Source organism: Dermacentor andersoni, chromosome 11, assembly GCF_023375885.2.
Source record: "Dermacentor andersoni chromosome 11, qqDerAnde1_hic_scaffold, whole genome shotgun sequence".
In the NCBI taxonomy this organism is placed as follows: Eukaryota; Metazoa; Arthropoda; class Arachnida; order Ixodida; family Ixodidae; genus Dermacentor; species Dermacentor andersoni.
In genome coordinates this window covers 72,414,060-72,517,237 of record NC_092824.1, presented here as the reverse complement: position 1 = coordinate 72,517,237, position 103,178 = coordinate 72,414,060, and the positions used below count along the sequence as shown (strand labels likewise).

The window sequence follows — 103,178 nt, the reverse complement described above, 5'->3', positions numbered from 1 at the left end:
GATGCAGGAACATTATAAACCATGCAGGTAAAATTTTAGGGGGGACTTTTCACTTGGGAGCGACGCAATCGTCGGTTAAAATTGCGCTGTAGCTCCGCCCCCCGTCGAGCGCCGCGCGCTGCTGCTGACGCTGGCGATGCGAGCGGAGACTGGAAACCGCAGCGTAGTGACGTCAGCACTGGTGTTTCGCTCCTTCGCAGTCTCCGCGACCGTGCCTGACTGTCGGCCTGACCGGGCTTATTTCTGCGTGCGTGCCGTCCTAATCTGCTTCACTCGACCCTACATTCCTTTGTTTGTGTGTATATAGGAGTAGTAGTTCACGTGCGCAGCATCAATTGAACTAGTAGGCCGATCATTCCGGCGTTCTGTGTAGCCTACAGTTGCACGAACACCAGCGGCGGCGACGATGTTCCGATGTTCCATTAGTTCTTGCAAGACAGGAAGCTTTCAGCTAAGTGGGAGGCTGCTGTGAAGCGAAACAACTTCAAGCGCTCAAGAACAGTGTGCTCTAACCACTTCCGTGACGATTGCTACCGGAGTTTATCAATAATGCGTGCTTTGGGTTCTCCTTCGTGTTAGCACACTGAACGGAAAGTGCATGTTTATCTCCCACCCTTGACGCAGGTTCCATCGCCAAGCGCCGCGAATTTTCTATTCGCACGTGTGTTGTGAAACAGCCTGCATGCAGCTACCATAACGCAGTGCAAGCGTAAAGTTTGCATGTGTTGGAAAGCCTGCTCACGCCAGGACGCTGCGCTCCCCCTTCTCTCGCACACATAGAGAAACCGACCATCTCTCGTAGCCGATGGAATTCGCCGGTTACGAGTAGCGTGCGGATGGCGCGCTGATGAAAGTTCTATACTACACGTGCTACAACAGCCGCTAAACTTTTCCCGCGTTTAAACCGTCTGTGTAGATTGCCGACAGCTTTGGGACAGCGCAGAAATGCCGAAGATGGCATCGCCACTTACGTTCTACGAGGAGGCATGCATGAACATAACACTACAGTTGTTTGCCCGGAAACGTACTCACTGGAACGCTGAATGCAGCTTAGCAAAAAACATACTCGCCAAAGAACATTTCCAACACAAGGAGATGCTAACACTTCGCCTACGTTCGCATGGAAAGCAGTGCTTGCACCAGCATTTTTTGTTTCTTGGAGAGGTCGTCTCTTCGCAATCGGCTCGTACATGTAGGGAGAAAGTATAAACCCCTTACAAGTGATCTTGCACGCGACAGGGACAGCGCGACAAGCGAGGCGATGGCTGTCGCGTTCACTCGTCGCCTGCAAGCCGAACTCCACGCCAGCGACGGCTTTGAGCGATGACTTCCCGGTATGAGGGCAGCAATATACACGCCGAAACTAGCGTGACGCATGTTTTATCAATTTAAGTTTATGTATATTACTGAAAAAGGAGCATAAAATATTTCTGAAGGTCTTGCACTAGGTTCTTATTCTTGCTTCTTATTCTTGCACGTGTAAAATTCAATAGTTTGCTCGTTCTGTGCGACAAACAGTAGTATTTGAGTTATGTACATCCAGTTCCGACTTCGCACTATTGGCTAGTCGCTCATAGCACTTCCGGGCGACGAGCGACGAGTTCTAGATTTCTAGAAACGAGCGATCGAGCAACAATGCCGAGCGATTTGTTCAAGCGACGGCCCGTTTTGTCGCTCGAAGCCGTCACCCGTCACCGTCGCGCGCAAAATCGCTCTCGTGGAGTTTGCACTTAACACCGAACTCCTCAGAGAAACGCAAGCTCTCGAAATTTTCCATGACCGTCTCAGCAAAACAGCCCCAAACTACCATGCACCGTGCTTCGTGTGTAGCGGGAGCAGTCGGTCCGGACGAACACCATTGTTGACGTCACGAGGCGCCCGACCACAGGCGGAAACGAGGCGCGCGAGCTGGGCGTGTCTGCTACTGCACTTTTCGTCGAAATAAAATATGTTTGCGCTTTCTTTCGCTCAATTTCGATGCGATATTCGAATTCAGAGGGTTGAAAACCACGACGTACTGCTCTTCACTCGTTTTTTCTGGAAAAGCTTTCAGCTTCCCTTTAACGCTTCAGGATGCGTAACAAGCATTGCGCTACATGTACGACATGTAATACGTGTAGTGTGCATGTATTACATATATTGCCTGTATTACATGTATTGCATGTATTACATGTGGGGCAATGCTTTGCGCACGCTATTTGTGCGCCTTCACGCTCGTAGATGTAAATAAAGAAATGAAATAGCTAAGTGGGAAGTTCGTGTCAGTGTGCACAATTTCTCATCCCCTTCTGCTTTATTGCGCTGTAGGTCATGAATGTGTGCGGAGTATGTTATGTGGGCGCATAGTCAGATAAGCAGTCTAGCCATTCCGTTTCTGGAATCGATATATATACATATATATATATATATATATATATATATATATATATATATATAGAGAGAGAGAGAGAGAGAGAGAGAGAAATAAAGAGAGGACCCATACTTTACAGAAGATTGTTCGTACCTACAAACTGCAAGATATGCTAGCACAAATTACTCCGTTAAATTCTTCGGTATATTGCGTACCAAATGATTATGAGGCCAGCCGTAGCGGGGCACTCAGGATTAATTTTGACTACCCGAGTATCCTTAACGTGCACCCTATATATGCACCGTACACTGGAGTTCTGGCATTCCCCCCCTCCCCCCGCCCCACTGCCCAACCCACCTCCTCCCGAGAAAACATGCGGCCGCCGCAGCTGGGATTTGGTACCGCGCCCTCAGGCTTAGCCTCGTAACGCCATAGCCACTACACCAGCATGGCGGGTAGCGCAAATTACGACAGCTACAAACATAAAACGGCTAGGGTTAACAACATTTCCTGTTGAGCGGCTCAGATTTGCTCTTGTTATTTATTGACTGACAGATCGTAAGTATGCGTGCACGAAAACCCGCTATCACATATTTGTAACTCAAAGAACTATATATATAGGCAGGAGAAAATATTCAGTATTTCTAAAATACTTTAGAATGCATGACTACCTGGCCGTATACCGACACTTCTTTTTCAGGTAAGAGCCGTCCGCAATGGATTATCGCTGTGGTAATGTCTTCTTTATCACGCCAATTGCTATCATGAGGGAAGTGCGCTTGAACATCGTCCACTAACCCACTTGCATATAAGTTTTGTAAATGAGATTTTAGGGACCAAATTCAGAAAACTTATCATTCCAAGTGATCTTCGGCCTCTTCTGACTTTCTACGCCAATAACAAGTCCAGCATAAGTATCGGGTGTAATTAATTGGCACGAACAATTCTAGCGTAGTATCTTCTTTTGCAAATTACGTGCCAGGTAAGAGTGAACGCATGATCCTCTCCAATTTCTCGAGATCCTCGCCCTTTGTAAAACACGCTAGCCGCAGTATCACGTTACCGCACTCGCCACGACTAGGATGCGTGAATACGCACCTACCCCCTAACTCCGTAGCGGTGGGCGAGGCGGACAACAAAGCACGCTAGCCGTGACTTTCGCGTTAATTTTCGGGCTAGCAAAGTAAGCGGAAGCCACTCAGATTATCTCGAAATATGTTGTTTTATTCTTTTTCTTTTTTTTTTTTTGCCCAGGCCTGACTCCGAGTTAGACTCACAAAAATTTTCAGTCACGCGCACTCGGTATCAGACTAACCGAAATTTAGCTCAGCAGGGCTCACTCAGACTCCCTAAAGTTTTAGTCAAATGGGCTCACATTGTCTCACACGCACCGAAATTCTACCAAGCCGGGCTCACTCGAACCCAAACTCACTAAAATTCTAGGTGGCCATTGCCCTGGCCATCGCCGACCCCGAGTGCGCGACTGTGCTCTGTGATTCTAGGACGGCAGTGAGAAATTACGCCAGAGCAAGGGTGTGTGGTGAAGCAACGCGTGTGTTGCGTGCGGTCGATCTCGCGAGTCAAAATCGGTGTGTCGTGATAAAGTGGTTTCTGGCCCTCAGGGGCAGTGATCTGTCGGATCGTGGCAACGCAAACCACAACGAGACGGCGAACGCGGCCGCGCGAGGACTAACCAACCGTGCCGCTGCTACTGCGGTCGACCCGTCGTGGCGGTGGGAAACCAAGGACAAAATGACTTCCTACAACGAAACTGTGAAGTGGTACAGAATAGAGCGAAAGACTATGCCGCCACCTCATCCGGGCTTGACCCGTAATGAAGGGGTTTTATATCGACAACTTCAAACGGGATCGTTATTCACCCCGGTGCTGATGAGGCAGGTGTGTCCAAGTGTTTATCTAAGTGACCTGCGTTGTGTGTGCCGAAAGGAAAGAGCCACAGCAGCTCACATCCTTTGGGACTGTGCTAAGAATCCGCACGAAGCTGCAACGATAACAACGATCCCGCCGCAGCTCGAGGCCGCAACGAGGTGCTATAATCAAGATGTCCAAGCCCAGGCCGTCCAGCAGATCTCGGCGGCCCTCGAAAGGCAACGACCGATGGAAACCGGAGGGAGGCTGCCACCCCGAAAGAGGGGCAGGCGCGGTCGACCAAAGGCAGTAGTGCACCGCGGCCGAAGTAGAGGCGCCACACGCCGCGAAGACGTCATGGCCGCGTCACGGTGACGCCTCCCTAACAGGGGAATGCTAACCGTTCTGCAGGCATTCATAACAAAGTTTCTTCACTCACTCACTCACTCAGCCGGCCTCTCAGGGACTCAAACTCACCGAAATTCTATTCAACTGGGCTCACTCAGACTCAGGCTCACTGGTTGGTCCGAGTCTCATTGAGTCGATTCATAAGTGAGTGTGCTGGCCTATGAAATTAATACGCGGTTTTCAACAACTTGTCTCAGCGCAGTTGTACCAACCCCCGGAAGGCGAATGCTAGTTTCGGGTGTCCCCAAGCAACCGCTCCCCAAGGAGGTTCCGGACATTCTAACTTATTTTTTTTTTTATTTCCCTTCTTGTGAACGTTAAATCGGGCAAAGCGCGGGAAGTGGTTGTCTTCGTGCGTCCATCGGGCTTACCTCCGCTCCCCCTTGCCACTCGCTCAGCGATATCAAAAGTCTGATCGCGCTTGGTCATCTACTTCGGTTGTCGTCCCAAGCATGAAGATGGGAAAGACAAGACCGATAAGCTCGATCAGGCGGGGAACGAACGGCATACGCGGGGAACGAGGTTAGACAAGCATTAGACGAAGATGGCTAAAACGGGGAACCACATGTGTTGCGCGGCTCCGTGGTGTCCTAACACCGGGAATTCCAGTTCTGTGAAGTGTCTCAGGTTTCCTAATGACAGCTGGTAAGCGCAAGTATTTCACTTTATTTTCTGAGGAGGCGTTCATTTTGCACGAGTAAACCAGTTGTGTGCAAGCCTCAGTGGATTGACATAGGAGCAGTGTCGCTTGACCCATTCGTCATAACGGCAGCCCATCTGCATGCTGTCGGTGAAATACTTGGCTTGAGTGCGTGTTTGTTGGGCTATACATTTTGTGCGCTCTTTGTCGACACATACTGTCAAGGACAAAGTGCAAAAAAAAGGACAGCCATGATTTTTTATCGAATTTCAAGAGCAATGACGGCAACTGGATGCACGCACGTAATTTCTTGTTGCGTTTTGATGCATCATTATTAAGATATCGTACTGAAGAAGGTTGACGCTCAATAATGCATCTAAATTTTGGAGCGTAGACGGTACCATATGCTCGGTTACCTTGCTTCAAGCACAGCTTCGGTGTGTGCAAGTTTCTGAGCGCCGAGGCGTAATGTTATTTTTTTTTTTTGCCGGCGAAAATGCATTTAATAATACCAGTAATACAAGTATAGAATATTTAATGCTAATTAAGTGTGAACTGGTAGTTCGCCTTGCGATGAGGAGTGCTATTAAGATATTTTATGTTAATTGTTGGTTCCGTGTGTTGCTGTTGTGTCGAAACAGTGTCCTAATACTCGCCGTGCTATTCTGTATGTATGAATATGATGCAAATTATGACGACAGGCAGATTATATGTGTTGTAAGCGCTATAGAAATATGCTCCCTCATTCGGCATGTAGTTCAAATAATGAGAGCAATTTTTGGCTACTTCCTGTTCTTGCAGATGCATGTAGTCAGCTTAAAATTCTGTGGGTCCTTACTTCTCATCATGTCAATGAAATAGATGTATAGTACTCTACCTTCTTTCTGTAAGCCACAATATGTGTCGCCATCATAACATACGTGATAGTCAAGTTCCGTGTCATCAGCCCGTGACGGTTAATTTTCGCATTGGTTTGCATCTTCTGGAATCTATGTTTGCTCATTATGCACAAATTTCAGTTGTAAATGAAAATTGCTCCTGCGGATTGACGCTTTCGCACTTCGTGGAAGTCAGTCTTTTTCTGGTACGGGATGGTGTGACTAAAAACAAGAACGTTCAACTTTACTTGTGTTGAGTTTAGCTGACTGAGAAATAGACCAGCTTTAGTTTATCCACTTCACAACACTCGAAAAAAATTAACGATTGATGGTGCCAGGAAGCTATTTTCTTTATACTACCCCCCACAATATCTGTGGACTAGTTGAACTGCAGCCCGAAAGTTAAGCACAAGTTAGGAATTTCAAAGCGACTACTGTCATAAAATGACGAAATGTAATATGTTACCTGCGAATATCGGTAGTTAACGACGGTTTTCTATGAAATATTTTTCTTTATAATTGCTTCGCACTGGTGTGTACGATCGCTGCCCCAGCGCTTAAAAGATATGAATGGAAGACTCCAAGTGGAACGCGGCAGAAAAAAAAAGCGCTTCGTAAACGCAGCACACCTGAGCGGGTTCTGCTCCGCGATCTGGCCAATGTCACCCGCCGTGGTTGCTCAGTGGCTATGTGTTGGGCTGCTGAGCACGAGGTCGCGGGATCGAATCCCGGCCACGGTGGCCGCATTTCGATGGGGGCGAAATGCGAAAACACCCATGTACTTAGATTTAGGTGCACGTTAAAGAACCCCAGGTGGTCGAAATTTCCGGAGTCCTCCACTACGGCGTGCCTCATAATCAGAAAGTGGTTTTGGCACGTAAAACCCCATAATGTAATGTGGCCAATGCCACCGCGCGGCCAGCAGACCGGCAAGAGAACACGACACAGCCCGCTTGCATGCGAAGTGGGAAGGTAGGGCTTCGCGACAAGCCTCCTCCTCGCGGCGTCCCACCCACCTCCACTACCCTCTAACCTCATCAGTGACGTCATGGATGCTTTGTTTTGTTTGTGAATTATTTCCAGTTGCATATCCGGCAACCGCCAGTAGTGGAAGCGGCGCTGCCGCCGCGTATCGGCATGGGGCCAAATGTCCCAAGGGAGGTAGGTATAGGAAGTTTCCGCGCCCTGGTTGTATGTCGAGATTGAAAGTCATGTACAACATATCTTTATAACTTTAAAACTAAGGTTATTAGCCATGACACAAGCCAGCACCATTAAGGGTGCAAACTATGTTGAGAGCATGTCATTGTATTGCAATTTTTTTTTATTTCTGAACCTAGTAATTCGCGTATACAGTTTACTTCTTTATACATCGCCCTTGAGTAGTCTTGAAATAACGTGAAGCGCTTCCTCCGCCTTGGTTTGTGCAGCGAGGTGGCCGGCCCCCTGTAAAAAAGAAATGCGAACACCTTAAGGTGTCCCTCTTCCCGGCATGCTTATGTAACGTGCCCGCTTTCTCAGCACTGGGGGTCGATGACAATAACACAAAAAGCCTTCCACTGACGCTCTTCGAACACCCTACAGTGATGATATAGCGCTATAAGTTTCTGTCTTACGTGTTCTACCCTGTTGTTCACAGCAGATACTCACGTTTTGGTGGCGGCTCTGTCCATCAACTAGGACTACACCAGAGAGATTTCTCAATGCCGCCAATCTTGGAACTGGTCTGGCCAATGCATTTGAGCCACTACTCCAATTTTTCCATAAGACCTACTTATTATACGTTTTCATTTAAATTACCATATAGGTCGCAGTTCAAGCTGTTAGACTTTATTTACAAGTGATCGAAATATCGCCATTGCGGGGCGAATGGGTATGCCGGCGATATATGGCTACTTGCTTTGGATGACCTCCACACGTACGATTGCAGCGCAATATTGTCTCGAATTTCTAGAGTTATAAAGGGATATCGAATGCCTTCCCAAGGAATGAAACTGTACAGCAAATCGTCGTCGCACTAAAGTTTTTTTATACGAATGTCGCTTTGTTGGAAGGTTACGGGAACCTGAATCGCAGTGCATGCCTTTTTTGAGCGAATTACACGATGTTCAGTGACACCAGACTCCGCTTACCCTAAAGCACGAAGCGAAGCTCCGCGCAGGACCACAGAGTGCAGCGTACGCCTTGACGCTTTGCGATTCTTCACATCAACCCGCCAACGAACGTTTACTGTAATTACAAAAAGAAAGTGGGAGTGGCTGCAGGTCCCCAAACTTTAAACTGCTGGTTATCGTCTGTTGTACATACAGTCGTGGCATCGGCCCCCGCACAGGCTGCGAGTAACGGGGATTAACCCCTGGTTGCCAAGATCTGGCTACTGACAATTTGTTTTTCTGTGAGGGCAGGATGATAGTTGGAGCTCGTAGTAGTGAAGCACTTCGCTTAGAGGAAGCTTTAGATCGGGCCCAACTCCGACGCGGCCTATTCAAATACATGTAAAACTCGGAAACGTTTTCCTAAAATAACCCCTCGACCTATTTTAATGAAATTTGTTGCATTCGACAGAGAAAGACAAATCCTAGTGACTGTTTGAAGCGGAATTTCGATTTAGGACGTGAATTCTGGTAAAAGAATTTTCATATGTTCGACGATTTAAAAAAAATAGAAGCACGATGTTTACAAATTCATAGCTCTGCATCAAGAACAGATATCGCGGTTCTGTAAACGGAATACATTAGATAATTGAAAGCGGACAAATTTGATGCGTCATTTTATATCTTACGTGAATTTGTTATGTTGTTTACAAGGGTTCTGCAAAAGCTGCATTTCCATATTAATAAATCTTTTGAGATTAATCTGTAACATATCAATTTTGCCCGCTCTACATGTACTATTAGATGCAATTAACGCGATTATATTTTCAACTTTCGTTGCTGAGTTACAGAGTTGTAAATTTGATAGTTTCGTATTTTGAAAATTTTCGATTTTTGCATATCTTTAATAACAAATTGACGACGTAAATCTGAAATACGAAACCAACAGTCACTACATTTCAAGGTTTTCTTTTATATGCAAACAAACCTTGTCAAATTTGGTGCAGCGGTTGCCGAGAAAAATGAATTCTCCTTTTACCTGTATTTAGATAGGAGCACTCGAACTAAATCTCACTATGTATGTTATGTACTATGTTATGTACTTAATATGTTATGTACTATCTTATGTACTTAATAACATACTATGTGTATATTATTGTGATGCACTGATCCCTTCTGAACTCACCTTGAACAGCATAGATAATGAAGCGTAGGCACGCCAGCTTACCTTGATCGTCACAAAGGTGACGTTTCTTTCGTATGTCTGATAATACCCGGCTACCTGGTCACCAAGTTTCCAAGGCTTGTATTCGGAAAGAACCTGAAGATGAGGGTTCGAGAAGGTATTGATTCAAAACAGGAAACTATTATGGGTTGCTCAGCTGCAAGATGTTTTAACTGTAAGTCAAGAGAAGAAAAAAACTTTTCGCAACAGCGTATACCTGCGATTACCAGCAGATGCCGCGTTTTCGTTCAACAACGAACACTGCAGCTTTATTTCCGGAAATCGTGGCTATTTAGGGTGCGTTGGTGCCTTTAAATAGCGCAGGTGAGGGCTTTTCAATCATATATACGTCTAATGAAGGCCATAAAGATAGAAAAGTCACGTAAAAGCCTGCTCCAACCTACAGTAATATCATATGAATGTGTCACACGCACTTATAACCCTAAACTCGTGTCCCATAAACAAATGAAACACGCTCAGTCTTCACAGTAAATTCAGAGAATTACATCAAGCGCCATAAAAACAGTACGGACGCTTGTTAAAAAAAAACAGATGTCACATAACCGACACTGACACATAAATTTGACTCCCATATATACACAAAATCCAGCACAAAAAAAGAAAACACAGAGTAATGTCATCCTGCATATACTTGTTGCCTAGCGAATGTTCCTGCCTGATAGATGCCGGCTGTAACTACAAGTGAGGGAAACCATGCATTGCCAGCGCAAGCTCACCCGTGTTTCTGTGAGAGTTATCTCAGAGTTCCAAGTGTTTGGTAAAGTCGACGAACACGTGACCCTCCGCGGTGAGAAAGCATTCGGGGACATCCCTTAGTAATACCGTTGAAGCTCCGTTCATAAATGAGCATTAGTATTTTACACAACGACAGGGAATTGAGGTTCTGTCCGGTCTATCGCTGTAAAGTTCGCCATGTCGCTTTCGCCTGTCGAGTTAACATCTGAGAATGCTCTGAAGGCATAAAGTACCTTGCACTTAAGGATCGCTATAAGCAATAGTTCATTTTCTTTTGAATGTTCATATAAGTTAGGCAATGAGGACGAACCCGTTTACCATTCGCCGTAGGAAAGTTCTTTGAAACAAAATATTCTCACCCCTCTCACGAGTATCACGAAGCACATGCGTATTGCTCAAATATAGAACAGGACAGTTGTAGAAAAAAAAATTATTCCGGTTCAGGGGATCGATACCTGCATCATCGCCTCTCCGTCGCAGTTGCTCTGCTGCTCAGAATAAAATTAGTATTGTTGTCCTCTACGATCTCAAAATCGTGTCTAAAAAAATTCACGCATAAAGAGAAACGAGTAAACAGTTCTCACCTCGTAACCAAGGCTATCGACGAAAATTTGGTTGCCGACAACATTGCAAGTCAAGTCCGTGTCTCCGTTGTAGAACAACGACTTCAATTGTCTCGAGTCTACAAGCTCTTTGACGACGTCTCGCAGTGTGATGTACTGTGTGGCGTAAAGTAGACGGTCGCTTCAGAGAGAAAAAAAGAAAAAGGAACAACGCTCAGAAATTCAAAACATCCATTCTCCAAGACAAACTTTTTTATATTGTATCGCAACGTAACACTAAGGCGAAGCAAGTTTCGTTAATATGCGAGGCATAGGATTGTGCAACAAAAAAATTATAAGCAGATGGAAAGCGCAAGCCAGGCTCGATGTGAGGCGAGGCTTTTGTGTAGCGATGAATTAAATACTTGCATTAAACTGTTCATCTTCTGGTATACCTTTTACGGCAGGTTACTTATGTGCCTGCCCGGCCAGACGCGGAGACCCCGCCACGTGGCCCACACGACGGCGCATTGAATTGCCTCTGGAATTGGCTGATTTTACTAGGCGAGAAACCGACCAGGAAGATGTGCCAAGCACCATGAAAGAAGAGATAAAAAGCTTCGCTAACATAAAGGAATGAGACGTTTTAAATTTATACTGCCTCCTTAGATGCCGGTACGCCTACGGGGGTAGTAAATATGGCTATATATATATATATATATATATATATATATATATATATATATGAGACAATTGACAAGGCATTTGATGCAGCACGGAGCGAGACCAAATGCAACATATGTAACGCTCGGAAGCGTTTCACGCGGTCAAAATTTTAAACGGAGAACTCATACAGGCGCAATGATGTAAAGTATGAAACTTAATTACCGGCTACTGATATTATTATTGCAATTGCTCGAAGGAAACCGTTTCGCTGGAAATTAGGTCCTGATTCTGCAAGGTAGCAGAAGTCTGCTGTATTTTTCTTAGCGAAGCCTCCATAACCTTGCTGACGGTGGCTGCTTCTGCTGTCTGGTCGAATAGCTCAACACAGAACAGTAGACATATAACGAGTTGGTTTATACATACGAGTACTACTCCGACAGATGTGCTGGCGGCCGGCTCTATTCTTCACGTAATTACACAGTGAAACAACAAACGCTTCCTTTATGTCCTCACAGCAGCTCAGATATGGCTTCCAGTGCGACGCTGCTTCGTTGAAGTGAATAGCTTTCTTTGGCTGCTTCTCCCGTTTGTGTGATCTGAGAAGCATGCGGCCTCAATTGCACGCATAATAATATCCCACCAACTCCATCTAGATCTTTGAGGGCCGACATCAGTGCCAACACCGAGAAGTCCCCGTGTCGCAGAGACATAGATGCCGACTCTCAAGTCACTGTACGTGCCTGTCGCTTCCGCCACTACGCATATTCGACAATTAATCGCCTGAAGAATCCGTGCAAATTGGTCCTCAAAAGAGGCGTTGTCATTGCAGTCAGCTGGATGCCTAGTCACATAGGAGTTCGAGTCCATGAGATTGCCGACAAAGTATGCGCTGGAACCAACATGACGCCGTGCTGCCGATGTTGCCGCCCAGCCTACGGCCTTTTAAACCCTCCGAGGTGCCATTCATTACTCTGAGCTCTGCCGTGACCATGAGAACGAACGGACGCTCGATGCTAGCTTCCATCGATGCGAGCTTGCCCGTCTTCAACCTCCAAACGCGAACTCGCTGCACCAAGGATTGTCCCGCAAGGGCCATGAACTGCTGCAGCAGGCGCAAGCCGGTTTTGTCCTTGCTCTTGACGTGCTAGAGATATCGCGCAGTTATGTCCATCGTCATCAAAGCTTAAGCGCAGATGTACCGCGCGAGAGCGGTCAGCCTTTCGCTACACACTGTCCCACCTGCATGACGTCATCGGACCGACAGGCGATCACGTAGTCTTCGACCATCATGCTCATTAACCAGCCAACCTAATCTATGCACGCATTTCCAATGCGACCACTGCGATCACCGTCACTAGCGACGACGATTACAACCACCCGGCTGACGTATCAACCCCACGCAAAGCAGTGCTGAAGTCACTGGTGGTCTTCGCTAGTGAAAACTGACTAGTCCGGCGCATTTACTTACCTTGTGACTCCTCCCCCCGCCCCCCCACCTCTACTCAATCAGGCTGAAGTGGCATCCATGAAATAATGGGTTACTGGCTCCCACTTTAAAGCGCACGTGCTGTGTTCGAGACCTTTGTGGTGCCCGAAGGTTCAGATGTTGTTGCTGGTGGTGAGGCTGTGTCGCGTTTCACGGTATAGGAACCTCTTTCTCCATAGCCTTTGTCTATGTTCGCGGGGGCCGTTTGTCGCCGAAGTCCGCTTCGCATATATTGTCGAAATTCGCCGTTTTGTCTTGCCGGCTGAACACAGCTTCTCTTAGACCGAGTCCCACAGTGTGCAAGACATGCGTAGTTTCTAAATAATTATTTTTACTCCCTTTCCTTATTACAGCTTATTCCTGATAGCGCTTTCCTTCTGTGCATACCGGCCTCGCTTTGCACTATGCAGAAAGCTTTAAGCCGCCATGACAATGCACGGGACATAGATGGGTCCAACAGGAACCGCGAGGCACGAATGTTAGGCTCGACGTTGAAGTATAATTTGACGTAATGTTTTAGAAGGAAACACGAATGGGAGAACTCACCTGCACGGTGTCCAGAGCATCGGTGAATCTGTGTTATGCAAAGCTTTCCGCACCTGAGGTTGATTGAGATAGGTGGCCACGTCGTCGAAAGTAACACATGGTGGGTTTGAGTTGAGGTTTGCCTGACGAGGAAAGACGATATAGAATAATTTACTTGGAGCTTTCTTTGCTGGATTTATTTTAGCAAGGGTGAACGGTCCCTTCACAGGGAAAGAAACCCAGCCCCGATCGGCAGAGAGTTACGCGAAGCAGTGGCATTCAAGATGACATCAAGTTGCGCATGATTCTCGTAACTTCTAGAAAATTGTAAATCTTCTAAACATACCTTCGTCCTCGTGACACCTGTCGATACGGCAATGATCAGAGTTCCGTGCACTGCGAATAAAGACTACTGGTTGTTGTCACGATGTTACCAAGTTTTCACCAAACAGATTATACTCTGGGCACTGAAAGATGCTGTCAGTCCATGATCAACGTACGTCAAACATTCCAATTATCTGCACTAAACTAAACAGGTTATGCGCTCTTCTAAGTGTACATACCTTTTGAAGGGATCCCGTAGCGTGCAGTATGATACGGTGAGAAACAATTTGACTAAACTCTGTAGCTAGTCACGTTGCAGTATGTTGTACGAGTGCCTACAGTATTTCGACGTCGTATGAGTCAAATTGAGCTGCGGCGCTGCTATATAGGCGCATTGCTTATGGCTAACGAACGGTCATGTCCTGACATATTTAGCTGCGGGGCAGCCAGGTAACCGTAGTGGCTCGTATATGTCACGACTCTTGTTCCATATGCTTTATGTAACTGATTATTGAAAGCAGAGCATCCCTGACACCTTCCTTTAGAATGCACTGCTCAAGGCGACGAACGTCACAGTTGACCTAGCAATCACTACACAAATGCTAAAAAGTACAGACGCGCGAATATTCTGAATTTTGAGTAAGAATGGAATAGTGTTACTATTATACTCGTAAGAAATACAAAAAATCACGCATTGAAGTTGTCAAATGTTTGTTGCTCATGAATTAAACCAATGACTACGTCATTAAAGCCCGCAAGGAGGAAGACTGATACAAGTGGCAACCTTTCTGAAGGATTCTTCTGCTGCAAGAAAGCTCCGATTGCAACTCACATGCACCCGCAACTCAGCGAACGCATGGATCAAGCAGAAGCCTTTGTCAGGCCACATGGCCTTTAGCTTCTGCTTCCGTTCTGTTATAATAAACAGGAGAAATAAATCCAAATTTAAATCCAAAATAACTTCTGGCCAATAATCTCAGTTAATCGAGCATGACATTAGCCCACGTTTCGACCGCTTACGAATTTGTCGTCTGCAAACGAACAGCAGCGCACATTGGTCCACTCCGATCCGCCGTGGACTAAGACTCTCAGGTTTCAGTTATTGATTCAGAACAGCGTCACTCACCGTTTCATTCACGTTGAGGCTTCGCAGCATGAGCTGCCGAGCCCTGTGATGTGGCGTAATCATCCTCAAGTCTCGCTTTTTACGTTCGACGCTCAACCCGCTGTCAAGGTTAGGATGAAACCCGACGCATGTGTCGTAAAGGTCGTAACTGTTGAGGCCCCTCTCTATGATCAAGTGTGCTGCGACCTCCACCTGAGCAAGAGAGGAAGCTTACATAGTGAGCCTGACCAGCTTGATTTCCGTTAAGCGGTGAAGTCATTTAATTCCCTGTGCTTGATTCATTCATCCTGGCATGCAATACTTTGAAATTTCTACATACGTCATGATAAATTATGTATGTGTGTTCAAGTGCCAGGCGACGTCCCTCGAAAAAGCAAGAAGCAATTAGAATTACTAAATGTACACAGCAGAAGAATGCATTAGAAATTTTGAATGTTTGGTTCCTTTTCCTGAGCCTACAAGTGAGGAGTCTCGGCCTGAATACATCAGGCATTATGTACAATTTTGAATGTTTACCGTGCATTATAATAAAAGTTCATGAATTTGCAGGAAATTTGTATTACACAGAAAATTCTGTGGGGTAGAACGAAGAATGTTAACCCAGCACTTGAACACATGCTACCGAAGGCAGCAACCATACTTCTATCTTATAACTACTTCCTCAAAACTGTCTCACTCATTTTAGTAAATATCGCCGCACGGGTCCATTCAGAAGTGCTTCCGGATTATGCGACATTTCAAACATCGTCAGTTTGACGAACTGAAATTTGTAGACACAGCACCTGAATATAATATTCTTGGTGCCTGCGCTTCATTTTCTCGATATAGGAGGACTATAAGTGGCGCTATTTGTGAAACATGCTTACAAGAAGGAAGCTTTTGATGGCACCATCTCCACGTGCTGATACGTGCTCCCAAAATGGTCATAACACCGGCACAACTGCATCCACGCATGCGCAACTGCGGACTTTCGACGCCGAGCTCTACGCTGTAGAACACTACGTCTACTGAAAAAATAAAGAATCTATACACGTACTGCAGTGGCGCAATCCACAGATATGAAAGGCGGCTCGACGAAGCTGCACGTTTCTTCAGAGGCGCTGCCATTGCAGCACGAAGACATCAGCTGGCTCCACAACCTGTCACGCAGCGAAGCAGGTTACAAAAGAACGTCCCTTAAGATGTTCATACTTTCGTATATCATCTCAGGTAAAATATAGCTGCATAAGTGAGGCACTGATTTGACATTTCCAATACGCTACATGTGTACAGTCGTGACCATAGACTAATGCCGCCTGAGCGCCCCGCGCTACACATCTGCTTTTAACATTTCTCCGAGACGCTGGTCTCAAAGAGATGCGTTAATTCTGTGCGCGCGTGTTAGGGGCGTATTAAGTGTCGCAGGCGTTGTGTGCATCATCCTTTTGATCATTTTTTTCAGTTAGGACAGCATGCTAGGCGTGCTCCAAGGCAACCCTCTTCAATTTACTATAAACAAACTCTCTGTCTCTCTATTTCGTGAGAACTACGAGGGGAAACATGCAATTTATTTCTAAGCAACCCGTAGTGTGGGGTTTCGAGCCCGACATGTACCTCTGTAAGGGATAGCTTTCCCGTCGAACATGTAGCCGCCTCACTGAACACATCAGCCCACTAAGGCCTCTTGAAAGCAACCTGCTGTCATATTTTTCGAGGGGGTTACAACCTGCTAAAGAAAACCATTCAGAGCGCTAATCGTATCTGACATTGCGTTACTGAAAACATATCCTTGGGCCTACTATGTAAGCATGCTTCCAATTTTCCATTCATTCTCCACCCCCCCCTCCCCCCTTGTCATTGTCTGCCACGACGCCAGCTATTCGATAAAATCAGTATCAACCACTTACTGCGGGGGTTCATAAGCGAATAGAACCTAGAGCAAGAAATTCTGACTTAAGACGAGCCCTGTATTCTATCTTCATTCGTGGAGCTCATTTGAGCAGGCTCTAGGAACGCGACAATCTACATCCGTAGAAGCTCCCATGTACGAAAACGCCTAGTTGGTTGAAATTAATCCTTACGAAAACCAGTGGAATCCAGTGGAAACCAGCTTCTCCTGCGAGCAATCGGAGGAGCCACGTGATCGAGATGTTCTGCCGCGTGTCGGTGGTGCTCCCATTTCGAAGATGAAAGTGCCTCCTCGTGCGATTACGTGAAGCGCGGTGCTTTCGAAGAAACAGCCGAATTATTTCCATGCACTCTATTTTTTTACTAGCCGAATGTACACCGCAACCACGTGAGTGCACTAGAGTGCTCGAATGTACGAGTCAAATGTATCCCTGTAAGAGAGCTGAGAAAGTCGACAAGTATTTGGGATATTGAAGAGAAGGTGCAAGAAAGGCCGCCGCAATTGAAACCGGACAGACGCAGAAGAACTGACAGAGACCATTCATGTACGACACACACACGCACACAAAAGACAGGAAACAGGCATATGAGGTTTCCCAATGTTTACGAAAATAACTACGGCGCGTGGGTATATTTGTCGCATTTACTATGCACTCTGAGAAAGTTGTCAGAGTGAGAAATGAGGGTTCCCAAACTTTGGGGGACCCGCCGTGGTTGCTCAGTGGCTATGATGTTAGGCTGCTGAGCACGAGGTCGCGGGATCGAATCCCGGCCACGGCGGCCGCATTTCGATGGGGGCGGAATGCTAAAACACCCGTGTACTTAGATTTAGGTGCACGTTAAAGAACCCCAGGTGGTCGAAATTTCCGGAGTCCTCCACTACGGCGTGCCTCATAATCAGAAAGTGGTTGTGGCACGTGAAGCCCCATAATTTCTTTTTTCAAACGTTGGGGGGACTACTCACTGTGTGTCCAGTATGCCGTGGTACTGTCCGAATAGGATGAGAGAGTTCCCATTAGAGCGAAAGTCAAGCGCCCCGTTTCCGATAGCGTATCCCTGAAAAAAAGATGCAAATGAGCATCTCGATACTATATGGTACATGTGCAGTGTGCGGCTACTTCACAATAAATGAATGGGTCCTAATGAAACAATGGATGCGACGAACAGCGCAGAGGAACCTATATGAGGGAGGAGCCGTTGTTCATTTCTTCTTTTTAAATTCGCATACCAATTCCAACATTGAAAAAATCACCTTCAAAGTACACTTTCGGAGAACTCAATGTATTGTCTTGCCGCTTCATATTTTTTTTTTTGTTCACAACCATTCAGCAGCTTTTGCAAACTGATGAAACCCTCAGTGGTAGCGTCGATTTCTCTTTTATCACACCTTGTTTCAGCCTTGTGGATCAGAAATCACAAGGTGCAAAATACCGGAAGTAAAAAGGCTGAGGTAAGGTAACGTTTTCGAGCAATTTGTTTGCCGGGAAGTGACGCACGATCTACGCCGCGTGGGGTGGAAGCACGTATCACTTCCGTCCAGAAATGGGATGAGAGATTGGAGCATTTTCTTTTTCTTTTTTTGTCTAAGTGCGGTCGCACCGCTGCTTGGGCGGCGCGAACGCACTATGCAGACTATGCAGCTGGCAGGCTATGTGACCTTGTGGCAGGTATTTAAAACAAGCCCTTTCATATAAGCAACGTTTTGCCCGAGAAAGGATAACTTGACACGCGCATGCTTTTCTGCGACGTCCACCATTGCGAAACGGACGCAAACGGGGAGAAAGGCTCGAAAGAGAGCAGTGCATGCAGCAGACGAAATTTCCCATGCGGACGCGGTACGTGGTCCGTCGGTGGGGCCGATGGTGGATAACGGATTATGCGCTGACGCGTGCCGCTTCCTTAAATGTGACGTGTGTTTCATAAGTATACTTCGCTGTTCTCCACTTTCAAGTAAAACCAATCAGATCAGTTTATAGCACTCGTATCTTAAGGATAGCAGTAAATGTACGCTGTCCGCCGGTAATTACTTGGAATACCTCTGCAGCAATGTTACGATAGGCAGCACCTACATCGACCACTCCCAACATCGCAAAACACATATAACCTATCCTGTAACAAGAACCGGTGCTTGCATGTCTGAGGAGTGTATCAGATAGAAATTGTATATAGAGGGTTTCGAAAGTGGAAATAAATAAAAGGGTTTTTTTTTTCTTTCTGTCGACAGTATGAAAGAGTGGAGGAGGAAATGCCTTCAGCTTGATTCCCTTGGGATCTTTGAGCAGGCGGGATGCCAACATGGCGACGTAGGTGGCAGCGCTTCCCTTGCCAGAGAGGTAGAAATCGTTCGCCTTCAAGCTGCCGAACTTATTGAAGAAATCTTCCAGGGCCCTTTGTATGTCGTCAACAGTGGAGTCATCGTTGCTTGTATAGTTGGCCGCGAGGTCGTAGGAGAAGCCGACAGATGCGGGCGCCTCCAAATACAGCACGTTGGCAAGCTGCGAAGAATGCAAGTTTTGGTTACACTCCAGGGGGCATGTGACTTTCAACATATACAAAGTTACCGTAGTAAGCTGCAGGCGCATATCTCTCCTTTCGCTGCTCGCCACCATTTCGTAAGTTGTACTGGGGCTCATACTGCACGACAAGTCAAGTGGAAAATTTTACGCTTCCCGCTGAATACCTGACTAATATTAATGTGCATTTAGTTCACTGATGACTTCTTGGGGGTGATTTTCTTGCAAATGCTGCACATTCCTCCCAGATTGCTTCAGAGGTTACCTAAACAGACGATTCCTTATATTTCAAGACGGGAGATGGAGTGATTAGAGCTCATTATTTAAGGTAGAGTCTGGGCTTACGCCGAAGCATGGTCAACTGAAACTTAGGAACAATTTCTGGGTTTTTTTTTTTTTTCGCAGAGCAAGATCTCAATTCGCGGAGAGATGGAACTAACTGTGGTCTTTTCCTTTCAATTTTGAGCCCGAATTACGGTGTCGATAAAATCATTTGGTGAGGTGACATATTCCACATTCATTTTCTCACATAAAGATTTATTTAGAATTGTTTTACATTCAGAAATTGTGCAATTTTCTTTCTCCGTCCATTCTTCGTTTATTCCTTTCGAAGCGTAATCATTAAGAAAATGACCAGGAGCTTTCGTAAGTTTCGAGTAACGTTGTGGGTGCGCCCCATACTTTCACCCCTTAATCAATGTGAAATATTCTTTAATGAAGAAGGCTCATCGGCCCATTTAGCGTAACTTTATAATTAGTTTGAGTACTCTGTTTTAGTCGCACTGGTTGTAGCTGAAGTAAAACTTATGAATATCTTTCACCTCCGAGCTCCGCCTCTGCCTCCTCAAGCCCTTTTAAAATAGCAACAATGATTCTGTAGAAACGAACGCCTGCATGAACCATTACGAAATTAGGCGACGGGGCTCCGCTGCTAACTTGCCTCACCTTGTTCCAGCTGTACGCGTTCGCGACGAGACTTTTTCCTCCATGGGCGACACGAAACGGGCCGTGTTCTTTGAACATGCTGACCATGGCGCTGCATCCCGGACCGGCGTCCAGCCACAGCAGGAGCGGGTCCTTCTCGGGCGTCCCTTGGCTCGCCACGAACCTTAAAAAATGTGAGTGAGGCTTTGTCGCGGGTTACCTTCTCATTGCAGTGACGAAGCGCTGCGCCAGTTTTCGAAGGTGTACACATTGAAAAAAGCGCTCGCGAGTATAACGGCGCCAGAGAGCGCGAGCGCTCGAAAGCGCGTACTTGCGCCGATTCTCGCATAAAATGCAGGTGCTCACAGACGAGAGTTTTGTGGAGTCTGACGTCTTGGATGCCATGGTCGGTGGTGAAACTGTGTCGCGTTCATCGACGAAGTCATCTCTGCGCATCTCTTCTCGATCTGCATCGTTTTGCCTTGCCGGTTTGACAAGAGCTTACTTTTGCTTACACCGATTCCCACGGTGCGTTTGAACTGCGTGATCTTCTTTCATTGGGGTTGATCTTTTCCAAAGATTACGTGGTCTATGATAGACGAGGAAGTGGAGAGCACACGTTTAATTTTTACCATCTGGAGTCTTTTTTATTTCGTTTTTACCTCTGCGAACACTTCTGTCGCAGTGCATGGGCACCGAATTCTAGCACCAGGAAACAGCCTTGATTGGAGCTAGGTGCCTTGAGCTTAGAACAATGCCATTTTCAGGCGAACATCTTTAGGCCAAACAAAATTAGGGTTCTGTTATACTTTTTGTGACAAGTGTATCGAAAGGCTTGACTTAATTTGATGCTTTTGCTTATGTGCCAGTGGCTCGTATAATATTTGTTGTTTGCGCAAGAAGTATTGTCTTTGTTGCGAGAGAGCTAGCTAGTTCAGATAAATTGTGCAATAACGTATCCTTCTAGGCATTCTACGCAATTTCGCAGCGTTGTACGGAAACGTTCGTTCTTAAACGGATTCCTTTTCACGCTGTTTCTACGTTTGAATGTTCCAAACAATTCGAAATGGTTAAACATACCCTTTCGTGCACTGCCTTTTCAAGCATCGATAAGAAAATGTTTTGCCTAAGGAATTTTTAAATTTTCACGGTTACGCTTGTCAAGTTTGCGCCACGCCCAGACATGCGTGCTCGTTTTGTTTTTATCAGCTCTTACCAGTAGAACATTTTTCTCGTTGCTCCCGCATTCAAAAATCCCGAGTAGTGCTTGAAGTTAGGTTGCTCAGCCAGACCCGGAAGGAAAAGAATTTCGTCTTCAGGCGGTCCTTGCGAGTACGCCACTAAGGCTGTTGCCAAGGCAGCGCAAGCCAGCGCCCAGACTCCCATTGCTGCAAAAAAAAAAAAGGGTGGGGGGGTGGGGGGCATGGCAAAAAGAAAAACATAAAACCAATACGTTAATATAACTACCTTTCTATTCACGCTCAACCGCGACCAAACACTATGGGTAAACTATGAACCCCAACCACAAATTATATATAATGCATGTTTAAGAAGTGATGCCGAATCGTACGATTCTGCGAAGCTGGATTCTCTGCGCTGTACTTTTCCACGATTCATGTTATTGAAACAAAAAATAAAAATAAAGGTGGAGATTAAGACATTGCAAGCGCTCGCTAAACATTGTTTATTCGGTGCACGGAGTATAGTTACAGACGACTGATGATATATACCATGCTTCGAAAAAGCAAGATTTATTTATTGTTGGTCCTGTCTCCGTGTATCCAAGTTTCCCCTCCTGTGGCACTTAAACACTTCTTATTCCAAGGCTTCGTGTAACAGCCATTTCCATTGCAAAGAATGCCCGAGACAGAAATGCTGTGGCGGAAAATAATTGACATGTTACAAAGCCATCAACGCTAATTAACAAATTTATGTGGTTGTTGTGGCCCATATGGTGTTGCTTTTCGTGAACTTTTGCTAGCTTCCACGCGTGTTACAGCAGCACGCTGCGATTCAGTAAGTCTCTCAGTACCGGATCCGTCTGAAGCCAACGATGTTTTCCTCCTTGAGGTTACGTTTGTTTGTCGCATCTTTTAGGCGTTGTTTTAGGCCCCACGTAAAGTGTTTTGAAAGTGACGCTGCGATTATTTCACCTTCGCCGTTATTAGCTAAAAAAGTCTTAAACATCATAACTTTGCCATATTCTATGGACTTTGACATTTGCAGGTAGGATTGATATTTCGGCAAGAAAAGAATGACTACAATTGTTCACCTTTTTTGCCTCTGAGTTGCACAAGCATGCTCTGTGCAATCGGCGTCAAGAACTCAGAAACCGTAGGGCCTCAGAAAACAGCCGAATATTTCCGCAGCCTTCGTACCTAGGAATTTCAGACATTGCCACCGCAGCCATCTGTCGAACTTCACCGTAGTGTATCAGCGTAACTCAATGGACATCACTTTTAAAATTGATAGTTCAGAAGACTTCCTGGATTGCAGCCCCCATGCAGTCAGAAACGTCGAGAGGGTACGGTCTTCTATTGACATGCGTACTTGCGACACTTATTCCTAACTTCCCTGCTGTGTTGCAGCACTGTGTCAATCGTGGCGAAAACAGTGTTATATTGGAGCAACGTTGCTACGACAAATTGCCGTAAATAGTCGAATTAATTTAATTAATTATGGGGTTTTACGTGCCAAAACCACTTTCTGATTATGAGGCACGCCGTAGTGGGGGACTCCGGAAATTTCGACCACCTGGGGTTCTTTAACGTGCGCCTAAATCTAAGTACACGGGTGTTTTCGCATTTCGCCCCCATCGAAATGCGGCCGCCGTGGCCGGGATTCGATCCCGCGACCTCGTGCTCAGCAGCCTAACACCATAGCCACTGAGCAACCACGGCGGGTAATAGTCGAATGCATGGGCCATGTCCGAAATTGCTGGACGCGAGCAAGCTGGTATTCGTATTTGCAGCATCCGTCATATGTACCACTCTTTATATTAACTTTTTTTTACATGGCGTTGTTCGCCTTTCTAAGTGTATTTAAGGAAGAGATAGATGGACGTGCGCGTCAAAACGCAGTGTCTAAGTAGCTAATTAAGAAAATAGTCATTTACTTTTCATTATGATTGACTCAATACGCATATAGCAGTTGCAAAATTTAAGCAGCGGAGTAATGAAGTCATCTGGTTTGCTTAGCACAAATAGTAAGTCTAGCGCTACTCTCGAGATACGGAGCCTTAAATTCTGCCTTGAAGTGCGTAATACTTACTACATGCAGTCTCTGTCCTAAGTTATAATATAGTACACTCTATAGTGTCAGATAGACAGTTAACTACGCCAGAGCAGGTGTGCGTCCAAATCTGTGACGTCACAGAGAGCTGATGCGGAAACTTAAACACAGCGTCGCCACTTGTCTTTGCTTTTTGCCTCTTTTGTACCTTGTCGAGCTTCTACTCAATGTTTTGAGTGTTTTCTTTTGCATTGTAGAATTGTAATTGACAGCGTAAACTCAAGCATAACTTTCTCTTCAGTGTCCTTTTAAATACTTATACGACAGGCACTACTTGTAGTGTAAAATTTTCACCATGTTTCCAGAAAAAAATACACAAATTCAGAGTGACTCTGAAAGAACGTTCAGACGAAGAAAACAGGCACTTACTCAACTCCTGGTTTCCCGCGATGCGCTGCAACTGTGCCGAGGCCGGCGCTCCTCCACCGATGTTTCGATTGCGAAATGCGTGCGCCTTATCGGCAATGACAGAAACAGTCGCGAGTTTCTTTTGTTCCGCCGCTGTAATCTCGATCGCATTACACATAATCTTCTACCACAGGATACGGTCTGTGTGCGAAGAAGATAATATGCGTTCACCGTATCAGCAGCATTCAGAAGGGAGCCCGAATACAAATTGTATTCGTTTACGCATTAAAACTACCGGATATGCAGTATATATATATATATATATATATATATATATATGTGTGTGTGTGTGTGTGTGTGTGTGTGTGTGTGTGTGTTTATACCCGTGCGTGCGTGTTTTTTTACTGCACAAAATCATTAGGCATTGCGTGTGACAGAGAGCACAAATCTAATACTTAAACTGGATTTCTCGAAGAGGCGTATACATTTGCAGAATTTAATTACGTAATTGAATAACACATATTATTTTTGTAAGTATTTTCTGAACTAGTTGGATTGAGGCGGATGGCATTTTAGGAATTGTAACTGGCGTGTATGCGAGGCATATTCACTTGGTAAAAATCCTGAAAATGGCATCGATTCCAAGCTATGCGAACTTCAAACGTGTAGTAAAAATGCACTGTTGTTCATACAACTGTTATCAAAATGCGCTTCTATGATAACCATAACTGGGCAAGTTGGGAAAGGATGACACATGCATGTAGCAAAAAAGTAACTGGAACGCCGATGTATTTCATCGCACACTTTCGAAATGAATATCTAAAACTGCAACGTGCCATACTGTGAATTCATTCCAAGTGAATACGCCTTGCGAACTCATTGAATACAATTCACAATTGCAATATGTGGCCCATATTATTTTGTTAAAACTGAATTAATAAAATTCTGGTGTTTGGTTATTCACTTAGTTTTCTTGGTGAAGTAATGTCCGCCTCTTCGAGTAATCCAGCTAAAGGACTATAACCGTACTATCTGCCACAGGCAATTTTTTCATTCTACATATTCTAAAACAACTACACCTGACTATTTGACAACGTTACGTGGCGATGAAGGGGAAGCTACAGGGCTTCAACTGCTGCACATACTTTACAGCGGAACGTAACCCGGCACAATTTGACAACGCTCTCCGTTTTCATACCTTAGAGCAGGTGATGAATCAGCATAGCTTGCTACTTGCATGGGTTTGCCGCCGAAACGGGGGTAGGGTGAAGCGAAAAAAATTACTCTCAAATGTACCACTGTGTGCCGTAATTTACGTAATAATTTAATACTCCTATTAGTGCCGGATTAAGCAAAATTTTTGTTTTCTGCACTCAACCGTACCAAACACGAGTGAAATAGTAGGACAATATTCAGGAGTGCTGTCACGCGTACGCCTTCCTCCGTAGCTTTCGTTTTCTTGCCACGGACCGTTGGTGTTGACACGAGTGTAACCACTTCAGACGATACGTATTAATTCATCATGTGCTGGATCTGTTTCAACGGACGTCGCTCCCAACGTCGCAACATAAATGCCACTTATTGTACGTGTGGTCTTCAGTGCTGTCTTTATTGATGATTGCACAGTGAACGATGCCGCAGAAAGATAAAGACGGCGCAAGCGCTGTCTGATGACGGGAACTTTATTGCAAACGAGAAATTGGGCAGTTTCACCGGAAAGGCGAATCATTGAAAGCGACAGCAAAGTTCAGTATTGCGTTGAAGCTTCACAGACATTTTTTCTGAGTGTACCGCCGCCATCACGCTTAACACGAACGCTCCACAGCGTGGCCATGATCAGCTTGGACCATAACTGTATCTCGGTATGTTTGCGGCGGCTTACGGTAGCTGGAGCGCAGCTCGACTTGACTGCTTGTCTTGTCTTTCTCTTGACCGGCGGCGAGAGTGGGCTCGTTTGACATGTCCGTTCCACCACGTTTCGCTCGTGGCTACGGCCTCACCCGCGTCCACAAAACACGTTGCGGTTTGCTTGTCTCGGCGATGCGAAATGGTGGGCGACAGCTCGAGCGCCTTTTGTGTTTGGCCTCCAAGCTTGCGCTTTCAGGAGATCATAAATAAGGAAAAAGAGAGCAAATGCAGGTTTGTGGTGTTTGTAAAGTTTGGACAACAAGTAAATCTGCAAATCCTGTGGCATAGTTTTTCATGTGCTTCATTTCTTATATTCTCTGACAGAGTGCATCGGCGTGCTCTCCCAGGTTGGTGTCTGGCTTCGTGTTTAGTCCACGACGCACTGAGGATCCACCGTCGGGCGTAAGAGATGCGCGTGTCCTGAGCAAGTAAGACGCGTGGATGCAATTCAAACTACACTTTTAATGTCTAGTTGTTGGCGAAAAGCGCTAAGTGCCACGTTGTCGGTTAAGAAACTGGCTTTTTAGGTAACTAGAAAGACTCGGGCCATATCTGCAATGTATCGAAAGGTAGAATATTATAGCTTATAAGTGCACATAACGTAACTCGACACCCCCGTCGCATCTTGGTGACTTACACAACAGGTTACCGATCTTGTTCAGTGTCATGCTTCACACTTTGCAATGTGCGCTTCCTTTTTCGCTACTTTTCAAAAAGGCAAACTGCAGTTAATATTTTAAATGGCTGTATGTTCCTATGGAAAAAGATCCTGCAGAGACACTCAAGACTGCTTACGTATGGGAATTGCGAAAACTTGTCATTTAGGGAAGACATAGAGGTTTGGTTGCGATTTGCGAATTGAATTTAATAAATGCGATGCATTTCTTCGCGAACATTTGCCACTTTGACAGTATCTGTCTATCTATCTAGCCGCCTACGTCTTGGTGCTCTTATGTTCGTTTCGTTAACTTGGTAGGCTCCCCGCGAACTGCTTCGCATAACGTCGCTTTCCACAGGGCATGGGATCTGCCTGCTTTTTCATCAGGCGGTCAATCTTTACTTATTCGAATTTTAAGCACTGCGCGCACACACACACACACGAGTGTATGACATCACCCGGAACGTTGTACGACGAACGGTTGCGTCAAAATTTTGGTGTGAATGGCACCTGCGAGAGCACTCAGTGAGAGAGCTCCGATGCGCGCTGTCAGAGAATATATGAAAAACATGAACAACTGTGCCACCGGATTTGCAGATATATTTATTGTCCCGCCTTTACAAACGCCACAAACCTGCATTTGTCATTTGTCATTTCCTTAAAGCGCCAGCTTTGAGGCCAAACCAGAAAGGCGCGCGAGCTGTCGCCCACCATTTCGCTTTGCCGAGATAAGCAAACCGCAACGTGTTTTCATGGACGCGCGTGAGACTGCAGCCACGAGCAAAACGTGGCGGAACGGACATGTCAAGTGAGCGCACTCTCGCCGCCGGTCAGGCACAAGAGAAAGACAAGACGAGCAGTCAAATCGAGCTGCGCTCCAGCTATCGTAAGCCGCCGCAAACATACCGAGATAACAGATCGCGACACTTCGTGGCGCTGGTGTCAGTGCAAGCCGGTCTAAGCCACGCTGCGGAGCGCTCGTGTTAAGCGTGCTGATGGCTGTACGTTGGGGCGACATGTTGCCGCCACGCAACACGAGAGGCAACTGCTACTGTGCTGTGGAAACAGCGCCCTGGCACCTACCAGGCGTCTCACAACGCTAGCACGATGAGAAGTGCCATCACTGGCATCGCACACGTCGAGGCTCAATGGCGCCTGAGCTGACACCGACGTTTGCAGATTCAAGCATACGAAGCGTTCTGTTCAGACCACTCTATGCACCGCGGCGTGATATGCACACATCTGTTCCCCAGGGACGTTAGTACTTGTGGGCGCTACTCTCACGCCAGCACCGGAATGCAGAAGGTTGCTCTAGCTCCGCGGCAGGGTCGATTGAGCCGAGCATCAGTGTACGTTCACTTGGCCTTCCTAGTATTTTCAACCAATCACACTGCGTGTTACTGTCTGCCCGCGTGCATCACGCATGTGCGTCTAATTGGAACTCCAAAATCATTAAATTGTGCTGGCAACACTGTCCGAATAAACATATATGTATAAGACATCCAGGTTCACGGCGGCTCTTTTGTTTGGTGGTGCTCTCACGTTTCTAGTTTGTGGCGTCGAATTGAGGTGTTTCGTCTACTTTCGACTACTTTATTTAAATCGGTTTCAAGAATATCGAATACGAAACCGCGGAAATAGTTGCGTTGTGTGCGCAAATGTCCTGCCTACTCAGTGAGCCAGATAAGATTTTTTAAAAGACGAATAGCCTTTCAAGCAAGTCAGTGTTCAAAAAATGGAGGTGTCTGTGTGTATAGCAAGCCTCCGATAGGTGGAAGCACCTGTTCGTGGCGTTGTTCCCCTGGTACAGGCACGATACTTGACTGTTTTTGACCTTCATAGGCACCTTCGCACTGTGACACGTGTTGTAGTACATCACATATAGCATTTGACAATATATGGGTAGTGACGTCTGTTGTGCTTTCAGAAGCTAAACAAGCTACACCTATAGAACGAGACTGAAACTGTGCAGTTAGCTGGTCAGTGTGTCTGGGGTTAAAAATACGTGAGAGTTCCCTTTGTGGATCGGTGTTCGCCTTTCCTTATATAGTTAGCTCATACGTTTGATAAGGTCCTGTGCGTCTGGTGACTAGCGATTTTTCATCCTCGCAATACGCAGTGTTCGAGGTAAGGCCCATGCTTGCGAACGCAGCACACACCTGCCGCTCGTAAAAATTGTTAAGCGCCGGTGAAACTAGAGAAGTGAATAGCAACCACGCGGACCAAATTGAGTTTCTTCCACCCGGTATCCAAAATTTAGCCAGGGTTTTCTTTCGGGCAAAATAACTTGTATTAGCGTAGATGCACGACATGAAAACGAAACGAATTAGTTGTAACGGAATTTAGCTGTGGGCACAATACGCAGGTCGAAAGCTCCAAAGCTGGAACGTGTGCTGTTTACCGTTGCTCCTAAATTCCTTGCAAGTAAATAAACTGACAACTCAACGCATTGAAAGAACTGACTGCATCTCCTGCTTTAGCCCCTAAGTTAAAGCATGACATGAAAACGATATGTCGCCTCGCGACAGAAGATGCGTCATGACAAATTTCAGACCTTCCGATGTAATTATCAATCCTGCTACTGTGCCTGCAGAGAAAAGTACACTAGCGAGAATATTACTGCTGCTTATAAGATTACTAACAGTAATGCTCGGTCAGAAAACTATAAACTAACAAAACCAAATTATGCTTAAGTGTACGTCACTATAATTTATGAAAGCGCCTGCCTAAACAAATAACACTGCTCGAGTCGTAACGCCAGCAAGTTCTTTAAGGTAAATAAAAGGAAAGCAATGCTGTACTCGTCGGGAAAAAAAAATCATCCCGAGTGAAGTGTTTCGAACAAACCGGTACAGTATCAGTCACCTTTTCCCAATGCGGAAGTTTTATCCAAGTTTCCGACGCGTGTCTGCTTCTTTCGGGAAAAAATGAAGTGATACATTGCTGCCTTTCCACAGCAATGACACCCATATTTGTAGGCAACAAAAGTCTTCTGACATCGGTCAATTTTTGATTTTCGGGTTTCTACGCCCTGAAATTCGGTCCCGAAATGTGTTTGTGCTCTTGTCCATACTTCCCTCTAGTACACAGAGCCGTTTAGTGTTACCCGCGACATCAGAGCGCTTTGCCTCAGATATTAAGGACGTATCTCTTGAAGCTAGTACAAGCACGTGATTTCTGCTAAGTGGATGTTCAATAGTGCTCGGCTTCAATTACGCATATGGCAAACTTGCCTTAACATGAATTACAAACTTAATTAGTAAGGCTTCTTTCATTTGCTGTCTTCATATTTCAATTTGACCTTGCAGTAGCGTTCGCTTTTTCAAATAGTCCAGCTCATATGACAAAATCCCACAATATATACCACAGGATATCTTGAATAACTGTCTGCAGCGAAAAACACCATTTTGTATTACAAAAAGAAAATTTCAAAATGCTGACTCCAGAGCATTCAACCAACTTAGGCACCCAGGTAAGGCCGAATTGCAGTTGGAGGTGAAAATAGACCAGCTAGACAGCACCCTGTGGAAGATTCACGGCCGATGTCGTTATTTTTTTCATGGAGCGCCCTCGAGCAGCACGAATGCTTTGCGTTGTTTCATACGGACAAGAATTTGACGATATCTCCCGTCAAATTATCGTTTCTAAGGACTGTCCAACGCGCCAAAAAGTTGACGCTCGTAAACGCTAAAAATGCAGTGATCAAGTTACATACTGGTTAGCGTTCGTCGTAGAATATTGCCGGAGTGAATAATGACCGGCAGTGTTTCGGAAAACCTGCATTCAAATTTAACGATTTCTTAGACTAGAAATGTGTTGCAGTTAGGGAGCAAGGAAATAGTTCAGAAAGTCAGGCACTGGAAGTCACGTAGTTCGTAGAACAGATAACTGGTGCTGTAATAATGAAATGGGGCACCAAATAGAAGGAACTGCATAGTAGGGGGCGATAGAGCAAGACTAGAATAGTGACAGGGCCATTGGTTGGGCTACGTTGGCGTAGGGCGTGGCCAAATGAAGATTTCTGGGGTCGCGCCTACGTCACGCACTGAACTTGAGAGGCGGATGGTGATTGTGACCATAATCGTATAGGCCAGCGCTTTCAATGTGACGCATGACACGTGTTGTAAACACAACCTTTACTTAGTGACACGTCTGTACAGACTTTATCACTGGCGGAAGTTCGCGTACATCTCGAAGGACTCGAGGTAGGCCATAGCAACGTCGTAGCAGAACTTGTACTGGTCCTGAAAAAAAAAAAGAAGACATGCGAGTGAGCTCTTGGCTCGCTTTTGCAAGGACAGATTCTGATTACTTGATCTGTGCTCGCTACTTGTAACCGATAGTGACTATACGTCCTGCAAGGAGCCTGAAAATGAGAGAGTAGCCGTAATCGTCAAGTTGTTTATAAGCAACAATTGCTCGACAGAAAGGGCGCTGACCATTTTACATTTATTGACACCTAAAATTTCCCTTGTGCGGGGTTTTGCGTGAGGAGTGGATTGTTACATTTGTGCGAGGTGATCATAACAAATGTTCTAAACTACCGGAATCTTTTAGGAAGGAGAGTGTACGAACAAGCGTTTTCATCTTTTGTGTTGATGAGGTGCTTTATGCCTATCCTCCTTTTTAGTTTCTTGTTTCCATGCCACTATCTCTTCCGCTGAGGAAGTGTTTGCAATAATAATAGTCCTCAGGGACGTTTGTTTATTTGCTTGTACATGCGTGTGTGGCTGTCTTGGCCGTTATGGTTATACTTCAAACACACGATATGTGCGTAGAGAATACCATCAACATAAAAGAGAACATCTAATTTAACAAGAAAAAGCAGTCACAAATGACCTGGTCACAAATGACCTTTCGTCTTGATCGATCGATTGATCGATCGATCGATCGATCGACCGATTGATCGATCGATCGATCGACCGATTGATCGAACATTTCCCGCAAATTTATAGTCCTGACGATATGTGACAGCGACGAGAGGCCGGTTTTGGAGCTTTCGACCTCGTGCTAGACAGCTGAATGTCATAGCCACCAAGGCCCAGGGTTTGGTTCATGTGAAATATTTCTCAGGCAACGCCGCAATGGACGCGACGAACGTCTTACGCTGTCCAGGATGAACTGCGGCCGGTTTTCTCGAACAATCCTCGTCGCGTAGAACACGTCTACTTCCTGCTCGTCCTTCAGCTTCTCCAAGACGAGCAAGCTGCAGCAGAACAGTCCGCTGGCGAAGCAGCCGTTCCTGTGGAACGAGAGCATGGCGCTAGTTTCACGATGCGTTAACCTTGACTTCAAACCATAAGCCCTAGTTGATCTAGCAAAGACACTTGTAAAATTAAGCGGGGAGCAGTAAATCGAAGACGTGTGTGACGGAAGAGCTGCGAGTTTGACTGGGTGACTTAGTATAAGCAGCCGTACGGATGCTATGTAAGCGGAGTAAATTTACGGCATTTCATCGACGGCTGATTCAGGATATTAGATACACGTAATTTGACACAAATCATCATTCTTTGCTAACCGAACTGTTCGCGACATCAAACTGTGTGAGATGATATTCAATAAGATTATTACCGACACTTCACTGATAAAACTATAGTTAACTACTTCAGTCGACATGTTATTGCAGAAATGAAGACCGCGTGTACTCTATGTTTAACGCTTGCTATAGTAATTGTGCGATGTAGCACTTCTTTTGCAAAATAACTGCTCGAGATCTTTAGGGAAATGCACTTTTGTTCCACTTAATGTTACTTCATCGTAAAACAAATGCAAAGCAAGAAGCGATATTTTTTTTAACAGCAGTGCATTTCATCTCAGTTCGTCGACGTGTTCATTGCTAGGCACAAAGGTTATAGCGAAATGTTTCCTGCAGTGTGTATACCTTCACTTCGGTATTACCGATTACCCTGGCCGTCACTATTTAAAAAGATTTCGCCAGGTAAAACTATTATCTCGCAAGTTCTGACACCTGCTCATGCTGTGACGCTTGTTCAGAAAATTTTTGCCTTAGGTTCCCCATTATACTCCTGTAGAGCCGTCGGGAAAAAAAACGCGGGGTCTAATGGCACCTATTGTACAGCCTGTCTCAAAAAAAAAGCAATAATCTCAACGACCGTTCCCAATAACAGCCGACATAACTTCATTCTTTTGCGGTGAGCTGTATGCGTGGTACTCTCTTTTGGAATTACGCTTGTTCGTCATAACTGATGATAGGAAATTGTGAACTCGTGGTGTTTTATCTGGTCAGCGGTACTATTTCTTCTCTTTAAGGCCCACGTTCTCTTTCATCCGCCAATTTTTTATGTTTCCCTAACGAAACTCATTTGTTTTATCACATGATTACCTTGGCTTAAAATTTCGTTCGTTGTATGCGTGTAATGCTCCCTCGGAGCGCATGGCTTAAGGTCCTCTTCTTGCGCCACCGGTGTCCACTGGAGGCACGGAGTTGATGCATTTTTGTATCACATAAAAGCGAGAGCTTTTGCAATGCGTTTTCACTGCGCTTTACCCGCTTTCCACTGACCACACAGCACTTACCCAGCGCTCACCGGGGGCGCTGCAAAAGCACCGGCCGCCATGTTGTCCGAGTATCGCGTTTCAATTGCCGAGAACTGTACATGCCCAAAGTTAATTTGACAACAGACATATCCTTCTCCTTGAGTCTTGTTTCACATAATATGCTTACACTCGTAATGGTTACAGTTTGATCCTGCAGGCTGCAGTTGTAGTCAAGAGAACGGCCCTTGACGTCTGTTATATCAGGCAACCCTTCCTTTAAACCCAGCTCAGCGCGTAGCGAGGCATGCTTAGCTTCCTTAATTCCCCGTACCTGTATACCTAGAATGTTCACCTGCTTGGACTCCCGCCTCTTTTCGGAAAAAAAAAAGATTTTGGGCGCGCGGAGAAGAGTTGACCATGCCCAACGCACCATAAGGTCACTCTTGAACTGTCTATGCGAGATCGGCTCAGATGGTCGTCTCTAGGACCTGTGATACGTGAAGACAGTGCGAAATGTGTTTGCGCGATAACGTTACTTTTGTAGACAAGATTACTCCTGCGTGTACTGTGTGTAACACGCGCATCCACGTATTGGAAAGTATGCATATAGTAGTTCAGTATAGCATATCATAATTACCTTCCCAGTATCTCCCACTTCCCCTCATCCAAGTGAGGATTAGCAGGCTCGCGAGGCCGACCTCTCCTCTTTGCGCTTCATTAAACACTACTCCTCCTACTCATGTAAACTTCATCTGTCATCAGTACTAAGCCGGATTGGAACCATGCAAAATCATTATTTTGTGTGTGCGTGTTTTATTCCATGCACATCCCTACATTGGAACCACCTTCCTGCAAAAAATTGTTTCAATCTCTGACAATAGACCTTTTCCAGAAGGGTTAGCTAATATCTAGAAGCTCTTTTATTGCGCAATACTGAGACTCAAGAAAGCATGTTTAGATTTATCATGTTTGGTTTCACCACTTTACTCTGCAATGCTATGTAACAATAAATAAATAAATAAATAAATAAATGCAATGTCATGGTTGGGCCCCAGAAGGAACAATATGACACGCTCCCTTACCTGCACTGTACAATGATAAGCTTGTCGTCTGACTGCTGCTGCCAACGTTCCACGTGGTCCACCAAGTCGACCATTTGTTCCGCGCTATTCCACGTGTTGCGGTGAAAGTGCCTCACGGTGACCGGTCCAGACGACCCTGGACCCTGAAGAGTAATCGTTGACGTAAATAATGATGTGGCTGTGTAAAATCCTTCCGCAAGTACATCAAGCGCCAGTGCGTTCTCCCTAATGACTTAACCGTCCTCGAGACGATGAATTCCGAACTGGCGCATAGATAAATGAGGAGCGACAGCTAATCTGCGATATACTTCTTCTGCTCCCTAGCCCAGTTCAATTTCACATACAGCGGGTCTCGGACTTGCATGGCAGCCGCTGCGGCTGCATGGTGCCCCGCGAGCCCTTGCTACGTGTCCAGCTCTTGTGAAATCTGAAGGCTGCACTTCGCGCAGCTCTCACGCACCGTGTAGCCTTGACAGGCGTGATCAGGCAAGCCTACATCATATGAGGCTAAACGAAGCCATTACAATATGATTCCCGTTTGAAATTAAATGGATGTGATCTCCACTGTACCTTGCGTGCAACGTACGGGTCGACGTAGTTCACTAAATCTGCTGTTGCAACCAATTCATATTGGAAAGAACAGGGGCCACGTAACGTAATACTAGCCCATCCCGATCTCTTGAAGTCAAATTTAAGTAACCGCCGATGCAATAAGCATTGGGAGATGGCTCGCCGGGCTCTCGTAAGAGTCGAATAAAACGTTCTACTTGTGTACAGGAAGTCACCTTTGTTTGCTGTCAAAGCAAATAACATTGCTTGCCTTTTCTTATCGAATTGATTTACAGGAAGTGAAGAGTGCGCAGAAGTTCCGGTGGGTTTGCTGTGACATTCCGGTGAGATCGAGCCAGCGCAGTAAATGTGGAAGACCGGGTAAGGTGAGTGGCGAAGGGGTCTTTGATTGGCCCGCTTCTCCTTTCTTAGCATGCGATTACTGATCTGAAATCACGGCGGAATGCAATGAAAAGCTAAAAATGCCGCTATAATGGGTTTTCAGGGAGGAATACTTGGCAAAGCGACGTTGTATACGTGCCGAAGGGGCTCCGCAACGTAATACCACCACACAAAAATTGTAATTATTGGCAAAGAAAAAAAAATTATCTCCGGCAGCTCCGAGTGGCTAATGCCAGAATGATCGGCGGGCAGACATCTTGTGTTTCCCTTCGGTTTGGGGCAGTCTGCGGCTATTCCTAAAGAAATTCAATTTTGTTCGGCATACTAATGCATCTTTAGCGCGTACATGTCACTTCGGAGTGGCGAACTTTCGCGGTTTTCTTCCGTGCTGTGAAAGAAAGGCAAAGTGGGTGTGGCCCGTAAGATTTCGAACAATAGCGGAGGACTAATGGCGAAAAAGGCGTAGCATCGGAGAGATGTTTTTTTTTTCTTTCGTACAGCCTAATTATGCATAACCAGTGTGCACACTTCATTTCACATAGGAAACTTTCGCAGTTTTCGTGGCATCGTGTGACAGACACGTGAAGTGGGTGCGACCCAAGAAAATATTCCCCGATCGTGAGGAGCTAATATAAGAACAAATGGGAATACCTTTGCCTTATAGCCGGAATAAATTCTAAAGCTTTCATGCCTTTAGCTACGACATGTATTTGGACCATGGGCTAGCGATGCTTGCGAAAGCACATTTGCCCTTTGCGAGAGACACTGGACACCTTAAACACCAGTGCGAAAAAGTACGTGTCAGACATTTTGGAGAGTGTTTATCTTCTGAACGACCACGTCGACAGAATTTGCAAAAGTAGTAGCATCAGCAGCAAGCACACAGCAGCGGAAGCATTGGCTGTAGCGGGACAGCGTGCCTTTCGAAGAATGGAGAAGGCGGAATAGAGATTCAGCGGCAATAGATAGTTTTAGCGGGTCCGGTATACCGGTATACGCAAGGGTGTTTGCGTAATACCGGGTTTGCGCACGTTGGTAGCGACACCTTCCGACGCATCGTCGAGCCACAATGTCATATGGAGACGTTTTCATGTTCAATGAGTGGTCTTGTCGAAAAATGTATTTAATAAGGCAACATGCCGCTGCGCTTGGTAACTGCGCTTGGTAACTGCACTTGGTAATAATACACTTGGTAACTGCAATAATAGCTCGGCGTTTGTCTGGTCAAGCTCTCTACTACCAGGTGGCGCCACCAATCCGACCGCTGGCGTTAACGCCTCCACGAACGCGGTAATCCGCAAACGATACCGGAATACCGGACACGTTAAAGCTCACCAGTGGCGAGAATAGCTGGACGTGCACAGCGTGAACAGCAGCAGCAAGCAGCGAGAGTGGCGTCTGGATTAGTAGTCGGCACACACTGAACAGAGAAATTGTGAAGGCAAGAAGAGAAGTGGGAGCAGACAGATGCTGTCTCACCATGTAGCTTTGCCTTCATGGCTAAGGAGCCATTTATTTCCTGAAATTTCCGACACCACATTTTGGCAGCGCGGACACAAGAAGCACGACACATATTCAAAGTGAAGCAAGCGAAGCAAGGAAACGTGTTTGTCATGCTCTAGTGCCTTTCAGTCGCGCGAATGGAACACTCGATACTGTTCTAAAAATGTTCTCGTGAGTGTTCCCCCTCGATTTTGGCGCCATTACCTTCGCAATGTTAGTGTGAGCCATCGCCTTATAACCATTAGAAAAAAACCCTGACAACAAGATTTGTGCGGGATGTGGAACATCAAACCCAGATAAAGACCACAGGTGCCAACCTAAATGTCAGTTATGCGGCGAGGACCATCCGACCGCAGACAAGACGTGCAAAGCCAAATTCAAAAAACCCTTCATCGTTAAACAGAGACAATGGCACAGACTGCAACGAGAGCGACAAGAAGAACATGAAGACGCTATCTCAACAGAAGACAGAGCAGAGTCTCGCGGAACGCCTGGCCTCCTAAACGCCAGGGAACGACGCTCCAGATCGAGAACAAGGTCTCCATCCACCACCAGATCATTATCCCGGTCCGGCTCCAGGCAACCGGGGACACGATCCCGATCCAGGTCCAGAACTAGGCCATCCTCTTCAGCAAACCAGACTAACACGGTGAGCTGGGCAGACGTGGTCGATGGCGTGCGCCCGGGGGCTGGTGGGGAGACTGCCATTAATAACGAGATCAAGCAACTAAAACACGAGAACGTGCAGTTGAGGATTTTGCTAGCACGTATGAGCGATGAAATCAAAATTCTGAAGGAAGGAAAAAGCCAAATAAATCAGGTAACTCCCACTCCACACGCGAGCACGAAAGAGCCATCTGAAATCCCGGACAATAAGATGGACGGAGGGGATGACCCCCCTCCACTCAAACGCAAGGCCCAAGCCATCAGTGATAAACAAGATATCGCAGTGGTAGATAAAGCATTAGCCGATATTCAAAAGACCCTAGCAGAAATACAAAAGTCAAATGAAAAACGGGACGAATTGATGAATCAAATGGCTAAGGCAATAGCAGCAATTATGAGTAGATTAGACATCCTAGAGGCAAACCAGTCACCAGGTAACGGACTCCCCTCCGTTGCCTCCGAACCATCACAATCATTACCCACTTCACAACCACATAATTATATAAGATCAGCTTCTCTGCAACCTCCCGTCTCCCTCCCATGGTCGCACCCGAAATGAAGCGCGCTAAAAAAGGGTTCAGGATATGGCAGTGGAATTGTAGAAGTTACGAAAACAAAAAGTCAGTTTTGCAGCAGTATTTAAAAGACAAGGATACACCAGACGTCATAATTCTGCAGGAAACACACGGGATTGCAAAGCTAGCAGGATACAGATCTTTTGGCTATGCCGAAGGGGACACCAGGGCATTAACTACGCTGGTAAAAAGAAACATAACTTGCGTGCAGCACAACACAGGCATAACGCACATTGACAATATTCTATTGGAACTCATCCCACAAAAAAAGACAGGACGTAGCTTATTTATGCTCAACATTTATAGCAACCCCATGCTACATAAACACAAATTCAAGAACCTATTCCAGAAAACACTCAGACTTGCTGGAGAAAATCCGGTAGTTATAGGAGGAGACTTTAATGCCCCGCACAAAGGAAGTAACTTATGGAACGACTCGCAAGAATTAGGCCTCACGCTCGTCACAGACCCCGCCACTCCGACCAGAGTAGGCACGGCGCTAAACAGGGACACAACCCCAGACCTAACCTTTACCAAGAATATTGAAAAGGCGACGTGGCACAACACACTGGAAGATTTGGGTAGTGACCACCGCATATTGGAGTTACACGTCAGAGAAGGGCCGAATAGACCCAAGGAACGACAGATAAAATTAGTAGACTGGGAACTATTTCGTAGAACGCGAGAGACGAAACAGCAACGATCAATCGCAGACATAGAACAATGGACTAAGGAGCTCAGTGATGACGTCAAAGCTGCCACAAAAATAGCACCACCTGAATCTAACTTGGATAAATGCGACAGCAGACTTCTCCACATGTGGGAAGCTAAGCACTCGCTTCAGAATAGACTTAGCGGTCAGAAGCATAACAGAAAGTTAAGAAAGCGCATAGCACTCCTCAACAAAAAAATAGAAGAACATGCTAAGCAATTGACCAAACAACAATGGGACGAGATATGTAATTCCATGGACGGACAATTAAGCACCGGCAAAACCTGGCACCTGCTCAGGTTCCTGCTTGACCATGACAATAACAAGAAAAATCACATGCAAGCCATTAATAAGTTAATACACGCATATGAGGGTACAGAAGAGGAATTTCTCAATGAATTACAGCAGAAATACTTAAACCAGGCACCCCCTTGCATCTATCCTAGCTACAACGGGAATACAAACGCAAAATTAGACGAGGAACTCACGGAGGCAGAAATCCGCGCGGCCGTACAAAAGTTAAACACCAAATCCGCCCCAGGCCCGGACGGTATAACCAACAAGACTCTCAGGAACCTCGATGATGAATCGATAGCCAAACTAACAGAATACATAAACGAGTGTTGGCTAAAGGGAGAAGTGCCAGCTCAATGGAAGAAAGCGATGATAACGCTTATTCCAAAATCTGGTAAGAAGCTTGAGATCGACAACCTCAGACCAATCTCCCTAACATCCTGCGTCGGAAAATTAATGGAACATGTAATTTTAAACAGAGTAGACAACTTCTTAGAGGATAATAACATATACCCAGATACAATGATAGGATTTCGCAAAAATCTTTCGACACAAGATGCTATGCTCCAACTTAAGCATCAGATAATCGATTATAAAACGCGCTCGACAAGGGCCATCTTGGGCCTTGATCTTAAAAAAGCTTTCGATAATGCCAACCACGCAACCATATTGGAAAACATCGAACGAATAGGACTAGGGCAACGGACGTATAACTACATCAAGAGCTTCCTATCAGATAGGAAAGTAGTCATCTCCGTCGGAGGGCTCAAGTCGCCCGAGATCGACATAGGGGGGGCCGGCACGCCGCAAGGCGCTGTTATCTCGCCGATGCTGTTTAATCTCGTCTTGATGGGACTCCCCGAAAAATTAAATCACATAGAGTCCCTGAATCACACAATCTACGCGGACGATATTACTATCTGGACCTGTGATGGCAGCGACGGATCAATAGAACAACGACTCCAGACTGCAATTAACACAGTAGAGGAACACCTCATAGGAACAGGCCTCACATGCTCTGCAGAGAAATCTGAACTTCTATTGTACCGCCCCACACTTAGAGGCAGGCCTCCCAAAGGATACGAAAGAAACAAGGCTCATGAGGAAATCAAGCTACACACCAAGAACGGGCGGCATATCCCAATAGTCAACCAGCTCAAAGTGCTGGGTCTGGTAATCGAGAACAAAGGCACAAATAGGGAAACCGTAAAGAAGTTAGACACAAAGGTAACAAACACCATGAGATTAATCAAACGAATTACTAACAAGCACCAAGGTATGAAGGAAGAAAGTATCATACGGCTGATACAATCATTCGTAATCAGTCAGATCACATACATAGCAGCCTTCCACAATTGGTTTGCAGCTGAAAAGCGTAAAATTAACAACATGATAAAAAAAGCATACAAACTAGCACTAGGTATTCCCATCAGTACGAGCACGGATCTCTTGCTAAGGTTAGGACTCCACAACACACTGGACGAACTCATAGAAGCACAACAAACATCTCAAGCTGAGCGACTAACCAAAACCAAAACGGGACGGCATATACTAAGCAAACTAGGAATGAATTACCACAATTTATACGGGGAAAAGAGGACGATAAAGAGAGAAATTCGTGACAAACTCGTAGTACCAAATATACCCAAGAACATGCATCCAGGTTACAACGACGGCAGACGCAAGAATAGAGCAGAGAAAATTATCCGAAGCTTTGGGTCAGACGACAGAGCAACCTTCGTAGACGCTGCTGAATACCCAGACAGAAATAGCTATGTAGCAGTAATCGTAGATCACACCCAAAAACTCCTTACAAGCGTATCAGTTAATACCAAACATTCCGAGACCGCAGAGGAGGTAGCCATTGCACTAGCATTGGTCTCCACGAATGCTCAGTACATCATTAGTGATTCTCAAGTGGCCATTAGAAATTATGCAAAAGGTAGAATCTCTCCTGAGGCATGGCACATCATCAGAGTCAATGAAGCAAAGTTCTCCAATGCAGAGAAGAACGGCAGGCAATTGCTCTGGTTCCCAGCGCATACGACGTTAGACATTCCCGCAATCAACCTCAACGAGGTAGCACACCGCGAAGCTCGAGGTCTCACTCGCCGAGCTGAGCAAAGAGTGACTTCCATCGGTCAGGAGAACGCGGAGGAGGAAATCTGGAGAGAAAAAGATATATTAACAAGATTTAGCGATATTACCAAATTCTATCAAAATCGGAGGCGAGTATTACCACCGCCTCACACTAAACTGAACAGAGCTGAGTCCGTTACTTGGAGGCGACTACAAACAGAAACTTATACGAGTCCCGTGCAACTAAAAACTTTCTACCCCGATATATACGAGAGCGATATGTGCAAGCTCTGCAAGTCTGTTAGAGCCACCCTTCAACACATGTTGTGGGGTTGTGAAATATACCAAAATAAAATGGCAGTCTCCCCAGAAAATCTACGGGCGCGGTGGTCGGCCGTGCTGCTCAGCTCGGAACTCCAAGACCAACTTTGGGCCGTCCAGCGAGCCAAGGAAGCCGCACGGGAGCAGCAGCTCCCAGTGGCCATCTAGGCGGCCCCAGGCCCGGGCCTCCCAATCGCCGGATTCCAAATAAAGTTATCACATCACATCTCTCTGTTCAGCCCACTTACAAGGTACTATTATTCGTTTCCGCGTTGATATAGTGTAAATTGACTATACCGTATGTCCCAACTAATATTAGCCAAGTTTTTCAAAGAAAGAAAAATGTAAATCCCGGTGGAAGACACAATTACAAGACCTACGTAGTTCGGTTGTCAGACCTCTGACGACCGAACTCCTTAGGTCATGTAAATGTATCTTGCACCAGGTTTATATATATATATATATTTTTTTTGCTAGCGTTAACTGGTGCACTCTATACTGACCGTCTGATTTTCAATTCATGGGCGCTGGTACATTTGGTAGTTACACGAAAGGTTTCTTAATATTGTTCTTAGTGACGTAAAAATAACATGGCCGTGAATACATCCTGCAATTATTATCGTGCACATGAATTCACTATAACGTTGTACGTTTGGCTGGCAGCGTTAAAAAGGCCAATATGACGGTATTCTAACGCTTCCGTAAAATAGTATGCACCACTTTAAACTTCATGCATGTTTTTTTTCTTCTTCGTAACGTAATTGGCCATCGTTGTACCATATTGCGATTCATCTCATTCCCATTTCAGTCATGACGCATCACGAATCATCTGATTGGTACCTTGTGCTTTGGTGTAACTTTGAAGGCTCGCACGGTCATGTCGTTCGCATTTCGGGTTTCTGTGCACTCCACCCTGTGATCGCCGTACCGGGCCGAGCCGCTTGTTGGCCAAAATTGCACCTGCAGCGCACAGAAACAAATAAAGTAAGGGGTTGCGTTTGTACGGAACCACAGCCGAACTTAGCAAGTCCTGGAGGTTGTCCCACTATGAGTAAATACACTTGCTTAGGTGAACTATAGTGAAAACGACCCGCAGATGCTTTTCTCCTAGCGGCATTGACCTGCAGGCGATGTAAACACACTGCATCATCTGTGCCGAAGTTCTCCAGAGACAGGGAAAAAGTTAACAAACTGAATATTTTGACAGAAAATGGAATCCTCTTTTCAAATTTTGTTTCATCCTTTCTTGGTCTTTTTATTCCTCTATTTCTAGAATTTTCTAGAAGCCGTCACTTTGACTACGGCGTCAGCGCGAGCAGCGACAGGAATACCTTCTATGTTTGGCCACATGCGACGGGAATTAGACTAGCATAGGGCTTTTCTTGTTATTCTATGCATTTAAATTTAGACCATCAGATAATTTCATCTATGCCTTTCGCAGCGTTATTATCTGTTGGCTTCATGTGTTCATGCTCGGCCAAAGCCGCTACTCTTGTGACACTCATAGAGTGTCCGATACGAACACCGAGGCATATTGCGCCACAGAGAAGCAAACCGCGGTTTTCAGTCGCGGTATTGTAGCTGGTTTTGCGCAATTATGCATTGTTTTGCCACCAGCAGCATTAGCTTCATGGTGAAGTGTTCGTCATCAATGTCACGGTCCCAGCTCCGATCTGAAGACGACGCGAGTTCTTTTCAGCGTGTGACATATATTTTGCGCGTGGCCACAATTCTCGAATAAAAAAAAAGGAACCAGGAGCATAAAACGAGGCTTAAATTTCTATGGGCTGTAAACGCTTCAAGGTTGGCCGTACGCTAGATCGTACCCACCTGCTGCTGCTCCTGCTACATGATTTATGTATATGTTCATTCCTCCAGCTTCCAGCATGTCATACGACCTCAATAGCAGCACCTAAACACGCACGTTCATCTTCTCAATATTGTCAGCATCATTTTCTTCCTCTCACACGTACGCTCGCTGTTCCTCTTTCTTCTTCTTTTTTTTTATGTTTCCGTAATGTGAGAGTAGTTAACTACCCGCTACCCTGTAGAGCAGCGAGAGCTGGGACTTCACCAGCTGTGTTTACGTCGCACATGTGGGTCTGGTAGCGGACGCAGTAGAAACAGTAAGCACGCACGTAGCTCGTCATGCGCTGTGGAAGTTAAACAGGAATCAACTTTCTCGCAGTGGCCGGCAGTGAAACTATCCTAATATTATATTTAAAGGATATCCTCGAACCACACGAGGTCATCTTGCATTTTCGTTATAAGCGCGGTGCATTTTCGCCGCAAGGTCGCTTAGCAGCTGCGGCGCCCCAATAAAAGCTCGCGCGCCCTTTCTGTGTAAAGTGCACAAACACCCACCACATCAGCGTCATCGCTAAACACGTCCAGGGTGACGATAGTCCTTGTCCCAGACTCGACGACCAATTTCCAGAAGTCGTCGACATCCCTGCTGGACGGCGTCTGCGTCACCAGGAACTTGTCTTTCTTGTGAAAACCCTGTTTTCGAGGGAGCGCAGGGCGATGCACGTTGAAATACTGCTCGCGCACATAGGAATATCTGGTTCAACTTAACCGATCTACTGTTGTGAAAAGCGTACATGCGCTTTACGACTTTAAAAACGTCAAAGCAACATGCAAGCAGTGATTACAATGACCATAACGTTAGTTGTAACACTAGTTCATATATCTATTCCAACGTATTTGGCGTATTCATAGTATTTAGTGAAGTGGCATCAAGGGTTTTGCTTACGTTCACGTAGACAGCGTTTACAAATGTCCCGTCCCTCAAAAGCGGTCGACACCGGTCCGCTGCAAAGAAAGGACATATACTTATGTTGAAAATCGCATAAACAAGGGCTGTTGTGGAACATTTGGCAAGAGGGAATGCAAAGAAATGCTATCTGCAGAAAGTTTGGACTGTTTTACCCAGGCCGCATGATCATCTGTGACTTCCGTTATAGTGACAAGCGGATTATTATTATTATTATTATTATTATTATTATTATTATTATTATTATTATTATTATTATTATCGGGGTCTGAAAGAATTTGTACAGCGCCTGAAGTGCTGCATTCTCCGATCTTCATCATTGCGGAGAACGTCTACCGATGACATTGCACTGCAACGACGATTATGCCACAGAGTCATGACGGTCATTGAGAGGCAAAACAGACTACCGTTCAAAAACGCAACGTTTTTTTCTTCCCTAAATTTATAACCTCACGCATGAAAACTGCAGTTTTATCGTACGATGGGACCTAATGAAATACTGCATTCCTCGTGCCTAACATTTAGGCGTCTTAGTATCGACCCTTACGATAGAGTGTACCATAGTTTCGCCGCTTCCAATGCATGATTATGCGTTTCCTTTACGCAAAGGAAGCGAGAGTTCAGGACATTGGTGACTTTTTTTTTTTATTGAAAAAAAGAAACAGGTTCAGAGGTTGTCGCGGCTCACTGCGACGGCTGCTCCTTTTCACTAACTTCCTCATATAGGATCAAAAATAAATAAAACAAATTATTACCTTTGGTAATATTCAACTAAAACAAATTTTTTGTATCGAGGGTAAGGGTTGCAGTCCCCTCCGCCTTCCCCTCCCCCCCCCCCCCCCTCCAAAAAAAAAAGTTTCAGCTGAAACAAATTTTGCTTATGTCATAGGTATACCTAAGTTTGTTTCAGAAACAGGAATGACACGCTCACAAATACGCACGAAGGAGTGAGGCTTTCATTCTTCGAAGTAGTGAGAACATGAACGCGAAATAAGTATACCAAGTTCTAAAAGAAGAAAGTGCCGACATATAGTTGAAATAAAAAACTATTCATGCACATTCTGAAACATCATTGAATACAACAGTGTACGTTCCCGCAATCTACTAATTTGTTTTGCGGTTGCGCATTATATCTCACTTCGGTGCATCACTTATGTGCGCTTGTAGAGGGAACACTTGTGTTGTAGTATTGTCGAGAGGTTTAGAAAAATACGAAGAGGTGCTTTTCTCACCTTAGAGTTTCCAATGCAAGGTATAGATTAATGGAATGCTGAGCCCCTCTACGGCCTCTCTTCCCACTCAGCCCGAGCTCTCTTCACCTTTGAAGCGCATTTTCTCTCTCTCTCTCTCTCTCTTTCTTACTGTATTCTTTAGACATCGCTCGAAAATAACTTGCAAGGCTAACATGATGATGATCGGTAATGTCACACCTTTGGGGCTTTTACACGGTCTGGCACTATATTCGAGTCAATCTGCGGCCATGTTTGTTGTGAACACACTTTTACAAAATATTGTTGTTAAAACCGAACAAGTAAAGCAACCGTCGGTAGCGTATATGCAAGCAAAACTGCACTAATAAATTGAATGCGGGTTCAGTTTAACCCAAACTAGACGATAAGTCATTACGAGTATATTTGTTTTCGCTGGGTGCTTTCATACGCGTTGCCAAAAAGCCAACTTCGTCGTTCTCATCGTTATATTGTTCTTATCAACGCCTACACGATAGAAATAAAGTAACATAACTGCAAAATATTCGGGAACGGCAAACGAGGTACAAAATAACTGGCCTATTTCCGCCAAGAAAATCGCTGTCGGCGATGCGAGGCCAGATAAAGCCCTTTAAAGTGACAGCTAAGCATTCTCTAGAGTGAATCACTGCACTTGTAGCTGCACAGGTTACAATATCTGGATATCAAAATTGGTTTGCCTCATGGACATATAGATATGTTAATTTAATCATGGTTAACAAATTTTACTCCTAGAAAGCATAAAGGAATCAGCTCACCTGCAAGGACTGAAGTGTCCCGACTTTTCCTTAGGTTTACGGGGTCGTTTGCTGTTGTGAAATCTGCAGGCGTAAACCATGGTTTCAGAGACTTGAGTTCCTACAACAAGCAGGTAAAAAGGACAACACGGTCTCTTTCGCAGTCTCCGCTATGCTCAAATACTGCGGCTTTTATAGCATTTCAGTCTATATATAAAGCAATATCTAGTAGGTTAGTCGAATCACTGACCCAATTGCCTCAAATTTTTTGCACGAGAACTTACGAGGGCCTGGAAAAATAAATTGCCGGACGGTCCCAAGGTGCGCTTGTTGGTTCATACATATACGGGAACACTTTGGGACAGCGCTAGAAGGTGGGACAAGATTAGACAGTACGAGCGCCTAATATAACCCATTTCTAATTTTTTGAAGCTGTTCTCAAACTTTCTCGGGGAAAAATGACTCATTATAGCTGAACCGTATTTCACGATCAACAACAAACATACGTGAACCACGGAGCCACTTAGGCGTACTTGAATCCGTCGAGCTGTACACAAGATCGGATACTGGACTTCAGAGTGCATCAGTCAGGTCCCAGGTTTCAGCTTCAACCAGAGGCTTTCCGAGAACACCCGTATGGTTTTCCGGCATTACCTTCACCCACAGCACACATTTAATTTCCATAAGACGTGGCAAAGATGCGACAGCCGCTTCGTTAGGTAATCTCACCAGCGCCAGGCAGTGCCAAGAGTTTATACATGCATACACTCTGAGTTGTCACTGCCTGTGAGGGTACATAGGATCTGGTCTGGCTGGATTTAAAATTTCCTCCGATACCATAAGGACATAATCTTGCTGCGCGCTGCAATTTCAGAGGGGAGATATACCATCAGCTACTGAAATTTCTTGGACTGACTTGGTCAGCGAGTGGTGACGTTTATAAGGCGCTTGCTAATAGCCACTAATGGAATTTTGTAGTAAGATTGTACTTGGTGGAATGGAGGCATCCTACCTTTGCCTCCCCGCTTTGCTTATCTCCTTTAACAGTGTAAGGGATAAGGGACATAGATCCACACGCCGCATGCATGCACTGAGGCATATACCTATCCAATGTATGTTAACATTTGACGCTGGGGTGGAACAATTGCCGCCCCGCTTTTGCAAGGCTGGATCTGCCTGCAGCCAACACCGCCCGTTTCATCCTCCCCCTTGCACTTCTGAAGAGCTGTCAACGTTGAAGGCAGACAGAGCGCCATCGGGGAGATAGGAAACCACCTCGGCTGTGCTGAGTTTGGGTACATGCCTAGGTAGCAACTGCGTGACACGACTTTATTACCCTGATGCTATAGTCAAACCAAAGGCCATCTACAGGCACAGCGACAGCGTTACGTAAGCGCGCTTGTACGTATCACATCAAAGCGCGCGTGCATGCTTCACGCGTATCAAAGAAGTCCGTCGGAACAACCATCCTAATTCCGCTCGATTCCCCACCTCGAACTCCTTAGCGGAGTTGTTCTTTCCCGTCGACTCGTCCACTACTAGTAGCTCCCGGTAACGGTCGGATATCTTGCTGCAGGGAACGCTGTGGTCCCGGATGCACACGCTCTCCATCAACGCTCGATGGACGAAGTTGTACTGCTCCTGGAATCACGAGAAGCGATGCACTGTCTTATTGGCTAATCAGAAAAACAAAGCACTCTCGCACAAACGACGCTACTTGAGTTTATTGTATTGATGTATAGGCGACACACTAGCCATGGAAGTGTCTTTTTCAGCCTCGTAACACTGATAACATCAGAAATTGCAGGAAATAAATTTTTGTGTTGGTAATAAGGTGACTTTCCTCACTTCGATATGGAACGACGACGGCGACAGCAGTGCAATATATTTCAGCTATCTTTTCCCTAAGATCTATAGGTACAGAAACCTAATTGAAGTAAGCATTCCCTGTCATTTTTTGTCGCTTGTTAATGAGCAGTTTTGTTCTTTTCTTATTAAATCAGTGGCTGCAATATTCTGCGTTATAGCTTTTTTCAGCAATGACTCTGTCTATTTATTAGAAGTAAATGCATTCTGGACAAAATTTTCCCGCCCAAACTGAGCAGCAGTAATGGCAGCATAAATTGCGAGAAAAAAGCCGATGTTAGCGTAAATTCCCTTTAAATAATTACGCTCTAGTTATTCAGCCCAGATATTCCAACGGCACAATTGAAGCTTGTCAGAGGTCAAGTCCAATTCAATAAGTAGGGATTCTGCAACTACATAGCGTCAGCTTCGGCATGACCACTCCGAAACATGAGGTTAGATGCACCGACATTCTTATAACTTTACAAGCAAAGCCTGCCTTCTCGAAAGTAAGGTTATCAGCAGAATACTTTTTTTGGCAGATACGCCTTGAGCCCAGCTTTACTTGAGTGAGCTTAATCTACTGATTGAAAAGCTTATTTGTGAAACTGTGTTGCCATGAATGTGGTGACGATTCTCGCGCCGTTTTTGCTTTTTTTGTGTGTGTGTTCGTCGCTGCTATGAATCCACGTCACCCGAAAATATTTTATCTCCGTTTTGCTATCACTAATAACGCGACACTATCGTCGATAAACCCACTAATATAGCTACTGACTTTTCCTCTTTTTCAAGTTGCCGACTCTTGAAGAAGAGGAGCGAGCAATAAAGCGCACTCACATTATGTAAACACTAAGTATACTGATTGTCGTCCCAAGACTACTTGTTTAATTCTACCATCCATGCATTTCTCATTCACAGTAATCACAATTCACAGCCACGAACAACCAATTCTATGAGTTACGTCGCATCTTTACATACGACTATTGTGGTCGCTCGTGTGCTATGTGTATCGTGACCTTTCCTATAGTTCTTGCTCTAAACAACTCGCAAACGATTTCTGAGGCAAAGAAAGTAAGCATGTTCAAAAACAGGAGACATCCACCTATGCTGTTATAGGTCGAGTACGCGTACCTTAAGACACCTGCGAATAGGCATTCGAAAGAGCACACGATCTTGCGTTTCATCATAGGTCAGTCAGCGAAAGCGTCGTCTCGATAGAACTTGAAGCCTAAGCGTTATTAAAGCGCTCTCCTAATGCGCAGCGCTACTGCCCGTTTGTTTCGGTGCCAGTCGTCAAAAATTTTATTTTACTGCCAGCCTCTCGTGCACAAAATGTTGGTATATTGAATGAATATTTACGTTCAACTGCGTTTTAATTGATCTCCAATATGATCTCTAGAGAGCAACGTGTTGACGTACACGGCTTAAATTTGCTTCAATTGTTTAAATGCGTATTTAAAAAAAGAAGGTTTTACGGCTGTCAAAGGTTTAAATTGTGACTTCAACAACGACAGGAAGAAATTTTTCCGCGATTCCTGGTCTCTGGCGCAACATATGTCTGGTGCAAATTGTTGTGTATTCTGCCATGGAAACAATGCAGTTGACCTAACTTTATTTGACGACGGTTACCACCATTCGTATATTAGGTCGATTGCGCTCAAAACTTGCAAAAGGCGCGAACGGCTTAAGCGGACATCCTTCAGTTAAATTTTCGGGTAAGTTGAACCAATTTCTCGATCCCGCCGAAATTCGGGCGGTGGCACTTGTCCGCAGCTCAGTTCAATTCCGCGTTTGACGAAGCAGGCCAGGCAAAACGACTGTTCTCAGCAGAGTGCTTTGACTATCCAGTAGATGCGAATTCCTGTTAAACTTTAGCACAAAGAGGACCAAAGAAGGAGACAGGACAAGGCGCTACTCCCACTTGGCATCTTTAATACTTCACAGCTTTACTTATAAAAGCCAATAAATTAAGAGCACGCGTCGTAGTAAGCGCCTTGTCTTGCCTCCTTCTTGTGTCATCCTGTTTGATCCAAGGTCCATTATGAGCCATTAGGCTGTTGATGGAAGTCTTACCAGCGTCTCGACTACGTTCATCCGGTTGTGGCGCATCGCTGCCAGTTGGCCGATAACGTCCACCACGCCCTCGGATTGCGCTTGCTCTATGAGGTTCTCCAGGAGGATGTACGCGCCAGTGCGGCCCACGCCGGCACTGCAAAAAAAAAAAAAAAAGAAACAAACAGGATGGCGGATTTGCTTCTTACTAACGCGAACTTGTGCCCTCATCACTGGATAGTCGCGCTTAAACAAGTACATGAAGAAATATTTTTGTTCTTTCTCAAGTTATCAGGTATTCGCACTGAACGTCTGGTTCTCAGTCAGGACACGTCGCAATATAATGTGAAGCGATGAGGAGGCCGAAATCAGTGAGCATTTTACGGTTAAATAGTTAAAATTTTTCAGTTAAATATGTGTTTTACCCGGATACAACTGACTGCGAATGGTGACTAGTACGTCATTCATCTAGGAAGATGAACGACGTAGTAGTCACCGTTCACAGTCACTTGTATCCGCGTAAAACAGATATTTAACTGCGGCACAGAGGATGCAAGAAAAGAATCAAATGACATGTCACAGGACTGAACCACTAGAAAGCCGAACAGAGTGTGCCGTTAATCGTATGTGTTTTGCCACCTCATGGACCAAATATTACCTGCCTCTCTTAGCAAGAGTACCATATTCGTCCAGCGCTGCGTCATCTCTTTCTTTACCTCACCCTGTGCTTGTGCACTGCTTTGGATTTGCCTCCCACTTTAGTGGTTACTTATCTGACAGTAAAGCTTCCACAGCAGAGGCTACAAGTGCCCGATATTAGTGCTGTTGGCGCCCAGAGTAAAAAAGAAAAGAAATTAACCTCAGCGATTTTCGCCATCTATCCGGTGTTTTAGAGCAGGGAAGCTTTTACTACTTAGCCACTGTTATTTTTGTCTTTATAGAGGGCGCTAGCTCGCCACACACGGCTTTAATGCCCCTTAAGGTGAGACGTCATATCAAGGCACCCCTATAGGACCATAGCGTAGTAAATGATTGCGAACGCAGGCATACAGACCCTGCGCCATATTCTGAACGCACATCGCCATATCACTACCGCCGTCAACCTTTATGCTCGCCTTGCGCACCCCAACGTAGACTTTAATTTTACGGTAATATAGTCCACAAACAACCAATGCCCCTATTTCAACAATTGTAGTCACCAAACTGCGACCAAAGGACATTCCTTATGGTAACGCCGAAGTACACAGTACAGTAGTTCTTCCTAAGAGCGAGACATGGAGGTGTACGTCCACTAGAAACACCGTAACTGTGCTGTTTGGAAAGCGAACGCCTGAACTTTAAGGTCACAGAATTTATCAGCAATCGGCCAACTTAGGCTCTCTTACCCAAAGAAATCCGCAAGAACATGCAGGTTAGTTTCGGTTATCTCGCAACAATCGGCCTATTCAGCATTACAAGGTCCACGGCCAGACTATATGTAGGACCCTTCAACCGCCGAAGCACCGTCTTCGCAGCGACGCGGAAAGCGCGACTGTAACATAAGTCCCTCGCTAACAAAAGTATCTATCTCATGTTCACGCACCTCAGGCGCTCTCTGCAGCAAAATTTCGCGGGCCAAGGCACCCGTTATTAGACTGCGTTACTGATAGTGGCGCAGCAGTTGCCCGCATTCTGCCGATCTAAGAGAATGGATGCGCGTGCGCTTTTACCAACTTCTACGTCCACAACTTGGATCCGCGTCAGTAAGCTTATAGCGGCCATTACGATTCTGTCCAGGCAAGGCGACACCCCCACTTTTGCCCTCACGAAAAGATCTACAACGCATGGCACATAACGCGAGCACACTCGCCCTGTAAAATAATGTACACCCTCATTCACGTTTAACGGCGTAAATTATATTGCACTGCGTAGGAACACCGTTTCCCCACTTTTAACACGAGTATAGTCGGGCCGTTGGGCTCGTTTTCGCGTGCTTGCCTGCAATGTACCACCACTGGCGCCTCGTTGAACGTCCGGTACTGGTTGACCTTCTTCCGGAAGGTCAGCAGTGCGTTGGGGTATAGGGGCACTCCGTGATCGGGCCACGACGTCAGGTGGAAGTGCTTCACCTCGCGGGTGGTGTCGGCGAGCGTGATGTGCAACTGGTGGATGGTGTACTCTGGGAACGTCTCCTCGGTGATAAAGTGTACTTGCACGTCTCCGTAGGTGGCTGTTTTCTCCGGCCAGTACTTTTCACACTTGGTCTGCGACAATATAGGCGACGGTAAAAAAAGGAAGATCAGTTTGCGTGTTAACAGTAGCGTAACTACACGAAGCGATGAAACTAGTTGGAACGCGTAGCTTCTGTCTTAAAACTTGACAACCGCTGCAACGAAGAAAAAAAACTAAATTGCCCTCGTGTGCTTCGCTTGAAATGGGATCTATGCGTGTGAACGTGCTTATACCTGAGCACGTCTCTACACGACGTAGACACCAATGGCAGCCACAGAGCGACGTTGCAGAAGTGTATTTATTTTTTATTTACTACAAAGGGCCACACCAGTCCACACAGCATAACGTGCTTATGTTCGTAAACATATTACCCACTTTAAAAACAAGATAAGTTTACGGGACGTGTATCACATGCTTTCTTTATGTATCACACTCCCTTAACAAAACACAGGGGACATTACTTGTGCTTACTAATTGAATTTAAGAAATGATAAATAATGGAAATAATAGTGGATGAAAGAACAACTTGCCACAGGTGGGGAACGACCCCACGTCTTCGCATTACGCGTGCGATACTCTACCGATTGAGCTACCGCGGCGCCGCTTTCCCGTCTACTTTCTGGGGTATTTATGTGTTACTACTAGAACTAACCCTGGAAGTGTTAGCCAGCGGCACCACTCACAAACCTTGGCTGCGGATGTGGAACATCGGCAACCACCTTCAGTTCAGCCAAAGATCTGAGCCAAGGTTCAGTTCAGTTCTTTTACCACACTCGTCTGCTTTGGATGCCATGTTTTTCACTTGTCTGTAGCTGACATGTTCAACTTTCTGTTGGCGACTTCTTCAATTCTTGCATCTTGTTCTGTAGTCTATCCGGTACCCACCTAGCCAGTTGCACATGCCCACTCTGCAGTATTGGCCAAGAATGTTCACATGCCCAGTGACCCAAACTGCCTATCCGGGCATAAGCACAGTCGCACGTGTCCAGTTGCACGCACCTAATGTTCTAAGTTGTCTATTCCCAAGTTAACTACTCGGGCACATACCCAGTGGTACACGTTGAGTGGCCCAATTCTTGATTTAGGCAGCGCGGGAAGAACGTAGCTGGAGTGGAAGAAAACACAGGCACAGCGCAGAGAAAAATTAATACACGGAAAAGAGCCCAGAGAACTAGTGATGTACAGTCAACCGCAAAAGTTTACGGTACGCAGGATCTGCCAAGAAGCTGAATCCTCGCGAAGCGTGGTCACACAGCCTCGAATCAAATGTTCCAGCATATAATAGCCTACACCTCCTACACAGTGATTCATCAATTACGAAGTGTCATGCCTTCACAGTGCAGGAATTCATATTTGAAGGGGAAACCGTATCCCGTAGATTGTACTTCGGAAAGGTGGATTGCTGGGCCAGTTGGCAACGCATTCTGGACTTGGACAGCACGAAATCAGGTACTTCCCCTCCGTCTACCTTATTTCCCACTGCCTAAGAGTGCATGGTTAACTAGCCGAGCCATCCACCTTTCTGAGTGGCCCAAGTTGGCGTGGTAGACGTTAGATGTCAAAGGACATACCGAAAAGCATAATGCTAATCGCCCTAATATGTCGACAATATTAGGGTTGCTTTTCTCGCAGTGAACTTACTTTTAAACTGCCACATCCACTGAATGACAGCTTCGTGTAATATAAACGCAATATCTAGAGGTGTTCTTGCGTCAGAAAGCGTATATTGATTTTTTTTTTTTTTGGTGACAATGTTTGATGGGCCACGTATTGGTCTAGAATTTCTGCTGTGCAAAAAGTCGCTCAAACCCATACAGCCTTGCCCGCATTGCATGCAGTTGCGCATACGTGACAACATGGCTGTGCGCATGTGTCGTGCGGAATTCTGACATGCTCAATGTTGCTGAAATATTGAAGCATTCCATCTTCGTCATGCCAGTGGCATTTCAAAGGGAAAATATTTCTTGTTCCTTGGAGGGAAGTAGTGCAGGTGTATTAAATCCTGTAAATGCTTACGCATTTCTGTGCCTACCCAACGAGGCAACCCGTCCGTCTGTCACGTAGGATGATCGCTTTCAAGATTGGGCCGCAGCAGCGAGAGCGAATTGACCTTCGTGCTGCCTCTGGCTTCAACGAGAACTGAGCGGCGAGCACACAGCGCACAAGAAGCTATCAGCACTCGACGCGCTATATGCAGCCGCCGCCGGAGTACGTTTGATCACAATTGGTAATGGTTTGACGCGGATTAATAAGGCGCTGAAGAGCGATAACTGCTTATAATGATCGGAACGTAATCAGCGCACCCGGTACGGCCACTTGCAGTGGTTTGCTTGCGTCACCAATTCACCTTGCCCCGCCGTCCGCAGCAGTTCGTGTCGCCGCACCGCTCTCGTTTATACTGGTCGACTCATGTTCCATACCATTGATAATGACACCGTTCGGCATGGAGATGAGCTAGTGGCACAATGCCTACGCGTTCTTGGAGAACTCCCAGAGTTGTTTCCGCGTGAATTTTTTTCTAGTGGGTGGAACATCTCCTGCATTCTTCACTTGTGAATGATTTGAACTGTCAGCCGAACCACGACGCGTTTTTAAGTGCCTACGTCATGAGCATTGTTTCACATAATCAAACAATCCTAAAGGTAGCTTTAATGTGCCACGTAGCCTTGCTTTCGAAACGTAAAAAACATAGGTTGTCAAGCGGACGCCCGTTAGAACATAAAAATGTATGGCCGAGTCTTCATACCTTGCCGTTTTCGACGAGGCCAGTGAGCATGACAACCTTGCACACATTCTCCTGCCACACCATGCGCCAAAAGTCTTCTACGGTGTGCGGCTTTGGGCCTGTAAGGAAAAAGCTTTTAGTGGTTGTGAAATGCTTACCCATATCTCGCTGTCTGGCTTAATAAGTTTCTAAGATGAAGCTGGACTGTGCAACTGCGTTCTTGGCGTTAGTGTGAAATGTTCTTTTTTCCCGAAAGAATATAATCAGCAAAAACTCAAGTATTATTTCTTCGAAGTTTTTGAAATAAATGATATATAATTGATCGATGACATATATATATATATATATATATATATATATATATATATATATATATATATATATATATATATATCACATAGCCAACAGGCGCATAGTAGTGGCAAGAAATATTGCCGTTGGCAACCACAGCTAACTTATTTTTGATTAATCTTCACATTTTATTGCTTTGCGATATTTAAGCCACACTAAATCAGAAAATTATTTATCCAACACCTTCACTCAAATAAATGATACGAACGCGGGCAGAGAAAGCTTTCTGTGCGAGAGGTCGGGATGTACCTTGAGTGGCGATGTACCGCTTCGGCCGGCAATAGCCCTAGAAGAAAGAAGCCCTCAACATGAGATGAATTACCCGAAAGCCCTGGTGCTAAACCTGTTCTTTCATACTTACGTCAATGTAGCTGGCATTGATATAGTCTGAGAAGGGTACCCCAGGTATCGGCTTCAGCCTCACGCGGCTGTGGTCATCTAGCGGAAGGGAGAAACATGCACTGCGTTTAGTTCAGGCTTCATAGACACATAGGTTGAGGCGAACACCTGATCACTCACAAATGGCTTCAAGTCGTACCGATATTGTTCGTCTCTTTGCAACCGATCTCATTCAGCTCGCTTTGCATCAGTGTTTTCCATGATGCGCTGTACCCAGTATACGCCTTGGCTCAGATTCACAATTCCCACATCGCATGTTTTGAGCGCCTCACGTTTGCACCAGTACACAAAAAGAGCTCTCCATGGTCGCTCTGTAATATTTAGTAACTAACGAAGTCAAATTTCATTGCGTGGGCGAGATGTGATTTCTGAGAAGATGTTAGAGAGCCCTAAGTCATTAACATGGCGTCCCAATCTTAAGTGGACAATCTGAAGCTGTAGGTATCTGCAAGCACTTTCAGTTTGTCCTGCTTTTGTTGAAAGTGTGACCCACCTTAAGTAATGGTACATGGGCTGATTACCTTAATCTGCTTGCTCCCTTATGTCGCGATAACTAGAGATATCTGGTGGAGGCGTTTCTCATATAGTGGTACTTTTAATCGTGATGCCGATAATCGCTTGCGTAAGTTTTCTGTAAGTTGAAAGTTTGCTGGACTCACAAGCCAGTAAATTGCCGTAGCGGTTCTTGACCTTGTTCTCGGTCCTCTGTGCCTCTATTGTTGGGTACTGGCGGCCCTTGGGCTGGCGCTGAAATTGATTCGCGTAAATCATTATTGCGGTTTGCTTAATAAAGAATGTTAAAGTGCAGACAAAAATCTACTCCTGATCTCCCTTCGAAATCACAGTTTTGACACCTGTGCAATTTAAGGCAGTATAAAGTGCAATACAAACACGAAAAAAATTCGTGGGGCCGCACTATTCGTGTTGGGATGGATTACCAGTGAAGCTGTTGAGGCTACATAGATGGGCTGCACACATCAACTGCGTACATTATGAAATTATACATTTCTTTTAATACAGCACGACACTACGCCGACACCAGCGCCGCCGCAGTCACCGCATCTCCCGTGCATCTGCCGCAATCACTGCTGCAGCCGCGCCGGCACGTAGCTCATAACCAGAAAAGCACAGGCAATGTGCACAGGCACCGTCGCCACACTATTTCCCCCTCATTATTCGTCAATCAGGACTTAAACCAAATGAAGTGCAGGAAGGCCAACCTGCTACATTAAGTGCACTTTCTAATATATAGTGTTTCTCTTACAACGCCGAATTTATGTGGTTCTATTTCGACCAAAGACATCGAACTTATTTTTCCAAGTTGGCGGAGTGTTTGATGCTTGCTCCTCCTCCGTCGCGTGGGTCGGCCCGGTATTGCTCTATCTCCGCACAATAGTTATGCTGCACGACTATTAACTGTTGAAACTGGGCACCTCAATTGACGCCATATGACTGACCACAGTACGAGTGAGGGTCTGCATTTGTTCAACTTATTTTTGTTGCCCATCCCTAAATATTAATTCATCTTAAACTACGATAACAATGGCTACCAGCCATTGCAGACACTTTCTTTATTGGCACAGAACTTTTCAAATAATATCTTTCCTGAGAAGGGTCTAAAAGAAGACAAGCTTAATTTCGTGCTCAGGATTGTGAGAGAGCGGCGTTGTAAAGGCATAATATGAGGCAGCGGTACCAGGTGGCAGCACCCGCCACCCCCCCGTCCCCCCTACCCCGTTCTCACTCGTCTCAAAGCCCGCTTGTTACTTCGGGACGTTGCTCCTCATACTTTCGAACTTCATAAATAAACAGCAGCTCGTTGTCATTGGAGTTCAGTAATTCTTTAAATCACATAGAAAATGTTGCAAACTTTCTTCGCCACATTTTCCAGGACTTTTCTTTATCTGTACGCGCTTAAGCAAATGTGCACCCTTTGGGGTGTATATTTGCCACACAACAATAATCGTCATCTGTATTGCTTGCGCTTCCTTCCTTGAAAACGCTTCGCTCGCTACTTTACTGTCGAGAATGAATGCTCTATAATGCTGATAGCGGGCATGCCGTTCGTGACTTGGATGTACTGGGCTCGCCGCGTTAAAGATAGGAAATGCGGACAGGACAGATGACGATTATTGTCGTGTGGCAAACGGGTGTAATTTTGCTTAAGAGTGTATGTGTATGTCAAATGAATCGACTGAAATCAGCGAACACGCACGCGCACGAACAGCGAGCATTTAGGGATGACTCACTCTAATCGATAAGCAAGCTAACGAGGTTGAAAATGCGCTTGCTATAAAATGCGCGACACGTATGTAGCCGAAGAATGACAAGCAATTGAAGAAAGTGACCCAATATACAAAACTCGTTCTAGGAAGTTACAACCACGAAAACGCCGACGCGCTGGGCATTTCGCGTGCGACTCACGATAAACTCTGATTTGAGGCCATCGCACGCTAGCATGCGCTGAACGTAGTCCTGAAGATCGGGCACGGGCAGCGGCTTGGAGCTGGTCTCGGTTCCGTTGCCGTTGCCGATTTCTTCCATCTCGAATTCCAGCCCGTCGCTCTCTTCAACAATTGACAGGCTTGCCGCTGCGGTTGTACAAAAACGGAAAATAGAGGGTTTTTAGCGCGTCCGGTGGTCCAGTGTACGCAGCGCTCGTGTTCACGTTCTGCTAGTGTTCGCGCCGAAAAAAAGAAACATTTAATAGGCCAACGTGTCCTTGAGTACACTGCCGAAAATTTCCGCCAGCAGCGAAGCATAATACGCTTAGTAAGTGAAATATTAGCTCTGTTTGTCTGGTGGAGCTCTGTGACACCAGGCGGCGCCACCAATCCCGTCGCTCGCATTTACGTCTCCGCTGACCCGGTGGTCCGCAAACGACACCGGAAGACCAGACGCGCGAGAACTTTCTAATGATTAGACTACCTTTAGCCTCACAACTAAAACAGGTGATCTTATTTAACTTTGTTAAATTTTAGGACATTCTACTTCACCTTTAGCACCGGAATCTTGATCTAAGGTCTTGTTTTTATTTTTTACACAAGATTGCCGAAATTCTTTTATGACAAATCCATGACTGCCGTCCACTCCAGACAGAAATTCTAAGAATTGTCTACTAATGTGTAATCATTGTTTAACTCGGCTGTGACTTCGCTGTGTGCTTATTTTTGCTTACTTGCTTTTCCCATCATATGCGCATCTACCCATGAGTATACCCATATCTCTATGAATACACTATTGCCCCAACACGAAAATAAAGACTTAGGAGGGCAAGTAAGAAACGATATGTCGAGCGCTCGACCTGTCGTTTCGTACTTGCCCTCCTAAGTTTTTATTGTCCTTTTAGCGATATTGTGCATTCTTTAGATCTCATCCAACTCGTCCAGCAAGAAGTTCCACCCACATCTACATGAGTATACCCTTTTTATTGTTTTTACTGTTGCTTATTGCTCAAAATGTACCTCTTTTTTTTTTCTTTACATGCCAGAACCACTATCTGATTATGAGGCAAGCCGTAGTGCGGGACTCCTGGATAATTTGAACCACATGGGGTTCTTTGACGCACGGACTCACCAATAATCTACATTTGCACTATAATAAGGATCAAATGTCTTTGCAAATAACGCATTTTTTTTTCTGTAGATACGAGGCATTACAGTTCTTTAGTGACAGGGCTGCGGAGCTCGCAAAAGAATGCTCACGCATTAATACCGCGTCGTCAGCGTTGCACCGATACTGTACGAGTTTGCATCCTCGTCCACTGTGCTGCAGGCTGCCCACGCTATTGCATATGCGCGCCCGTTGTCTGCTGCGTGGGCCGCCGATGCATTACAAAACGCTTCAGGTGCTCGCCGCTAGTCTACGGCGCATGCGCGCTCGGAGCATGCAAAAGGCGCATTTCAGAGCAGTGTACGATAAGTAAATTTCCGCCGTGTAATATAACGTCTTCATTCTGAATCGTACACGCCTTGGTAGCTTAATGGCCATGGCGTCGCACTGCTGAGCCCAAGGTCGTGGGTGCAACCCCGCTACGAGGGCCGCATTTCTTTGGAGGCAAAATGCAAAAAGCGCTCAACTACTTAGATTTTGGCGGAACGTTGAAGAATCCCAGGTGCTTATAATTAATCTGGACTACCCCTCATTCCCCCCAAGGCGTACCACATAATCAGACCATGTTTCTTTTTTTCGCGCAAAAGCACAGAATTTAATTTTTGCACTGCACCTATAGATTAATGCAGAATGCCAGAGACCCGATGCCTGAAGTGCGTTTGTTGCCATGTTCAAACAATGAAGAAAATGAGGAAGTTATGGTGGATAGAATAAAGGAGTATTTTGCGCTATAGCGGGAAGAGCCTACTACATTGCAAAATATTTTCAACTTTAAAAGTGAATAAGGGTGTGAATCGGTCTATCACTCCAACCCTTTCACCTAAAAAGAATGTAACCGTAGTATTTGTAGAACAATTTACACCATTATTCACTTCTAAGGGTGTAACTTATTTTACATTGATTGTAAAATATATGTATAATTCAGAAAACGTCCTCAAATAAAGAAAAAATAAGGTGATGTGCCTGTTTAAGTAGTCATGGATTTCTTTGCGCAAAATAAAATTAGTCTCGTATCATGATTAAGAAGTTGCTAGACAGTTTACCGTCACTTGCTGGTGTTGCAGGCTTGTGAGGGAACGTTCGCGGCAATCTCCCTATAATTTTCTTTCGCCATTTCCTGCATGGAAAAAAGAAATTTCAAAGTGGCCTAGCGATGCGAAATTAACCATGGCAAAGCACAGAACACACACAAACAAAGACAAATTGGAAGGCAGCATAACAGGAGTGTTTCGAATTGCCGAAAATTAACCGCTGCGTAAAGTTCCCACAGAATCCTCCCATCGCATTAAAAAAAAGAATTTGAGAATACGTACCAGGCGGCAACGATGAGCACTACCATGAGGATCACGACGATGACAATGACTGCAATCGGCGTAGACCCACGGCCTACTGGTTCTTGTTTTCGAACTGAAATCAGATCGTTGAACGTTATGTACACGTTATGAAAGAACCGGAATCACTGTAGGCTTTCCGTTATCCCTGGCTTGCTTATAACTGCTGCTATATTGAAGCACACCAATGAAGCTGTGCGTCAATGTAGTTAGCTGTGGAACTAAGTGAGCCGTATAGTGTGCAAAGAAAAGTCTAAAAAATTCTATATGAATACACATGTTCGAATCACTAGGGACAATTTTACTTACTGTCGCGCTGCTACGAGCAAGAACACGCGTTCCCTGGTTGGACAGCAACGCCGATCTAAACGGGCAGGGCTCTGGTCCTGCTTGAAACAGCGCCCCTTTCATATCGGATTTTGCACCTCCTCCCCCCCCCCCCCCCCTCCGTTTAGTGCATAAAATATTGGTCTCGCGAAAACGATAAGAAAAGATGGCGGTCTCGTTTTGTGCGACCTAAGCTTCATTCAATTGTCTACGCATTTCAACCGGTGAAATATGGCAGATATACGACACGTTCGGCAGCGACGTTTATATTGCGTATATGGCGATTGAACGGCGAAAGAAAGAGAACAAGGCAAATGTCGGCATCGAGCGCTAATGCAGAATACCTGCCTGCTGACTCATCAATGGAAGGGGGGGGGGGGGGGGGTGATAAATCAAGCATACGTATCGGATAGGGGCAGTTTTCTTTTCCAGATGCGTCAATGATACTCAGTTCGCGCAAAAGGTAGCCAATGGTCTGTGCAGAATATTTTCGTGTGACAAGGATTTCTTCCTCGAGCGAAATGCGAAAACACCCGTGTGCTTAGATTTATGTGCGCGTTAAAGAAGCCCGGGTTGTCAAAATTATTCCTGAGTCCCCAACTACGGCGTGCCTCGTAATCAAATCGTTGTTTTGGCACGTAAAATCCCATAATTTCTATCTTCCTAGAGCCTGGGAGAGGAGGCGAGAGCAGGCATACGGCATAATAACGGCAGAGCGCTATCCCTTTTAGTCGTGATGCCACTATCCCATGCGGGAGAGCGATTTACCATGGTCTCGAACATTGTAGCTGATGCCGAGCGCGATAGTGCAGACTTACGCTAATTACCTTGCCCTCTTTTCCTAGCAAGTGTGCGTTAGTGCTCGCGTGTGATGGAGTGCCGCTTTGAAATATTCTTTTTTTTTTTTTAAACTGAAAATGAGTAGCCGAAAGCACTATGCTTCCACCCTGTATAGCTGGACATCAGTTTATCCTGATTATACGCACCTGTTTGAGGCACTCGATACACGTGCATCAAATGTTTATTTTCAACCTAGTACTTAGGCGAGCGTTCGTGTTATTTTTGACCCCGTGGCCCACGTCACGCTCCCGTCCTAAAGATTGTGCACGCTCAAATTGCAGCTGTAGGTTCACCGAAGGTGTTCACAGGCTTTGGCGGAAGATTATTCAATTTTCAGAGTAGAAAAGTCACTTTACGCTCTCGCTTCACGAGCTGGTGATTTGTGACACTAGAGTCTATTGACAGCGGATTCAATATTTTGTTTCATTTCATTGATTTCTAAAAGTGCCCAAGAACCACTCTACGTCTAATGGCGCACTTGCGTGCAAAGAACAGAAAACAGAATACAAAACAGAAAAGCGGAATTAACAGTAATACAAGATGCAACAAAAAATTATGCCGAAGGCAGAAGTCAGATAAAGAGCAAACACAAGAGCTGAAAATATCGCGATCACAAGGCAAGATATTTTCATGCGGATAATATCGCGATCATAACGTAAGCTGAATTCACGAAGAAAATGCTGGGAAAACGCAAGTTTGGGCGAGCCATACAAAACGTTACGTCGACAGAAACTGCGGACAGGAGAAGTCGGTGTGAATAGGTTTATGCAAGAATAAGTAATCACGATATTCTTGTCCTGTTTCTAGAGGTCTAATATTAAACATGCGCAGTACACGCTCAAAGGCATTAAATGCACGGCGTCCCAGAAATCGATCGTACAGGATATTATTATTATTTATTATTATTTGTTTTGAACACATACACATATACACAGGTATCAGGAAAGGGAAAGCGAGGAGCAGGCTGGCAACTGCCACCGGAAGGGGCACAACGCCTGCCTACTCTTCTGAAGGGAGGTGACAGCAACACAGAAATGGAAGATAGGAAGGAGGGGAGGAAAAAGGAAAGAGGAAAGGAAGAGCAACAGGACAAATCTAAAGACCAAAGTAGAACACTGCAACAGGTCAAATCTAAAGACTAAAGTAGAACTCTGCAGCCGGAGTTAAAGTGACGCCGCGTCGAACAGCCTCCACAATTATCAACAACATCCATGGCTAGTTCGCTATGCGGCTAATTGTGTTCTCCACGATGAGACGCCAAGTAAAGCTGCACGTTATCACCGTTTCACCGGTAGTCGGTTCACAATGTACACTATAAGGTGTTTGAACCCGCCACCTCCCATCTTCGAAGGAAGAAGCGTTAGGGTACAGTACTGATCACACACAGTAGAGCCGGTCACTGAAGGTCACGCTGCTACAGAATGTTGAATGTTCATGCTACAAACGTGAACTTAAGTTAGTTAGTTCTATAAAGGTTAGTAGGGCGCGATGGGCCTGATCACGTTTAAATGCACAGCCACTGGGGTACAAACATTCCTCGAGTGCCGCACACCGCAGGCCAAGGAGATGATAGTTTCTCACTAGCGACATGCGCTGCGCACTGAAAGCGGGACATTCAAATATAAGGTGCTGAAGTGTCTCGTAGCAGCCACAAGACGTACACAATGGACTTTCCGCACGCCCTTGTCTGTATAAACGTTCGTGCACGTTCACGCAACCAACCCTCAACTTGAGCAGTTGTGCTCTAGCGCGACGAGGCAAGCCTCGACCACGAACACGGGGCGGGAACGTTCCATTTGCGACGCGCTGATCTGGATGCTGCTTGAGTAGGTGGCGACGAATCAGCAGACGAGCGTCATCAAGCTTGCACAAAATTTCTGGGCAGTCACAGTTGTTATGAACGCAACTTGAAGCGAGCCGATCAGCCTCTTCATTGCCGGCGATTCCTACGTATGAAGGTATCCATTGAGCAACGAGAGATACCCCACGTGATGCAATTTTGCTCGCAGAGTCATTAATGCTGCGCACAAGTGGACAATCAAGCTCACTGCGTTGTAACCTGCTAAGGGCAGCACGGGAGTCCGTAAAGATGACAACCTTCGATGTAATTGACTCCTCTTGCACGTATTTCAGTGCAACATTAATCGCTGCTAGTTCCGCAGTTGTTGACGAAGTTGGATGAGGTATTTTAAAGATACGTCGTAGTTGAGTTGAAGGGCAGTAAAAAGCTGCAGAGGCGCTTTGACCGTCGTTGTGTACAGATGCATCTGTGAAAACTTGAAGATAATCTGGAAACTTTTCGAACAAGTGAGACTGAGCCAATTGGAATATTGCCGAAACAGCCATATCAGACTTTTTGTGCATGTCAGGGATTGTGAGGAAAATGGGGAATACGTGTTTCGTAATACCTTTTGGAGGCGGAGACGTATCTGAAGCAGCATGTTCAGAAAGCGTAGTGATATCCATAAATAATGCTGCCATTTTTCCCATGCGAGATAATGGGCGGTGAATCAGACGATCAAGGAGCGATTGACCATTCGATGTGCGGTGCAGACGCTCAATATGATATAGAGCTCTCTGATCTGCTTGCAGCCTCAGAGGTAACTGATGCGCTTCAGTAAGTAATGCAATAGATTGCGCCTCACGAGGTAATCCAAGCATTAGTCGAAGGGCAATGCGATGATCTCGCTCCAGTTGAGCCATCAAACTAGGTGGTATGTTCAAAATTGGTAATGCGTACAGCATGCCTGAAAGTACAGATGACTGGTACACCTGAAGAGCCGTTGTTTGGTTGCAACCAGCACCACGAGCAGTCAAGGCGGCCACATACTTAAGAAGGGAGTGTGATTTGCGTCGTACACATTTAACAGCAGGACGCCAAGAGATGCGATCATCCACAATTAACCCCAAGTAACGGTGTTGACGCACCCAGTTTATAGGCGTTTCGTCAAGATACAGTCGGCTCATTGTTCGACGAGCGCGTTGTTTAGGGTGATATGCTATTGCAGCCGACTTAGCAGGTGATATGAGCAGGCCAACTTCACCCAAGTACTCCGAAGTAGCGTTGAGAGCTCTTTGCAAGCTTGCACGAAGCCGCGGACCAAGGTGCGAAGGACCGCTTATCCACAGAGCAATGTCATCTGCGTAGACAGCTATGCTCACAGGGAAGTCAGTGTCTCGAGGCAAACGACTTGGAAGCGCGGCGAGTACCGCGTTAAACAATAGCGGCGATAATACGCTGCCCTGTGGAACACCGCACTTCACATTTCGGTATTCACTAGTTACTCCTCCGACACGCACTTTCATCCGGCACTCCGATAGAATGAAGCCTCGCTGAACACATTCAATTCTTGCCACGTTGGTGAAGTTAATGCAGTTCCATACAATAGAAATAAACGTTTACTTCGAGTGGACAACAGAAGAATAAAGAGAACAACGCAGTTGACATTCGTAAGCTTTTCTTGTCATTCTTGAGATCATACCTACGTGACTTTCTCTAGGATGCCTGTACAATGCTTGAGACATCTTCTGTGAAACTTAGTTGGGAGTCAACCATAGACCACGCGTACAACTCGTTCCTTTTAAAGCAATGTTGTTAAGTGATTATTCTTATAGAAAAGCGGGGATTTTGCGAATAAAGGAAACAGGAAGTGTCTTACTTGGAGTAATACGCAATATGTTGGAAGTACTTCATTCCGCAACATAATTCACATCTTCCTGTAATAGTTCACAAACCTGCACTGATTCTATTTCACGGTAAAGCGTCCTATCGTCAGCGCACAAACTGAGACGCGTATGACGCAAGCATTGTTCAAGATTATTAACAATGATATTGAAAAATATCAATATAAGATATCTATATAATAAATATAAGCGTTGCGAGTTGGCGAGGCAGTCAGAGAACAATAGAGTGGATAAGGGATGACATGTTTATTTAAAGCCTATTGTCTTTTAGCACTGTTTTCTCTAGGAGATGAAACGCCCGAAACCCTCGTAAATTTCCCCGCCTAACTCGGCGAATAGAGTGAGTTGGTTGGCTATCTCAAGGGCTGATGTGTTCGCCGCAAAAATTCAACGCATTCAGATAATCTGATGTGTTTACATTTCTAGAAGTACTCGAACAGCAAAACTTTGGAATCGATTCGAGTGACGTATATCCGAAATAAAAAAAATCGAACTTGAATCATTGAATTGAATACGAATATTCCCAATTTTTACATTAAAAAAAGTGGAATGAAAAGCGTTTTTGGGTATTCTTGAAAACAGAATGCTTGTTTACATTGCTTGAGACACGAAATAACGTTAACTCGATGCCAGGTCATCTGAGAAGCTTGATAATAAGAAACAAGAAAACGTACGGTCACGTCTGGCAGACGATGACAGTGACAGTAATAAAAATGACCAACCCTTCCCCTACAGAAAAATGGCGGTAAGCGAAGCTTGTCCTGCGTGCACCTGACCTTCGTCACGTTTAAGTAACCCAGAGGCAACGGTGCCGGATCGCTTCGGCCTCCGGCTCCTCCAACTCGGGATCTTCTCGTTGCTGTCGGATTGCCTGGACTCGGACGGCTCTAACGGCTGGATCGGCGCGCCGACGACGAGTGCTTTGAAGGGCGAGTTCTCGCCACCGCTCGGCGAACGCTGTCCCTTCCTCGGCGAACACACAACGCGTGGCCGTCTCATCCATTTTGCGAGACTTAATTGAACGGAAACAAAGCAGACGGCAGCGCGCGTAACCCTTCCCTGCCCTTTCCCTCCCCGACGGAAGCGAAACGGCTCTGATTGGTTGCGCGCGTGGCATGAGCGCGCGCCCATGCAGCTGGAATCCCTGCCAATTGCTCATGCTCCGGCGTCGGCGCAGCTGTGAACTCCTCCAACCGCCCTTTCCGCAGCAACGCTGCTCTGGGAGCAACTGTGTTTTTTGCATGACTACGACAACACCACTTGTGAGCGAATACAAGCTTCGCTTGAAAAAGAAAACAGCGTGTCCCGGATGCTCTTTGAGCTGAGGTCATACTACAGCACAGCGCGCACCGTTTCGAAAAAGAAAAAGCCGACACATTATGAGATTTGCCAAATGATAAATAGCTGTGCCTAAATAGAGACAGCGAATTCGTAGAATGCTTATAAGGTGAAACGTGATTTTACGCAGCGGCTGGTAACTATTGCGCTTGTGTGATTTCGCCCATGCGTTTGTTCAGTAAGTGGATCATTTGCGCAGCAATAACGCTTCTCCTGTACCACGATGGTTCTGGAGAGTCTCGGATCCATTCACATCAGTCCTTCTCCTTGTAGACTGCAAGCACGGCTGCTGCCCCTTGCAGTCTTTAATCGAAACGAATCTTCCACAACCTCGGATATAAATATTAATAATTGGATACTAATTAAATATAAGACTATTCGATTCATACTCAAGATTTCGATTATTCGCTTACCCCTAGTTTAAATGTAGCTTGTTATAACGTGTGAAACTGAACAAAATACTACGTCTTTCATTCTAATTTTGTTATCTCTGAGTGACAACGAAATGTAATATTCCTGAGGCTGTGTAGTAAGAAGCCAGAAATGTACAAATAATTCGCACTTGCCGGCAACTCATTCAATGCTGGAAGTTTATGGTTGTGTCACAATACGCGCGTATGTTTTACAGAAAGAGGTTGCAGTTTTCTTTTCAGTTCGCTCATGCTGCGTATAACGAAAGGATTTCTAAGATTGATGCAGATCACATTTCTATTTGCAAATTTATCGGAATCAAATAAAAGAAACAAGCCCTTACCAGTGACTGGTTCAGACAGTAGTCTGTAAGAAATTCTGCTATCCTGAAAAAAAAAAAGGATTCAAGTATCGATTATGTGCCATCAGTCATCAGATACGCGATACATGGCTATTTTCTCGCGTTAGGTATGCGTGATTCTTCATGACTTTGCTCGCGTGTTTCGAATAGTAAAGGCCACATGTAATACGGAAATTAAGGACACAGTCTTCTAATAAAAAAAAAAGAACTTGTACTCAGGAGCTCTGCAGACATTTAAAAAATGCAGCGTGGTTTTAACATATATAATACCAAGCATAAAATGTTCTTGCCTTTGTCTTTTTCTTTCGTCCTCGCTTAAGCACATACTATTTTAACCAGCTCTATGCCAGTTGTGGTCAATTAATATTACGTTATATGAATTTTAGTGAGTCTTACATGCAGTGGCTGCACGCAAAAGCTTGCAGATGGCAGAGTAGTGCTCAATAGTATATATTATACATACGCTCCCCAGTTTTCGCTCAGAGTAATATTGCGTTTCACTTAGTATAAGTCATTTTCACTCTTTGAAATATTAACTGCTATGAGATTCGGTTATCACCTATGTTTTTACGCAGCCTAACGATATATTTTATCCACACGCAGTTATAGTCCCTGCTTAGGCTTCACGACAATACCACAAAGAGATTGTGTCACAAGGAGATTGTGTGAGCATTAATTACTTCAAAGCGTCATCACTGAATGGCTGATATTACTGAGCGTGTCTTCCCCATATAGGCTAGCTTATGCATATGATTCAGTGTCCGCTTCAAGTGCCCGTCATGAGCCAAGCCAAGCGTTTTTGGGCAATTTGCGACATTTAGAGAAGTTGGAGACTTCGTCACCATAATTTATGCTTCTCTCTGTGTCGCTCTCAAGCATGAGTATACGGTAAAAACGGCGTGGTGTCCGAAACATTTCAGCATGCAGCTTCAGCTAATAAGTAATGCCTGCATGGTCAACGAGGAGCGATATAAAGCATCACTACAACACTTCGCAAAAGTGGGGACAAAACGCCTAGTACGAATGGTGCCATGGAAGTTCACAATTGTTTTATCATCCTTACTGACAGTAATTAAGGCGACGTTGGTGCCTACATGTGCCGCCGGCTACTCTCTTCCTACAATGTGATAGCCGTAATCATCATGGTCAGATAATAAAACAACGATTAGAAAACAACTATACAGCGACATTACTGCTAAATTTAGGGTGTACGTATGCGTTCACACAGTATGCATGTTCACAGTATTTGACAATTGTTTCTATTAAAGCACATATTTCGTCTGGAGCTCAGAACTCTCAGCACTGAACTGCGCAAGTTAAAAACAGGGACAGGACGCACACAAGCGCTCACTCGCAACAAATGTTTATTGTGTTCTCTTACCGCGGCTCGCATCTTCGTCTCAAGTTGCGTTGTTTATAGTACTAAGGATGTCCGAATCTTAGCGCCTGGAGTTCGAGGCGCCCTCACAACCTTCCTGAATCGACGAAGGAGAACCGAACCGAACTCACGCCTTCGAAGTCGACCTCGGCTGCCAGCCCGACGCTGTAGGTGGACTCAGGGACCAGGGGCGCGTTGTAGTATCCGCCGTAGTAGAGGCCGTCGCCCACCGTGAAGTCGCCCCTACTTCGCAGCTCATCGGGCGCCATCTTGGCTGCCATGTAGAACGAGAGGTTCGCGGCCACGGACTCGTTGTAGTCCGGAGTGCCTTCCGTCCACTCGTGAAGTCCGCCGCCTCCGCTATCGCCGCTCTTCGGGCCATCCGTGGAGCGTCTCGAGCGATTCCTCGCCTGGTCGTGTCGTTGCACCAGCACGTAGTACGCCCTGAAAGCGGGCGAAGCGTTCGGTTCCAGGTCAAACGGCATTGGGCCGTGCACCGTGACCAGTGAGCCGCATACATTGCGTTTACATTTCGCTAGCTTTTGCTTGTTTCACTTTTCCCGACCCTCCCTCTGCCCTCCTGGATTCCTAGGTCCGTCGGTTCCATTTACTTATTTTTTTTTTCTGCAATCTTCTCTCAATTTATTTATGTCAGCCATATCATTTGTTTCTTCGTCTCTGGTTGAGCACTCAAAGGAAAAAGCACATTTGAATAACAAGCGCTCGGAAAGAGACGTCCGAGAGAAAGAATGCCGGGAAATGTGCGCAATATTCACGCAGCTGCGGGTTGCAGACAGCGAACAGCTGCTACCGTCGATCACATTCTTTCACCTCGTTGCTGACTGCCTCGCGTGCGATGACGCACCACAGGATGAAGGCGGTAATACTACACTTCCTTAACTTAAGCATTAAGAAGGCGGGACGAGGGTTTTCGAGGCACGAAACAGGAAGCTGTGAGAAACATCTGCAGCTGATGGGTGTGCAACGAGCGCCGGTAGTTGTTTGTGCGAGTGGCACGTCCATCGCTTTGTTCGCGATGCTAATATCACCCGCCGCTGGAGTTCAGTTCTTATGGCGTTGCGTTGGCTGAGTACGAGGTCTGGGGTGCGATTCCCCAGCAGCGGCAGCCGCACTCAGATGGGGCGGAATGCAAAAACACTCACTTGTGTATCAAGATTTAGGTGCACGTTAAGGCACCTCAGGAGGTGAAAATTATGCCGTATGCATGAGTTAAAATCGTGCAGTTCGCAGTAAGCGTTGGGTATTCTCGGCGTACTAGAAATACATTATGACGTTCCTAGACATAGGGGGCCGTGGGGGGAAGGGGGTCTCTGCTATTTATAATCTACGTTTATCACTGCTATGAAGATGCTCTTTATCATTTAACATTTTGTTCCTATCCTTTAAATATTGAGCGGCGAGATTTATTAGTAATAATTGTTAGTTCCAATGGTTACAATAAGAAAGATAAAATAAACTAAGGAGTCCAAAAGCACGCACAATGTAACCATGTCTGTTTTCAATTAGGTTTATTGTTTACCGATTGCATGCACCTTCATTACTCCTTGTCATGCACCACAGCAATGTGTTAGTAATCGAATGTCGTTTATCTCAGCATATAGCGATGCAGACAAAATCTCGATCTTTCTGTCCCGAATGGCAATCGACGGAACTCATCCGTATACAGTGACACCGTGCACCACTCTAGGTGCCAACATTTCAAGAAGGTCGCTGTACAAATATTTGAGTTTATGTAACAAACTGCCGAATATTCATCACTGAAACGTAATTGCAATTGAGGCGCAACTACATTAAATGGTAATCAGATGACTTCGGCGATTTCTCCGGCTCTCAACGCATTTGCTGCGAAAGCATCATGGTCTCACAGGGGACATCGTTATATTCATTTCGTTTCGTTTCGCTTCGTTTCGCTTTCGTTATCTGATGGCGCATGCAAACTTCGGGGGATAGGCCAAGATTCTGAGGATATTAGGATAGGAGGCAGGTTATTACTAAAGTCAGCGAAAAACTTCAGAAAAAAAGTGAATGAATAAATAACGCATGAACAACTAACTGAAAAGATCGTTCTGAAACAACTAAAAATACATACAGCGCTGAGAAAGCATCCACATGGCAGCGTCCAATAGTTATACCAAGTTGTCTAAACCGTGATTCTAAGAATTTTTTATTTTCCTTAAACAATAATAACAATGACAGGAGAAAAAAAATTCTAAAAAGAAACTACTTCTTTGCCATGCACCCACACCATCACTTCAAGAGTCTATGCGGAGCGCACTATCTTGCAGAAGTTGACTAAATTGTCTAGAATTACTCGAAATGAGCGACGTTTCCTTTGCTTTCCCTGCTGCCGTACGGCCGTAATTGCTGCGTAATCTAACGTCTTCACCACAGGGCTAAGATTGCTGGGCATTGCATAAAGTTCCAGTGGATACCTGGCCATGCCGGCATTTCGGGAAATGAAAGAGTGGACGAAGCTGCCAGAAATGGACTCCAATACCGCAAGTTCAAAAGAACATATTTTACAAAAGCCGACGCTTCAAACATGGCAAAAAAATGTGCCTATCAAGAAAAAGACCGCATCTTGAATCTGCCGCTTCACCAAGATAACTTCCTACGTTACATTGACCCAGATATGAGACCGAAAATTCCACGACCACTTCCTCGACACTTAGAGACATTGTACCATCGTCTTCGACTGAACGTGGCATACACGAACAATTATCTGTACCGCATAGGATTAACCACTAACCCATACTGTGATAACTGTCGCAACTTAGAGACAATTGAGCACATATTACTAGAATGCCCCGCGTACCGCGACGAGAGACAATTTTGTGAGCACCAAATGGACATGATTTGCCACGAACCGTTAACGTTACCGAGCATCTTAGGTCCAATGCCCGGCCCTTCAACACAGCGACGGGTTTTGAATTTATTGTTCAAATACCTGACAGAAATTGGTCAAATAGGAAAGCTTTAAAAATTGCATCCTTCCTATATAAAAGCCTAAATTTACCCGCCATGCCACCTGTAAATATTAGTATCAGGTCCACTCGGACATTTCATATTTACTTTTATCCTTTTTTTCTCCCACTCTTTTCTGGAATCTTTTCATCCCATTCCCCATCCCTATACAGAGTAGCATGCCAGCGGTTATATACGCGCCGGCAAAATTCTCTGTTTTTCTAATAAAGAGCCCTCTCTCTCTCTCTCTCTCTCTCTAATCTAACGAGAGCCGCTAAAGAAAACCGATTATCTTTAAATATATAAATTGCGTCACGCAGCCGTTTTCGACCTGATCGTATATGGAGAAACTTAGCTGACTAAGTAAGTTCATGATAAATTGATGCAGGAATAACGCCCACGCTGAAGACCGGTGATGCAGTATTTCATCAATAAGTCATCTTATATGTGCAATATACACGTAATTAGCTATTATTCCATTATTATATTGCCTATTATTTTTCATACAACATACAAATAAACACTGATTGCGTTGCGGGCAATCTGGCTGATATTTTATCTTGTGAAAGTGGGAGAAAAACATCTCAATTTTTCAGTATGGTTGATGCTTTCTCATCTTGCAAGCAATTCGAAAAAGCACTTCTGACAGCGTATTCCTTTTTGAAATGTCAGACGGATGGAGACTTATTTCTTGGGGAACGATGCGGTACTTAATGTCGTCAGGCTCTTCGTTGGCTCGTGTCAGCTGCAACGTAATGGCGCTCTCGTCCACAGTCCTCAGTTCAACCTTCGTCTCAATGACTGGTACTGCGCAAAAGGGAGAGAAAAGAAAAACAGCCCTCGAGGATTCTTGCGATTCAGGCACTTACATTTCGGGAAACAAAAAAAAAAAAGAAACGGCAGCATGTTCGCTGGTAGGCATATCGTGACAATTTTTCGTTAAAGCCGAAATAGGCGTTAGAAGTCTCTTTCTTTTTTTCTGTACGTGCGTGCGCATGCGCGCGCAATACGCCACATGTGCACCGTCGGCTAAGTACGGCGTGGCCGTCACAGTTGTAGTTCTCTGCACTCTAGCACAATTCATAATCGCAAGATGGCGCCACGAGGCCTTCTACTCATATCTGAGACTCCGGTGTTCCGAAGTCGCAGGCTGAAACCCATACGGATTCCTGCAAAACTCGTATGGGTCACCTCTCTAGCTCTGTGGAACAGTCATGTGGAAGATAATTTCTCCCTCTTATGAACCTGCCTCTACCTCGCGGGCTTCCGCTTAACTGGCTTTACTCCTGTGTTCTGGTATTCCGTACCTTAACAGGTGTACGGAAAGGCTGAAACACGCTTTTAAGGCAACCTTTTTGAAGCGAGAACTCTCGCGACACCGTTCGCTTGGTTTACGTTCTACGAGCATGCCACAACGGCCTGTTGCGGTGTGCGCGTTTTATTGAGCTAATATGCCTATCGCAGCCACTACTTCCAACTTTCGGTTCGAAGTAGTGGCTGCATTCCTCACTGCAGTCCTGTTGTCACGGGACACTTTGAAAAATAAATAGAAAATAAAAAGAAGAACATCCGAACGGCAAGAGAGATAGGCACTGTTTGCTTACGGCGAGGTCTTGTATGGACGGTAATTCCCAATGGTTTGCCGTATCCTGCCGCTGTCCTTGCTTCCACTTGAGCAACGTAGCCGGTTCCGGGGCTGAGGTCGATGAACTGCGCCTGCCTGCCGTCCGCGGGAACTTCAATCGAGATGTTATTCTCGGTAGACTGTAGCTGCCGGTTCACCAAGGTAACCTAGCGTACGCGCACAAAGATCGCAAGGATTCTTGCTGATTACGTTAGAACCTACCAGAAGCAACATCTCCTCGCAGAATAAGCGTGCAGTCAAATTTGCGCAAGCCCAATGTAGCTTGCTCACGCGTACATGCTGTGGTAGAGGAAAACAATGCAACCTATGTGTCGCATTGTTTGGCTCTACCACAGCTGGATCCGCGAAGATCATGAAAAAGAAACTTTTAAGGAATAAAAACGAGGTATTAAAGAAAAGAGGAAGAGATATGGAGAAGAGAAAGGTAAAGCTAACGAGAGAAGACAAGGAAAGATTAACTAGACGGGCGTCCGGTTTTCTACGCCGTACAGGGCAGGGAGGTCGACGGATGGAAAGAAAGAAGAGAGAGGGAGGGAACAATGCATGTGTTCAACCAGACTAGCACATCGGCACCATTGTTGTTCACTGAGGTCTGTAGGCTTCGGGAACTCCAGTAATTCGCACATCTCTTGCTTAGCTTAGCCTATTTGTTTCCCTTATGGGGCTGCCCCGCGTGGGCAATATGTAAGGTCACTGCAGATGTAAATGACCACTCTGCTTCGCCGGCGGTTGAAAAGTTGATTAATTCGTAGCAAGGTAGCGTAATGGAACTTGATAGGTTAGAGTGGAAGCCGACTTGAGAATAATATTCCAGCGTACCCTGTATCCCAGAATGATGCCGTTGGGAAGGCTCGGTTCTTTCCAGGAGATGATCACTGCTGTCTCATTTCGCTCGCCCTCAGAGACGTGGGATGGCGGCCCGGGCTCTAGAGAAAAATGACACTGCTACTCAACAATAACGGCAAGAAATATACACTGTATGTCACTGGCAGCGCGCCCTTTTCACGGAAGCTTCAGAGGGACACCTAAGGCAAGTTCTAACTCGCACGGTACTGGTACTTAAACTATTCTTTAAAGTGAGTCAGCCCTAATGCGAGGGTATATTTGGGTGTGTCCAGAAACCTAACTTGAAACAAAAGACAGGTGGCGGTGCCACCGTCAAGTTTTCGCACTAGCTTTCGATCGCGTCCTAGATCTCGGCAGCGTTACAGCCTGGGTCACCTGGAGAATATCTAAAAAGAGCCTTAGATTACAGTCTACGGCAAGCGAGCACTCAGGCGCCCAGCCTTAAAGGGCTTTTTTCTATATACAGAAGCACTTATAGATGCGAACCATCATAAAATCACTGATGTCGCCATATTTCTACCAGTGCCACATAATAACAGTGCGATATATATTTTTTTTTTTAATGGGCCGTGTCTTCGCCTCTTCCGTGTTTTCGTGTCTTCTAATTATTGATTGAAAGCAGCTGACAGAGTTTTGGTATAGTGATCTACCAGTTTCCTGAGAGTTCAGCTTCGATAACAAAAAAAGAAGATATATCCTTTCGGTGGCGTTTCTTTTGTGGAGCTGTTAGTACCATATTAAAAAAAACGCTGATGCGTTTGTTTTGCTTGTAACTGCACCAATATTAATATTCCTGGCCTCTTGGAGAAAAAATAAAACTATGTGGGCTGGAAAAGAAAGTATATTTGATTGATCGCACACTGGAACTGTTAATAAGTCGATACTTTGCTGCCTTGTTCCGCTGGTAAGTGTTGCCAGAGAAGCTGCTTTTAAATCGCAGCTTTCTTTTTCTTTTTCTCCCATCTTCCATACCACAGCCTGTCCGTTTTTTACGTCTTGTCTGAACAATGTAAATCATTATAGTGAAATAAACGAAAAACGTACAACATGCTGTGGGTATTCTACAGGGGATCGTTTCGTATCGCAGGAATTAATGACGCAAATAAATAAGCGAACGAGATGTGCACGCCACGGCATGAAGCAAATGTTGGAAGCACGTGCTTCTCGATACATTTCGCTTATGCATGGGTTAATGCGGTATGAGTGATGAGATTTATTTAAAAAGCACTGAATAGAATGGACAATCTAACATCCTCAAACCTTGGATGATTTTATGTCACATTTAAGCGCTATGTTAAAAAATAACGGACGAATCAAATTAGGCACGCACAAGCATGCACACTCAGTAGAACGTAGACAAATGTTAAAGATAAAATAAAAACAATTTTCAAACACCATTACACTATTAGTACTTTGTAGGAAAGTTGCACGAAACAAAATTTTATAAATCCGTACTGTACATAGAGCCCTTTTTTCAAAGCCTAGAGAAGCGCACCGGTTGAATTAATAGTCCTCAAAGATTGCGCAGGAGTTTGCGTCATTCGGCGCCTCCTGATTGGCTTACTCGATTCTTGTGTCTGCGCCGTTACCAAGTTGCTTCTTTCACTCCACGTCCTGACGTCTTTGTTCTTGGCGACAACCTGGAATTTCAAAAATAAAAAGTTCAATCAACAAAGCAAACTTGTTGGGCACTCGGAAGTAACTCACGCCTTACAGGGAAATCGTTCTCGAGTGTGACTCCGACGTGGGAATTTACAGTCCTTGTTATAAAACAAAGTGTGTGTTTTGTCTTATACTTTCCACTCTTGCTGTGCCAGGAAAATTGTGTGATTTATTTACTCTCAGGGTGGTACTGGAGGTACACAAATCAGGGAGTTAACCACTACAAGAACGGTAAATTATAAATGTAGGTTCTACCGACAGGCTGTCGGAAAGAATAGGGTTGAAGGTCAGAAGAACGGTCACACAGGTGACTTTAGTGGGAAGGTGAGTGCAGTCTTGATTTGTGTTGAGTGCGAAGACGAGCTTTGTCCCGCAGTTTGGTAACCCGAAGTTATAGGAGTTGGTCAGTTCGGGTTGGTCTGAGCTACATTACTCCTCCTACAAGTTAGGATTATGGCCTTTTATTGAAGGTATAACTACGAATATATGAGAGTACACTCTGTAACATTTTTTCATATCACGTTCACATAAGCAACATTTGTTAATAAGCTTTCCGCAAGCCAAGTTCACGAAATTATGAAAGAACATTGAACATTGAAAGAAAAAATAAAGATTCGTTGTCTTGGTAATTGGTGGGTACCTAACAAGAATATTAATGCCTAGTTTGTGACTTTTACAACAGACTATTGCCTTGATGAATGCGGAGAAAATATGTTCATCTTATAGGTGGCAAAAATAAAAAATAATTTTTCCCACTTAACAAACAAGAGTTAGTGATATGCAATCTCTAAACCTTGGAATAAAAGAAAGGCTTCAGTTTGTTACGCTACTTACTCAATCTATCCAACACCCAATCTTAATATTTCGGCAATTATCAACTAGACTAGCTCGTTGCCATTGGCAGGACGTGTTAACATCGTACTTTACCCAAATGAACACCTACAGGTTTTATTTTTTCTCCATATTAAAAGAGAATTCACTCATTTAAGTGATCTCGAGACCTAATTTAGCAACAATTTTCTGTGCTTCACTGCTGCATGTTTCATGATTTGTCGCTTGTTGCCATGCTGTCTATTGCACTCCCTATTTAGCCCATGTGTTCTCAGTTTTAAAAAGAAGAGAAGTAAAATGAAACATAAATATCGGAGTAAAGAAAAGTGATTCTTGATAATATCATTACTATCGAACATGTTGTGGAAGCTGCGCAAACGAAACAAGGGATCTGATCTAACTACCTAATTTTTTTTTTTTTTTATAGCAGGGATTTGGTGTCTCACATTTAGAGTATGTTTGTCTTCTAACGCCACTTTTCGTCGACATTTGCTTTGAAATACATGAGCAGATATCTTAGAAACATCAATATAGTATTTATTTAGGCTCACGAGAAAAAAAAATTCATTTGCCCTATATGCCTTAATATTGCCCTATTATTGGCTGTATGCTACACGATGCTTACAAACACGTGATATTCCATCTTGGGAAGCAGTGCTCCGAGAACCGCGCAGTGCTGACCAGTCCTGGAGTCGGCATCGCCGCCGCAGGTCGCTTGGTCAGGCGTCAGGTCCACGCCGTCCTGGAAAACCGAGTCTCGCGCAAGCTTGTAGTGAACGACGTAGCGCTCGAGCACTCCGTGCGGCGGATACGGTGGGTTCCAGCTCAACGCCAGGTGTTGGCTGCTTGCGCTGTACACAGTCAAGTTACTGGGAAGTGGAGGGACTGCGCGGAAAAAAAAGAAAGACTCAACTGGTAGTTGCTGTCTACAGTCTAAGATGACAAGAAGGAAACGGGGTATTGAGGTTACTCCTTTAGGGGACGAACTGATCTGCCGCGACCATTCCTCCCTTTAGGGAGTAAGTGCGAGGGGATGAACTGTTACTCCCCCTGCGGTTACTCCTTCGAGGGCTAACAGTGGCCCTTTTCCGATACTCCTCAAGAGAGTAACGGTCATTCTTTCCGATGCTCCCTAAGGATAAAATTAATGCAATTAGGCATTTATACCCTGATAAAAAATTACTGCGTTGAAAAAAAAGAGGTGCCCGAAAGTAGCATTCCAACTCACGTCCTCCCGCTAACAAGTCAGGTACTCAAACCACTTCACCACGGAAGGTCGGTTGACAGGAAAGGATATTGAGACAAGGTTAAGGGTCGGAACGCAGATGCGTCAATATAAAAGCGACTCGGCATTTTGTGTATGCTATGCGGGGAGCGTATAACGTTCCGTGTACTTGCAGCCATAAACGACTGCGAAAATAAGACTGCCCGAGTATTCTTAGGGTGATCTCAACTGAGGCACTACGTGATGTATACGTGTAGCGAGCTCAAACGGGGCACCCAAGACGACAGAGAAGGCCAATTTCTCTGTCGCTTAGCGTGTCTTGTTTGAGCTACACATCGCTTCAGTTAAGTTCGTAACATCCTTGGAACGGAAGAAACTTAAGTACTATTGACCAAGAAAATCTAGCAGTCTATCAATGACTTGCGAGTTTAATTTGTATCCCTCACTTGTGGTATGCGCACAAAGGGCATCGATCTTCACACTCCAGCATTTCAATTTCACGCAATTTTCTCACGAAGAGGCAAAGTGCTGCTTTGCACGTAGTTCAATAGAGAGTGCACGAACTTCGAAATATTCAGGATCTATAGACAATACCGCTTTCGCCGCATCACTTCACGACACGGTCGAAAACAGCGGAGTGCATGGGGAATAACTGTTGCCGTTCGTCCTCCTGTTGCTTTCTTTCGGACCAGAGACTAAACACTTACTGTCCGAAATTTGCACGCGGCACGCACATTCGTGCAGTTAGTCCCTCGAGGGATGAAAGCGACATTTTTAGGACTCCCGTTCCTCCCGTTTTCCCCGTCATCCTTACGAGATGCGAAGCATTCATAATTTGTAGACAACGGTCGTGTAAATTTCAGTATCGTGTAGCGAACAGTTATGTATAGGCTATAGACTGTACTGCGCGTACTTGTAATGAGTAAGACAGAATGTTTCTAATGGTATAATACACGATTGAAACCCAGTGATTCGTTACCCAATGGCACATACCTAGACGCATCAGGGGCACATACCGCGTGGGCGCAGCGCACATACCAAGTTGCCGCTGTGGCGCATAATTTTAGGCTGCACTTTCACCGGGACCAGCCCACGAAAACGGCGAGATACTCCGACCGCCCGTCTTGCTTCACTCGTACAAGAATGATTCGCAATAAACGAGTTGATTTCGAATCAGCCCGTTTTCAGGTTCAGGCTAGTCCTTCATTCACAAGTTGTCAGGACTGCTTCACGTGGATGAAATTAATTCGGTGATAAGGACGAGAAAAGGATTCGGACCAATAACTGGCCCGTACGCTCGCGAAGCAAGTCCTAAAGACCTCCCCGATGTCCAAGTCATAGCGAGAAAGAGGAGGCCTATTTTAGTTCGTTATTCGATGCAACCAGGCATCTGTGAATTAAGCGTAAGCTTTTAAACTCCCAAGCATAACCAATATTCCGAGCGCAGAATCGAGGAAAAAGCAATATTATTGGTGCACGCTTCAATGCACTTGTCGTCAGTTAGTTACATTTACAAGAGCACACAACATGTGATAGAAGGGAACGAAAAATTTTGGCAAAGATGTGTAACGTCAGCATAAGTTAAAACCCAAAGAGAAAGTAACCGCGTAGTTACCAGGAAATGCGACGTGGAATCGCTCTGTATCCAATTCATAAGCATAAATTAGCTCAATATTTGCGTTCTTGAGTCTGAATGAGTCCGCTGTTACATATACAAACGAACCCGGATGCGTAACAACGCATTCCAGTCGTTTTCGACTTGTTCCAGTTTGAATTTGAGGTCATGGTGTACTCATGCATACAAACTGAATAGCCGCCAGTAAGAACCTTCTGAGTATGCGTGGTAAAACCAGACGGAATCGGGGGCAGAGTCCAGAAGCGGAGTCCAGCAAGATGGTGCTACCACTGGCGGAGGGCTGTGAACAGTGCGACCCCTCTGATTGGCTGAGACACGGTCATCAAGTTCCCTCGTCTAGTTGTCTAGGGAAAACGACTGTTTGAAAAGGGTGCACCTTTGGTGCATAGCAGTCTGCTGACGCGTGTGTGTACTCGGACATGTAGTGGATGGAGCTCAGACCTGTAAAGTGCACCAATTTCCATGGAGCGTGCTCCCATCACAATGGAGCACTGTGGGTTACAAATATTTAAAGTAAACCAATTGGTCTTTTTTCACACGTCATGACCTCCTCTCCTCACCAACAAGCAAGTGTCGGCAATAGAGACCCACGAGAGCGCGGCTACGCTTAACAAGCTTAGTGCGACGCCCCTGTATAGTGCAGGCCAGCTACTAAGTTTTAGGCGCTCCGACGGCGTAGGCAAGCGACCCTCTGTGTGACGCCCGAGTCCCAACCACGAACCCAGAAGCGGATCACAACAGTGGCTATAGAATTTGCGCTGCATTCTGGAAACTGATTGCAAGTGGATACGCCTTGCAAAGTGACCGGCTACAATTGGTAAATTGCAATATGTGCCGCACAATAAATAACAAGGAATTTAATTAGTAATTTATTGGTAAATAGTAGAATATGTGTTTCAATGTCTCGTGCATGTCGGCCTCTTTAAGCAATCAAGATCAAGGACAAGAATTATGTCATCTGCAACTAGCCATTTTTTTTTAATTCCGTAAAACCTAAAAATTATCACCTCATATACTTCACGAACAGCGCCATTAATTGCCTGAATAAAGTTAGTAGTTGTATTGCTAGTTTCCTAAAGTTTGGTATTTGATGCATCTGCTTGGTTGGTCTTCACTGAGTAAACTGCAGTTTGCCGTTGCACCACCTCATGAATCGGCTTCCTCTAGTCGTCGCGCCGACTCTGGACACACTGTCATTGCATAGATGGTATACTCATAAGACAGTACAGGGTCACGTGGTTGGGGTCTCCGCATCTTGCCATCTTCACTGGCAGGCAGGTAATCCCTATAGCTTACAACACTGTGCAGAATAGGTTTGCTCAGTTGCATTGCATTTATCTATACCCGCTTCACGAAGCGTTTGCTTCTAGAATTCCTACATGCGGGTAGGATCTGCGTGATTACTTTTTTACTCCACCACTTGGCGTCGTATAGTTGAAACGTCTTTTCCAGACATATCCGCAGAAGTAAAGCCCACCTGGCTTTTTAATCTTGACATTTTCACTAAATTATCAAAGCTGTCCGAATTTTTCCCGCTTTTACATGAGCGTTGTATGTCGTCGGCCATTCCTTCTGGCACCCACTGCCTCTTATCAGTGCTCTAATAAGCTCATAACCAGCGGGTGATTACGGTCTTTTCACTATTTACGCCTCTGTCACTATAAATTTCATTCAGTAGAATGAACTCACTTTCTTTCTGCATTCGTTATTTTGCGCGGCGTGTTCCGCTCGTTAGAGGAGGAGGAGTGACATTGCTGCGCTTCAAGCAAATTCGACTTAATTTGCAGGTTATGAACTCTTTATGTATTGAGTGCTTGAGGTCAGGACTATAATGGAAGAATGGCATTCGTGTTTTAGGCGTATAGCGGTATCTTTATGTTAACAAAAGACACTGACTTTTATTGCTTAACTCGCATTCATATGGGTTCTTCTCCGGGGTTCTTTTTTTCGTTTTCTTTCCATATTTTATTTATCTTGTAGGCTATGTAAGTTTGTGTCTCTGTGATATGTGTGTCCGTAGTTATAGACAAGTGGATAGTTACAATTTCTTAACTGTGTACAGGGGTAGCCAGCTCTGAAGCCTACCTTCCCTTCTATGTGCAGTTAATAAACAACAATAACAAATGCCACAGCACGAGGTGACAACCTTCCGGCTAGGAAAGCTGTATTGTGCAAACAATAGGACGATCTCCGTCAGGTCGCAATCAGATGTAGTTTACGAAAGCAAAATTTATTTATTTATTTATTTATTTATTTATTTATTTATTTATTTATTTATTTATATTAGAAATGCTCGCAACTTCCATCAAATTATTGCAGAAAATTTTATTCTTGAATGGGTAGAAATGACATAAAGAAATAAGAAAATAAGCATACAGCCCACACAGCACACACGCGCGCGCACGCACAGACACTTACGAGGAATTAGCATCGACGTACTTGAATCAATGATATACGAGTACATACGTATGAATCATTGAATCAATGGCATAACTACGGATTACCGCAGCCGTGCACGACCGATGCTGATAATGATGATGATTTATAGGCATCCTCTTTAAGACCAGGTGGTGACAAATAGTCTACTAGACTGCTTGAATTAATCAGAAATGCTATACGTGCATTTCACTCTATTATTTTTGCATACATCTCCTTAATGTGTTTTTTTTTTCTCATCAAAACTCTATCTACCTTGTACCGTTACCTACTCATGTAACGGACTCGGTCGCATCAATCTCCACCCAGCTTTCTTTTTTTTTTCAACCTATACTTCATATGTCTCTTGCTTATCTAGTCTGCTGACCGGTCGATTCTTCCGCTCACTTCCAATCTAAGCGGCTCTGGAAGGCGCACATTCCTACACGTCTCACTGTGTGAATGCCTTCGCTCTGTTAGTATGCGCTCAGAGTTCTCCAGATTTTTGCTGCAGCCTGCACATACTTCATCTTGTTGTGAGCATTTGCACCGGTATGTTTTTGTGCTTAGGCAACCAACTCGAGCCTAAATAGAGCCAATAGGATCCTTTGTGTTATCCTGCAGATTTTCATACCCATTTCTTTCTTCCCATTCTGTTAAATCTCCATGGTATGTTTTTATTTCCAATCTTTGCATCCAATTCCCTGTCTCTGTTTCTCTCAGTGTCTTTTTGACGACTCTTGGTTGTCTATTTACACTTTCAATTACCGTGTACTTGGTTTCCAACTTTCTTGACCTCTTGCTCCATTCTGTGTCCACGATCTTCGGGTACATATACTTGTGCACGTTAGCCGTTCATCCATGCTCCTGAGTCTGTCTTCAACACTAATTTTGCCCTGTGCTTCTCTGGCTTCAAGATAGTCCCAAGCCAAGTGACCCTGCGCTGCCATATTTGTGGTTTTACCGTGGGCTCCCAAAGCTTACCGGCGTACCGATCTTTGGGCGACTCCCAACGCCGACAAGATATCTGATTTTAAGCATATTATGGCATTTGTGAACGTTGACGCTGGCACCATTACCCCTTTTCAGATTCCATGCACGACCTCATAATTATTTGGCCCCAAAGTGCTCTATGTTTCATTAGTCATGCATTCTGTAGAAAAACTGGTAACGACATCTATACTAACGCGTTGTCCAACAGCGATACATTGGAAATGCGTTCGTGCTGCGCGAGTGCTTTCGTCGAAGGAAAATCCTAAAGAGACAGCTTGTTAGAGGTTACGTCGCTACCAAAGCGTTCCACCAGCAGTTCAGTAAGTACGGTACGTCACTACCATATGAGCTTTGTTTACACTCTCGTTAAACTTTGCACTATAAGGTGGCACTACAGGAACTGTTGTTACCTTACACATCACCTGTGATTCCGCGAACGTTAAAACACTTACAGAGAGCTTAAGACACTCTGTACTTTATTGGAGCAAGTACTCCTGCGCATTGACGTACCACTGGGTGCCGTCTTGAATCTGACGTTAGCAGCGGGGCCCACGCCGGCGCTGTTCTCAGGGGATACGCTGACCTTGTATTCCGTGAACGGGACGAGGGCGTTCATTTCGACTGTGGTCTCAACCTGTCTCCTCGAGAGTTCGACCGCCGCCCACTCCTCCGGCGAGGTCAGGAGGACCACGTAGCTGGTGATCGGACCGTTGACACTGCGGCAGTCGGGAGATTGCCAGGACGCTACGGCTGACCGGTTGGCTACTCGATCCAGCGTGAGCCGCTGCGGAGCACCTTCCGGGACTGTGAGCAAGAGGGTTGGAAGGTTACACCTTAAAAAGAAGCGAATTTTTGTTATTCCGATACACGAATACAGCTTACGAACATAACTGCTTTTCAAGTCAGTTCTGATTACTGACTGGTGCATCTTACGAACGTGAAAAACCCAGTTTTTTTGTTCAAAAGGAAGCTTTCACTTGGGCCAACTCCGATTCCCCTATTCAAACATATGTAAAACGCTGAACGCTTTTATGAGAGAACCGCTGGATAGATTTTAATGAAGTTTATTGTATTTGAGAGAGAGAGTTTACCTCGAGCGGCTCTGTGGAGTAGAATTCCGAGTTAATGCCTGCATTTTTTTTACAAAAATTCCCTGAATTATATAACTTAAAAAGTTCAGCATGAAGTTCGCAGAATCAGACATTGCAGTTCTCAATGCAGGATCCTTTAGAGCATCTAAAGCGGAGGCATTTGACACAGACATTTTCAGCCTACCTGAATTCATCACCTTGCTTACAAGGACTTCGCGAAAGCCATGTTCACAGGTTAACCGCATGTTTCAGAGTGGTATATAATACCTAAATTTCCTGTTTCAGATATATTAATTAACAGCCTTTAAGGAATTGTGTTATCGTGTTTTATTGATGAGGTACAGAATTAAAAACGTCATAGTTCGGTATTGTATAGGTTTGCAAAATTCAACAATCTATATAAAACATTACGGACTAGATCAAACACATTTTTCGTTGAGTCATTAAATTTGACGTATTCTAGAAATTGCAACAAACTTCATCAAAATCAACGCAGTGTTTCCCGAGAAAAAAAGAACGCTTTCTCCGTACCCATGTGTTTACATAAGAAGCCCCCAGCTAAAGCAGCATAAATGACGCTGTTAGATCCCAAAGCAGGACCTCCATGTGTGTGGACAATGTGACCATCTCCTCGTGTATGATATGGCAATAACTTATTTTCTTTGCATAAACATATTGTTGTACATGCAAAATCTCGTGGTGTGTTGTTGTGTTGACACTGCATCCTGCGTTTTCATCTCACTTCAGTGTACTAAAAACGCACTTCACGAATACTTCTTGTGGTTTGTGTCGACCCAACTGCCTGCATCATAGTAGTATCAATTTTCTCGAAAGTTAGTCGCAAGAATATGATTAACTCGGAGACTTCCTCATGCATCTGACACTATATCAGGGATGAATGTGTTATGAAACCGCTTCCTAATTATTTCGAGAAGTATTGAAGGCGATGCGAAATATAATGTGGAAGGAGAGTCGGAAGGATCTTGGATTGAAACAACAGGAAAATCCAACAACATAATCCGTTTTTTTTTCAACTCCTCATCCGTCACCGGCTCATTACAGGTGACACAATATTTCTGGAAGAATTATAGTGGGAGTTCACATGTCACACAAGTAAGCGCTACTGAAAAGAGAGTGTTTTAGCACAACATAGGCGCACAAAAACTGTCAATATAGTCAAAATGCATTTTAAGTGATGACTGAACGGTTTATATACAACAGGATTACCGTGAAGAAGTGATATGCAGTCTAATAAATCAATAGGATTTCTCGCGGTCTGACCCGTGACAAATTTACAACTACAGTCTTATCTTAGGGCAATACCAGGAGCGGGAAAAAAGTAGACGTGACTGAATTAGCCAAGAGAAAACAAGTAAAAAAATAAGCACATCACTGAAGCCATCACTATGAGCAAGAGGACGGAAGCAAACAAAAAAAAATACACGGAAAGCAAAATACATATGGCTCTTTTTTGGCGACTAAACAGTAATGATCTAATACCTTGAATATTTTTAGTTAGGCAGTTTATAGCTTTGGAAAATATTATGTCTACTTGCCTGACCCAGCTCTTCAGAAGTATATTCCCGAATTTTCTGTGAAGCATTCAGGAAGCTGCGAATTTTGTTTAAAATAAATAATTGCTAAGGCACTCGCGTATGCTTTTACTAGTCCTTGAATGCGCAATGCCTCCATGACTCCTGGTATGCCAATACCCAACCCATTCTTGACGATTTCAATACTGTAATGCAAAATAAAGTAGAAACTCCGTGGCCACAGTACGTAGTCTTGATTCTTCGTCTCATCATTATGACGCAAGCTTTAACTGCCGCTGCCTGCCACTCGGTGTCATTTGACCAGTGATGAGTGCTATATTGTGCTATCCCTTTGTATGATTGTAGAAATGACTACCTCTTCACATTCGCTCTAGCGTCTCATTTATTTGAATTTATTTCGCTACGTGAAAAGAGTAGGAAATATTGTGCGCTGTGTATACATTTAAAGCAGTTGACACTGAAAGTCGATGGGCAAATTTCTCTGCAACGACAAATAGTCATTGAAATAGCAAACCTTCTTCTTTGGTAATCAGCCGATAATCCTTCCACGGGCCGTCTTTAACTGTCGTTGCCAGTATGGAAATGCGGTACACCGCGGAAGCTGTGAGGTTGTGGAGCACCGTCGACGTCACGTTGGCCGGGAAAGAGGCGTTGATTCTCTCTGGTGCTTGAAACTCGGGACAATCGACACTGTCCAGGCCAAGAGCGAGAATCAGCAGGTGGTATTCTCGCAGTATGCCGTTGGCCACGGCAGGTGGTTGCCATCGCAGCCGGTAAGTCTTCGGTGACAACCTTTCATTGGACAGGCTGCTCACTTCACCAGGAGCTGTCCACCAGCGATTCACGTGGTGCATGGAAAGCGTCAAGTTAAATTTACCGTCAGAAAGAAAGCAGTGTCCTTGAGCTAATTGATGCGCGTTTATGTATTCGCTCGTACGTAACACTTTCGAGCTTGATCACTCGTGTTACTTAATGGCATAACCTACTAGACACGCTAGACACCACTAAAAGCGCGCATTCAAGCCATGTTGCTTCACTGCATATTTAGCGAAAACAGACAAACATTTATGTTTTATTTCACATCGCGCGGTATTAAATTGGAACCCTTCAGAACACTCACCACATTTACGACTTAACATTTGAACGTTATCTTTTTCTTTTTCGCTGCTCTTGATATTGTGTATATAGCCTTCCTCCTATTTATGGTATTATTGCACCTTTCCATTGTTGAATCTCAAGGCTGCGGTATGTATATAAATAAAAAAAAGTTAGCAACTAAAAGAAAAGTATCGGGACTAAAGAAGCCTCAGTATGACGCCAAAGTTTCGAGTTCTCATCGTCAGGATGCCTGCTTTGAAATTGGCAGCGTTTGTGTAGCTCACTCTGGCCTGTCCCTCCCCCCCCCCCCCCCCATCCCGCCCGATGTGGGGAGAATGTGCAGATGCTAAAGTGTAAGGTGAGTGCGAATGTTCAAAATAAGGATTAGCTGGGATCGTGAGATGGGTGGAGTTTGTTGCTAGCTATACAAAGTTACGGTGGCGAAATGCAGTTAATGAAGATGGGAAAGGACCACCAGGTGTAAGAAGGCGTTGCAACTCCAGCAAGCTTGCTTGTCACAGAAAACAGGAAGTAAGCACAGTTCGATTTTGGACAGTCGAAATACGAATGTTATAAAATAAGCTGGGTTGTGTGAACAGGTGCCCATGTAAGCTTAGAAAATTCCGATTAGGGGGAAAATAGAAACAGGCATCAGTGCATTCCTCATCAATTATTACTGTGAAGACAATAAGTGGGCATACCTTCTTCACGTGTGGTAAACTCGAAGGGGTCTGACCAGGGGCCAGCCTTCTCCGGCATCGTCGCGAGGCGAACCTGGATTCGGTACGCAGTGAAATGCCTCGTCGAGAACGTGAAGCCGAAACTGTTGGAGTGTTGAGGCGCGCCGTCGTTGACCTGCACCTGGGCGCTCACTACGTCGCACTGCCATCCGGAGCGTTCTGGAAGCTGAACAAAAGCGTGGTGATCAGCAATGGAGAAACCAAGAGCCGGAATATCCACGCGTGTTTTTTTTGGCAAAAGGCAATGATTGCCCGCTTGTAAACACATAATGATGAGGCAAGTCGGACAATAAAAACGTTTTTTATTGCGTTTAATCGACAATAATTTGTGATAGATTTGAAGGAATACCATTTCTTAACCCTCCTTCAATTACACTTTGCAATGCCCAAACTGATTTCCACTTTAGGACAACTTGAAAAAAGATTATTCAACTTCATTTGTGACCATGGAGATTGTATCTGCACGAAGAGAGAACTACAAAATACTATTTCAGTAAACCAAACTATTTCAGTTGCCACCTAATTAGTCCTTTTTTTTCTGAACTATCCGTAAGAAGGAGAACTCTCTTCAGAGCATAAAACACGCTGACATATGCTATGCTTTAGTATTCCCATGCTTAAGTCAGAATGTTGAGGTATGCCTCAGCATACTAGCAGAATCAATGCGCGTGATTCTCTGTGGGCTCCCTACTCCGTACGTTAAAAGCGCCGTGCAGGTCCTTGCCGCAAATGCAAGTATTTATATGCTTTAAATACCTTTTTTTGGTACCTGTGCTGCTCGCGCAGGAGAATCCCACACACGAGATTCTTCGTTGCGCGTGTTTTGTGAAGTTTCGATTGCATTATTGACCCCGGCGAAGCTCTGGAAGGCGGATGACGTTTCTCATTGACCTTTTCGGTGTACCTTGATAACCATCAGAATGCTCAACCTGCCGGCATTACTTGTGTTTGACTCTTCTATGTCATCGTCATCCCTCATCCAGCCTTTACGCCCCCGTTTGCAGTCGTCCTGTGCAGAGTATTAGGCTAGAGCACGCTAGCTAGCTCTGGCTGTCCTTCCCTGCATTCTTACAAATACCTTTTTCTCCGTCTCTTGAGGTATGCCAGACTCAGCGTATAATATAGTGCACATGATACGTTGGGCATAACATGGTTAATTGTGATTCTTATTAGCACACGTTCTCGCTCTACGTTTGCCACCGCTTCCTTAAAGGAACTTTTTACACTGATGTGGCATTGAATGTCACAGTTAAGTTGCTTATACATGTCAAAGGCACCATCCCTATTGTACCAATCTATCGTTCCCAGTTCCGACACATTTGAAGGGGTGCCTGTTATGTACTGGAAACTGAGTTCGAACTGAACTTTGTTTTTGGACCAAAGTGCCCAAAAGGATCGGTTTCCGTTTAAAAAAGGCATGCAAGACGGAAAGCAATGGTAACTTCTTTACGGGAATCTCACTTGCCACATGACCTTGACCGTTCCGTCCGTTCCTTCCTCATATTTGAAGTTGCGAGGTGCTGACAATGGTGCTGAAAAAGAAACCAGGATATGAACGTTACGATGTACAGTAGTTCCTACAAAACTATTCTGCATACTTCCGAAGTTCCCACTTTTTTTTTCATTCAGTCCTCCTTCAACGGCAAAATGGCGGTGAGGCGTTTGAGAAATGAACAGCAATGACTATTTGTCGATGGCTTCCTTTCTTCTTATATGCATTTTTGTGTTACAAGTAGCTGCTGTAGTAGCTGCTAATAGGGAGTTGTCCCTTGGTAAATGCAAGGTATCTGGCTATGTCTACTATGCTAAATCAAATGGTAACCTTAACGGGTCATGACGTGGTCATCCAACTATTCTCAGTTCACCATCTTAACTGCAGTTGATAGGCGGAATATGGTTACGCGCATGAGAGAACTCGGTTCTCAGCCCAAATATCGAAATTTAAATATGAACTCACAGTTTCGGAGCCCCCCCAACCGACAGCGGCCGCCATTTCGGCAGGGAATTTGTGAAAACAGGGAGCGCGAGGCCAGCACTGTCTCGTGCAGCTAAACAGGCTGAAACTTCGTCGGACGGCTCCCTTCGCACGGTGTTGCAGCGCCCAAGCTCAGGAAAAGGGCGTCGCCGTTGAGTTGCTCCGGTTGTATGCCGTAACCGGAGCAGTTACGATTGATTCCGGTTGATTCCGGTTGATTCCGGTTACTCGCGCCTTCACGAGCGTTTTTGATTGCAAGATATTGTGCAGGGCTTTGGGCATACGTTGAGGAGCCACGAGTAGCTGAAAGCGAGAGCTGTACATGCACATGCAAAGACAGCGTATCCAGGTGAGATGGTTGGTGCTTGCTGTTCCGTCCTGTGGTTCCTTTGCTATGCCCTACGTCGCGCTGTTTAAAGCTATTGTTTAAACAAGATGCAATTACCATTTCATACGACAGATTTACGAAGGTCAGGTTAGGTGAGGATTTACCATTTGCAGAATGTCGACTCACAAAAAAATGTTTTCTAGAAAATCTATTTTACGTGACAAAGAAATAAAAAGTGCTGACCTCCGCAGGGAGTCCTGACACTGGCAGTCCGCGCCGTCTGCGAGTGCACGTGACCACTGACGTCGTGCACTAACACCTGAACTGTGTACCACGTGTTTGGCTTCAAGTCGGTGATATCGACAGACAGTGTGCCGTTGCCGGAGTCTGGGATTATATCCGTGCGGTTCCATGTAGTGGCCTCTCGCTCCTATGAAACAGGTAGAAGATAGCAGGGAAAAGAATGAATGTAAATTTTTTTCAGCATTTCCTTTACACGGCCTACAGCGCGAACCTGCGCTTAAGACGTAGTCATTTTGTTTGTTTGTATTGAATTTTCCGGGAAACCGCAGACGTAAACGAAAGCGTCAGCGTTGGTAGCGACCTCCTGTGACGCCGTGTACTCCTACAAAGCTTGAGGCTTGGCGTGCGAGCCGGATTTCGGAGGCCATACTGTAACAAATAGGAGCCAAAAATAAATTCCCGAACTCAGGTGCGTGTCTCTCTCCTCCGAACCATGCAGTGGCAACCATGAAAACTCGCAATGTGTAGTGATGATGACGTTCGAGCGCGAACCACTTGTAATAAAACCCCCCCGATTGCAAAGTTTTTTATTCGGTGTTTCACAACAATAATGTATCGCTGGCTCCGCGTTCTAGCGAAAATTTATAGTATTAATAGTGTGCTCGTTAACTCTACAAAGCCTAACATAGAAGTTTTGATACCGTAAGTAGACGATGCGGGAAACCTTCAAGTGCGTAGTGTCTGCGTGTCTTTTTCGCTGCACTGCATCCAAATTAACTACGTACCAACTAGTTCAAATGTTACTTTACATACTCTAGTAAGCATACCTTAACCTAACCAAGATAATGGACCTCGGGCTACAATCTGCTAGGTCTAAACATAAATGCTGGCGTCTTCAGTACTGCTGCCTTCTGTTCCCAACACCGTCCACGCTTTCAAAGCGCATGTTTTCAAAACTAATGTCTCAGCTTTAACATTGCTACTAGCGAGGACGCAGCCATCGTGGTTAAGACGAGTTACAAATCTGAGAACGCCTGCTTATGGAAAGCTCTTATATTGTCCATTACCTGAAAATTTCAATTAAAACGCTCTAAGCTTAACACATGCTCTATCGCTCCGTGTAGCGGCCATCTTTATTGCGCCGAGAGAACTGCTACCGTAGCCTCAACCTTCCAATGCATGCTCAGAGCCAAACGATCATGAAATACCAGCCTTGTCGTCGTGGCGATCGGTCATTGTTTGCTTATAGTGCCGTAGAAAGGCATCTCTTAGGTGGTCTTTCAATTACCTCCCTATCTCATAATTGAATGAGTTTCGTGCTTGCAATGTTTTCAGTTTGTCCTCCGGTTCGGCTTCCTGTTAAGTAAAGTGAAATTATCCAAATACCCATGCAGTCGCCGCTGTTGATATTGCTACGGAACAGTATTTGCAATGACGAAGAGGCGAGCAGTGGCAAGACGACGACGACGATTAGAGGCCAGCGCGGGCTGTTGCCTCTTGGAACTCCCTTGTTATCATTATTATTTTTAGGCACCTAATTAAACCGCCCGATTCTTGGCCAATCCCCCACTGTGGGTATGTGCCACGGCCACTCAGGACAACAACAACAACAACCAAGTGCGGCGTATTTCCTTGTAAATATACTTGTATATAGCTTTTCGTCTGCGCCTTCCTACGTAACAACATCACCTGTTGTCAGCGTACTGAATGAAGGCACGCTTCCTTTAACGCCCATCTTTAAGTTGTCGCATTAAATGATAATTGTTGCCCGCTCCAAGAGACACGCCTACATGCTGTAACATCAGTGTCAGCAACTACCTGATAAAAAAATAAATAAAGATCGGCGCGAGAAAATGTCACTTGGCTGTCCACTGCGTTTGGAGATGTATTTGACTAATGCAGTGTGTTTTTTTTTTTTCTGATTTCCTTAGGCAAAAGTTTTCAATTGTACCTATCTACACGTTTTATTTAAAACACATATTACTACCTTGTCTGACTTCCGCCGACAATGAGCGATCAGTTATATTCACACTCCGCTTCTCGCTAGATCGCCTATGAGATTGGCTAGACCGTCTGGGAGAGAATAACTCGGAAGCCGAAGTGTTAGTTGCTTGTCCTGAGACCTGGAACAGTGCAGGTTTCTACCTCAAACGAGACAGTTATTTTCTTCGTGTGTGCGTGTTTTTTGAACGTTTTCCTCTCTGTCCTCTTTCTAACCCCAATATCCCATCCCCATTGTAGGGTATCAAACCCGAGACTGATATCTGGTTAACCTCCCTCCCTCTCCTCTTCATCTCTCTCTCTCTCTCTCTCTCTCTCTCTCTCTCTCTCTCTATCTATCTATCTATCTATCTATCTATCTATCTATCTATCTATCTATCTATCTATCTATCTATCTATCTCTCTCTCTCCCCTCAGCTGAAGATTCCGACCCTCTTCCCTTTAAGGACCCTTGCCTCACCCATTGCGGCCTGCTCACAGCATATGAATTACCAACAATCACAGCAATCTGCTTCGCACTGAATCTAACAAAGCCAGCCCGAAATTCGTTGACCACTTCCTGTCTCCCGCCACACAACGTTACTTCACACGTGAAGCGAGAACTAACACCTATTTTGCTTGGGTACCTCATTCGTGTAAAGTTTATTGCTTTTCAGCTTTGTGAAGTAGAAGCTATTGGGATGGACATGCGACCTTACCACGTCTTCGATAGCACGCCTAAAAAAAGCAAGAAAGGTTGTCATACCTTAAACTGTATCACGTAGCCGTCGGGCTCCCCTTCTCCCTTGTCGCCTTTCAAAGAAGACCAGGGATCCCAATACACATTGATGCTTTCTTCATCGATAACTTTGGCGAAGAATGAAGCCAGTACGGGATACTCTAGAACGATCGCACATGAAAACAAATGATCGTCAGATACGTCCGCTCACTCAGCGGCACACTGAACTGTTTATTGTGAAAAAAAAGTTTGAAATGTTGAATGTCCCGGCTATACTGCATTCATATCGAAATTTTGTTCATGACCAAGAAAGTAGACATCATTCAACATCAACGGCAAGAAGAAAGAAACTGTAGGCGACACAGGCTGCAAATCAGTTTCCTGAACACCGGATCTCCGATCAGCAGGCCCAAAAAGTGCCGAAAGCTAAAAATGCTGACGTTACAGCGCGCGGTTTCCCGGCGCTTATCTGCATTATGTATCTGATCATGTTATTCGTGGTCTATGCATATAGAGCTGATCAGGATAGCGCTGGCGTGAATAGAGGCTTGCGTCTTTATATTTTGAAAAAGGTAACAGACATTGGGGGGTACCTAAAACAAAAAGGGTTACAAAACATTTCGGTTCCAGCGCTTGTCTAATGAGCAAGGTAGAATTTGGCTTTATTGCTTGAGATTCTGGTACTCAGGAAAATATAATTATCGAGAGGATCAATAGAGGGAGCGCCGGATGCATTGTTAGAAAGTATAAAAGGGTTCTTCACCGCGTCCGGTATAGCAGGCAGCCATTACCCACGCGCGTTAGGCTCTGCGAAAATTTCTTCGCCGTTTAGCACAGCACGCCATAATTAAGTGATGAGAAAAGATTCATTGTTCCTGAAACCTTGAGCTACTTTAGGAGCAGGTGAAATTGTCACAGCGACAGGCACTCTGACTCGTATTTCTGAAAAAACAAACGACCACAGCTTTCCTTCTTTTTTTCGCTTTTCGTTTTTTTTTTCGCGAGCAGTGCAGATATGGTATTGTTTGCTACTTGGTGCTATTTAAGGGCGAGATTTCCGCGCACAACTTGGGTGCTTCATTGTTCATCCTTGTAGTAGCATTATGTCCCTGTATATTATTCCTTCATTATTATGTTAGTGCGTTTTCATTCACATAGCCTGTACTTTTGTATGTTCATGGGAGCCGAAGACAGGTCATGGACATAGTCGCTTATCAAATTCGCGCTTTTTACCTACTAGTACGTTACGAATGTGCGAAAGGCATTTTCTTGTTCATATACCGTGGCTTGACGCAGGAATCAACACCTCTCTGTACGTAGACAAAGAAAACATTTCCTAAAAAGCTCCTTTACCTAAACAAGGGTACTTCATGAAAATTGCGAGCTGGGCGAGTTGATGTAGTTCTATCTTAAGAAAAACCCGGCGCGAAAAAGACGGGGACGAGCAAAGAAACAACAAAGAGCACCCGTGTTTGCCGTTTCTTTGTTCGTCCACGTCTTTTTTTGGATGTCTTGTTAAGATGGCGTAAGCAAAGAGATCAAGGTATAACATCATGTGGTAAGTTATCATGTTGATGCAGCGTTATTTATTTTCATTGCATTTCGCTGTATTCTAAAAGCACTTCGTGGGCGCCTTTCGCCCTCTGAGGTGACACCATGGATTAGATAACAAAATTATCAACTTTCTCAAAAGCTCACGGGAACAACAATTAAAGCACTCGCGTACAGTTCCACATGCATCCGACATCATATCCGGCACGATGATTTAACGTAAGCGATTCATAATTAATTGAAAAGGACTGAAGGCATGGAGGAAGGAAAGCATAGGAGAGGTCCGGCCAGCATGAACCTATTGGAGAAAGTGTGGTGGAAGTCACGTGCTGTTTTTCGCAAAGCAGCACTGGGAATAGAACCTGAGACGTCAACGTTGCCATAACAACCGCGCTCCTGAAAGTCTCGCTGCTGCTCTAGGCCTCTGAAAAGTGAGATAGATTTTTTTCAGGCCGTGTCTGTGTCGCAGCAGGTTCTATTCGCGAGGCAACCTGACTTTGGAGCGTGGTGTGTAAGCTTTAAAGCTGTGTTTTGGGTTTGCGAGTGTGAGTTTTCAGCAACACACGCATTCAAGTAGTCATAGCGTGGCTCTTTGTCGTCGCCTTCTTTCTGCCACGGAAAAGCACAGGAGCGCGTCTGCCTCGCTAAAACGGTGACAGAGGCTTCGCATGCCCTGTTCTAGGCGCGTCGGCAGCGCACTCTACCGGTGGCTCGTAGCAATGCAAGTTCAAAGCTCCCGCCTATCTGCTCCGGCGAGCTGATTGGAGGCGCAACGGTTAGATGGCACACCAACATGACTGCATTTCCGGCTTCAAAAACGTGACGTTAAGGGCTGACTTATTTTGTTTCTTTCCTCCATGACTGAAGGCAATATGCAGTGCACTATACAGGTTGGTTCATGAAGATATTTACTATAATAAGAATGACATATTAAATGTAAAAAAAATATATAATAAAAAGCAGAACTGTTGAGCTCCATTTTTGTTAGCTACAACGACGTACAATTAACAGACAGAGAAGCCAAATAAAGTACACGGGATGTTAATTGTCTTGATAAGATAAATTGATAAAGGGAAATAAAAGTTGAAAAAGGAATGGCTTACCACCACTGGAAGCCGAACCAATATTTTTCGCATGACGGGTTCGTTGACATGTACCTTATAATTTCAACATTTCAATAAAAGAAGAGCTGTTAATTTCCTGTGCACTTTCCTTGGTTTTATCGCACGTTGTCTTCCCCTGTGAAGGTCGCAAGAGGATGTCAGATGCTTTAACCTTACTGTAATGTTACGGCGTATTATTTATCGCGTTCTCTAGATGCTTTCTGTTTGTTTAGTTTCTGTATTTGCATCTCTACATAGCCTGGACGAAACTATGCCACAAATGACTGAAGATAAGCTTGGATCGTCTAACCTCGTTCGCAGAACGGGGCATCTCTGTACCCCTCTTCGCAGGTGCCGTCAGCGCACACTCCCCACTGCGGGTGGCAACCGACGCCATGTTGGCAGTGGCACGTCCGCTTCTGTTGGCAACCTGCGCCGAAGGTGCCGTCTGCACACGCTGAAAGCGAGATATTCTTTCGGTTCACAACAATTGCAAGGCAGCGCTGCATGAGCAAAAATGGGTCCGTTTAACAAATATTTCACCAACAACTCGCGTGAAAATAACCTCATAAACCCCCTGCATCATTGCGCATCGGGAGAAATTATAACGTTTTCACCTTTATTTCGAGTCTTTGGGATATATTCGTAACAAAGGAGACAATTAAATGTTGACTGAGTAAAATATTTGTGAGTAAAGTAAATAATAAATACGTCATTGGTTTGCTGAGCTGTCCACAAGTGAGAACTCGCTCTAGCGTAATAAAAAAAAACGCTTCTATGGGCTTTGCATTAGGGTTAATTCCCATGCTCATGTGAGAACCTTGGGGTAAAAAAAAGATTATGGGGCTTTACGTGCCAAAACCACTTTCTGATTATGAGGCACGCTGTAGTGGGGGACTCAGGAAATTTCGGCCACCTGGGGTTCTTTAACGTGCACCTAAATCTAAGTACGCGGGTGTTTTCGCATTTCGCCCCCATCGAAATGCAGCCGCCATGGCCGGGATTCCATCCCGCGACCTCGTGCTCAGCAGTCCAACACCATAGCCACTGGGCAACCACGGCGGATGACCTTGGGGTACAAAATTGTGCTTAGCCGGAATCATACTTTGGGCTTTGTGGTGTTAACCATCACAAATAGTAAGAAACTGAAAAATGTATTAGTAAAAAAGAAGAGTGATGCGAAAAAACATTGTTCTGTAGTGACACACAGCTGCTACTAACAGTATTGACAGTTTATTTCCGTCAGCTTTCATACTACGTACAAAACCGTAGAAACTTAGCAAAGATCACTTGTCCAACTTCCAGCATCAGAGCAAGTGGAACAATGTAGGCCTAGTGCTCGGCTAGATTGACCCTTTTGAATGCTTCCGGAAAAATAAACATAAACACGCTTTCAACACGTATTGCAATCATTAAAATTCCAAAAAATGAACACCGCCATCGCTTAGACTTTGGCTTATAGTGTTAACATCCTCCATCTTCTAATGCAGGTTGGCACTAATTTAACGCACTTTTCCATTAGCATGCAATGGACCACTGCTTTCGCCACTGTACACAAGCGTTACAGCAGTTCCGTGTTTATGGGGTAAAAAAAGGCTTTCGTGTCAACTTAACATGCGGTATCTGCGGGATCTGTTTCATTGATTGATACACTAACAAAACAAAAATATTTATTCGGCAAACATAAAAAAATAAACAACCTGTTCAAGGAAGCTTTCAAATTTGTCGATTTTTGCGTTCAGTCCAGTACAAAGGCAGGAACTTTCTCAGTTCATCAATTTTTGCCAGTTCAATATCATCAGTAGCGTGCCTAGTACAAAACGTTGAGACCATGTCGAATTCGTGCGGATGCGAAAGTAACAGCTAAATTTTGCGTGAAAGTGGCACAAGGCAATAGACGAAACTCGTAGCGATTCCTCCGGAAAATTGAAACCTAAGTTAAAATAATAAGCATGTTCTTTTCCCCCTGGCTATCGAGCATGATCTCTCTCTCTTTCCGCGACAGTGACCCTATCTAGTTAGCTAACTACAAGTTTGGATAATGCTACGGTGAGAGCGAGTAATCGGCCACTCGAAACAGACTTGCTGTTCTCTGTTTGTAGGTACAGTACGGTGAAAAAACATGGAAGCATTAGACTGTTCGCAAAAACACTTCAATGAAGTAGCTGAGTATGACAAAAAGTAGCGCCTTTTTAACGCTTTGATGATCACGTGTGACTGTGTAAGGCATCCCCACACATTGTCAAGCAAACATTCAGTATACAAAAAAAAATGATCGAATACAGCGAAACGTACTTGACCACGTAATTTACAACAATTTTCAATCAGGCACATAGCGTACAAACTACGTGACGAATGCAGTACAAGAGCTTACTTTCGGTGCAGTCCAATCCTCGGAATCCGGGGTAGCAGGAGCATCCATACGGATCTGGTAGGCAGAACAGCATGCCCCGGCAACGCGGGTCACCTCCAGCCAGTGCCGAAACTTCGGTGCAGTTGTGGCTGCAGTTCTTGCCAAAGTGGTTCAAGTTGCAAACTGTAAATGGAAAATAAAGCACGAAGCTGGTACGTCTGGTACCATGGTTTGTTCCCGATTCGAGGGCATTCTGAAAGTTGCCCCGAAAGTTGAGGAAGACCACGGCGAAGTGCTGATTTGGTGACTTTCTGCTCAACCGTCTTACGCGCAGAAGCCTGGTGCCATGCATAGCGCACGCCGTGAATTGCCAACGCCGGCATTGGCCTCGGAGATGTTAGGGGCCGAACAGCGCGTGGCGTCGTAGATCTCGGACGCCATGCCCCGAAAAGCTGTTCAAGTTTGTGCGACAGTGTACGAGCTGTTGGATTAGCTTCACCACTAAAGAAAGCGGGTTTACGCTTTCATTCGTGGATTGCCTGCCTGACACGGTGCAAACTCACGTTTAGACGTGGCCGGAATGAGATCTTGTAGCGCGCAGCCGATACTCTGCACGCATTTACGCCTAAAGAAATAGACAACGCGAAATAGCAGCCATTCGCTGTGCAGGTGCTGAGAGGCTACCGTCGAATTCAAATCTACACCAGATAAATCAAATTGTTGATATAGCAAACCTGCGAAATTTATGACCCATTATTTCGCCGAATAATTCTCTTATAACGAACGGGAGGTTGCATATATCGAAGTAACCTGGTTAGATATAGCTGTCACAACATGGAGAAAGATTTGTCGAACACAACAATTAAGCTAGGTTAAGCTCTGGTGAGGTTCGCTTAAAGTCAGCTTTAGGGAAACCTGTGCAACAAGCTACGAGGGACTATGATTGTGGGTGCCTTTTGAGATAGTTTAGAGCACATTTAGCAGCACCTGGTGCGAAAAGACATTAACGTGAAGTCTATCACAGGACTGCCTTGGAAAGAAGAAAGAAAGAAGCACCTGTCACTGTCGTCTTGTCTACGCAGCGGCGAGCAAGTTTAGGCTAGCGGCGAGCAAGTTTGTGGCACACTATAGTTTGTCAGGTGATTTTGCACTTTTGCGCGTTACAAACGTGAGCATAGCTGTCAGCTTCTTTCGAACACTGCCACATTACATTTGTTTTGGCCCAGTGGAAAAGTGCCGTACGGACAGCTTGCTAGAACGGCAGCGCATTCTATAGAAAACTTCGAATGCATTATTCTTGGAACTAGTGTTACTGCTCATAAGATGTTTAGCAAAATGTTCAGGGAGAGAATTAAGGTGATCCGAGGGGCTAAATTTTTAGGCACTCAAAATTGTATGAAGAGAGAGACAGTGAAGCCAGTGAAAGCTTCGAGAAGTCTGTTAGACTGAGATGTACAAGCAACCAGGGAAAGGGAAATTAAAGCGGAAGAAAAGATAACGGGGGCCAGATAGGACTTGAATCCAGTATCTCTCGTTACGCGAATGGTGCTTTACGAACCAGTGCAAGCTAATGCGGCCCCGTACTCCATAATTGCACTTACTTGTGCAGTTATGGATGTGTACAAAATAAGCCTTGGGAGTATCAGCCAGTGCCGTTCTTGGCCATCGCGGCATAAAAAGGTTGTCAATGTGCTTTTACTACTTTCAACACGTCCCTCTAAATTCAATCATTAAAAAAAATAGTGAGTGATATATCGTTCACTTATAATTGCAATGGCCATTATCCCACAATTCTGCGCGCCAGTGCCACTGTCACGAAGCTTGGTAAGCAACAATTACATTTTTTGTTTCGAATTTTCTATATTGGATAATCATTTCCGCTCGTTGCTGAAACACGTGGTACATTCTCTCTGTCAGCGCATAGCGACGAAGCAAAGGATAGCATAACTAGAAGTTGGAAGGAGTCCGAATGCGTGAATTATGTGCTACTCACATCCTTCACATCGCTCTCCTGTAAAGCCCGGAGGGCAGACGCAGACGCCGGTGATGTCGTGGCAAACACCTCCGTGTAAACACTGGGGGCAGATACTTCGACATCCGTCACCGTATCTTCCACCAGGGCACGCTGGAAGCAAAGTAGTAGTAGTGTTATTATTAATAATAATTTTAACAGCAACAACACTAAGAATAAAAAGAAGAATATGACGAATAAGTACGGCTATGAGATAATTTACTGCGGCAGCAACATTTTGCAACTGTGCAAATTGCCATCTTGTTTCTGCTTGAGTGCTTGCTTGTTGCTCCAGTAATTGCGCTCACACACTGTGGTGGGATGGCCAAGAAGCCAGTGGTTATAGGGCTTGTGGTCGAATAATAACGTATCTATTGAAATTAAAGATACGAAAAACTGAAATACTAGTGATAATCATAAGCTTCCTAATATTAGAGAGGATAAGTGTTCTTTAGATAAATAATGTTGCGACTTATCTCTGTGATGTTCGCAACTCTTTTCTTTTCTATACATGACTGCATGTTGTGCACGTCGAAATATATACTCAGTCTTCCTATTCGCGTTGAGCAGAGACTCCAAATTGCAATGTTAATTCCTCCCCCCCCCCCCCCCCCCCCGCCCTACAACACACACCTAAATAGATACTGGGAAACATTTACGGCTATTCTTATTGCAGAAAGCCACTGCGCCAGTCCACAATGCCGGCGCCTGCGTACTATAAGCTCTGTCTTGAAGTTCGCGCAATACATGCTTGGCGAAAATGGAGCGAGTGGGCTTTGATATCCTTTCTCTTGTTTATTTCAGCGTCCCCCATAAAATTCGCCCCCCTATGCAGACAGCTGACACATTGTCTTATGTATGATGCAATTGCTCCGCGACTTGTCGCAATTCTGGCTTCACTGGAATAACGTTTGCCTAAAGTCACTATCATTCGGGGCCAAGTTGTCAAAAGTTTTTGGCAGCTGTGAATAGCAGCTAAGACAATGGATCAGGCGAAGAAAGCGCGGAGTCAGCGTTGCATGCGATAGTTTTCTCTGCACCTTTTATTGTCGAATTTTAGGATGTCGCAGGTTATGAAAGAAACTGTATGTCACAGCAATAATTGTTGTTCGCTTGGCAGATTTCTGTGCCTACTGCTGAGAACCTGGAGCTCTTCTTTCCTTAACGGTGTGCGGTAAGCACGCCACTTTCCTATCAAAAATGTACCTGAATGGGGCTCATCGTGCTTTAAAAAAGTACCTCCCAAAACATGTTGAACGTTTTCTTCGGGTGTAATAATACACGCAGAGGTGCGGTGTGTTTCAGAGCGAGAGAGCACGCCTTCTGCCTTTAGTTTAGAAGCATAACCTGGCTTTTCTTTTTAACCTGCCCTGAATCGCGCAGTCAGTTCTCGTTGTATTTCGTGAACTCACAAAATACCAGTAGGCAGCACTTGCCGGACGATGCGAACAAACGCTACTGCAGGGTGTACAGTCGCTGACGTTTCGAACGTGATAGCAGCAAGCACCGGCCGAACGCTCATGTCGCGCAGATGCCTTCTCGTGACGTAACACTGATATTACGCGATCTTCTACCCCACTTTCGCTGTTTTGTTATACCGCCGTGACCCCTGGAATATTGTATTCCCTCTTGCTTCTTTCTTTTCTTTTTTCGCACTAAGCACTTACTTGCCACATCCATATTATTCATAATTGTAAGATGAGTGACTAAGTAGCTTTAAACCCTTCACATGTTACTCATGAGAATGACCTTGTGATACAGGCTACTGACGCGCCCACAAGTATGGGAACAACTGCGTGTCCCTTGAAGAAAAGAAGTGTGATTCGGCGTATAAACACACACGGTTGGCTTGCGTTCATGCTGTCATTTCATGCCGCGTGCGTACTGCGCCTGAATTTTGCCAGTTGTTAATGTGAGCAACAGTTTTTGTTAAAAAAAAAGTAGGAAGTGACAAGAAGATTTTCATCTCGTACCCAACCAGTGGAGTAATGGCTCCCGAAGGGGTCCACCGTGGGGTTATGAAAGAAATTTCAGCTGGTGTTCGGAGGCTGTACTAAGTAGGCTGTACTTGCGCAAAACGCGAGGACGTTTACTGTCGGTCACGCTGAGCAATATACCCCATCAGGCGGGCTTGAGAACTATTCCTGCTTCGGAACGGTGAACTTACCGCGCACAATGACTCTCGACACTTGCACGGGACCAGGCGGCTGCCTGAATGCGTACAAGCCTCCGTCGCCCAGTTGGGCGTTCCGAATTGGGATCGTCGACTGTCGGTTGGCCACACCATCCCCGTCCTTGAACCAACTAATCGAGCCTCCTCCGTTTGCGTTACCGATATTGACGCCTTCGTTCACGCTGATCGTCTGGCTGAGAGTGGTCGGGAAATAAACTGCAAGAACACAGGAAGTGGTCGGAGCAGAAAGTAAACGCTCACGAAAAAAAAAAACCTCACCTAAAAGAACGGAATAAAAAATGTTCAGCGAATCATTCGTGCAAATATTACTTGTTGAACACGCTACCTTAGTTAAATTGACCCATGGTCATACGTAAATTTTTGGGGTTTAACTTTACATCCATGTGGAGCTGCTTATGCCAGACGAACAACAGAGATAAGGCGAATCACATGTTTGGAACGTCGTAGGGCGTAGGAAGGTTCATCAGGGGGATTTTCCCCCACCCACCTGCAGGACGGTGGTACACACGGAATGCAGGAAACCCGTAAGGGTTTTTTTTTTTTTTGTATCGTCATGCTACCATGAGGTGGATGATCACTATACTGGCAAATGTTTTTGACTATTCATCTTTTTCTTTTACACAAATGTAACTGTGAAATGTAAATGTGACTAACCTACTGCAATACATTTTCTAGAACTAGTTTCGGTTTTGTTTCCGAACAAGTAAGTTTGTTGCTCCCGCGTGACCACGAGACAGAAGGGGGTAACATGGGAGCATAACACAGGAACTCGCTGCGGCTCGCTCGGTCGTCAATTATGCATTTATGTCGGCCTGCCCATCGAGTAAATATGTATGTATGTATGTATGTATGTATGTATGTATGTATGTATGTATGTATGTATGTATGTATGTATGTATGTATGTATGTATGTATGTATGTATGTGTGTATGTATGTATGTATGTATGCATGCATGCATGCATGCATGCATGTATGTATGTATTTATGTATGTATTTATGTATGTATGTATGTATGTATGTATGTATGTATGTAATGTATGTATGTATGTATGTATGTATGTATGTATGTATGTATGTATGTATGTATGTATGTATGTATGTATGTATGTATGTATGTATGTGTGTGTGTGTGTGTGTGTGTGTGTGTGTATGTATGTATGTATGTATGTATGTATGTATGTATGTATGTATGTATGTATGTATGTATGTATGTATGTATGCATGCATGTATGTATGTAAACATACGCACGTACGTAT

General features: G+C 45.0%; 3 protein-coding genes across 3 annotated transcripts; all 3 read right to left on the bottom strand.

The window, feature by feature from the left end:
- Positions 1–7,451: 7,451 nt before the first annotated feature.
- On the bottom strand, positions 7,452–23,938 carry LOC140214268 (lysosomal protective protein-like). Its single transcript, XM_072285629.1, has 11 exons — positions 23,873–23,938; positions 21,429–21,600; positions 20,234–20,396; positions 19,025–19,270; positions 17,740–17,831; positions 15,925–16,027; positions 14,889–15,080; positions 13,460–13,581; positions 10,804–10,963; positions 9,467–9,559; positions 7,452–7,591 (listed from the first exon to the last, which is right to left on the bottom strand). The coding sequence occupies exons 2-11, from the start codon at positions 21,596–21,598 to the stop codon at positions 7,511–7,513; spliced, it is 1,422 nt and encodes a 473-aa protein (XP_072141730.1). The 5' UTR covers positions 21,599–21,600; positions 23,873–23,938; the 3' UTR covers positions 7,452–7,510.
- Positions 23,939–30,538: 6,600 nt separating this feature from the next.
- Positions 30,539–55,366, bottom strand: LOC140214277 (receptor-type tyrosine-protein phosphatase U-like). The gene is made up of 12 exons (XM_072285646.1): positions 55,292–55,366; positions 54,713–54,810; positions 51,733–51,998; positions 49,777–49,912; positions 47,350–47,499; positions 45,880–45,979; positions 43,854–43,912; positions 43,463–43,600; positions 41,939–42,058; positions 33,998–34,140; positions 31,524–31,659; positions 30,539–30,661 (listed from the first exon to the last, which is right to left on the bottom strand). The coding sequence occupies exons 2-12, from the start codon at positions 54,773–54,775 to the stop codon at positions 30,584–30,586; spliced, it is 1,389 nt and encodes a 462-aa protein (XP_072141747.1). The 5' UTR covers positions 54,776–54,810; positions 55,292–55,366; the 3' UTR covers positions 30,539–30,583.
- Positions 55,367–55,379: 13 nt separating this feature from the next.
- On the bottom strand, positions 55,380–84,297 carry LOC140214155 (receptor-type tyrosine-protein phosphatase kappa-like). Its single transcript, XM_072285512.1, has 14 exons — positions 84,237–84,297; positions 83,472–83,765; positions 77,318–77,577; positions 75,764–75,839; positions 74,173–74,279; positions 73,313–73,499; positions 72,419–72,515; positions 68,855–69,167; positions 67,328–67,370; positions 60,367–60,460; positions 60,097–60,170; positions 57,866–58,032; positions 56,101–56,188; positions 55,380–55,480 (listed from the first exon to the last, which is right to left on the bottom strand). Exons 1-14 carry the CDS (start codon positions 84,295–84,297, stop codon positions 55,380–55,382), a joined length of 1,962 nt encoding a protein of 653 aa, XP_072141613.1.
- Between the last annotated feature and the right edge of the window lie 18,881 nt (positions 84,298–103,178).

Coding starts and splice junctions, on each gene's coding strand:
- LOC140214155 (XM_072285512.1), bottom strand. CDS start 84,297: ATGCGGTTAACCTGTGAACATGGCTTTCGCGAAGTCCTTGTAAGCAAG. Junction 74,280..75,763: donor GGCGCAGACACAAGAATCGA/GTAAGCCAATCA, acceptor ATTTTTCTCTAG/AGCCCGGGCCGCCATCCCAC. Junction 55,481..56,100: donor CTACGGCAATTTACTGGCTT/GTGAGTCCAGCA, acceptor CCCTTCCGCTAG/ATGACCACAGCCGCGTGAGG.
- LOC140214277 (XM_072285646.1), bottom strand. CDS start 54,775: ATGGTGTGGCAGGAGAATGTGTGCAAGGTTGTCATGCTCACTGGCCTC. Junction 47,500..49,776: donor TGAACGTAGTCGAGACGCTG/GTAAGACTTCCA, acceptor TCGTGATTCCAG/GAGCAGTACAACTTCGTCCA. Junction 43,913..45,879: donor GGACACTTCAGTCCTTGCAG/GTGAGCTGATTC, acceptor CTTTCTTTGCAG/CGGACCGGTGTCGACCGCTT.
- LOC140214268 (XM_072285629.1), bottom strand. CDS start 21,598: ATGGGAGTCTGGGCGCTGGCTTGCGCTGCCTTGGCAACAGCCTTAGTG. Junction 10,964..13,459: donor ATGCTCTGGACACCGTGCAG/GTGAGTTCTCCC, acceptor TTCTCTCTGAAG/CGACCGTCTACTTTACGCCA. Junction 7,592..9,466: donor TCACCTTTGTGACGATCAAG/GTAAGCTGGCGT, acceptor TCTTTTTTACAG/GGGGCCGGCCACCTCGCTGC.